The sequence below is a fragment of the Nuphar pumila genome, chromosome 17, assembly GCF_984573655.1.
Source record: "Nuphar pumila chromosome 17, dmNupPumi1.hap1.1, whole genome shotgun sequence".
In the NCBI taxonomy this organism is placed as follows: domain Eukaryota; kingdom Viridiplantae; phylum Streptophyta; class Magnoliopsida; order Nymphaeales; family Nymphaeaceae; genus Nuphar; species Nuphar pumila.
Genome location: NC_143265.1, coordinates 968284 through 1098333, shown reverse-complemented (window position 1 = coordinate 1098333; position 130050 = coordinate 968284). Strand labels below are relative to the sequence as shown.

The following is a 130050-nucleotide window of genomic DNA, read 5'->3' as shown; positions in this document are numbered from 1 at the left end:
CGACTAAGTACTTGATTGAGGGTGTTATCGTATGGTGGCAGACGCAATATCGAAGTATGGAATGCGGAGGAATTATGATTAAATCGTGAGATGACTTTAAAAAGGAAATGATGGGATATTTCCTTCCACACAATGTTGAGGAACTTGCCCGTGACAAACTGATGGCCCTAAAGCATACAAGAAGCATTCAAGAATATGTGGCGGCATTTTCATCGGTGATGCTCGATATAGAAGACATGTCGAAAATGGATTGCATTTACTTCTTTAAAAGAGGCCTGAGATTTTGGGCTCAACAGGAGTTGACTCGTATGAAACCAACAGATCTTGTAAGTGCAATGGCGATAGCTAAACAAATAGTTGAGTTCCCTAATTATGGGGGACCTCAAGTAAGGCTGTTTCAGAGAGATGATCAAAGTAATGCTGCAGGAGGCCAAGGGGGAAACCAATATCGACCACCTCCTCGAGACCAGAGAAATTAGCCCCAAGCACAACATGTTGTGCTTTTTGAAAAATAGATTGGTACTGCAGTGAAAATCACTTTGCGTGGGATTGCCCCAACCAAAACCAAGGAAATGCGAGACGAAGGGCGGCCAATGCTATCAAGATAGAAGAGACACCCGCAGAACAAGATGTCAAAATGGGGGCCTTATAGAGGGTGAACACACTAGAGGGGTCTACCTCTGTAGTGCCTGTGATAAAGAAAGAGTTAATGTACTTGTCAGTGACTATCAATGGAAGGGCTACTAATGCGATGGTTGATATGGGAGCTACACATAACTTCATGAACCAAGAGGAAGCCCGAAGATTGAGCTTGCAATGGGATCGCAAAGTCAATCGTATGAAGGCCATGAACTCAGCTACGCAACCCATCTTGAAAGTATCCAAGAACGTACAAGTTGGGGTTGGTCAATGGGCTGGCAGAACAGACTTTTCTATTGATCTGTTGGACGATTTCAAAGTAATCTTGAAAATGGAGTTCCTACGGGAAAGTAAGGTCGTGACTATGCCCCACCTGAATGTTATCAACTTTACGTGTAAAGAGTTCCATTGCATGATCTTTGCCTCAACATCAGGAACGCCGAACGTCTGCATGGTTTCTTCTTTGCAAATAAAAAGGGACCTCCAATGAGGCAATCAAACATTTTTAGTGGCGGTGCAGGAAAAAACAAAGGAAAAACCTCCTGAAGATATACCGTCACCTATTGTTACAATATTAGAAGAGTTCCAAGAAATAATGCCCTAGGAGTTGCCGAGAAACTTGCCATCGTGAAGAGAAGTGAATCATCAAATAGAATTGGTGTCAAGTGCAAGACCGCCTGCAATGATACCATACAGAATGTCCCCGCCTAAACTGATAGAGCTTAGAAGACAACTGAATGATATGTTGGTTGTTGGTATTATCTGACCATCAAAGGCTCCTTTCGGAGCTCCCGTACTATTTCAGGCCAAGCATGATGAGTCCAAGAGACTATGTGTAGATTATAGAGCACTCAATAAACTGATTGTCAAGAACAAATATCCCTTGCCCTTAATTGCCGATTAGGAGAAGCTCGAGTTTTCTCAAAATTAGATCTGCGATCGAGATATTGGCAGGTCAGAATTGCGGAAGGAAACAAGGCCAAGACTACATGTGTTACACAGTATGGTGCTTTCGAGTTTTTGGTGATGTCGTTTGGGTTAACGAATGCACTTGCGACTTTCTCTACACTGATGAACCAGATATTCAATCATTATCTTGATCATTTTGTAGTTGTGTATTTGGATGATATCGTTGTTTATAGTGAAAGCATGGAGGAACACGTCGGACATCTGTGCATGGTGTTTCAGATTCTAAAAGACAATGAGTTGTACGTACAAAGAGAGAAGTGCATGTTCGACCAAGAGGAGATAAGTTTCTTGGGCTATGTGGTTGGAAAATGATGTCTAAGGATGAATAGTCATAAGGTAAGAGCTATTCAAGATTGGGGAATCCCAACCAAGGTCCTTGAGCTACGATCCTTTTTGGGCCTAGCAAACTACTACCGTCAGTTCATTGAGGGATATTCAACCATTGTAGTGCCTCTAACAGAGTTGTTGAAGAAGGACAAAAGTTGAGATTGGCAAGAAGAATGTCAAAGAGCATTCAAGACTCTTAAAGATGCAATGGTCAAAGAACCGGTCTTACAACTGTCGAACCAAGAAAAAATATTTGAAGTATATACGGATGCGTCAGATTTTGCCATTGGAGGTGTACTGATGCAAGAGGGTCATCCTATTGCCTTCGAGAGTCAAAAGTTGAACAATGTTGAATGGCGGTACATAGTACATGAAAGAGAAATGATCGCCATCATATATTGTTTATGTGTGTGGAGGCATTACCTATTAGGGATGATGTTTGTTGTCTACAATGACAATGTTGCCATGAGTTATTTTCAAACACAGAAAAAACTTAGCCCAAAACAAGCTCGGTGGCAAGAGTTCTTAGCCAAATTTGATATGATTCTGGAGTATAAACCTGGAAGGACTAACGCAGTGGCAGATGCATTGAGCAGGAAGGCTGGACTGACAACCTTGATTGAAGATACAAATGGTGATACTGGACCTTGAAGCGACCTCCTCGACAAAATCCGAGAAGGCTTGCGAGAAGACCCCGTGTCACATCTTTTCTCTTTGGTGAAAGAAGGAAAGACAAGACTATTTTGAAAAAAAAAAGGATTGCTGATAACAACCAAAAATTGAGTATATGTGCTTCGATGGGGATCCTTGTGTCGGAAGATATTAAAGGAGTGCCACGACTTTCTCTGGGTAGGACATCCAGGGCAAGAAAGAACCTTTGCATTGATGGAACAAGTTTATTACTGGCCTCAAGTGCGTGATGATGTAGATGGCTACATACACACTTGTTTGATCTGTCAATAAGATAAGGCCATGAATCAAAAGACCACATGACTATTGGAATCTCTCCCAATCCCAAGTAGACCTTGGGAGAGCATTTTTATGGATTTTATCATCAGCTTGCCAAAAATTAAAGAATGCAGTATTATTTTCATTGTAGTTGATAGATTCTTAAAATATATGACCTTTGTGTCAGGCCTTAATAATTGTTCAACTGAAGATACAACTCAACTCTTTGTGAAATATGTTATGAAGTATTGAGGCATTTCAGAGAGCATTATCAGTGACCAGGATGCCAAGTTTACAGGTAAATTTTGAAGAGAAGTCTTTCGGTTGCTGAGATCATAATTGCATTTTTCTACTAGTTTTCACCCGCAGACAGATAGCCAGACTGAACGTATTAATGAGATACTGGAAGAATACTTGAGGTACTTTGTAAGTGCAAATCATAAAAGTTGGATGAATCTATTGGATATCGCTCACTTCTGCTATAATCTTCAAAAGAGCGAATCGTTGAGACATAGTCCATTCAAGATTGTGTCAGGGAAACAACCCTAGACACCGCACTCCATTGCTGCCCAAGGTCAGAGGAAGGCGCCCTTTGCTTATAACTTTGTCAAGAACTAGCATGATCAGACGAAACTAGCAAAGGCATTTCTACACAAAGTTGTTAAACTAATGAAGAAATGGGCAGACCAAGACCATCGGGTCGTCGAGTTTTGAGTCAGATATAAAGTACTGATCAAATTATACCCTGAGAGAACGACTATCTTTCAAAGACACCATCGAGTACTCATTCAAAAATATGATGGACCATTTTCTATTATCCAGGGGATTGGCAAGTTAGCATATAAGCTAAACCTTCCAACCAGTTTTCAAGTTCACCCTGTCTTTCACGTGTGTAATCTAAAGCCCTTCAATGAAGATGAAGATGATTTTAGCCGTAGTCTACCTCAGCGGGCCCCCATTCCTCAGCGAGCTCCAACATCAGCAGCAACATAGACTTCTTGAGAAATTGAATTCACCATGGATCACGTTAACAACCATCTAAGAGATGTAAAGAAGGTTCTCGTGAAATGAAAATGATTATCAGAGAGTGATGCCAGCTGGGAGACTCCAAGAAATATTCGCCAGTTTCAGCAAGCCGTTGAAGACTACCAACAACAGATAGTGCCGAGGACGGTGCTTGTTTTAGTAGGGGAGAATGTTTCAGCCCGTCAGGTTGACACCTTTGTCTCTTGATGTAAATACCTCTTTGATCATTCGTAGTGTACATAAATAACTTTTGGCCTAAGTTCTCCCGTGAACAACAATTGTTACGGGTCCCTCCCCCCTCTTCTTACTCTTATAGTGTAATAATGAAACTTATGAATATAAGTTACTTTCTCTCTATCTCTCTCTGTTGCTTTCTCTACTACTCTCTTTGAGATTGTGCGTGCTCTGTTGCGATTGTACGCCCTTGTGCGAGGTGTTTGAGTTGCTTCCTTGACTCAGAAGGCTGACCTGGTTGAAATCATCAGGTGTCGCGCAGTGCTTCCAAATAAGCTCGCGACAGCCTGCACCCCATCTCACTATCCCAAACCTCTTTGAGGCACATTTTTATTTTTCTGAAATGGATGTAATGAAAAGAATAATTAACAAAGGGGAAAGGAGATTTTGGGAAAATTTGTGAGCACTTGTGCTCATTACAGCATGAGGCTGGTTTCTTAAAAACGGCCAAAAGTCACATAATCCTATTAAAAGCTTGAAAAATAAGGTAATCAGTCACAAGTCACAAAAGACAAGGGGAAAAGGTGCGAGCAGAGAACAAAACGGTTGAAGCTAAGAGTCAAATCGGTCCAAAACAAAATCTTTTATTCAACTTTTATTGGTTCATTTTTTATGCAGGAGCGTTGCATGATTAGCTTGCTGCTCCAGCTCCACTTACATCTGAACATCCATCTCAACATTTCTCGAGGTGAATACCGCACCGATCTCAAAAAAATGTCAAGATGGATGGTTGTCAGGCAGCCCTTACCATCCAGCCACGCTGCATATAATGTAAAATCAATCTCTTTTACTCTACTGTTGAAATAGCCAAAGCCATTAGGGCTAAGATTATTTTAGAGGGTATAGGATAAAGAGAGGAGGCTTTGATAAAACAATGCCTTGTCCACAACCAACATGCCAAACTAGCATAGGGTGCCCTACCGTCCTTATCTTGAAAGACTTATTAAGAAGTTATCTTGGGCCCCACCCCTTGACTTGTTCCTCATATACAGGCAATAGATTCGATAAGACAAATTACACAGGGACACCGCTTCACGTGAAACATGACAAAGTTCATGATCTTCAACGTTCCTCTCACATTCAAGAAATCTCCATCAGTTTTTTTTTTTTTTTTGAAAGGCAAGCTGGGGTTAGGCAGACCCTTACCAGATTCATTAAAGTAAATTCAGTAATGCTTTATACGAAACAATCTATACACATTCTCCTAAAGGGTACCAGTCTGGGGGTGGTCCTTTCATGATTTGTGGATTCTCCCTTTGCGAGTTTCGTTAGGCCCCTAGCTATAAAATTTGAGTTAATCTGAGATTTTCTAATAGAAACATTATAAAATCTATACAAACGAATCTGACTCTGCAGAGGGACTTGGTTGGGTCTAGCTCGGACTTCCAAACTTTTCCTGGTGCTGGATATGATGTCAGCCCTTCCGGATTCCAGGACGATGCTCTACTTGGGATCCAGTTTTGGTTTCTAGTGATCATAGAAGTTTTTAACACTCGGTTTAATGGAGATAACAAATGTTTACCTTGTAATGGGATATTAATAAACTGAAAAAAAATGTGGAACAATATATATTTTTTAATGGCTAAAGAGGAGAATAACCCCTGTGAGATTCCAACCTGAAACCCCTTAGTTATGATAGTGCTATCTAACCATCCAGCTATCTCATTCAAACCGGTATATTAAGCTACATTTGAGCACACCAAAAAACATGACCAAGTTGATAAATTGCAACATTTTCATTTTAGCATATTAAAAAGGTGAGATTTTCATGATCTTATAGTGACCAATGCTGCTAAAGATTGGACAAGGTGACCTTTCCAATGGTGCTCGATGTACCTCCAATTATGTCCTCCCTTGATTTCAGATCTGGTGAAATATGATAGGACATTACTTTACAGACATCAGGAAAAAGCATTTCACGGAGAACCTGTAAAAAATTGGCACCATCTTTCCACAAATGGAAATAAAATGCACCCATTAGAAAAAGAATATTAAGGAAAATTCCATTTTTGGCATTTCCTTTATTCTTTTCACTTTTGAGCTTTGTCCTAACTGGGCCAATTTTCCCATGCAAATACATGTGTACGTGGCCTCAAGGGGCAAAGCAGGTTATATGTTCCCCCCCCCGAACAGGGCAGTTAGCTACATCTCATGATCGGGGGTCCCAAAGAACACCACGTATGCAAGCATGTGCATCTCGTATCCCCATGTTTGTCAGCATTAATTAGCGTTGGAGTTTGATGCGATTGCAAAGACTTAAGTACCCTCTCCTCCATTGGTGTAAAAAAAAATGACGGTTCTTGAAAAGGAGTGGTTGTAAAGACTTAAGTGCCCCGAAGATGATTATTTAAGACCCAGTCTCTGCACTGCAGGATTATCCGAGAAAGAAATCTTTCCTGGAGGAGGCCATGAACATTAACCCTCTTACTCTCTCTCTCTCCCTTCTATTTCTGCTTCTGTGAGGGGGGTCTGAGGGCTCCTCCCAGCGTGTTCATGGCCTTTTGCCCTTACAGAAGGGGGGATTTACATTTCGTAGAACACCCGTCACCGGAACGAGATAAACACCCATCACCGGAACGACGGCTCCGCTGAGACCTCCTCGCTAGGGAGAAGAAGACGACGTGGTGGAGCTTCTGCTGGCCATCCTCAGTGCGACTGCACCGACTGGGTTGCTGTCGAGGAGGAGGGCGAGAACGGTGACTATTAGCTTGGGCAATCTTTCTTTTGATGATTGTGGTTGTAATGTATCGTTGAAGTTAAAATGGGGAATGAAATGACAATAGAAATTGCTGAAAATTTACACAAATAAATTAGACTCAATAACGAAGACACCACTTTTTACGGATTTGAAATATGATCTCCGGTTAGGGAGATATGACTCTGACAAGTTGGTCCTAATTTGCGGAAGACACTACAAATCGCTATAGCGATTTGCGGAAGACACTACAAATCGCTATAGCGATTTGCAGAAGACACTACAAATCGCGGATTTGGAATATGACCTCCGGTTAGGGAGATATGACTCTGACAAGTTGGTCCTAATTTGCGGAAGACACTACAAATCGCTATAGCGATTTGTAGCGATTTGCGGAAGACACTACAAATCGCTATAGCGATTTGCGAATCGCTATAGCGATTTGCGGAAGACACTACAAATCGCTATAGCGTTTCGCGATTTACGGAAGACACTACAAATACTACAAATTGCTGTAGGAAAGCCCGATAATACTACAAATCATTGTTTGAAGGCCCAAAAAAAATTTGGTCAGGAGGGCGCTGCCCCCGCCAGGGGCGGCCCCCCCTGGACCCCCGCCCGCTGACCGCGCAGCGGGATCCGCGCCGAGGGGAGCCCCCGGACCCCCCCTGTAAGGGCAAAAACTCTAAATCAGGCACATAAGTAGAGAGAGAAGGGAGAGAGAGTGAGAGGGTTGGTGTTCATGGCCTTCTCCAGGAGGAACCCTTTACCTCTCTTGATTTCTTCTCTACAGAGAGAGGGTTTTACAGTGTTTTACGAAGAAGGAAGAAGAAGAAGATGACGATGCAGCAATGTAGGATCGTCTGTTGGATGTGCACAGAAGTAGAGAGAGAAGGGAGAGAGAGTGAGAGGGTTGATGTTCATGGCCTTCTCCAGGAAGAACTCTTTGTTTCTCTTGATTTCTTCTCTAGAGAGAGAAAGGGTTTTACAGTGTTTTACGGAGAAAGAAGAAGAAAACATGTTTGTCCTTTTTTTGAACAGAAAAAGAAGAAGACTTTGAAGAGTCAACATCATCCTCGACTTTCTGGATGGAGGACATGTTTGTCCTTTTTTTGAACTATTTGTTTTTTCTTTTTTGAATGAAAGGCATTTTTGTCATTTTCTCAAACCATCACTTTATGAGAAGAATAGCAATAAAGGGTACTTAAGTCTTTGCAACAACACCAGAGTCCGATGCAAAGTTATGTCAACATACACGGGAATACGAGCCCCATGTGCTTGTATACGTGGTGCTCATTCAAAGCCCCGAACACAGACGTGGGATTCAGTGAATCATCGGGGGAGAACATACACCACCCTCTCCTCAAGGGAGATTGGCGTAGTGGGGTGGGGGTCTTGGCTGTTAGACGGGCAGTTAAGGTTCAATTTTCATGGGTGTCACCCCTCTGCCATAGCATAGGCCTCGGGGGCAGGGGTCCTAGCATCAGAGTTTTACGCTGCCGGCACGATGACAGTAGGTATGGCAGGCTGAGCCAGCGTGACCAGGTCTTCATGGCGGGTGCAGTTTCTTCGGGTTATAAATCCAAGAAAAAAAAATGTGTATGCATTATATATTTGCTATATATGGTCAACCAGGGATCTCATAATTGCAAGTTGTTTCAACTCAGGCGGACCCTGCAGATGTGTTCATGATCAATTTGTTTAAGACTGGCCTTTATCCATTAATTGAAAAGCATAGCTGCTTAAAGGAGTCTTTCTGGGGGCTCCGCTTGTCTGGTAGGAGCAGCTAGTGCACATCACCTTGTGTTGGTTGCAAGTTCAAAGCCCAATGGTATCGTTGTATAACTGGAAGGATATGCCTAACCCCAACTTGCCTTAAAAAAAAAAAAGTTTTGCCTGATAATGACTGCTTTATTGCTTTCACTAACCCTTCGCTGCTTCATAATAATTGTCTAACGTGACAATTACCACCACCAACAACAACAATTTTCCAAGAAAAGCAAATCATCTAGTTTTCTTGGCAATCAATAAAGACCTTTTAGATGAAAAAACAAAGCCCTTTTTGTTTATATTTATCAAGAGAAACTCTGGTTCGAGCAGTGAGGCCTGGGAAAGATTGACACTCTGTCATATGACCCACCCCAAGCTAGGGTTGCAAACCGGCCAGATACAGGAATGTTTTTTCGCAAATTTTGACTGTTCCGAATCCAATCAGATCGGACTTCCCAATGTATTTTGTGAAACCATTTGCATCCCTAGCCCAAACGGTTGAACCCCCTCCACCACCACCCCTTCTCAAGTGAAAGCATGCTGCTTTGGTCTTAAAGGGATGCGCACATAGCCAGGTGTGCGGGGCTCTTAACGTCCTTCAATTTGAAGGCTTTAAGTGAACTCACATAGCCAGGTGTGCGGAGCCCTTGTGGGCAGAAACAAAGCTCATGAAATTATGGGGGGGGGGGGATCATTGCCAAGCACAAAATTAGTTGCAGCATCAATATGCAAGCACAGTTAGCCTTGCTCCCCAGAGCATGTGCACGGTCCAACCTTTCAAGTGAAAAAGATTTCCAGCTTTTGCTCAATGCAGGTTCCCAAATAAGGCCCATTTTTGGTGGGTCCCAAAAGGCTTGCTCCAAGACTGCCAGGCACAGCCACGTGAGTAAGGACATATCTAAGGCTCTTTTCCCTGTGGCTTTGATAACGAATTTCATGAATTCCAGGACTAGCCCTCGCCTCCCCCACTATTTATTCCACCTTGGTGTCACCTGCAGCAGCCAGGAGAGAGCATTCACATTTGAGAATGAAAGCACCAACACGAGAAATTCCATCTGGTTGCTGTTTTTACGAGCTTCCATCTCTGTGCCAACACAAGTACATTGTGTAAAGTTGTATATACTGGTGTTTTGATCAACTTATGTAAGATCAAGCTACAATGGATCTAAGTTTTGATCACCAAGACGATGAGGCTGGTCTTCGGCTCATAGAGGAACTGACCAAAAATGCAGATAAAGTCCAGCAACTGGTTCTAATGGAGATGCTGATGAGAAACACAGAAACAGAGTATCTGCAGAGGTTTCTGTCAGGGAAGTGTGATGTGGATCTTTTCAAGCAGAAGGTCCCCATTGTTAATTATGAAGAAATCAAGCCATATATTGACAGAATTGCAGATGGGGAGCCTTATCAATTGCTTTCTGCTGAACCCATTTCTGAACTCCTCACAAGGTATGGTATAGTTGGCTGCTTCTTTTTTTTACTTCAAATTTGTGCTTTTTAAGGGTGATAATCACTAATTATCTCAATCTTTTTGTTAGCTCTGGAACATCTGGTGGTAGGCCAAAAATAATGCCATCAACTGCAGAAGATTTGGACAGAAAAACCTTTTTGTATGATCTACTTGTTCCAGTGATGAACAAGTAAGCAGTTCCCATCTCTTCTCTTGGCTGGTTTCTTGCTTCTTGCTTTAATGTTTGTTTCCAAAGAGTGCAACAGCTTGAAGTGATTCTGAAATTCAATTTCTATGTTTCAGATATGTTCCTGGATTAGACCAAGGAAAAGGCATGTACCTCTTGTTCATCAAACCAGAAACCAAAACACCCTCTGGTTTAATGGCTAGACCAGTTTTAACAAGCTATTACAAAAGCAATAATTTCAAGAGCAGGCCCTTCAACAAATACAATGTGTATACAAGCCCAGATGAGACTATCTTGTGCCCTGATAACAGGCAGAGCATGTACTGCCAATTGCTCTGCGGATTGAGGCAGAGAGATCAAGTTATTCGAGTTGGGGCCGTTTTTGCATCAGCATTTCTGCGTGCAATCAAGTTCCTGGAGGATAATTGGCAACAAATGTGCCTGAACATAAGAACTGGGAGTCTCAGTGAGTGGATCACCGATGCCGGTTGCCGAGAATCAGTTTCCTGCATTCTCAAAAGGCCTGATCCTGAACTTGCCGGACTGATTGAAGCCGAATGTTATGAGAAATCCTGGGAGGGAATAATCAAGAGAATCTGGCCTAGAACAAAGTATGTCGACGTCATTGTTACCGGATCGATGGCTCAGTATATACCAACTCTTGGTTTTTACAGTGGCGGACTACCACTGGTTTCAACCATGTATGCATCTTCTGAATGCTATTTTGGTCTCAACCTTAAGCCTCTGAGCAAACCATCTGATGTTTCTTATACTCTGCTCCCAAACATGGCCTACTTTGAGTTCCTCCCTGTGGCAAAAGGCCGTGAATTTGAACACACTCACTGCAATGGTGTCACTGACAAAAATTGCCTGAAAACTAATCAACATCCTAGGAAGGAGGCAACAGCAGCAGCAACAGTCGATCTCGTTAATGTACAGATCGGTCACTACTACGAGCTCGTCGTCACCACATTTACAGGTAACCAATTTCCTTGTATTGGTGTCTGAAATTGGACTATCAATTACTGCGTTCTAAGTTTTAGCATGATCTAGTATAATCGCAAAACTTGTTAATAATCTGAATTACGTCCAAGATTCGAAATCTTGTAGATCAATCCTTGATCATTCATAGGTTTCTCATTTGAAACATCAGAATTGACAAGAGAAGCAATTAAACAGAAAGTTTTTATGGGTTTCGCATTCCAAACATCAGAATTGATCAGAGAATTGGTTAAACAGAAAAAAAAATTTGCATGAACCACACACAATAACCTAAAAACCATCTGTCATTGTGCTGTTTCAGGTCTATACAGATACAGAGTTGGAGATATCCTCATGGTGACTGGTTTCCACAACAAGGCCCCCCAATTCCGGTTCGTCCACCGGCGCAACGTCGTGCTGAGCATCGACACGGACAAGACGAACGAAGAAGACCTCCTCTCGGCCGTGACGCGCGCGAGGCGGCTTCTAGAGCCGTTGGACCAGATGCTAACGGAGTACACGAGCTACGCTGACGCTTCGACGATCCCGGGCCACTACGTTCTGTTCTGGGAGCTGAAGAACAGGGGGAACAGCAGATCTGTGACAAAGGAGCTGGAGTGCTCTGTGATGGAAGAGTGCTGCTCTGTGATTGAGGACTCATTTGACTATGTGTACAAGATGTGCAGGGTGAGGGAGAAGTCCATCGGGCCGTTGGAGATCAGGGTGGTCGAGCACGGCTGCTTCGATTCTCTGATGGATCTCTGCGTGTCTCAGGGGTCCTCTGTGAACCAGTACAAGACACCAAGGTGCATTAAGTCTAAGGAGGCACTGAAGCTGCTCAACTCCAGAGTTGCGGGGAGGTTTCTCAGCCAGAAACCACCGGCTCTGCCCACCATCCACCATCCATCTTGACCGGGCTCTCCGGAGTTGCAGCTCCGCCGGTGGCTGTCTCGTCGTCTCCGGCCTTGATTCTTGCTTTTAACTCGCAGCATCAGACTGCATCTTGTGTCGTACCGTTTCCCACATGGGCACGCGTGTATGGAAACTTACCCTTTTCGTTTTTTGTTAAAGATTGTCAAAAGTCAGAACGCCCTCTTCGTCCAATCATCACTTGACGAGAGGGTGGTGTATGTTCCCCCCGAATATTCACTGAATCCCACGTCTGTGTTCGAGGCGTTGAATAAGCACCACGTATACAAGCACATGAGGCTCGTATTCCCGTATATGTTGACATCACTAAGCATTGGAGTCTGGTGTGGTTGCAAAGACTTCATTACCATTTCTTGTTATTCTTCTCGTAAAGTGATGGTGTGAGAAAATGACAAAAATGCCTTTCATTCAAAAAAGAAAAAACAAACAGTTCAAAAAAAGGACAAACATGTCCTCCATCCAGAAAGTCGAGGATGTTGTTGACTTTTCAAAGTCTTCTTTTTCTTTCTCCGTAAAACACTGTAAAACCCTCTCTCTCTCTACAGAAGAAATCAAGGGAGACAAAAAGTTCTCTCTGGAGAAGGCCATGAACATCAATCCTCTCACTCTCTCCTGTAGGAGGCCATGAACATCAACCCTCTCACTCTCTCTCTCCCTTCTATTTCTGCTTCTGTGCACATTCAGCAGAAGATCCTACATTGCTCCATCAAGCACCGACTGACCTGCACATTGATTATTGTAGAACCTGATTCAGAGTTTTTACCCTTACAGGAGGAGGGTTTGGGGGCTCATCCCAGCGTGGGTAGCATCATTCAACGAAATGAGTTGTAGATCCTGATTCAGAGTTTTTACCCTTACGAGAGAGGGGTCTGGGGGCTCCTCCCAGCGTGGGTAACATCATTCAACTTGAAAAGTTGTAGAGTCTGATTCAGAGTTTTTACCCTTACAAAAGGGGGGTCTGAGGGCTCCTCCCAGCGTGGGTAGCATCATTCAACTTGATGAGTTGTGGAGCTTTATTTAGAGTTTTTGCCCTTATAGGAGGAGGGTTTGGACGCTCCTCCCAGCGTGGGTAACATCATTCAACTTGATGAGTTGTGGAGCCTCATTTAGAGTTTTTACCCTTACGCGATTTGTAGTGTTATTCAGTAAGCCGTCACGCGTAAATCGCTATTTAAATCAAGACCAACTTTTCGGGGGCGTATCTCTCTAACCGAATATCGGATTTCCGATCCATAAAAAACGACATCTTCGTTATTGAGTCTAGTTTATTTCTGTCAATTTTCAGCAATTTTTATGATAATTTCAGATCTGTTTTTGGTCAAAAACCAATACCCTATCACACTCTATATTGTTTGAGTTACTCATGTTTTTAGTTCATTTTGCAAGAGTCATATCTCCCTAACGGAAGATCATTTTTCAAATCTGTAAAAAGGGTGTTTTCCTTTATTTGTCTAGTTTATATCTGAATTTTTTTATAGATTTTTATACATGTTTGATATTTCAAATTTGTTAAAATTCAGGACTGGTTACAAATTAATCTTATTTCACCATGATTAAACAAAACAGTTCTAGTTTTTTAAAAATTTGTAATATCAAATAAATATATAAAGTTATAAAAATGTTTAATATAAACTAGACAAATAAAGCAAAAAACCCTTTTTACAGATTTGAAAAATGATCTCCCGTTGGGGAGATATGACTCTTGCAAAATGAACTAAAAACATGAGTAACTCAAACGATATAGAGTGTGACAAAGTCTTGATTTTTGACCAAAAACAGGTATGAAATTATCATAAAAATTGCTGAAAATTGACATAAATAAACTAGACTAAATAACGAAGATGCCGCTTTTTACGGATCGGAAATACGATTTTCGATTAGGGAGATACGCCTCCGATAAGTTCATCTTGATTCAAATAGCGATTTACGCGATTTGTACTGTTATTCAGTAAGCATACACATCGCGTAAATCGCTAATTGAATCAAGACCAACTTTTTGGAGGCGTATCTCCCTAACCGGAGATCGGATTTCTGATCCGTAAAAAGCAACATCTTTGTTATTGAGTCTAGTTTATTTCTGTCATATTTCAGCAATTTTTATGATAATTTCATACCTGTTTTTGTTCGAAAACCAAGACACTATCACACTCTATATCGTTTGAGTTACTCATGTTTTTAGTTCATTTTGCAAGAGTCATATCTCCTCAACGGGAGATCATTTTTCAAATCTGTAAAAAGGGTTTTTTTGTTTTTTTGTCAAGTTCATATATGGAAATTTTTATAACTTTATATATTTATTTGATATTATAAATTTTTAAAAAACTGAAATTGTTTTGTTTAATCATGGTGAAATAAGATTAATCTGTAACCAGTCCCGAACTTTAAAAAATTTAAAATATCAAATATGTATAAAAAGTTATAAAAATTTTCAGATATAAACTAGACAAATAAAGCAAAAAAACCTTTTTTACAGATTTGAAAAATGATCTCCCGTTGGGGAGATATGACTCTTGCAAAATGAACTAAAAACATTAGTAACTCAAACGATATAGAGTGTTATAGGGTGTTGGTTTTCGACCAAAAACAGGTATGAAATTATCATAAAAATTGCTGAAAATTGACAAAAATAGACTAGACTTAATAACAAATATGCCGCTTTTTACGGATCGGAAATCCGATCTCCAGTTAGAGAGATACGCCCCGACAAGTTGGTCTTGAGTGAAATAGCGATTTACGCAATTTGTATGCTTACTGAATAACACTACAAATCGTGTAAATCGCTATTTGAATCAAGACCAACTTGTCAAGGGCGTATCTCCCTAACCGAAGATCGGATTTCTGATCCGTAAAAAACGACATCTTCGTTATTGAATCTAGTTTATTTTTGTCAATCTTCAGCAATTTTTATGATATTTTCATACCTGTTTTTGGCCGAAAACCAAGACCCTGTCACACTCTATATCGTTTGAGTTACTCATGTTTTTAGTTCATTTTGCAAGAGTCATATCTCCCCAACGAGAAATCATTTTTCAAATCTGTCAATAAGATTCTTTTGCTTTATTTGTCTAATTTATATGTGGAAATTTTTATAGCTTTTTATACATATTTGATATTTTAAATTTGTTAAAATTCGGGACTGGTTACAGATTAATATTATTTCACCATGATTAAACAAAACAGTTCTAGTTTTTTAAAAACTTGTAATATCAAATAAATATATAAAGTTATAAAAATTTCCAGATATAAACTAGACAAATAAAGCAAAAAAACCCTTTTTACAGATTTGAAAAATGATCTTTCGTTGGGGAGATATGACTCTTGCAAAATGAACTAAAAACATGAATAACTCAAACGATATAGAGTGTGATAGTGTCTTGGTTTTCGACCAAAAACAGGTATGAAATTATCATAAAAATTGCTGAAAATTGACAGAAATAAACTACACTCAATAACGAAGATGCTGTTTTTTACGGATCGAAAATCCGATCTCCGGTTAAGGAGATACTCTCCCAAAAATTTGGTCTTGATTCAAATAGTGATTTACGCGATTTGTATGCTTACTGAATAATAGTACAAATCGCGTAAATCATTATTTTAATCAAGACCAACTTATCGGGGGCGTATCTCCCTAACAAAAGATCGAATTTTCGATCCGTAAAAAGCGGCATCTTCGTTATTTAGTCTAGTTTATTTCTGTCAATTTTCAGCAATTTTTATGATAATTTCATACCTGTTTTTGGTCAAAAACCAAGACCCTATCAAACTCTATATCGTTTGAGTTACTCATGTTTTTAGTTCATTTTGCAAGAGTTATATCTCCCAAACGGAAGATCATTTTTCAAATCTGTAAAAATGGTTTTTTTGCTTTATTTGTCTAGTTTATATCAGAAAATTTTTATAGCTTTTTGTACATATTTGATATTTCAAATTTGTTAAAATTTGGGACTAGTTACAGATTAATCTTATTCCACCATAATTAAACAAAATAGTTCCAGTTTTTTAAAAATTTGTAATATCAAATAAATATATAAAGCTATAAAAAATTCCAAATATAAACTAGACAAATAAAGCAAAAAAACCCTTTTTACAGATTTGAAAAATGATCTTCCGTTGCGGAGATATGACTCTTGCAAAATGAATTAAAAACATGAGTAACTCAAACGATATAGAGTGTGATAGGGTCTTGGTTTTTGACCAAAAACAGGTATGAAATTATTATAAAAATTGTTAAAAATTGACAGAAATAAACTAGACTCAATAACAAAGATGCCGCTTTTTACGGATCGAAAATCCGATCTCCGGTTAAGGAGATGCGCCTCCGATAAGTTGGTCTTGATTCAAACAACGATTTACGCGATTTTGTATGCTTACTAAATAACACTACAAATCGCGTAAATCGCTATTTAAATCAAGACCAACTTTTCGGGGGCGTATCTCCCTAACCGGAGATCGGATTTCCAATTCATAAAAAGTGACATCTTTGTTATTGAGTCTAGTTTATTTTTGTCAATCTTTTAGCAATTTTTATGATAATTTCATACCTATTTTTGGTAAAAAACCAAGACTCTGTCATACTCTATATCGTTTGAGTTACTCATGTTTTTAGTTCATTTTGCAAGAGTCATATCTCCCCAACCGAAGATCATTTTTCAAATCTGTAAAAAGGGTTTTTTTGCTTTATTAGTATAGTTTATATATAGAAATTTTTTATAGTTTTTTATACATATTTGATATTTTAAATTTGTTAAAATTCGGGACTAGTTACAGATTAAGCTTATTTAACCATGATTAAACAAAATAGTTTCAGTTTTTTAAAAAATTGTAATATCAAATAAATATATAAAGTTAGAAAAAATTCCAGATATAAATTAGACAAATAAAGCAAAAAAAACCCTTTTTACAAATTTGAAAAATGATCTCTCGTTATGGAGATATGACTCTTGCAAAATGAACTAAAAACATGAGTAACTCAAACGATATAGAATGTGACAGAGTCATGATTTTCGACCAAAAATAGGTATGAAATTACTGTAAAAATTGCTGAAAATTGTCAAAAATAAACTAGACTCAATAACTAAGATGCCACTTTTTACGGATCAGAAATCCGATCTCCGGTTAGGGAGATACGCTTCCGACAAGTTGGTCTTGATTAAAATAGCGATTTACTTGATTTGTATGTTTAGTGAATAACACTACAAATCGCGTAAATCGCTATTTGAATCAAAACCAACTTATCGGGGGCGTATCTCCCTAATCAGAGATCAGATTTCTGATCCGTAAAAAACGTCATCTTCGTTATTGAGTCTAGTTTATTTTTGTTAATCTTTTAGCAATTTTTATGATAATTTCATAAATGTTTTTGGTCAAAAACCAATACCCTGTCACACTATATATCGTTTGAGTTACGCATGTTTTTAGTTCATTTTGCAAGAGTCGTATCTCCCCAACGGAAGATCATTTTTCAAATCTGTAAAAAAGGTTTTTTTGCTTTATTTGTCTAGTTTATATCTGAAAATTTTTATAACTTTATATATTTATTTGATATTACAATTTTTTAAAAAACTGGAACTGTTTTGTTTAATCATTGTGAAATAAGATTAATCTGTAACCAATCCTGAATTTTAACAAATTTAAAATATCAAATATATAGAAAAAGCTATAAAAATTTTGAGATATAAACTAGACAAATAAAAGACGAAAACCTTTTTTGCAGATTTGGACTATGATCTCTCGTTGGAGAGATATGACTCTTGCAAAATGAACTAAAAACATGAGTAACTCAAACGATATAGAGTGGGTCTTGGTTTTCAACCAAAAACAAGTATGAAATTACTATAAAAATTTCTGAAATTTGACAGAAATAAACTAGACTCAATAACAAAAATGCTTTTTTTTACGGATCGGAAATCCAATCTCCGGTTAGGGAGATACGCCCCCGACAAGTTGGTCGTGATTCAAATAGTGATTTACGCGATTTGTATCCTTAATAACACTACAAATCGCGTAAATCGCTATTTGAATCAAGACCAATTTATCGGGGGTGTATCTTCCTAATCGGAGATCGGATTTCTGATCCGTAAAAAGCAACATCTTCGTTATTAAGTCTAGTTTATTTCTGTCAATTTTCAGCAATTTTTATGATAATTTCATATATGTTTTTGGTCGAAAACTAAGACCCTGTCACACTCTATATCGTTTGAGTTACTCATGTTATTAGTTCATTTTGCAAGAGTCATATCTCCCCAACGGGAGATCATTTTTCAAATCTGTAAACAGGGTTTTTTTGCTTTATTTGTCTAGTTTATATCTGAAAATTTTATAGCTTTTTATACATATTTGATATTTTAAATTTGTTAAAAATCGAGACTGATTACAAATTAAGCTTATTTCACCATGATTAAACAAAACAGTTCCAGTTTTTTAAAAATTTGTAATATCAAATAAATATAAAAAGTTAGAAAAATTTCCAGATATTAATTAGACAAAAAAACCAAAAAAACTCGTTTTACAGATTTGAAAAATGATCTTCCGTTGGGGAGATATGACTCTTGCAAAATGAACTAAAAACATGAGTAACTGAAAGGATATAGAGTGTGATAGGGTCTTGGTTTTCGACCAAAAACATGTATGAAATTACTATAAAAATTGCTTAAAATTGTCAGAAATAAACTAGACTCATTAACTAAGATGCACTTTTTACGTATCAAAAATTCGATCTCCGGTTAGGGAGATTCGCCCCCGACAAGTTGGTCTTGATTCAAATAGTGATTTACGTGATTTGTATGCTAACTGAATAACACTACAAATCACGTAAATCGCTATTTGAATCAAGACCAACTTATCGGGGGTGTATCTCCCTAATCGGAGATTAGATATTTGATTCATAAAAAACGGCATCTTTGTTATTGAGTCTAGTTTATTTCTGTCAAATTTTAGCAATTTTTATGATAATTTCATACCTGTTTTTGGTCGAAAACCAATACCCTATCACACTGTATATCGTTTGAGTTACTTATGTTTTTAGTTCATTGTGCAAGAGTCGTATCTCCCTAACGGAAGATCATTTTTCAAATCTGTAAAAAGGTTTTTTTTTGCTTTATTTGTCTAGTTTATATCTGGAAAATTTTATAACTTTATATATTTATTTGATATTACAAATTTTTAAAAAACTGGAACTGTTTTGTTTAATCATGGTGAAATAAGATTAATCTGTAACCAGTCCTGAATTTTAAAAAATTTAAAATATCAAATATGTATAAAAGGTTATAAAAATTTCCAGATATAAACCAGACAAATAAAGTAAAAAAAACTCTTTTTACAGATTTGAAAAATGATCTCCCGTTTGGGAGATATGACTCTTGCAAAATGAACTAAAAACATGAGTAACTCAAACGATATATAGTGTGATAGGGTCTTGGTTTTTGACCAAAAACAGGTATGAAATTATCATAAAAATTGCTGAAAATTGACATAAATAAACTAGACTCAATAACAAAGATGCCTTTTTTTACGGATCGGAAATCCGATCTCCGGTTAGAAAGATACGCCCCCGACAAGTTGGTCTTGATTGAAATAGCGATTTACGCGATTTGTATGCTTACTGAATAACACTACAATTCGCGTAAATCACTATTTGAATCAAGACCAACTTGTCGGAGGTGTATCTCTTTAATCGGAGATCGGATTTCCGATCCGTAAAAAGCGGCATCTTTTTTATTGAGTCTAGTTTATTTTTGTCAATTTTCAACATTTTTTATAATAATTTTATACCTGTTTTTGGTCGAAAACCAAGACCCTGTCACACTCTATATCGTTTGAGTTACTCATGTTCTTAGTTTATTTTGCAAGAGTCATATCTCCTCAACGAGAGATCATTTTTCAAATATGTAAAAAGGGTTTTCTTTCTTTACTTGGCTAGTTTCTATTTGGAATTTTTTATAACTTTATAAGCTCATTTGATATTTTAAATTTGTTAAAAACGGGAACTGTTTACAGAATTTCAGGTTTTGTAATAGGTTCAGTTCCTGAAATTGAATGGTAACTTTCAGAAGTCACCATCTTCAAACCAGAAAAAAAAATAGAAAAATCGTGAGAAAGGGTGTTACAGAAACCTTTTGCAAGAAACAACCGAAGGAAATATGAGCACCATGATTAAACAAAACCCTTTATTGCGCCGGGAGAAGCCCCCAAACCCCCATCCTGTAAGGGCAAAATCTCTGAATCAGGCTCCACAACTCATCAAGTTGAACCATGTTGTAAGGGTAAAAACTTTGAATTAGGATCAACAACTCATTTAGTTGAATGATGCTACGCACGCTGGGAGGAGCCCCCAAACCCTCCTCCTGTAAGGGTAAAAACTTTGAATCAGGCTCCACAATAGTCAATGTGCAGGTGAGTCGGTGCTTGATGGAGCAATGTAGGATCTTCTGCTGGATGTGCACAGAAGCAGAAAGAGAAGGGAGAGAGAGAGAGTGAGAGGGTTGATGTTCATGGCCTCCTCCAGGGGAGATTTCTTTCTCGGATAATCTTACAGTGCAGAGATTGGGTCTTAAATAATCATCTTCGGAGCATTTAAGTCTTTACAACCACTCCTTTTCTAGAATCGTCATTTTTTTGGCACCAATGGAGGAGAGGGTAATTAAGTCTTTGCAATCGCATCAAACTCCAATGCTAATTAATGCTGACAAACATGGGGATACGAGACGCACATGCTTACATACGTGGTGCTCTTTGGGCCCCCTGAACATGAGATGTAGCTAACTGCCCTGTTCGGGGGGGAACATATAACCTGCTTCGTCACTTGACAATGCTTTTCGGTATGTCTGGTAACCAGACCAAGAGTTGAGATCCAAGGAGTTGCTAAGGGACATGGCTATGTGACACTAGCCAATCACATGACAACATTGCATGGGGCCCCACGCTCACCGGATCCCTTTTCTCGGCTTGGGATTGTTTCAGGTAGTATAGAACTTGCTCAAACTCATGAAATAGGGCTTGGCAAATCGAATGCTAATAACGGGTGTTCAGCTTGGCTCGGCTCCTATAGGATTAGGATGGTTAACTAGTAATAATATATGACATCATAGAGTATACATAGGGTGGAGTGTTTGACTTGCAAGTAATAAGTTTAGAGTTCAAATTGCTTGTAACTTTCAAAAATAGATTTTATTCTTTAAATGATCCAATTTGAGTTTAACTCAATAGGTTTAGAGTTCAAATTCTACCATTTTCAATACATTTTCTATAAAACAAGTTAGTTTCAGCTTGGCCAGTAAATCTAAACTAAGGTGGGCACAAAACTCTTTTCTTTGAAAGTTTTTTAAGGTTTTGAGAGAGAGAGAGAGAGAGAGAGAGAGAGAGAGAGAGAGAGAGAGAGACTTAAGGGGCACCACCAAAGAGACGTCTAAGGCTTGGTACTGCCGAACACCAGATGGTCTGGCCCTCAACCCGAACCCCCCTCTTGGAGGGGTTTTTTGGGTCAGGTTGGGCATGTACCCACTCTGACCTCAATGTGGCTCCACCACTGAGCTTGGCTCATTCAACTGACAAGCTCAAGCTCAGTTTGGTTAGCTACAGGAATTAGCCGAGTTTGAACACCCTTTGTTCAGTTTGTTCGGCTCATTGACCAGCCTAACTTGTTGGATTTGTTCAATGGATCTAGCCTCTAGACTCCATAGAGGTCTAATAGAGTCTTTGGTATAGGCCTTAGGGTAAGGAGGCTTGCCATGGACCTGTCCATTTTTTTGTCTTTTTTGGATATAGTCAACTCTCACTTGGCTTCTTTCAGATGAGATCAGTCATATCAGACTTGGGTGTAAGAGGCAAAAAAAAGTTGACTGAGTCCTTGTTTGATTCATGTGAACCTGAGGTGTTGACCAAGCCTGGATTCTACATGGCAAAATTTGCCCTACTTTCCCTTGAACAAGTTTGCTCTTTGATTTGCTATGCAAATATGTAACTTGTTAACAGAAGATTTATTAGAAAAAGTTCCAAAATATAACATATTTGTAAAGTTTTGATTTATTGTTTCTCGCAAAAAAATGCTTTGAAAATGTTTAGTCCCATGTTTAAGAGAGAATTTTTTCTGGTGGTTTAAATTAAGTGTTTGTTCTCTATTCTTTATTTTGATAAACCTTGTGTCTTAGGGTAACTTACATACGTTGCTATGCTTTGCACATGAATTAATGCACCATTCGTGCACACATGCACTTGAGATGCAATGTGGCATTTTTGATGGGGCACTTTGCACTTCGCTTGCAGCAGCGCGAGGCACCTGTGAGATGTTGATGTCCGCTTTGATAAAGCCATTTTTTGACTTTTCATTTTTTGAAAGGTCTAAACGTTTGAAAGACTTAAAAATACATTTATATAGCATTTATGAAGCATTGTGATCGTTGGACGGTTTTAGAGGTCATTGATTCTTAGTCAAAAGTAAGTGACCATTTAAGATCATTTTTGTTCAATTTTCAAACTATTAGATTTATGACCTTTAAGCACATTTATCACAAAATGTTTTGGCCTTCCTAAATTCTATAAATTTCTTCATTTTTTTGTCTTTTGAATCATCAAAATTTTTAACTCTCAAGCTTTCTCTTTTTATTCTTTTATTCTCGATTTGGCTTGCCAAGTTCAAGTGTAGGAGAGATCACCTGATCTTATGAAGCAGTGACTCTCTTGAGGTTCAAGCCAAGTTGTATCCTGAGAACTCAGTCGTACCAAAGCCTTTTCGCATCTTCGAAATGTTAAGGTGCTAAAGATAAGCTTGTGAGATCTAACCAGCCCTAGCAGATTGAAAGAGAAATGCTTACGTATGAGAAAAATAATAAAAGTCAAGATAAATCAAATATTTGTATAACAAAATCAAATCCTAAAAATCAAGATTAGTTGTAACACCTTCCTTATATAAAGTAACTGCTCATCTCAGGATGACTAAGGAAGAAGAGAGGCAGAGAGAAATGGATAGGGGCTTGTTAACGTCGAACCACTATAAACTTGTCATGCTCCTATTTCTTCTTTTTACCATAGCTTTATATGGTATCAAAGCACTAGGAGTCACATCTGCAAAACGCTGCTACAATGGCCACCAACAACAACACTACAGAAACCAGTTCAAACACAAATTGTAGCAAAGGCACAAATGCTGAAATCATTACATTCCGAGGTTTGAATCTACCAATTTTTGTTGCTTCATCAAGTTTGCAACATTTTATTTTAGTGAAACTTTGATCAGACAATTTTTTCTTATGAGAATCTCAATTCCTACCGCTCTTACGAAGCTATAACTTAATGGGTTACATGGACTGGTCAAAACCATGTCCTGCAAAGTGGTTAGAACAAGATGGTGCTAAGGTAAAAAATTCTGCCTTTGAGGAGTGGGAAAGAATGGATCAACTTCTCTTAAGTTGGATCCTTTCTTCTCTCACAGATCAAGTCCATAGCCAAATAGTTGGCTTCACCTCATCTTATGAAGTTTGGAATACACTAAAGAAAATTTATGCTGCTAGATCTCGTGCCCGCATTCAACAGCTGAAAGGGCAATTACAAAATCTTAAGAAAGGGACTGAGTCCATCTCTGATTACATTTACAGGGCTAAAAATATAGCCTATCAGTTCACCCTTGCTTTCAATCCTATTAAAGATAAAGACTTCACCCTTTATATTTTATCTGGTCTGCCAAGTGAATATGGAATGTTGAGAACTGCTCTTAATACCCGTACCTATTGTTGAGAAACTCTGTTTTGATGTCACATAATATGATACACTGTCTTATTTGATTTCATATAATATGATAATATGTCTTCTTGAAAAATGTTATATTATGACTCGATATGCTTTGCCATATATCTAACGAGTATTTGATGCAAGGATATCTCACTCAAAAAGGATGGAGACCTCTTGTTCAAGTACAACTATGGTGCAATCATACACCTTGAAGAAAAAACTTGTTGAGCCATGCACTCCTAAAGACCATCTAAAGAGATCGACTACCTCAAGTTGAAGATTTTTTTCTTCTTTAGAGTCATATGTAACAGAACCTTCAGAAGCATGCATATTGCACATTACATACTCACTCATAAAAGCTATTTCATAAAGGTATACGATAGTTTCAAAAATCTCCTTTTTGAAAACAAATAATTGTACCTTCTTACAACCCTTTATGAAAAAGGTATTTTGACATGATTTCAAAATGTAATAATTGTACCTTATATCATATACAAGACAACTTGAAAAGTAATGATTTCAAATATAGGAAAAAGACAAAACATGAAATCGGCTACACAAAGAAAACAAATATAATATTGGTTTTGAAAAGACTCTAGTTACCTTCTTTAAAGAAATGATTTCAAATATAGGAAAAAGACAAAACATGAAATCGGCTACACAAAAAAAACAAATATAATATTGGTTTTGATAAGACTCTAGTTACCTTTTTCCAAACTCATAGAATGTCGACTTACTTGAAGTCATCATTCTCTTTGTATAGTATTAAATACCTCCTGTAAGAAATCCTTGTTAAATATCCTTCTCAAGAATGCCGACTTACTTGTAGTCTTCATTCTCTCTGTAGACTTTGAAAAACACAACATACAGAAAACTCTTGACATGACTATGTACAAATAAATATTTCAAAGCATTTATTGTACTTACACTCATTTAATGTAAAAAAGTACTTATGTACCTCAAATCATTTATTAGAATAAAGACAAAACTACATAATAGCTTACAATCCAACGTTCAATGTACTATTGTAAGAAATAGACTTTTTACATAAAATATGTATTACCTAAAATATTACAACGACTAGTGTACCCTATATTTTACTTTTATGGAAAGAAGACTTTCTCGAATTTCTCTAAAGATGTTTTTTAAAATGATATGACATTTCACATCTAAAAAAGGCTACGATTTCAAAAAGCCAAATGACTATTTTTTAAGCTATAAAAACACACTCAAATGAACTATTCAAAACAGAAGGGAATGGAATAGACAAGTGAGCTTACAACGAGAAAAATACCTATTCGATATTTGAAAGAGAGCTTAGAAAAAGAAAGAGAAAAGAAAGAGAAAAAGTCAAAAATAACTCTTTGACAAAGAGTATCTTCTGAGTGACGAACAGAACATTCTAAGAATCCTTCATTCGTGCATTCATATCATCCTGAAGGTTCTATAGGAAGTATTGTAACTTTCTGTTATTCACTGTATTCCTTCTTTATTGAAAGAAGTAGACCTCTGGGAAAGAGGGTGTTGCCCTTCTCTGTTGAGAGAAGAAGACCTCTGTGTAAGATGGTATTGTCTTTCTCTGTTGAGAGAAGAAGACCTCTGTGAAAGAGGGTGTGCCCCTTCTCTGTTGAGAGAAGAAGACCTCTGAGGAAGAGGGTGTTGTACTATTTATCCGGTGACTCAGATGTTATAGTGGAAAGCTCAAGTGGTTTGCTTGGGGACTGGATGTAGGTCAGGGTTTTGACCGAACCAGTATAAATCTTGTGTTTATTGTGTTGTGCCTTATTGCTTTATTTTTTATTATATCAACTTGCATCGTATTTCACTATTCACCCCCCCCCCTCTAGTGGAATTTCACCTATATCCTTGGATTATTTGCTTACTATGCTTCTTGTTCATGAGGCTCAACTCTAAGAAACTGATTTAGCTAAAATTGAAAACACCATGGTCAATCTCACCCTTAAGCAAAATATTCAGCGTCAAAATTATCAATTCAAGAAAAACTGAGGTCATTTCTCAAATAGATCTCAAGGACAAACTGCTACCTTCAAAAATTAGAATGGAGCAACTTCTTCTACCTATTTTTCGTGTGGTAATCAAGGTCATATCTTTGCCAATTGCCGCACCACATGCTAAGCATGCCGCCAACAAGGACATGGTGTATTGAAATGTTCTCAATACAATTTCTTTCAAGGCAGAAATCAGACCAATGCTGAAGTTAACTATGCTTTAAATGAATCAAGCATTAATATTGGAGGATGGTATTCGGATTCGGGAGCTACACATCATGTAACTGCTGATCTCAACAATTTGTCCATGCCAATTGCATATGATGGCATCGAACAAGTCAAAATTGGAAACGACACAGGTCTGGCTATTTCTCACGTTGGCAACTCTATTGTTTCAACATCTTGCAATTGATTTTCTCTAAATAATATCCTTCATGTGCCACACATTACTAAAAACTTATTATATGTTCATAAGTTTACCAATGATAATAATGTTGCTTTTGAATTTTGCCCCAATTGTTGCTATGTAAAGGACTTGAAAATAGGGAAGGTTCTTCTCAAATGCATTCATGAGTAGGGATTATATAAAGTGCAGTTGAAAAAACTTAAAGAAGCAAGCAAGATTTCAGCCTTTGTCAGCGAAAGGGCTTCCACTACTCAATGGAACGAACGACTGGGACATCCGTCACTTAAAATTGTTCGTCATGTTATCAATAAATATGGTTTGTCATCTTATTTTCAGCATTCAAATAAAATCTGTGAAGCTTGTCAAATGAAAAAAAGCCACTCTCCCCTATTCCCTCAATCTTCACGACATCAATGGACCTTTAGATTTGATTTTTACTGATGTATGGGGACCATCATCGGTCCCAACTATGCATGAACATTTCTATTATGTGAACTTAAAAGTCTGAAGTGCTTATTTTTCAAAACTTTCGTTTAGTTGAAAAGAAAATTGGCCGACCAATTAGGGCTATACAGAGTGATTGGGGAGGTGAGTTCAGAAGACTTTCTCAATATTTAAAGTCTCGTGGCATTCAGCATCACGTTATATACACCCATACACCCATCAACAAAATGGGTGAGTTGAAAAGAAACATCGCCATTTGGTTGAAACTGGTCTCACTCTTCTTGCTCATGCTCATTTGCCACTTCAATTTTAGGATTATGCCTTTTTAACAGCCACATATCTTGTTAATCACCTTCCCTCACCCACTACAAATATGATGACCCCTTACCAAATTCTTTTTCAGCAAGAACCTGACTACTTATTTCTCAAAACCTTTGGTTGTGCTTTCTATCCTCATCTTCGTCCTTACAACACAAACAAGCTAGAATTTTGTAGTCGAAAGTGTGTTTTTCTTGGCTATAATGGCCAACATAAGGGGTATATTTGCTTTGATCTGTCAACCACCAAGATTTTTATAAGCTGCAATGTTGTATTTGATGAAGGTGACTTTTCATACACCTCTTTAATCTCAATCCAACCACATCCTTCATCTCATGATACCAATATACCCATTCTTTTCCTCTGACCTCCTCCCTTATCTCCTACAACAACTCCTATCACCCTTGTTTCAACATCTCCCTCTAACCCACCTTTACCACCTTCCTCACATCTATCTCTATGGCCACCACCTCCATCATCTCCACCATCATCTTCTCTGTCTCCACTCCCACCTACCCACTAGCATCATATGGTCACTCGATCACAAACCGACTCTCTAAACCTCATGTTTTTCAAACCAGCCGCTATTTGTTACCCTCTACTCTTCTTATTGAACTACCCTCAGACCACAAGCCTAACTGTTTTTCAACTGCCTCTAAGCACCCTTAATGGCATCAAGCTATGGCTGATGAATTTCATGCTCTTATGAAAAATCAAACCTGGATCTTGGTACCCCCTTCTCCTGCTTATAATGTAGTGGGCTGCAAATGGGTATATCGAATCAAACAAAAAGTTGATGGTAATGTTGAACGATTCAAAGCGCACCTTGTTGCCAAGGGGTCCTCTTAAGAAGAAGGCATTGATTATAGTGAAACCTTCAGCCCAGTTGTCAAGTTTACTATTGTGCATCTCATTCTTACCATTGCTATACCTCCTCAATGGACTATTCGGCAACTCGATGTGCAAAATGTTTTTCTACATGGTAATCTTTCAGAAACAGTCTATATGGCTCAACCTCCTGGCTTTGTGGATTCTCATTTTCTAGAGTATGTTTGTACATTGCAAAAATCTCTATACAAACTGAAACAAGCTCCACAGACATGATTTCATCGATTAAGTAGTTTCCTTATCAGCCTTGGATTTATTGCTTCTCAGATTAATACTTTCTTATTCATGGCATTTATGGGCAGTGATGTTATTTTTCTTCTCATTTATGTTGATGACATTATTCTCACTGGTAGCTCATCATCTCTCATTTTTACTATTATAAGACGAATAGGACAAGAATTCTCTATTAAAGACTTAGGTCAACTGGATTATTTTTTGGGCATTGACGCTCACTTTACATCCCAAGGTTTATATCTTACGCAACACAAATACATGATAGACTATTTCATCGCCAATGCCTATTGTTGCTTTTCTCTCTCGTCATGATAGAGATCCATTGCCAAATTCCACTCTATACCGTCAGGTTGTTGGTTCACTTCAGTATCTCACTTTGACACGTCCATATTTGACTTATGTTGTGAATCACGTGTGCCAGTTCATGCAAACGCCCACCACCACGCACTGGCTTGCTGTTAAACGCATTCTCAGCTATATCAAGCATACCATTGACCATGGTTCTTCGCCCTCTTACCAGTCTCCATCTCACAACTTACTTTGATGTCGACTAGGCCGACAATACTGACGACATGAAATCTACAACTATTGATTTTTTAATCACCAAAAAATCTTCTACACACTAGATTCTGGTGATTTAAAAGTCGTTCACCTACCAGGAGACCAAGACCATGTTGATCATATCTTTAAGGTTAGATTCACTTGAAAAAAATATGTGCAATAAGATATTGTTTGTTTCAACTCATTAATACAATATGCATATCTCCTCTTTTAAATGGCCCCCTTCCACCCTGCCTCGCTCCATTTGGACAGGGGATGAAGGGCATGAAATGAGGATGGAGGCGGGGATGAAGGTTAAAATCTATCCCCGTGCGGGGATGGACGTACGTTTTTCTCCACTCTGCCCGTTCCATCCCCAATCCTTTAAGGGATGACTATAGACTAAGGGGAAATGGGGCCCGCCCCACCTTGCCCCCGTTTGGATCGGGGATGGAGGACATGAAACGGGGATGGGGGTTAAAATCCATCCCCGTGCAGGAATGAAGGCGAGGATGAGGGTTCGGATTTTGAAACGGGGCAGGGGTTGAGACCTTGTCCCCCGCCCCGATCCACTGCCATCCCTACTCCCAAACAGTTGCCTCCTCTTTTTTCCTTTTTTAATGCACCTTCTTTTCTTCGCTTGGTGGATCGGTTTTGACCTGACCCACCTTTCTCAGATGAATAAAGTCATCCCCTTTGTTCAGACTTGGGTTTGCTCCAACCTTGGTTATTTTGGATTGGGTTCGACCTGACCTGACCCTAGCTATGCCCGTGTCTGACACAAATCTGGGTATTATGGAACGAGTCCTGCTTGGGCCCACTCTGCCCCGGACCATGTCTGACCCATCCTCTGCCAACCTCGCCTCGCCTCCCACCTTCGTTCTTTCCTCCCTTTCTATCCAGACCCTTCTTGGGTGTTCCGCCTTGCCTTTCGACCAGCCTACCCCTTCCATTCATCCCACTATCTTGGTTTGTGGGTCTCCCTCTCCTCCACACCCACTTTTCTCTCCTCCTCCTTCTCCCCCTTGGACCTTTCAGATTTTTCCTCTACAAAGCCCACTTCACCCCCTTCTCACATGCCCCCTTGTACGTGCTATTTTATCCCATTGCTTGGTTCTTTGGTTTCCCAAGCATTTGATTCTCTGAATTTCTATATTTCTCAAGATTGTGTTCATGGGATTCATGTTGAGCTGAATTCCAAAATTAAAACCTAGGAATCAAAATCTACATCCATGTGTAAGAGCCCTCGTCTTTCGAAACTTAAGAGGAATATTAGAAATCTTGAACCCGTTGCAGCTGCCATCTTATATATCTCAAATGGTGGATGTGTTACTCGTCGGACGTAGAATCTATCTTCTATTTTTCGATGAAAGTTGTTGTTTGGAATCCTAGGGGCCTCAACTTCAAGGACATTTCGCTTTATCTTGCTAATTAGAGGAAGGACACTGCCCTTGATTTTTTGGCAGTGGTTGAAACCAAAATTGATTATGTTGATTCTGGTTTTGCAAATTCTATTTGGAAAGACTGCAATGCAATTTTATGTTTAAACCTTCTTTGGGGGCTTTTGGTGGTATAATTGCAACGATTTTGGGATGATTGCAACGAGGACCTCTTTCTTTTTATATCTGAATATTTTCAGCATGGTTTCCTTCTTAGAGAACTAAATGATGCACTCCCTCGCAAAACAGGTTAACTCTTTCTTTATTCTCAAACTTGATATTTTCAAGGCTTTTGATTAGGTAAGATGGGATTTTGTAACGCTCCCCCCATCGTGGGGGGGTTACGGAAGGAGAAGGGGGCGACACCCCTTTCTCTCCCATGAACCAGATCGTGGGAGAGGAAGCAGGTTGCCCCCATTTAATACAGAAGGTGGGAGGGGGTAACCGACCAACCCCCATGGATATAAAAGCCATGGGGGGGCTCCTCTCATCTCCCCATTCTGAACGAGCAGAGAGGGAGCGTGAAGGGAGAAGAACTCTGTTTGTCGCTGACCACCAGGTAAGTTTTCACTCTCTCTCTCTTTTGATGTTCAAGAGCAGTGGTCGTCGGCAACGAAGGTGTCATCGACGAGTTTCAAAGATGCACGAGCAAGGAGGACCCTCTCTGTCTGGCTCTATTAGGGGGAAAGCAGAGGAGGGTTTTCCTCTGCTATTGTCGCCGTCAATGACTGAATATGAGGAGGGACAGACCGCCTGCCGTGAGAGGGCAAGATGTTCGACCACTGCCCTTGTCATTGCATATATATATATATATATATATATATATATATATATATATATATAGATAGATAGAGAGAGAGAGAGAGAGAGAAGAAAAGGGGTTTTCCCCTGCTACCGCTATTGGGTCGGCAACCACTAACGATCAGCGAGCACCGACGACACTGCCCTGCAACAAGTCCGATGATGCTAGAAGTTGACTATTGCCCGTCGTGATGACAAGCTCGGTCTGCAGTTTCTGCAGGCCGAGTCAGTCATCAGGCTAGACGTGAACCAGTGCGAGCTAGTCGACCAGACCAAGTAGGCTCAGTCTGGGCATGTCCAGACCTAGCCAAACGAAAAGAAAAAATGATGATGTGTGGATATGTGCGTTGTGACAGATCGTATTGGTCTATACGGACCGAGTCGGGTTCAAAGTAGTTAGCAGACCGAGTCGGGTTTGAAATGGTGGACCGTTTCGGCCTAGACCGAAGGTGGACCCAATATGGGTCAGACCAACTAAGTCTAGACCGAGACAAATTGGATGCATGTGCGATTGATTTATCGAGTGCGGTGGAAAAATTGAAGTAGCGAAGACTCATTTTTTCTATTACAAATTGGATTTGAGTTTGGATCTCAGTTGTACCCAAAACTCAGATTTGATTCGATTAGACAACCTGATTTAGATTCAGACAAACCCTTTTCAAGCAGGTTTGGATCAAGAATACCGAATCCATGATCCAAATCACAGTTGAGTTGAGGACCTGAGTGGTCAAATTTTATTATGGGTGTGGATCTTAAAGTAACATGAAGTAAAGATGATATAGAGGTCATCAAAAGAGCAAAAAGACCATTTTGCTCTTGATATGCTTACAAAATATACAAGGCATAACTAAGTGCCCCGAAGTCAGATCCATGTGATTTTTGAACCCATGGATTCTACTGCTTGGGTAGAATCTATTAGTAGGGGATGCGTGAACAAACTCTGAAAGAATGGAGTCAGAGTTTGACAATTAAGTTTAAGGGTGTTTTGGTAATTTTGATGATTCGAGGTATTCGTTGTTTTCATATCAAGGGTTGTAATTGAAATTTAAGCGTTCCAGGTAAGTGAACATTTGCAAATTCCTCCTTAGTTGATTAAAACACATGCTAATTAGTTAAAGCATCTTTATATATGATTCCATGTGCTTCAAGTATACTTGTTTTGTTTATTGTAAAGAGACGTTGTTTTGCATGCCTAGGAATCTATAAAGTTCAAGTGTGATGCTTAAACCTGATCATGCATATTTTCTGAGTTATGAAATAAAAGTGGCATGACATGATTGCATGTATGAGATTGATGTGTTATGTGAAAATTTGAGGGTAGAGTTCCAGAGTCTCAAGGTAGGTATTACCTTGGGAAATGTCACGCTTATGCCTAGGGAGGGGCATAGTAAGGGTCGTGAATTAATCTGTAGTGGGTCGTCATCCTTAGCAGTTCAGACATATAAACATGTGTTAAAAGTAATTAGTGGATATACATTAAGGATTGTATAACACACTAAATTCAAGATGTGAATGTTGAGTAAAAGTTGTCACTAGGATGACCACTCAGTGTATGATGGGAACTCTACTAGGAGGCATGGTCTAGGGTAATGTTGAGGTGTTTGCCTCGTGAGTAACCTGGAAATATCTCAGACGTTTCTAGGTGGCCCTTAGGGGTTAAAACATTGCCCACTAGACACATGTAGGACGTAGCATGAACCACAAAACCTTGGGGGCAGGTATAGCTCCTTGAGACACCTTGGGGGCAGGTATAGGTCCTTGAGACACCTTGGGGGCAGGTATAGCCATTCTGGCTCTTCGGCTAGCTACCGTTTGAGTCCCTTTGCTCCCGGCTTGCAACCGGCGAGCTGCTGCAACACCTGTGTCTGTAGTCTGGGCCGGTTTGGACTACGTTGTTTGTGAGTGGGTCATAAGTTTGGCCAACATCGTAGACTCAGAGTTTTCTACATGGGTTGCTACGCCCGAGGAGGTTATGTCCGGAATAGCCGATTAGAGTAGAAGATGTGTTTGAAAATGATAATAGAGATGCGGTAAAGGGGGTAAAACTCATAACTAACATGTGTGCATAAGTAATAAACTAAACTAAGACTAGGAGCTTAGAGCTCACTACAGTTGCAACAGCCGTGTCTATTTGTAAATGGAATCTTACTGGGTTGTAGACTCACCCCCTTCTTTTGGTTGCAACTGTAGGTTCAGGGACTGCTGCCACCACTCACAGGACTTAGTACGACTCTGCCACATTAGCCACATCAGAAGTATGGTTTTCCTTTACTTTTTATTCTGCTTTTGTCTTTGGATGGTTATGATATTGTAAATGGATGTATGGACCTTCAATTATTGAATAAAAGAAAAACATTCTGGCACAATTTTGAGCTGTTTTTGAGATTATTGAGTAATTTCCCTCTGGGAACTAACGTCCACGAATCCGGGCTCGAGAGGCCCCGGATCTGGTTGTTACAAGTGGTATCTGAGCCAGGTTTCAATAAAAAAAATTGGATTGTAGAGGAAGAATTTTGTTAGAATTTGAATTAAGTTGAAGGTCCTAAAAGAACAATAATTACAACCATCCAAAAGAATATGTGGCAAAAGAGTAATAGGAAGGTCCTGAACTTATGAGTGTCTCTTGTTAGCAGGAATGGATACTAATAACGATAGTGACAACGAGAGCGACCGTAGAGGCGATAGGAACTATGGGAGGCAGAGGCATCCTGAAGTGATCCAAACAGATCAGATGGTTGCCGTTCTTTCGCTCTTCGTGACAGCCATGATGGACGTCACCAGAGCAATGGGGAGTATGACACCTCCCGTTCTTTCTCCAGCCCTAGTTTCAGTCATAATCAATAACTGGGGGTACAATGATCGAGAGGAAGAGGTACCACCACCCCAACCATCCGTTGGAGAATCGCCAGGGTCACAAGGACGTTGTAAACACCCCAAATTTTCCTCACTCATTCTCAAACAATCCTCCTCAGGCAATGCCAACCCTGTCAGGTCAGTGTAGGAGTCAAACCCCGAGTCAGTTTCAGAAAATCACCATTTTACCCATTTTCATTAGGAAAATTACCATTTTACCCCTAGGTCATCCCGGACCCCAGTCAGTCGGAGTCAACCAAGCTCATTGGTCAGTTCAAGACAGTTAGAATATCAGTCATCTCAAGCTCATCTGAGCTCACAATGAACAGACCATTTTCATTTCTGACCATTCCTGCCAAAATGGGATCATTTCTTAAAAAATGAGCTCATTTCTCACTTGAATCCAAGCCAATTGTCTCTAAGTCAGTCATTCTCAGTCAGTCATGTTCCCCAGAGTCTAACTTGAGCTCACCAGGAGTTCAAGTGCTCCAGTTTCAGTTCAAAACCATTTCCAAGTGTCTAGGAGCCCATTTTAGTCCATTTTAGCTCTTTCAGCTGAAATTGAGCTGAATTCAGTCAATTGAGCTAGTGTTCAAGCTTTGATTTTAGTTCATATCAGTATTACTGACCTTTTTTCTAGCTCAAACCCAGTTCAGGTTCGTAATTCACTTCACTCTAGTGATCATTCCGTACCATTTCTCTAAAAATGGCAGCTTTTCTTGAAAATTCAGTCGGAAAGGTCAGTTGAGTCAGTGCCTGGTCTGTTCATTTGAGTTCTAAAACTCTAAAACCTAGCTCAATCCAGTTTATTTCAGTTTAATCTAGCTCAAACCCTAATTTCTAGTGTCACTCTAGCTTGGCAGAGCTCGAAAATCATTTCTTCAACCATTTTTGCAAATTTTGTCAATTTTAACACTTTTTGAACTGATACAAGTGTCAATCGGGGTCTGACATCCAAAATTCTTCATTCAGAGTTAGCATTTCGCATAGCATTTCATGTCATTTCTCATCATTTCATATCATTTCTCAGCATTTCATAACATTTCATCACATTTCATTCCATTTTCGAAGTCCAGAACTCCAGTTTTATAAATTTCAATCCAGATCGAGTTTTAAAAGCTTTTAGAAATCAATTTGAAACCTTGGGTTTCCAAAATTAACATTTTTACCCCCGGGAGTCTAAATTTGGAAATATTTTCTCACAAGAAAAATAATCTGGATTTCTTTCAAAATCAAATTTTCAAATTCTACATTGGATTTGCTTCGCAATGGGGTATTGAACTTCAAAATCCGAGCTTGTTTCAAAAACTGCCAAAAATAGCTCGTTTCGGTTGGAAGCATTTTCTCGAGAAAAACAATATGGATTTCTTTCAAAATTACATTTTTAAATTCTACTCTGGATTTGCTTCGCAACGGGGTATTGAACTTCAAAATCCGAGCTCGTTTAAAAAACTGCCAAAAATAGCTCGTTTCGTCTAGAAACTTTCTAAAAAGACTATTTTACCCCTCTAATCGTCAAAATGAATTTCAAATGTGGAATTTGGACCCGCTCTGAGATGGCCCATTCATTTACTTTTCTATTTTATATAAAAAAAATGCTTCTTTTTATTTGTTTATTTTTGTTTTTATTGATTTTTATTTATTTTTTTATTTTTATTTTTTTAGAGAGGAGGTGGGACCCACAAGGTGGTCACCCAAGCCTCCAGCCCCACTTTCCATTTTCTCATTTTTTTCTTTCCCTTTTCCTTTTTCCCTCCTTTTCTTTCTTTCCTTTCTTTTTTCCTTTTCTTTCTTTTTCTTCTTCTTCCCTTTCTTTTCTTCTTCCCTTCCCTTCCTTCCTTTCCCTTCTCCAGCCCATTCACGTACACTCTTTCCCTCTCTTTTCATTAACCCCTAAAAACCCTAAGTTGAGGCTGATTAAAGACCTAAGTTGGGTTTGGTTAAAAGAAAAGAGAAAAGGAAGCCACTTACGGCTCCTCTCCCATCTCACGCCTCTCTCCTATTCTCTCTCTTTACCTCCCTTCTTCTCTCCTTAGCTGCTACAGCCACAGCAGCCTTCCAACCTCTCTACAGCCACCTCTTTGGATGCCCAGCCATCGAACAAAAGCTGCAGCCACCACTAGAACGGTTCAGCCATCTTCTTCCTTGCAGCCAGCAGCACCTCTTTGAAGCTCCATGCCCAGCAGCTCCAGATCATCTTCAACCTCCGACATCCTCTTTGCAGCTGCAGCAACATTCAGCCATCTTCTTCAAATACTCTAGCTTCAGCCAGCTCTCCATTCCAGCCACCATCCTTGCTGCAGCCCACCTCCAAGCTCCTTGCTCCAGCCAACAGCCACCAGCCAACGGCTTCTTCCACCGGTTCCACACTCACTGCTCCAGCCAACAGCCACCAGCCAGTTCACCTCTTCTACACAGCACCCAACAGTGCCACCAGCAGCTGCCATCCACAGCCTTTCATTACAGCTACAGCAGCAAGCTATTACAACAGCCTCTTTGACGCTGCAACCTCCTCCTTCAACCTTCAAACGGTTGCAGCCTTGTTCCAGCCTTCGTCACCGTGCAATCTCCTCTATTCCCTTTTGTTTTCCCCAAGAGCTCCAACCATCTTTACTGGTGACATCACTTGTGGCAGCCAACCATCGTTCCACTCCTCCATTGCCGTAACTGCCCCTTAAGGTAAGACATATTGTATGTCTTGTTGATCTTATTAAGTACCACATGTTGGGTTTCTTGGTTGATCGTCGAAATGAGACCCTTACATATGGCTTTCATGAAAATGATGAGGAATTTGGGGTTGAAATTATTGCAAGGTAAGGCTTTCTTTATGGTGTTAGAAGGTAGGAAACCTTAAGTTTCTATTTTTTTTTTTTACTTTTCATGACAAAGCATGCGTAAATGAGAGGGTTCATCTAGCCGATGGATTGAACCCCTCATTTCAATGGCTATATCAAATAAATATTTCACCTCTTTCCTTTGTTTTGATTTTATATAGATTGTATAATTTAGGTATTGTTTTTTTTTTTTAATTGATTTCATTAGATACATTTCACTTGTTTCATTAATGCATGTCCTATTAGTTTATACATTTTCCATTTAGCCGTCCAGTCTAGTCATCATTTTATGCTCAATTTTTTTGTCGATAAATCTCAAAAATTTTGTTATGTCTGTCTCTGTTTGTCTATGATTGTATGTCAAAAATATGGATCAGTTAGGATTTTAGAACCTTGTTAAATAAATCAAAAACCAAACTGGATTTTGGACCCTCCAGAAATTTCAATTTCTGCTTTAGCAGAAAAGAACCTCCGGCACCACCCTCGTGGGAGATCCGGATTGTCCTCCAAAAATCACAGTGTATTCATAATCGAATCTACTGATGATCTGAAAATTTTGAAGTTTTTCCAGTTAGTTTTGTTCTCTGTCAAAAATCAGATTTCCCAGCCGCCTGGGAAAATCTTGATTTTCCTTCGTCAGGGTATAGACAGACCCTAATGCACCGATTCCACCCAATACGTAGCTCATCTACAAAAACTTTCAACATGAAAGTTGTTCCTAACATGTTTTACTGTCATTTTACAAAATTTGGGGATTTTTGGAACTGTTTCAGTATTTTTCCCGAAATTTTATTTTCTGTCTGACAGATTCCAATATCCAGAAATTTCAGAGATTTGGGTCTTTGATAACAGTGTGCCCTTTTTCAAACCGTAACCCGAATCCCAATGTTGTCAAAATATCAAATCTTCATCTGTTTGTCAGGGACATTTTCCCACAATTTCAGCCTTTTTCCCATCTATGTTCCATTTTTCCCATGTTTTCTACCGAAACCTGTCTGTTTCTCCTAAATCCTAGAGTCGTCGGATTCCGATCCGACTTGCCGGAGTGGCACATCTCCGACCATAGGTCAAAACCAAAAAGTATAAAAGGCAAAAATCTTTTCATTACTATCTTCTGTCATCCCATAAAATTTGGGAAATTTTTATGGAAGTTTGATATCCTAAATCCCCTTTAGAATCAATATTTTAGGCAAAAATCATAAAATTTAGGGTTTTTATTTGAATTTTCATATTTAAAAGTACAAAAAAAATTAGATTTTCAAGCTCCATTCTGTTTTTAGGGTTATTTTAGGTGTTCATGCCAAATTTGGTTTAATTCCAAGTTCATTTGCTCCATGTGTTAGTTTATCTTTAAATTCAGAAGCGAAAATCAGGCGAAAATCAGGTTAAATTTGATATTTATGATATTTTTGCCATTTTAGGGTTTTTATCATGTACATAAGCATGTAGAATCATATTAGGGTTAATTTTAATGTCATTTGCATTTCATATTTTTCAATTTTGCAAAATTTATTTCAGAAAACCCTGGTTTCAAGGCCATAGTCTTGTTATCGGGGGTATTTTGGTCATTTTGACCTAAATTTCGAAATTTCAATTTCTAATTCTCCAAAATTTCATGCATATCATCATATTTTATCATATTATGTTTGATTTATTTCATTTGATTTTCAAATTTCCAAAATTTACAAAAATTCTTTCAGAAAACCCTGATTTCAAGGTCATTAGGAGTATTTTGGTCATTTTGACCCCAATTTCGAATTTTCAAGTTTATTTTTGAAATTTATTCATTATTTATCATGTTTATATCAAAGGGGGTATGAATCTGGGTTTATATCTGAATAATATCCGATAATTTTTCATATTTTCGGATAAATTCAGAAAAACCTACATTTTTGTGCTAACTTTATTTTCCAGTTTTGCAGGAATATTCAAGAAGAAGACTTAGCCATTTTATTTCTTTTATTTCAATTCAATGTAAAAATCAATGTAATATTTGGAATAAGAGTTACATTTCTGCTTAGAATAGGGTTGCATTGCATATAGTTTAATTTCTGCAAAATTTTAATATGTGATGTATGATTCATGCACATTATTTCAAATTCACTATGGTTTACACGAATGGCACGTGCACAAGCTTTTATGGAGTTTATAAACTCGGTGGGATTCGTATTTATGGCCATAGTCAGAATACGAAGAAAACCAAGATTTATGATCTTCGTATTAGCCACATTCAGCCTACACACTTAGGCTAACTTCAAAATGCACTGCATTTTTTTAAAGTTTTAAAAGGATTTCCCAATTCCTCAATGAAATTCCCTTTTCAAATTCATATTCATTCATTCATATCATTCAAATTGCATTATTCTCAAATTCATTTTCCAATTTCAATTTCAGAAAAATTCAGCTTTCTCAAGAATTCTCAAGTCTTGCTCAGGATCTGATTTTCTCAAAATCCTGAGTTTTCAAAAGAGATTTCAAAGCATTTCCCAAGTTCAAACCAAGATTTTCCAATATTTTAAAATTCTCAAATTTCAAAATCCCAAGTTTTCAAAAATCGATTTTCTCAGATTTCCTATTTTCCTGAGAACCCAGTTTTCCTGAGAATTCATTCTCCTTTTCAGAAATCCTTTTCCAATGAATTTCCTGATTTTCCCAGCATTTCTCAAATCCATTTTCTCATAAAATCAATTCCAAGTTTCCAATCTCAAAACCAATTTTCTCAGATTTTTAAGCTTTCCTGAGAAATCACTTTCCAATGCAAATTTTTGATTTTCAATGAACTTCAATGATTTTCCCAGGAATCCCGATTTCAAGTACTTTTCCAATCATTTTTCCAGCATATTTTAATTTTCCAAAGCAAACATCATGTTTCTCAAACTTGCATTATTTTCAAAATTACATAGCACAAGCCTGATTCTTTGTGCATTCTAGGAAAATAGAGCATAATTTAGATATTTGATTCGAGTTAAAGCACATAATTGGTCCTTGGTTCAATTACCCCTGGTAAAGGCGCCAGGAACGGTTGAACCTCGTACCGACAGGCGGATCCCATTCCACGAAATTTTCCCGCAAATTTTCAAAACGGAGGCGAGTAATTTTTAAAACCATTTTCAAAACTTTGGTCGAGTTTGACTCGCGAAATTCGTTTCTCTCTCGCAAGGGAGGAAAAAATTTTGCGATGATAACAGACGTCCTCCATATAGGCACGTCCGGAGAGGTTCACTGGCAAATCGAGGTAGTAGGGAAGTTGCAGCATGTTGCTCGGGCTGCGACAGGTCTCGTTTCAGCCAAAATAGGGCAGGACCGAGCAATGCTACCAGTAATGGGAGAAGTCAGAAGCAACCCAGTGCATCCGGTCATGAGGGTGTTCAAGGGTCGATGGTGCAACAAGGTAGGGGCACTAATGTCATAGAGAATGAGCAAATAAGAGAATCAGTGCAACCTCTTCGAGGAATGACCTTAGTGAGGAGAGGCAAGGGACATATGAATAGGCACACATACTTACGTGCTCTTAGCAACATGGCAGTGCCAGCACCAGTTAGGGTTCCATCAGACTCCGAGGAAGAAGAAGAACCTACTTACACCCCTCGTACCCCGACACCTTAGTGTTTGTTTTTGTTTAAATCATGTAATAAAGGCCTATGGTTGCCTAGTGATAGTAGTAAGTAACGGGTTGTATTACGGAAGAACCCGTGAAAAGTTGTAAAAATGTTGTTTTTATTAATAAATAGTAAGTTCTTATGTCAAATGTGCAAACCTGTGTGGAAGCAAACGCAAATTTTAGTAATCACCTTATTCATATTGCAGTATAAGGACTCGTCAGGGAATATCATACCAGTCAAGAGGTTCTCAAGTAAGCAAGAGACAAGCAGGCCCTTCTCAAGCAAGGCATGTGAGTGGGGGCTCTGTAAGGAGAAGTGTTGCAAGCCCCATTGGTCCTGTGTCTCCACACGCATCCGATAGTCTACTTCCAAGGAGCATGGGAGCAGAAGGTGGAGGTGCTTCACCAGTTTCACCTCGACACGAACTTGCTACAGTTGGTAGTGGTGTGTCTCCCGGCTATACCACAGAAAGAATTTTGTATAAGCTATTACGAAATTCACTGCATCAAAGTCAAAACCAAGTAGCGTCAGGAAGCAATTCTTGGGTTGAGAAGTTCAAGAATATGAGAGTGCCCACATTCGACGAAACACCTGGAGGAGTAGCAGCAGAGAAATGGATGATGCAAGCGGAGAAAGCACTGGATGCAATACAATGCCCAGAGGACCAGAAAGCATGGGTCGCAACATCAAACTTAATTGGGGATGCTGAGTACTGGTGGTGATCCATCAGAGATGTCCTGGGAAGTGGAGAGTTTGTTTCCTGGATTACCTTTAAGAACAAGTTCTACAGACAATTCTTTCCCAGGATCGAGAGGATGGAGAAAGAAGAAGAATTTAGAAAGCTCAAACAGGGAAGTATGAGTGTAGCAGCCTACACCGCAAAGTTCAATTCATTATCCAGATTTGCGAAGGCTTTAGTATCTACTGAGAAGCAAAAATTCAAGCTATATGAGTGCGGATTAAAACCTGAAATTCTGAGGATGGTGGGATCTATGCAAATTCAGAGGTTCGACAGGTTGGTGGAGATGGCATCTCGGTACGAGTTTTGGGATGCTCGAACAACAAAATCGGAGATACAAGAGAAACCTAAGCAAGTACAACAAGGACAAACTAGTTCGTCGTCCTGAAGGTTCTTCAAGAAGAGGCAAGGCAACGACAGATCTTCGAAGTCACAGGAGGGAAGTAGTGCAGAAAACAATAATAAGCAGCAAGGGAAGAAGCCTGAACAACCAGAAGCTAAGAAACCTCGATATCGAGGAGCGCCTTCCAAGAGCAACAACTGTAAGACTTGCGGCTTCAAGCATGAAGGTCGTTGTGATGAAAAGAATATTAAATGCTACAATTGCGGTCAAATGGGACACATTGCAAGGAAATGTCCCCAGCCCGTACAGAGAGAAGGAGCAAAACCCAGGGAGAAACCAGTTGCTCCAGGACGAGTTTATGCAGCGACTCTGCAGGAAGCTTTGACTAGCCCTGATGTGGTGGGAGGTACACTCCAAATTTCTGGTGTTAGTGCACATGTTTTATTTGATTCAAGTGCTACATGTAGTTTCATCACCCCTATTTTTGCTACACTATTACATGTTTCCCCGGTACCTCTAAAAATAAAGTATCAAGTAGAGACACCAGTAGGAAAGTCGGTGTATATAGATGAAGTCATCCAAGGATGTATGGTACAAGTCGAAGAACGTCTATTGTCGGTAGACCTTCTAATACTGGACTTTAAGGGAGTGGACGTTATCTTGGGCATGGATTGGTTATCTAACCATCATGCAACGATTAATTGTCGAGGAAAAAAGTGTCAGTTTTCAACACCCTGAAACCTCAACTATCACTTTTCAAGGCGTTAGAAAATTTACAAAACCGACAATCATCTCATGTCTTCAAGCCAATCGGTATCTACAAAAGGGCTGGATTAGATACTTGGCTTATATGAAGACTGAGGATGACGATAAACTTTCAGTCACAGAAGTAGAGATTGTACGGGAATTCGTGGATGTTTTTCCGGAAGAACTTCCAGGACTTCCATCAGATAGGGAAGTCGAATTCCAGATAGATCTAGCTCTAGGTACAACACCCATTTCTATTCCTCCATATAGGATGGGACCTGCTGAACTCAAAGAACTCAAGGATCAACTACAGGAATTGTTGGATATCGGATTTATCCGACCATCGGTATCACCTTGGGGCGCACCGATCTTGTTCGTGAAAAATAAAGATGGGTCATTGCGTATGTGTATCGACTACAGAAAATTAAATGCGGTGACAATAAAGAACAAGTATCCTCTGCCAAGGATAGATGATCTATTTGATCAACTTCAAGGTGCATCCTGTTTTTCTAAGTTGGATCTACGTTCTGGATATCATCAACTAAAGATTCGGGAAGTAGATGTTGCCAAGACAGCGTTTCGTTCAAGATATGGTCATTATGAATTCCTAGTCATGCCTTTTGGGCTGACGAATGCACCAGCTGCATTCATGGATTTAATGAATAGAGTATTCAAACCATTCTTGGATAAGTTTGTAGTGGTGTTCGTGGATGACATCCTCATATATTCGTCCAGTAAGGAACAACACGCAGAACATTTGAGAATCGTTTTGCAAATACTTAGAGATCAGAAGCTATATGCTAAGTTCTCTAAGTGTGCATTCTGGCTTGATCTGGTGTCATTTTTTGGACATATTATCAGTAAAGAGGGAGTGATGGTGGACCCAGCAAAAGTTGAAGCGGTAACCAACTGGCCTACACCCAAGAATGCCACAGAAATTCGAAGTTTTGTTGGGTTAGCTGGTTACTACAAACGCTTTGTAGAAGGATTTTCTATATTGGCAGCTCCCATGACTAAGCTGACAAAGAAAGAAATGAAGTTCGAGTGGAATGAGAAGTGCGAGAAAAGCTTTCAAGAAATCAAGAAGCGATTGACCACTGCACCAGTGTTAGTTTTGCCTTCTGGCACTAGAGGTTTTACCGTTTATAGCGATGCATCACATAAATGATTGGGTTGCGTTCTGATGCAACATAGCAGGGTTATCACATATGCCTTAAGACAACTAAAGGTGCATGGGATAAATTATCCAACTCATGACCTAAAATTGGCTGCAGTAGTATTCGCACTCAAAATATGGCGACATTACTTATATGGAGAACAATTTGAGGTATTCACTGATCATCAAAGTTTAAAATATTTGTTCTCTCAAAAGGAACTGAATATGAGGCAACAACGATGGCTAGAATTATTAAAAGATTATGATTTCGAGCTAAAATATCACCCAGAGAAAGTTAATGTAGTAGCTGACGCACTCAGTCGAAAAGCAGAATCAGTCACGAGACTATCTATATCAAGTTTGCTGGTAAGCATTGTAGAACAAAAAGCAGAAGTGCAATGTCTGCCGGGTCGATTGATGTTTGTCCAGACGACCTTAGGGTCAGAAATTTGGGACAAAATCAGAGAAAAGCAACTCTTAGATCAAGAGTTAGAAGGAATCAGATCAATAGCAATTAATGGTGAAGATCCAAAATTCAAAGTAGACGATCAAGGCATGCTGAGATTTCGAGAGCGGGTATGTATTCCTAAGGATGAGGAACTTAGGAAACAATTGCTTGCAGAGGCACATCATTCAAAGTATTCCATTCACCCTAGAAATACAAAGATGTACAGGGATTTGAAGAATAATTTCTGGTGGAATGGAATGAAGAGAGATATTGCTGAGTATGTTAGTAAGTGTCTAATATGTCAGCAAGTAAAGATTGAACATCAGAGTCCGGGTGGCCTATTACAACCACTACCTATTCCTGTATGGAAGTGGGCAGATATAACGATGGATTTTGTTACAGGATTTCCTAAGACCAGAGAGGGAATGAATGCGATTTGCGTAATTGTTGATAGACTGACCAAGTCTGCACATTTTCTCGCGTGCAAGACAACGCATTTCTTTGAACAATTAGCTCGCCTTTTTATAAAAGAGATAGTGAGATTGCACGGAGTGCCAGACTCCATTGTTTCTGATAGAGATTCGAAATTTACCTCCAAATTTTGGCAAAGCTTTCAAGAAGCAATGGGAACTCAGTTGAAAATGAGTGCAACTTTCCACCCTTCGACAGATGGGCAGTCAGAAAGAACCATTCAAATGCTGAAAGATATGTTGAGAGCCTGTACACTAGAGTATCGCAACTCATGGCACGATATTCTGCCGCTAATTGAATTTGCCTATAATAACAACTTTGAAGCTAGTATTGGGATGGCTCCTTATGAAGCCTTATATGGAAGACGTTGTAGAACACCTCTATGCTGGGACCAAGTTGGTGAAAGAAAAACCTTAGGACCTGAGTTGGTTCAACAAATGAAGGAGCAAATCAGATTCATCCGTGAAAGACTCCAAGCAGCCCAAAGTCGTCAGAAAAGTTATGCATATAAAAGGCGACGAGAATTGGAGTTCGAGATAGGTGATTATGTCTTTTTGAGGATATCACCATTTAAAGGGGTAATGAGGTTCGGGAAGAAAGGCAAATTAAGTCCTAGATTTATCAGGCCGTTTGAAATTTTGAAAAGGATAGGATATACAGCCTATCAGTTGGCACTACCTCCATCACTCTCCAGAATACATAACGTATTTCATGTATCCATGTTAAGAAAGTACGTGCCAGATCTTTCACATATACTAGATATAGTGGAATCAGTGTTAGACATCCAAGAAGACTTAAGCATTCAGGAAGAACCAATTGAGGTAATTGAATTTAAGAAGCACAAGCTCAAAAACAATGTTGTCCCAATGGTCCTAGTGAGATGGAAGCATCACAGTAAAGATGAAGCTACATGGGAGAATGAGGCTGATATGCGCTTACAATTTCCCCATTTATTTTCGAGAAAGATTCGAGACAAATCTTTTTGTAAGAAGGGTGGAATTGTAATGCCCCCCCCCCCCCCATCGTGGTGGGGTTATGGAAGGAGAAGGGGGCGACGCCCCTTCCTCTCCCACGAACCAGATCATGGGAGAGGAAGCAGGTTTCCCCCATTTAATACAGAAGGTGGGAGGGGGTAACCGACCAACCCCCATGGCTATAAAAGCCATGGGGGGGGCTCCTCTCATCTCCCTATTCTGAACGAGCAGAGAGGGAGCGTGAAGGGAGAAGAACTCCGCTTGTCGCCGACCACCAGGTAAGTTTTCACTCTCTCTCTCTCTTTTGATGTTCAAGAGCAGTGGTCGTCGGCAACGGAGGTGTCACCGACGAGTTTCAAAGATGCAGGAGCAGGGAGGACCCTCTCTGTCTGGCTCTATTAGGGGGAAAGCAAAGGGGGGTTTTCCTCTGCTATTGCCACCGTCAGTGACTGAATATGAGGAGGGACGGACCACCTGCCGCGAGAGGGCAGGAGGTCCGACCACTGCCCTCGTCATTGCAGAATATATATATATATATATATATATATATATATATATATATATATATATATATATATATATATATATATATATATATATATATATATATATATATAGAAGAAAAGGGGTTTTCCCTTGCTACCGCTATTGGGTCGGCAACCACTGACAATCAGCGAGCACCGACGATGCTGCCCTGCTTGCAGGAAGTTGCAACAAGTCCGATGATGGTAGAAGTTGACTATTGCCCGTCGTGATGACAAGCTCGGTCTGCAGTTTCTGCAGGCCGAGTCAGTCATCAGGCTAGACGTGAACCAGTCTGAGCTAGTCGACCAGACCAAGTAGGTTCAGTCTGGGCGTGTCCAGACCTAGCCAAACGAAAAGAAAAAATGATGATGTGTGGATATGTGCGTTGTGACAGATCGTATCGGTCTATACGAACCGAGTCGGGTCCGAAGTAGTTAGCAGACCGAGTCAGGTTTGAAATGGTGGACCGTTTCGGCCTAGATCGAAGGTGGACCCAATATGGGTCACACCAACTAAGTCTAGACCGAGACAAATTGGATGCGTGTGCGATTGATTTATCGAGTGTGGTGGAAAAATCGAAGTAGCGAAGACTCAATTTTTCCATTACAAATTGGATTTGAGTTTGGATCTCAGTTGTACCCAAAACTCAGATTCGATTCGATTAGACAACCTGATTTAGATTCAGACAAACCCTTTTCAAGCAGGTTTGGATCAAAAATACCAAATCCATGATCCAAATCACAGTTGAGTTGAGGACCTGAGTGGTCAAATTTTATTATGGGTGTGGATCTTAAAGTAACATGAAGTAAAGATGATATAGAGGTCATCGAAAGAGCAAAAAGACCATTTTGCTCTTGATATGCCTACAAAATATACAAGGCATAACTAAGTGCCCCGAAGTCAGATCCATGTGATTCTTGAACCGATGGATTCTACTTCTTGGATAGAATCTATTAGTAGGGGATGCGTGAACAAACTCTGAAAGAATGGAGTCAGAGTTTGACAATTAAGTTTAAGGGTGTTTTTTGTAATTTTGATGATCCGAGGTATTCGTTGTTTTCAGATCAAGGGTTGCAATTGGAATTTAAACGTTTTAGGTAAGTGAACATTTGCAAATTCCTCCTTAGTTGATTAAAACACATGCTAATTAGTTTAGGCATCTTTATATATGATTCCATGTGCTTTAAGTATGCTAGTTTTGTTTAATGTAAAGAGACGCTGTTTTGCATGCCTAGGAATCTATAAAGTTCAAGTGTGATGCTTAAACCAGATCATGCATATTTTCTGAGTTATGAAATAAAAGTGGCATGACATGATTGCATGTATGAGATTGATGTGTTATGTGAAAATTTGAGGGTAGAGTTCCAGAGTCTCAAGGTAGGTATTACCTTGGGAAATGTCACACTTATGCCTTGGGAGGGGCATTGTAAGGGTCGTGAATTAATCTGTGGTGGGTCGTCATCCTTAGCAGTTCAGATATATAAACATGTGTTAAAAGTAATTAGTGGATATACATTGAGGATTGTATAACACACTAAATTCAAGATGTGAATGTTGAGTAAAAGTTGTCACTAGGATGACCACCTAGTGTATGATGGGAACTCTACTAGGAGGCATGGTCTAGATTAATGTTGAGGTGTGTGCCTCGTGAGTAACCTGGAAATATTTCAAACGTTTCTAGGTGGCCCTTAGGGGTTAAAACATTGCCCACTAGACACATGTAGGACGTAGCATGAACCACAAAACCTTGGGGCAAGTATAGCTCCTTGAGACACCTTGGGGGCAAGTATAGCTCCTTGAGACACCTTGAAGGCAGGTATAGCCACCCTGGCTCTTCGGCTAGCTACCGTTTGAGTCCCTTTGTTCTGGGCTTGCAACCAGCGAGCTGCTGCAACACCTGTGTCTGTAGTCTGGGCCGGTTTGGACTACGTTGTTTGTGAGTGGGTCATAAGTTTGGCCAACATCGTAGACTCAGAGTTTTCTACATGGGTTGCTACGCCCGAGGAGGTTATGTCCGGAATAGCCGATTAGAGTAGAAGATGTGTTTGAAAATGATAATAGAGATGCGGTAAAGGGGGTAAAACTCATAACTAACATGTGTGCATAAGTAATAAACTAAACTAAGACTAGGAGCTTAGAGCTCACTACAGTTGCAACAGCCGTGTCTATTTGTAAATGGAATCTTACTGGGTTGTAGACTCACCCCCTTCTTTTGGTTGCAACTGTAGGTTCAGGGACTGCTGCCACCACTCACAGGACTTAGTACGACTCTGCCACATTAGCCACATCAGAAGTATGGTTTTCCTTTACTTTTTATTCTGCTTTTGTCTTTGGATGGTTATGATATTGTAAATGGATGTATGAACTTTCAAGTATTGAATAAAAGGAAAAAAAATTCTGGCACGATTTTGAGCTGTTTTTGAGATTATTGAGTAATTTCTCTCTGAGAACTAATGTCCACGAACCCTGGCTCGAGAGGCCCCGGATCGGGTCGTTACAGATTTCCTGTAGCATTGTATCCGTGATATTGCTTTTCTCACCAAGTTCATTGGGTGGATTATGAAGTTGATCTCTTTGGCGCAAATTGCGATATCTGTTAATGGCGAACGAGGCTCCTATTTCGAGATGAAATGTGGCCTTAGCCAAGGCTGCCCCCACCTTCTTTTTGACATTGTGAGTTACTATCATGTTCAAGAAGTCCTTGGATTTTGATTTTATTCAAATCATTCCATTTGACTGGCTTCAGGCCACACCGTTGCTTTAATTTGTGAATGACGCGTTGCTTTTTGGTGTTGCCTTGCTTGCCCAACGCAAATGTCTCGTATATAAATGTTGCTAAAGGCCTTGGAAGCAATTTCAGGTTTGAAAATTAGTGAAAACTAGTGTCTGCTAGCCGTTATCAATGCAAACCCGAGTCATGTTCATCTTACTGAAATCCTTTTTGGATGTAGGCAATTGTCACTTCTTATGGATTATTTGGGGCTTAAAATCTTTCAAAGGACACCCTGGCTTGCTCTTGAAGGAAAAAATTGATCAATAATTGAATCTTGGGTGGGAATCTACCTCTCCAAACCATCTAAGGTCTTCCTTATTCACCATGTGCTCAATGGCTTTTTGTTTCACCATCTTGTCAACTTTCATATGCCAAAAAAAATGTGAATCAAAGTTGAACAAGATCCTCTCTAATTTTCTATGGGGTGGATCAGGCTCCTCTAAAGTGCTTGTTTTGGCATTGTCCTTCTTTTCAACAACTTTTTAAGACAACATGGGGGAGAGCTAATATTCATGGTTAGCCAAAGCTCAACCCTTAGGGATATTATGGTCCTTGGCTCACCTTCTAAGAAATGGCGTTGGGTTTGAAAAACTCATTTTTTTCAGAAGCAGATCAGGTCATGCTGAACATGAGCATTTTTTGCTCATGCTGACATCGTGCCCATCCGATTTGCATTTTAAAAAGCTCAAAAGTGAATAAAACCACATGACATTCATCTAAAATGCAAAAACAGATGGTCACAATGTCGGCATGAGCAAAAACGCTCATGTTCAGCATGACCTGATCTGCTTCCGATTTTTTCGGCTTGGTGGCAAACCTGAAAGGAGAGAAATAGCAGGTTGTTGAATGATTCGATTCATGATACGAGGAGCATTATACTTGTTGTTCAATAAGATGTGTTCCACTCCGCCATGGCATCTTGGCCAAACCAGGACATATGGTTGATTGTAACTTGTCTCTTGGGTCCTTTTATCTGATGAATTATCTTATCTTGTATTTTATCTAATTTTGTCTCATTTGGTAGCCGGTTCTGTTTTATGACTTCTTTAATGATTTAATAAAAAAAAATCTTTCTTCATTATTCTAAAAAAAATGCATATCTGTACGAGAGAGCTATCCCACTTATAATAAGAAAAAAAGTTTCTATTTGATAACCTACTCATGGACAACTCCATATACAATTTCCCAAAAGTTTTCCATAGGATGTCCGAAAATGAGAAATCGTTAACTAAACTGTCATTTACATGTCAAAACTCTACAAGAACAAGACGCTGAACAATATTATGGTAAAATGAGAGAGTTCTTCGAAAATGCTTAAAGGGGGCATTCGATTATACCTTCACCCAAGGGGAGCCACTTTTCTTTGAAAAGGCCTGAATATCTTTTCAGAGAAAGATGTATCTTTTGCATTTATTATGTGGGTATTGCCCAAGAATATATTCTTAAGAAAGAAATACCTCGTTGATAGGAAAAATCAAGGTTGTTAAATGCGATGAGGCGAAGCGAGGCGTTGAGCATGTTATGAAGCGAGGCATAAGCCTCGAGGCGTTAATGCATAAGCTTCATGATCAGAATAATAAAATCTATAATATTAATAAAATAATGAAATAAGAAGTGAAAATGAGTTATGCATACAATTACAAAATGAGTATACATAATAGTTGTAACACAGAGAGAGAGAGGTGTTGTGCTTTACTGTTTCAAGCAAACACAAATTTGTCTACATCCCAAAGTGAAGGTGAGGAGGGTGTGACTCATACCATAGCTGACGTATCCATATCTGTAACCCCATCTACAATCCCACCGGTATCTTTGTGATATAGGCACCAAGTTTGGATTTCATGCTGCAGAAAGAGGATGTCTAGGTGGTATGTTTTGGTCAGGTAAGGGCTAGTGCAGTGCATGTGAGAGGCCTGATGAGATTAGAAACTAGCCTTCTGCATGCAGGCTTCACAGAGAGTGGAGGGCTGTCACTTAAACTCGCTTTGCTTCAGTATGAGTCAGGGATTAGGTCAGGAAGGTATTTTACAATTTAAGCATTTCATAAGATTCACAAAAGATTTTGATGGTTTTATTTAGAGCATCCCTAGAAAAATATTTTCCCTTTCAAACAAATAAACAAGTTATCAGGAAAAAGACAACAAACAGTTTCTCTGACAGCAAAACATAGAGAAAGCAAAGATTCAGTTCACAGAAGTGAATTACATAATAAAACTGCACTAGATTAATTTCATATAATTAAATAGAAAAATGCATAGGCATCAGAAAGCACTGTCAAACATGGATCATTAGCAAATGATATAGCATGGTTAACAGAAAAGGTAAGACACAGATGACGACATTACCCTCGTAAAAAATTATATAAGTTCAAGACAAACATCGGTCAAAGTAATGGTACAACAGAACTGCATATCAGCCAATCATATAGAATTTTGCCTATGTGATGCTAGCAACCTAACAACATCTGAGATTGTAGACAGTTTGAGATAAATAGGATCTAGAAGAATATATGCTGGTTCTCAGCACATAAGTGGTGGTATTTAGTACAACTATCTCAGATATGACATAGTAGGTAAAACTAATACTCAATTAAATTAAAAAGAAAAAATACTATTATTAGCCGCAGAATAGAAATTTTAAGTAAAGAACAATGGCTAAAGTACAAGTTTTGAAACAAAAGTTGACTACTAACCTTCTGACGCCTTGCTCTGGTCTCATGATCAAGCTTAGATCTAGGATCGTTTGAGGCCATATTGCAAACAACTATATCAAGATACAATCCTGCCATATCACACAAATTGCAAATCCAAAAAACAATAACAGTCAACAGTTATTAGCTAAAATATAAGATGAAGCACAAAACAACTGGGGAAAAGGACTAAAAGAACATGTGAAATGAAGTCCATACAAGTCAAATCCATGATATCTGGATAGACATGGTAACATTGCTAAACTTGTTGCCAAGTCTGATTCCAGAAAAGGACCTACTTAAAAGCAGGGGTGGAAAAAACAAATCAACAACCAAGTTGAAGAAACTGAAAGAACTACTATGAAAATTAACATTGACATTTCAAAGCAAACAAAATTTCTTTTAGAACATCAATAACCACAATCAGTAAGGGGAGGAGAGGTGCACTGTGCAAGCAATACCCAATTGTTTCAGTAAGAAGCATGCTAAAATCACTATCTTGATCATAGCTGACGTATCCTTGGCTCTATGACCAATTGGTGTTCTAAACAGTGTCATAGTTTTTATCTTCTCACATGAGCTGCTACATGGGTTTGCCTAATGCCTTTTCATATACTCTCTTTTTTCTTGTTTTCTTTTCCTTTTATTTTCTGACACAACTATATGAGATGAACATTTTCGTACTCTGTAAATTTTTTTTACACAAATAGACAGATTAATATTGTTTTTTGCAGGCCATCCATACAAGCATTTGTTCTTACACTTTGTTGACCTAAATTATATGCAGTGCTGGTAAAATATGTTTGTGTTAGAGAAAATGGTTTAGTTCGACAGTGCTAGTTTGGAACAAAATCTCAGTTAAGTTTCTTCAGTATGCGATCTTGATATTCTTTTGAGTTGCAGTTGCATGAAAGAGTAAGCATATTACATATTAAACATTGATTGAGAATAACCTACAAGAGTCTGTAGAGATATTTGAAATTTTTTACTTGATTTTTATATGCAAATTTTAAGCACTATAGCTGTATGACTGCTGTGAGTTTCATGTTCTTTCAACTTCTGAGGTCAGTTAACAAGTTAAAGTAGCCATTATTTAATACATTTTGTAGCATTAAGTGGCACCACAGGTTAGGAATGAATTTGTAATTCAAGTTATAGGCTTTGATGTTTCATTGCACTATGACATTAAATTACCTTTATAATATTTTTGTATAGAATTACCTTTTCCCATACTCTCTCTCTCTTAACGCCTGCCCACCACTCTCATCTTTTCTTTTCCTTTTCAGCTGCCACCATCACCACCACCACCACCATTACCAGCCACCTCTTAATTTGTCTCTTGCAGCCACTGCAACCTTTGAAATGAAGTATGCGGAATTACAAGAACAAAGTGCAAAAGCACAAAACAAGTTCAAGAGTGGACAATTACAAAGGCACAATACTGTTAAAATATGTAATCTCATCTGCAACCAGAACTCATTAGAAAATTATCATTAAGATACAAGAAACAGAATCTGTATAAAAGTAAAGGCCATGATTGTCGTGTAATCTATCCATTTTCAAGATTAAAGCACCATCCTCAAGATTAAGTTAGACTAATAGTGCAAGATAAAACCAGTTATATCTACAATCATGAAAACATATTGAATACATGTGGGGCCATCTCCAAATTGACATGTTCTAGAAATATCTTCTATGCACAAATTTTTTCAACAAAATTGTCATAAGCCTTAAACAATATCAAATATTTTCAACAAAATTGTCTTCACTAGGACTAGATAGCTCATCTTCATTTGAATCATCCATATATGGGATAGTTTCTTCTTCATCTTCAATTTCTTCATTATTCACTCTCTCATTTTCTGAATCTTCTACTTGTTTTCTTTTACCTTCATTCCAAAATATTAACAAAATTAATAATTAAATTTAAAAAAGTATAAGATTTATAAAATACAAGACATACCTTTATTAGCATGCATCTTGTTTGAAGATAGATTTTTTTTACGTTTCTTAGTTGAGCTTGGTGAAGTATCAAAAAGAGTAACATATATATCATCCAAATTAAAAGCTGGATCCAACCAAGAATCTTCTAATGCATCTTTTGGCAAAACTGGATCTTCTTTTTCTATAATTCACTCATCATCAGAATCAATATTTTCAAGACACAAAGGATCCTCAACTGTCTTCCTTCTTATATCTCTTTCTTTCAACTTCATATTGTACATGATAAACACCAAAGCATTGAGTTTTTCTTGCTCAAGGCGATTTCGCCTTTTTGTATGTACCTATAAATTAAAATTTTATATAATTACAAATTTGTAATATATTATCAACAATGAACAATCAATAATATGAAAATATCTATATTTACCAAAGAAAAAGTGCTCCAATTACGCTCACATCCTGATGCACTACATGTGAGATTCAACACTCGCATTGCAAAGTTTTTCAATTCTTTTGTTTCATCACCAAATGTATTCCACCAATCAGCTGAGAAAATCTGAGAAAATAAAAAAAAAGAATGTTAGTTAGAAAAAAATTAGATCAATTAGAATTGAAATTAAGACAATATAAAGAAAAATACATACCTGGATTTTTTCTCTTTCTTGTGCCAATTGCCTCTGGTCTACCAAACAAACCAATTGTATTTTCATATGTATCAAGCTGAATCAAAATCTCACAACGTTCTTCTATATTGGGCACCATCTTTTCTAAACATTCCATAAACCCAATTTTAACTTTTTTATCTTTTACACAATCATCATCATAATGAAAGTGTGGGTTTAGAAAATACCCTGCAGAATGTAAGCAGTGATGCATTTGATTATCCCACCTCTTGTCAATAATATCCCAAATGTCTATATAGTTGCTCTTATCATTGCCTACATTATGAGCTATTTCTTCCTTTGACTTTCTCATATCATTAAACAAAAATCCCATAACTGGTTAATCATCTGAATCAACCCTTCTCAATACTTTTACTAAAGGTAATGTGACTTTAATGATATAAACAATTGCTTTCCAAAAATTTCTATCTTCAGTGACAATGTATGTTACTTCTTTACCTTTTGGATTTTTGATATAATACTCACTATCTTGAAATTCTGGAGATAAGAACATATTCTTTAATGTATTTTTGTTTACACCAATACTTTGAAGAGTAAGATAAGAAGTTGCAAAACGAGTAATAGTTGGTCGTAAGAGCTCTTTACCATTTGTATATTTTCTCATCAAATTTAAAATTCATGCATGTCCATATATAAATGTAGTTACAATCTTTGATTTTTCCAATACTCGTTTATGCAAATGTATCTTGCCAATGTCTTCAAGTATCAAATCTATACAATGTGCTGCACAAGGTGTCCAAAAATATGTTGAAAAGCTTCAATATCTTTTAACTTCAAACCTGCAGCCTTGTAATTTGATGCATTATCTGTAACTACTTGTACTACATTGTGTTCTCCGACGTCTTTAATAACTTCACTAAATAACTTTACCAAATTATCAACTGTCTTTCTTATTCCACTAATATCACAAAACTTCAAAAAGACTGTACCTGAAGGATTGTTCACGAGAAAATTAATCAAATTTCTACTTCTACCATCCGTCCAACCATCTGCCATTATAGTACAACCAGTTCTTGCCCATGTCTTTTTGTAGTCCTCCAACATAATTTGAGTTTTATCCACTTCATCTTTTAAAATCCAAGTTCTCATCTCATGATAACTTGGTGGTTTAAATCCTCGACCATAATTAGCAATAGCTTCACACATGGATTCAAAATATCGACTATTGCACAAATTAAATGATAACGCATTTGCAAAAAAGAATCGCCCAATAACATAACATACTTCCTTTCTTTCTTCTCTTTTAAATGCATTATTTATCGTTGTCTGACGAGCTTCTGAACTCACAAATTGATCCATAGGGCCTCTTGTTTGTGAACTTCCAACTCTACTAGTAGTTGGAGAAGAAAGTTCACCACTCATCAGTCCTTGAGTAAAGCTTTCATTCATACCACTTTGTAATATATTTTTTTCTTGTTGTTTTTCTTCTTTCTTCTTTTGCAAGTATTTTGCAAAAAATTGTGTCACCTCATTTGGTGCATGATCACATGGTTTAACACCCTTGTGACTTCCAGCTAGATGCTCTTTTATTCTTGCTACACCACCTTTATAAACTACCTTACAATACATACATACCAAATTTCCTTTTTTTTCCTTATTATTCAAATCTTCTTCAAAACAATGCTTCCAAGCTGGATTTGTCCTTTTCATTTTTTTTAAGATAAACAACCACCTGCACAAATTTAGATTTTTTTTAAAACAATACAATCCATAATCAAGAAAACATATATTTAAAAGCATTTCTTTATTTTGCAATACAATCTCTTTGTTCATATTTGATGCATTTTTATATGCCCCATCGACCGCTCTCTTTGAGGTATGTTATTTACTCATTCTACAGAATTGGAAGATCAAACAGAAACATGTAGCATATTTAGATTTAATTAATTCTTATGCACATTTCAGTTCAAACTCTGTGTTTGTTATTCAGGCTCTGCGTGAAGAAACATTTCAGTTTAAACACGTAGCATATTTAGAATAAGGCATGTGACCAGAATATTGTATCATTTAAATAGAACTGTCAAGTGTTTGATCAACAAAAATAAATGCACATGACATGACCAAAAAACCCTCATATTGTTTCATCCCTTGCTATAGTTAAAAATTAACCGCAAATTGTAGAACACATCACTAAACAAGAGTAGCTTTTCAAGAAGAATATGAAAAACAAGAGTATAGAGAAAAGTTTTACAACCTAACAAAATCATCAAATAAATAAAGAGCTTGCTTAAAATGCTGCAATAGACTACCATAAGCAAAAATACTTGACATATCAATATTTCACAATCTAATCCCCAAATACTGAGATCTGTACAATGTAGTGATCTACATATGTCCAACTTTTCAAGCTGCTGGAGGTGGAAAATAGCGTGGTCATCTTTCACATTATAGAGTGAAGATATGGAGATATCTTTCGTTATTGAAAACGTGAGGAAATTTGAACTGTTCCGAGAGACCTAGACAATGTTGTGAAAAGCTTTGAGGCGTAGTGCAGTGCTATGCCCGACTATGAAGGGAAGTCTAAGCCTCAGTCCCTCACAAATAAATATTAAAAGATTTAGTAAATTATAAAAACACTTAGATAACACAAATAGATAGAATCAAATGCATTATATTTCCATAAACAACTAAAATACTCCTTATGCATGACTAAATGTGTGTGTTTTATATATCCATCCAAATGGTGCAATGAAATATTCCCAGTTCTATACACCTTAGCAACCAAGAAATCATCTCATTTTCAAATAATCAAACTCTGAATCTATGCAGAGGCCTTAAACTTTTTGTAACTTAAGAAAAAAAATGTCAATTAAGAAAAAAACATTGTCATTCAAGACCTAAATAGGAACAATTTATAATTACTGAAGACGTACTCACAGAAAAACATGAATAGATAATTTATGTAAACAAACATCAAGATGTATCAAGAATGCACATTCTCTCCAATATCGTGCATGACTTAAATAGGAACAATTCATAGTTACAGACGGCATACTCATTGTAAAGCATAAATACTTCACGTAAACAGAATCACGACTACCTATGGATAATCCTAGATAGGTTCTTGCTGTCCTGCTGGCACCAGTGAGGCCCTGTGTTAAGCAAGCCACTTCATTATGCTTTTTTATCCCACTTCTTGATAACTCCAACTGACAGCCTGAATAAGCCGTCCAGAGTATGTTTGGATGCAACAAAATTCCCAAAATTTCCTGTATTATCGAGTTTTCTACTACAAATGGGAACATTGAGTCGCTGGAGATCATTTTTATGGCATCAGCGGACACCATTGGGTGGCATGTTCGTACTAGGAAAATCAAGAAATCAGGAAATTTGAGGGTTCTACTGGAATCAAGAAAAGGTTTAACTAATAAAAAAATTCATCATCTTATATGAACAAAGAGATTGTATTACTCTAACAGAAGCGGAAAAAGAAATACAGATTACAGAGAAAGAGGCGGCGTGTGTTGATCCAAACACGAGGAAGGAGGCAGCGTCGGCTCCCCTGAGAGGCGTGAATGCAAGGTAGTCGGCGCTGAGAGCGAGAGACGAGGAGAGGAGAGGAGGAGGCAGGTGCATGCTGACAAAGCCCTCCCTCCCCTCTGCGATTTTTACAGAGGGTTGGGGGAGGCACAAAAAGGGAAATGAGGGGATGCAGCGAGGGGGGAGGGGATGAAGGTTTAAAACATTAAAAGAAAGTAAGAAACCCTTTCGTGTTTCAATTTTTGGGGGTTGTACATGAGGCGTACGCCTTATAATCGAAGCGGGACTCGAAGCGAGACGCACACTTCACTCATGTGAAGCGTGCGCTTCGAACCCACAAACGCTTCATATAGGGCTTCAATATTTTTATTTTGCGCTTCGCCTCTCACAACACTGGGAAAAATGCCTCAAACAAATGCCCTCTTAGGCCGTGTTTGGATGACAAGAGGGCAAACCCTAGTTTTGGTTTTTACCTCAAACTAGGTTTTTGGCAGACCAGGTTTGCCACAAACCAACCCATGTTGGGTTGTACATAGGTTGTTTGGGTGATGGTCACAAAAAAACTAAAAAAGAAAATAAAACAAAAAAATTAAGGTATGCCATTTTCTAGCCAGCCACGGTCCAGAAATGACGTGGCCAGTATTGCTCTTTCTGAGCGACACCAACCAGGCCATTTTTCTGCCGGTGGATTGCCGAAAAGTGGCCGACAAGACATTAACTATGAAAAATTCATTAAAGAAGAAAATGGTTGGCTAGCTGTCAGTAGGAAAATGAATGGGCCAGATCAAAAAATTAAAAAAACAACCATAAATAAAAAGAATGGCAACCGGCCATTTCGTAGCTGGCGGTTGGCTGGAAATGGCCGGCCAGCCACCATTAATGCTGAAAAACAAAACAAGAAGAAGAAGAGAAATTCGGTCGTTTTTCAGACTACCGCCCTCGTCAGGTGATACCAGTTTGGCCACTTTTCGGCATGTGCCAGGCCAAAAATTGATCAACTCTAGGAAGGTGCGGAGAAGGGAGACAGAGAGAGAGAGAGAGTTGAGGGTGTCTGAAGGGGTCCGTTTCTTCAGTTAACTAAAACCTGGTTTTGGTGGTGTCACTCAAACTCACCAAAATCCAGTTTTTGGGATTAAAACCCTATTTAAAACTGGGTTTTGGGTGTCATGGAAACTAGTAAAAGAGACAAAAAGCATTAAGCATGAGCCCAAGATAAGCTAGATATTCCGTATATACCAAGTAGAAGTTATTCTTGTGTAGTTGTATTCCATCCGGACGCAGAGACTCTCCTTCCTCTCGCTTCGCTTCCTTTCCTTCGTAAAACCAATCACGTCTTCTGCGTGATGCTGCGACGCTCCCTTTCCTTCGCTTCCCACCTGCGCTCTCCCCGTCTCCTGCCCATGGCTGCACTGAGCATCTCTTCTCTTGCTCTCTATGGCAAGAGAGAGACAACCAAGTACGGGGCTGTAAGGATGATGAGCAACGTGCCTAAGGAGTCCGTCTATGGAGGCCGCAAGCCCCAGAGTCCATGGGAGAGGATCATCCTCAAGCACCTCAGTCTCAAGTATCACAAGGGGGAGCCCATCGCCATGGTTACTGCCTATGATTACCCATCAGCTGTCCATCTCGATGAAGCCGGAATTGATATTTGCTTGGTGGGAGACTCTGCAGGTTGGTTCCTTAGACACCGTTGTATGATACCGAGTTCCTATTTTATGTTTTTTTGTGGGTTTTGATTCTTTTTTGGCCCTTTTTTTGGGGGGCGATTTGAAGCAATGGTGGTTCATGGGCACGATACCACATTGCCCATTACCATGGAGGAGATGTTGGTTCATTGCCGGGCGGTCGCTCGTGGCGCGAGGAGGCCTCTTCTTGTTGGGGATTTGCCTTTTGGAAGCTATGAAAGTAGTTCTAATCAGGTGAGTTCGTGTTTCTGAGTTTTGTTTGTGGAATCAAATTAGAGACTTGCTATTTGAGGCTCAGTGGGAATATGTTTGCTAGTTGGTTGAAAACATTTGTGTTTTAGGACATACACTTGATTGATAATAAAAAAATTGGAAGCATGAAATTGTTTAGTTTACGCCTGCTTCTAGGAAACTAGTTTCCTAAGCTCGCCTCCGACACTTTATGAGAATCTCGATTCCCCAAGGCTTCTTTTATGCTTTCCACACTCATGGCCTATGTTTTTCTTACATTTCTTTTCATGTTTTTCATGTATTTTCTGTTAAAAGAGAGAGGAAGAGAGAGACGCAGCATTTAACGTAGTTTGGCACTAGGCCTACGTCCATGAGAAGGACACTGATGCTTTGTATTATTCACAAGATAAAGAAACCGTGGGATACATAAGGGCTTTATATAGAACATCAGGTATTAGGGTGGATATGGATACCTCATCCTTATCATCAGCCACAAAGGGATAAGATGAGGTGGTTACGAGGGGAGAGACCTGGGAAGATAGGAGCCTGAAATGACATAGACTCCTAAGGAGTCCAAGGTAGGATGAGAGTCCTATCATGGATGGAGGATCATGATTTTAACACTCCCTCTCAAGTCGGGACTCGATGTTAATCAGTCCCAACTTGACTCCGACATTTTGAAGTTTGTCACCGGTAACAGATTTTGTGAAAACGTCAGCTAGTTGATCTGCACTCCAGACATGTGCGGTGCGGTGGCGATGACCCCTGCATGAATTTTCTCTCTCACAAAGTGACAGTCAACCTCGATGTGCTTGGTCCGTTCATGAAAAACTGGGTTGGCTCCAATGTGAATGGCAGCCTTATTGTCACACTTGAGCTACGTGGGTTTCATTGTCTGAGATGCCAATGTCACCGAGCAGTGCCTTTATTCAGACAAGTTCGCATGATGCTGAGGCCATGGCTCTATACTCGTCTTCAACGCTGGACCGAGCAACAACATTTTGCTTCTTGCTCTTCCATGTGATGAGATTCCCACCTACGAACGTGCAATACCCGGAAGTTGATCTTCTATCATTGGGGTCGCCAGCCCAATCGACGTCAGAGTATCCCATGATTTTGGTGTTGTCGTTCTTGTGCATAAGGATTCCTTTGTCGGGGGACGACTTGATATACCGCCGAATTCTATGATCAAGGGTCAGGTGTGGAACCTTGTGCATAAACCTTGAAATCAAAGTGACTGAGAATACGATGTCTGGCCGAGTATGAGTTAAATACATTAATCCGCCGACCAAGCTTCTAAAGTATCTTTCATTTGCTCTTGCCATTCCATCTTCCAAACTCATTTTCTCATTCACATTCATCGGAGTTTCACAAACTTTGCAATTCAACATTTTTGATTTTTTGAGCAGTTCCAAAGCATACTTTTCTTGAGACACGAAAATCCCTTCTTCAGATTGCACGATATGAAGACCAAGAAAAAAACATAGCAACCCCAAATCTGACATTTCAAATTCCTTCATCATACTATTTTTAAATTCTGCAATAAGCTTAGATGAAGAACCAATGTAGATAATATCATCTACATAGACACTTACAATGAGCAATTTATTCCCATTTACTTTGACGTAGAGTGTAGGTTCACTATCACTTCTCTGAAAACCATTTTGGTGGAAGAATTTATCAAGGCAACTATACCATGCACGCAAGGCTTGTTTTAGCCCGTATAAAGCCTTTTTTTAATTTATAAACTTTTTCTTCCTTTCCTTTAACAACAAATCCAGGTGGTTGGTCAACATGCACGACTTCATTTAGAAAATCATTTAAAAATGCAGCCTTAACGTCAAATTGCTAAACTTTCCATTTAAATTGAGCTGCAATTACAATGATCATTCTCACTATTTCAAATCTTGCAATAGGTGAAAAAGTTTCAGTAAAATCAATTCCATATTTTTGCACGAACCCTCTGGCAACTAACCTTGCCTTATATTTTTTTACATTTCCACCAGTATCATACTTGACCTTATAAACCCACTTTACTCCAATTGATTTTTTCCCGGGTGACAAGTTGGAAAGCTCACGTGTCATTCCTTTTGATGACCTCCATTTCTTCTTTCATTGCATCTATCCATTTCTTATCTGCGTATGCTTCATCATATGATGATGGTTCTAGTACAACAAAAGCAAAAGCACATTTATAAATATCTTCCAGAGATCGTACCTTTTTTGGAGGAGTGTCCTCGTCAAGTATAGACTCAATATTTTCTGTGAATTCATCTCCCATACATGACGTTTCTAGAGATAATGCTTCATTAGTATGATTTGATTGCGGTGCAACTTCATCAATTTGCAACTTCACACTTTCATTGTTGGTCCATTCCCAACAAGCTTTTTCATAAAAAATAACATCCCTTCTTATAACCAATTTTTTAGAAGAAGGATTATAGAGACGATACCCCTTAGCTTCATTACTATAACCAACAAATATACACTTCACTTTTCTTATCTAACTTGGTTCTTTATGAAGAATCAATCAAAGCATATGCTATACTGCCAAATACTGTCAACATACTTACATTTGGTTTTCGATTCCACCAGGCCTCATAAGGCATTTTGTTTCGAACTGCCTTTGTTGGAGAAATATTTAGGATATGTATTGCAGTATTGACGGCTTCTGCCCAAAACTCGTTAGGCACCTGCTTTTCACTTAGCATGCTGCGTGCCATTTCTACCACTGTACGATTTTTCCTTTCTGCCACTATGTTCTGTTGTGGTGTCTTTCTTACTGTCAGTTGCCTGCGAATACCATGATCTTTGCAAAGCAAACCAAACTCATCAGATAAAAATTCTCCTCCCCTATCTGTGCGCAATATTTTTATAGTTTTCCTTCTCTCATTTTCCACAAGGAACTTAAATTCCTTAAATCTATCAAATGCATGGGATTTATGAGTAAGAAAGTACACCCAACTCATTCTAGTAAAATCTTCATTAAAAAGCAAAAATTATTTGCTATTGTTTAACGAAGGAGTTCTCATGGGCCCGCATATATCGGCATGAACTAATTCAAGAGGTTCCTTAACTCTCCATGCTTTTCCAATTGGGAATGATAATTGGTGTTGTTTACCATAAACACACCCTTCACATATCTCATTTGTACAATTAATGGCTGGCAAACCAACCACCATATTTTTTTTGATGCAAGAGTTTCAAACCATTAAAATAAAGATGCCCATACCTCAAATGCCACAATTTAGATTGATTAGAACTATTTGTCATAAAGGCACAATCATCTATCTTGATTATTTCAAGTGGAAACATTTTATTTTGAACCATATCGATTTTTACAAGAACTGCACCATTGTTTTTAATCTCACAGACGTCATTTTCAAATAAAAGAGTGTAGCCCTTTTTAACCAATTGCCCTACACAGTAAGTTCTGAGCCAAACCAGGAACATAATACACATCTTGAATGTATCGTTCATTACCTGATTTTGTCTTGATTGCAACTGTTCCTCTGCCATTGACGTCTACTTTATTGTTGTCCCCAAGCCACACATTCAACTTCACAGTCTCATCAATATTTTTAAAAAGGCTTCTATCACCGGTCATATGATTACTGCAACCACAGTCTACAAACCACATTTCGCTTTTGCAACTGTTAGTATTCATGCTTGCAAGAAACAAATTTTCATTTTCATCTACAAAATTTGCTTGTTGCTTTGCCTTCTCAAAACATCAGACTTTAATATGACCAAATTTCTTACAAAAATGACATTGTTTCCCTCTAAAGAACAGATTTCGATTACCTTTTTCTGTTTCATCATTCCTTTGAGGGGTATCATAAAACCTTCCTCGACCTCTTCCACGTCCACGAAAGGATTCTCTAAAACCTCCTCATCCTCGACCTCTACCTTCATCCTTTTGATCACACTGACTATTCTTTTTTTTGGAATTTCAACTTTAGATTGAAAGGCCTATTTTAACATTTTTTCTGAAGACTTGTTTATGCGATGCACATGTGCTAAAAGAGACCCCATTAGTTCATCAATAGAATACTTAGATAAATCCTTGGACTCTTCAATTGCAATAACAACATGATCAAATTTAGAAGGTAGACACCTTAAAACTTTTTCTACTACTTTTTGATTATCTAAAATTTTACCAAAAGTCTTCATCTGATTTATAATAGTAGAGAGCCTAGAAAAGAAGGTTTGAATTGACTCACTGGTTTTCATAGAAAATGTTTCAAACTCTCTTCTTAAGGTTTGAAGCTTAACCGTTGTGATATTCTTATCACCATGAATTTTTTGCTTCAGGAGTTGCCAGGCTTCTTTTGACTTTGTGGCACCGACAATAGTTGGAAAAATGGTTTCAGACACAGCCTGCTGTAGTACTAACAATGCCTTTGCATCTCTCTTTCGGGCTTCTTTTACATCGATTTTTTCTGCTGCTTTTGTTTCTTCAACATCTGCATAACAATTTTCAACCAACTCCCAGAGGTCTTGTGAGATAAAGAAAGTCATCTTAATATTGTAGAATTCATAATTCTCACCATTAAAAATCGGCACTAATGATTGGGACAAGTTGAGAGAATTAGAATTATTTGCCATACCAACCTTACTCAGAAATTATCCTTCAAAAAACATTTGAGTCTATAGGAACTCCTTGCTTTGGCAATGCTCTTAATGCATTTTTCTCATAAGCCCGCCTCAATGAGCCTGGGGTTGTCTCCCGTGACGATGATGTCGTCGACATATACAAGGATGACGACGGTGCCTCTGGAGCTCTTTTGGCTGAACATAGAGTAGTCAGATGCGCTTCTCTGGAAACTGAATTGCATGAGGGCATCGCTGAGCTTGGCGAACCATGCACATGATGATTGTTTGAGGCCATATAAGGCCTTTTTTAACCGACAAATGAGATTTTTATTGCTCATGTCGGAGTATCCTGGCGGTGGCTCCATGTAGACTTCTTGAAGATCTTCGTGAAGGAAGGCATTTTTAATGTCAAGTTGGTATAGTGGCCATCTATGATTTGCGACAAAGGATAGGAGGATCCTGATAGAGTTCATCTTAGCGACCGGGGCGAAGGTCTCATGGTAGTCAGTTCCTTCAACTTGAGTGTACCCTTTTGCTACTAGTCTCGTCTTGTACTGCTCAATATGTAATGAAGTGCCAAATGAAAAGAGCAACGTCTCCAAGTGAAAGCACGGAAGCACGCACATACACAAGATGCCACTAAAGGGCAAAATAAACCACAAAAGTGGTCAAGCACAAAAAGAAGATAAAAATATATCTCACTTCATAGAATGCTTCAAAAGAAGCTTAAGGAATACATGGGGCTGAGCCCCTTATTTATACACAGCAAGGGACCCAAGGAGGGGCTCCCATAGAGTCGTTGGAGCCCCTCCAACGGTCATATTTATGACCGTTGGAGGGGTCCAACGACTCTATGTGGACCCCTCTCTAATGTAAAAAAAAGAAAAAGTAAAAAATACAAAAAGGAAAAAGAAAAAAGGAAAAAGAAAGAAAGGAAAAAGCATATCAAGGATATGCGTGTACAGGTGAAATGACAGAAATACCCCTGTGGGGTTTTACAATATATATATATATATATTTATATATATAGATAGACACGTAGACATATATATATCATATATATGTATATGTGTCGTAATCGATATATATATATATATATATAAATATACATCATATTTTAACACCCCCCCTCAAACACACGGTGAAATCACCGAGAGTTTGCTAAGGAGGAAATAGAAGCGAGGCGAAGGCAAGGCTTTGGTGAAGAAGTCCGCCAACTGATATTCGGTAGGAACATATGGGAGTTGAATGGTGCCACGTAGGAACTCATCTCGAACATAATGACAGTCCATCTCAATATGCTTCGTTCGTTCGTGAAAAGTGTGATTGCTAGCGATATAAATGGAGCTCTTGTTGTCACAGCATAGCTTTGAGGGAGTTGAGAATGAGACACCCATATCTTTAAGTAAGCTTCTTAACCATATAATCTCAGTTGTGGTGGTGGCCATCGCACGATATTCAGCTTCAGTAGATGAGAGAGAAACTTTACGCTGCTTTTTACACCTCCAGGAGATAAGTGACTCCCCAAGAAACACACAATAACCTGTGGTAGAAATACGATCATCGGGGTTACCCCCCAATCAGAGTCAGTATACGCAAGTAAAGTAAGAGGTGAAGAAGAGGATAAGAATACTCCCTTAGTTATGGAATCTTTTAGATATCTGATAATCCTCATTACTGCTGCCATGTGAGTGGTGGTAGGAGCAGTCTGAAATTGGCTTGCACTATGAACTGCATGGGAAATGTCAGGCCTGGTAATAGATAAATATGTTAATGATCCAATCAATTGACGATAAGGCGTGGGATCTGCTAAAGGAGTGCCATCATTGGCTCTCATCTTGACATTGATCACTTCTGGAGTCTCCACCCTTTTGTCATCTGTTAGCCCAGACCTAGCAATAATATCAGAGGCAAGCTTCATCTGAGATAGGACATACCCCTTGGGTGAGTATGCAACTTCAATTCCTAAGAAATACCTCAAAAAACCCAGATCAGACATATCAAAATTTTTCTTAAGAATATTTTTAATAAGATCAATACCTTTCTTATCATTACCTGTGATAATCATATCATCAACATATAATAACAAAATGGTTATGTATTCATTAGAGGATTTAACAAACAAAGCAGTATCAGTGTAACATGAGGAAAAACCATTATCAAGAACTACTTTGCTAAAGAGATCATACCACGCTTTTGGCGCTTGTTTTAACCCATAAAGAGCTTTGTTTAATTTTAGAATATTGCCTTTCCCAATTTCAAGACCCGGCGGAGGATCCATAAGAACTTCTTCACATAAAGTTCCATTTAAGAAAGCATTTTTAACATCAAGTTGGTATATAGGCCATTGTTTGATGGATGCTAAAGCAATTAAGGTTCGTACACTAGTCATTCTGGCCACGGGAGCAAAAGTTTCTTCATAATCAATCCCATATTCTTGGGCATAGCCTTTTGCTACCAAACGAGCTTTGTATCTTTCAAGAGACCCATCACTTTTAGTTTTGACTTTATATACCCATCTACACCCAATTGCCTTCTTCCCTAAAGGTTGAGGAATAATGCTCCAGGTTTGGGCCTTGTTAAGAGCCTCTAATTCGATTTTCATGGCTTCAATCCAATGTGGGTGATCTTTAGCTTCCTTGAAAGATGTAGGTTCGTGATACGAATGTATTAACATAAGACAGGCCCTATAATTTGGAGAAAAAGATTCATAGGACACAAACTTTTGTGGTGGCCTACTGGTACGAGAAGATCTCCTAGGTAGATTGTTGTTAGTAGATCCTTCTAAAGAGAAGTCTTGAGAGTATCTGTCAATAGCAGGTTGATGTTCATTTCCTATCCGTCGGGTATAAACATTTATATCATTAAGGTTTTCATTTTGGGAGGTATTGTCATGTTGTTGTATATTATAATGTGAAATTCCATCACAACTAGTATCACAAGAAATAGCCTCAGGAGACTCAAATCTAGGAGCTAAGTCAAATAGAAAAGAATAGTCGATGTCTTCCTTAGATGTGTGGATATCGAAACCATTTTGTTCTTCAATAAAGTTTACATTTCTCGACACATATAATTTATTGTTTCGAATATCAAAACATCTATAGCCTTTTTGATTCTCACCATAGCCAATGAATACACATTCAATAGCTTTAGGTGACAACTTATCTTGTCCTAAACTAAGTACAAAACATTTGCATCCAAAGATTCTTAATCTATTAAAATCGGGAGTAATTTTAAATAATTTTTCAAAGGGCGAAACATTTTTCAAAGAGGAAGAGGGCATACGATTCACAAGATATGTTGCGGTAAGAAGAGCTTCGGCCCAAAAGTTTTTAGGAACACATTTAGACACAAGAAGAGTTCTTGTGGTTTCAATTAAATGCCTATGTTTCCTTTCCGCAAGACCATTTTGTTGCGGAGTTTTAGGACAAGATCTTTGGTGCAAAATTCCATTTGTTTTAAAATAATTTTGGAAGTCTTTAGACATGTATTCTCCTCCTGAGTCGGATCTAAAAATGGCTATATTGTGTTGGAATTGATTTTGAACAAGAGCGTGAAACTCTTTAAAATTAGTGAAGACATCAGATTTATTCTTGATAATATAAACCCATGTGTATCTAGTAAAATCATCAATAAAAGAAACATAATAAGAGAAGCCTCCTTTGGACATAATGGGTGCCGGTCCCCATACATCGGAATGCACAAGTTCAAAAGGCCTTTTTGACACAAAATTGCTATGAGAATATGGAAGAGAGTGAATTTTCCCAAGAATACAATCATTGCATGTAAATGTATTTGTATTACAAAATTTTTCCAAAAATGGAAAAAGGTACAATTTGGAAATACTAGGGTGCCCAAGTCTCTTATGCCAAGTCTCAATATCTTTGGATTGAACATGATTACAAAATGATTTGGATGGCAAAGACAAAAAATCCATATAGTAAAGGTCCCCTCTTCTATGGCCTTGCCCAATCCGCTTCCCGGACCGGAGATCCTGCACATAGCAATGGGTTGGTGAAAAAGAGACATTACACTCAAAATCGGTGATTTGAGAGACGGAGAAAAGATTTAGATTAAGTTTTGGGATGATTCGGATTTTGGGAACAAAAAATTCTTTGTTTTGGTCATAAATTTTCTCAATGTTTCCAATACCCTCAACATTTAAAGAAGTTCCATCGGCGGTGGATACATATGATTTAAACTTATTGAGACTTGGTTTTGACAAAAGTGATGCATTTGGAGTCATATGGAAAGAGGCACCCGAATCAAGAATCCAAGAAGACATACCTGGGAATGAAGAGATGGCGGCACCGGAAGTGGAAGGTGAGGATGATGATGTAGAGGCGTTCATCTTCATAAATTGTTGGAGAGTTTCGGTTAGATGAGCGATAGAATCCTTTATGTCACCATCCTTCTTTGAATCTTCATTGATGTTTGAAGGAGTTTCTCCCACAGAAGCTACCTTCTTCTTGAATTTAGGGCAATCGGGACGAATATGGCCCGGTTCATTACAATTATGACAAATGATTTTCCTTCCTCCACCATTGTTCTTCCAAAAATGTGGTGGTTTATATGATCTTACATTGTTGCCGGGTCTAGACACGGCATGTACTTCATCAACATCCCTTTTTAAAGCCAAACGGGTTTCTTCTTGACATAAATCGGCCAAAATATCACTTAGAGGAGTAGAGGCTCTATGAAGTAGAGATCCTCTAAGTTGTTCAAATTCGGGACGAAGCCCATGAATAAATTGAAAGAACCTCTCTTTTTCCATTTGCTCTTGTCTCATAGCAATAGCACTTCCTTCCCATTGAGGTTCGAGAAGGACAAGTTCATCCCATAAAGAGGATAGAGCACTATAGTAGTCTCTAATGCTCATATCACCTTGCTTGGTAGCTCTTACCTTTTCTTGAAGAAAAAAATGCCTAGCAAGGTCTCTTTGAGTGTACATACCTTTCATGAAAAACCATGCTTCATTAGCCTTCTTGAATTTAGCAAGATTTGCACAAATCTTCAATTCGACGTTATTCATGAACCACGCTAAGATTTTAGCATGTTCACTTTCCCAATCTTCCATTTTAGAAGAGTAATCAAGAATAGCCTTTTCTTTTTCTTCTTCATTTAAGGCCTTTTCTTCACCTCCTTCAAATTTAGTTAACTTAAGTTGTGGTTCCGGAATGGTTCCACATACATAACCCCAAAGCCTTTTACCTTTGAGATTATTCTCCATAGCGGCCGCCCACATACGATAATTGGTCCCATCCAATTTGAATGAGAGATCGATTTTTGCATCTTTGTTGGCCATTAGAAGAAAAAATTTATAAGACAAGAGAGAGGAGAGGTATTACTTGTCAATGGAGGATCCAATGAAGCCTTCTTAGCCAAGGCTCTGATACCATGTAATGAAGTGCCAAATGAAAAGAGCAACGTCTCCAAGTGAAAGCACAGAAGCACGCACATACACAAGATGCCACTAAAGGGCAAAATAAACCACAAAAGTGGTCAAGCACAAAAAGAAGATAAAAATATATCTCACTTCATAGAATGCTTCAAAAGAAGCTTAAGGAATACATGGGGCTGAGCCCCTTATTTATACACAGCAAGGGACCCAAGGAGGGGCTCCCATAGAGTCGTTGGAGCCCCTCCAACGGTCATATTTATGACCGTTGGAGGGGTCCAACGACTCTATGTGGACCCCTCTCTAATGTAAAAAAAAGAAAAAGTAAAAAATACAAAAAGGAAAAAGAAAAAAGGAAAAAGAAAGAAAGGAAAAAGCATATCAAGGATATGCGTGTACAGGTGAAATGACAGAAATACCCCTGTGGGGTTTTACAATATATATATATATATTTATATATATAGATAGACACGTAGACATATATATATCATATATATGTATATGTGTCGTAATCGATATATATAGATATATATATATAAATATACATCATATTTTAACACAATAGTTTTGTCACTTCAGTGCTTAATCTTGTAACTCCACCTGCAGCCCACCAGTAGGAACAATTTTCCACGTCCCGTTCTTTTTTAGAGCAGCGAGTTCTTCCTCCATGGCGGTTCTCCATACTTCATGTGTGTTTGCTTCTTGGACGGTGCGAGGCTCAGTCGCGGAGTAAACACCGTAGAGATATGAGAGGTAAGTGCTGGAGAACCCGTTGAATGAAACATGCTTCTCTATTGGGTGTTCGGTGGATCCGGGTGCAAGGTAAGTGTAGAAATCTCTCAGCTTGCTCGGCTGCCTTGTAGTTCTACCAGATCTCCACGACACCGCGGGAGGTTCGACGGGGCCTTCGGTAGTCATGTCTGGGTTGGATCCGGTGGTTTGGTTGTTACTAAGATGCTCGACAGGTGTGTGATCCATGATCCTAGTGGTACTTACCTCTTCAGTGTCGATGGCGGGTAAGGCAGGGATGGTGTCCTGTGAGTTGTGCTCCCCCTGAAGGTCACTGTCGAAGGCAAACTGATCTTTTGCTTGATAGTAGGGTTCCTCTTCAAAGAATTCGACATCGCGAGATAGGTAGAGTTTCCTATCCATCGGATTGTAACACCTGTATCCTTTTTTCAGAGAAGAGTATCCCATGAATATGTATTTTGCCGCCCTTTTCTATAGTTTGTCTCTGTATTTTTCCTGCAAGTGGACATAACATTTGCACCTGAACACGCGAAGATGGGACAGGGACATGTGTCTTTTCATAATCATCTTCATGGGGGTCTTGAAGTCGATGGCCTGACTGGAAAGACGGTTAGATATGTAACAGGCTGTGGATACGGCGTCTGCCCAAAAACGTTTGGGGACATTCATGTGAAACATGAAATCCCTGGCAATGTTCAGGAGAGTCCTATTTTTGCGTTCGGCGATGCCGTTTTGCTGGGGAGTACCAGTGCAACTGGTTTGGTGAGCAGTACCGCGATTAACAAGGTGTTCAATGAATCTTGAATTCACGTATTCTGTCCAATTGTCTTAGCGAAGCATTCTAATTTTAGCATTGAATTGGGTTTGACCATGTTCTCAAATTCCCTATAGATGTCGAAAACTTCATCCTTGTGTTTGATTAGGTATAACCATGTTGCATGCGAGTAATATCATCAATGAAGGTGACAAAATATCTAAAACCGGAATATGATTCAATGGGGGCCGATCCCCAAATGGTTGAATGAATGAAGGAAAAAACATCATTGCTTCTAGTTTCAGACAAGGGGAAAGGAATTCTAGTTTGTTTGGAGAATTGGCATGCATCGCACGACTCTTGGGTCAAAGCGATGCCGGGAAAAATTCTTTTTAAAGTTTGATAAGAGGTATGTCCAAGTCTGAAGTGCCACTTCTTGTCCATGTCGGTGTTTTTATGAGCAGCGTGAGCCTGGGTTCTTGTGTCAAGGAGATAGAGTCCATTTACCGCGCGTCCTCTACCAGTCACCTTCTTCGTATTCAGGTCCTGAAAAACCGCATGCTTAGACAAAAAAATCGCGGCGCAGTTATGACTCTGTAATTTTGCTGACAGACATGAGGCTAGAAGAGAAAGATGGGACATATAGAGCCTCTGACGATCCCAAGTTATTTAAAAGATAAACGTCACCAATTTTGTGGATGGGAACTTTAGTCCTATCAGCTATGCTGACAGGGCCTTTATTAGCCAATCAAATGTTTGTCAGTAGCAAGGTTTTAAAACCCGTGACTCGGAACTCGACTCGTTCTTTATTGACTCGTGACTCGGCGGGTCAACTCGGTGACTCGGACCGGGTTGTGTTAACTTTTGATTTTAAAACAAAGACAATATATAAATTGTCATTTAAACATATAAAGGTTTGTAGAATGACTTAATTACTAGTTTAATTGATTAATAAGTAAAATAACATCAAGTAAAACTGCTCTTAATTCAAATCTCACATTTACTAAAGAAACTACACAAGCAGGAGCAAGTCTTTCAAGACAATATATAAAGAATGACTTAATTACTAGCTTCAAGAACTTTAATAGCCATGCTCGATCATGGTTTACATCCTGAATATATGGACATAGCTGTTATGTTGCAGGGCCTCAGAAAATCCTTGCAAAATTTTGGGAACATTGAACTTTATCTTGATATTTGTAAGTGTGTTTCTGATGTAGAGTTGATTGGACCATGCCTTATATATCTGCACATAAATGCATATAAGCTTTGGATAATGAGAATGCTGTGATGTATATATATTATAATGATAAATGTGAGCATTTTATGCTGTTGGTTTTGAACAGGCTGGCTGCCAACTATTGTGTAGGTCTCAGAGATGGTTGCATGAGGGATCAGTTATGTTAGCTGGATTAGTGGATTCACTCTATGTTCATTGAGGGGTACTGGGTTTGATTCCTTACCTGGAGCTACCAAAAGGAATGAATGATGGACATGTGAAATTTGATTGACTTTTACTAATTTTGTGATTTTATATTAAGTTGGTAAGCCTATTGTTATTATGCTATTTGTTCTTTGAAAAATGAACACATACATATCAAAAAAATGCAGTCTTTGAAAAATGAAAAAAGAAAAAAGTGCCCAAAACTCACCCGAGTCAGCCCGAGTCAACCCGAGTCAGGCCGAGTTTTCGCAGAACGAGTTTAGCTTGCCGAGTTGACTCGTTGGAGGGCCGAGCCGAGTCAGCCGAGTCACCGAGTTGACTCGGCGAGTTTTAAAACCATGGTCAGTAGGTCTGCCTTTCCCGTCGTATGGTCGGTTGCGTTGGTGTCGATAATCCATCTAGAGTCCATAAGTTTAGAGCTGAGTGCAGACGTATTACCTGTGGTTTCCTTTTGTTGATCTTTGAGAATAGCCACAAGGTTCGACTTGTTGATTTGTTGCAGAAGCTACGCAAGATCCTCTATGGTTGCACCGATTTTGGCCCCTTTGTTGCTTTCACACGATTGTTGTGGTTTCGAGCGCTTATGTATTTCGCAGCACTTTTCTTTTAGGTGTCTAAGTTTTGTACAGTGAGTGCATCTTGGTCTTACCCGTCCTCGTGGGGTGTTGTTCATCACTTTCTCGAGAGGTGGTTGCATAGCGTTGCTGTTGGAGTTACTAGAGAAAGCGTTTTTTTTGTGAGGTTCGGTCCGACATTTTGATTCGGGTCTCATGACTCTTTGGCGAGTTTCTTCGCATTGGATTATGGAATAGACTTCATTGAATCGAGGTAAATCCCTGGACATGAGGATCTGGCTTCTTAAGTTATCATAGTCCTGACCGAGGCCGACAAGGATTTTGAAAACCTTGTCCTCTTCGATGCGTCGTTTGATGACCTCTATGTCGTTGGTGATGGGTCAATGTAGATTCATCTCGTCCTATATGGCATGCAGGAAACTCAGATAAGAATGGAACGACTTGTCTCCTTTTGCCAGATGGGAGATTTCTTGTTGGAGTTGGTAGATCCTGGCGAGGTTGTTTTGTTCGCCGTAAATGTCTCTTAGTGAGTTCCATATTTCTTTGGCAATGTCAAGGAAAAGAAAACCTTCGACAATGCTTTGATCCATGGAGTTTAGTAACCAGGACATGACCAAGTGATTTCCTGATTTCCATTCATCATAAGCAGGGTTGTCAGAATTGGGTTGGACGATCTTACCGTTAATCTATCCCAGCTTGGATTTGTCGCTAAGGAAGATGGTTGCAGCCTTGGACTAAGACAATTAATTGGATCCGTTCAACGGTATGGTGGTGCTCTTAAGCATGGGGTTCTGCTCTTGTACGACCATTTTAGATGTGGTATGCGTGGAGGCGCTCAATGGTGTAACTTTTATAAAAACAAATTTTAAAACAATTTTCCAATAAAACTTACCGTACACCAAATAATAAAAAAAACGGCTTACACGAGTGGTAAGACCGAGTCGAACACAGGGAACAAGAAGGCAACAATAATTAGTTCAAACTTTTTATTGTATTAATATCTCCAAAAGAACATATATTACACTTGGCACAAGAATAAAAATCTAACTAAGACAATCAAATACAATAAATCCTAAACTATGCTCCAGGACTTCGAGGCAATTCGGAGTGCCAACTGCCGATCTTCAAGTGCGTGCTCTCCTCTATGTGCATGAAGGACCTGTCAACAATCTCAGGGGCTGTCCGACGATTTGGAGGGAGGAAGAGCAGTTTATGTGCTTCGGAAGACCCACCTACACGTTCTCAATGGTCTACCATGTCCTGCAAGTTGCCACAACCCTCTGGAAACCGATTTATGACGGGGAAGATCGATGGTGAAGAGATGGAGGACCGGTTAAAGGAGAAGAACGGCCGATCCTCGATGATGGTAGACGACATGCCGAATCCAAGGAGGACTCCCACACGGTCTGCAACACCTGTAAAAACACAACACAACAAAAAAAAACAGCACAAAAAATGAAAGAAGAAAAAGTAGAAGACTTAGGAATAGAAGGAAGGAGAAAAAAAAAACTCAAAATAAAAGAGAGAGAGAGAGAGAGAGAGAGAGAGAGAGAGAGAGAGAGAGAGAGAGAGAGAGAGAGAGAGAGAGGGCATTTTTTCCAAGAACACAAAAAACGTCTAACCTTAAATTTTCAGAACTATTTAAATCAACAACTATTTCCTAATTTTAAAAGCTACCTAAAGATAAAGTTAATTCTAATTACAAGCTAGACTCTTTATTATTTGCAACTAAGTACCAAAATGCTTGATAACAAGGTTTTTTTTTGGAAAACATTCAATGATTAAACACTGGATCACGTGGGCTTATGGATCTTTTAGATTTGGATCTAGTCCATGATCCAAACTTAAGCTCTTGGGTTGGATCTGGATTTAAATGGCTTCGAAAACCGTTCCAAAACCTCAAAAGTGCTCTATTTTCCTCATTTTAACTCCGATTCGAGTGAAATTCGAACTGTAGCTCCTTTGTGCCTAAATACACCAATACATGAGTTCTTATCCTTTAAAGTACATAAAAATGCATGAATATAGTATAAAAATGATGTGCATTTCATGCATCATCAAATACCCCGTGCTTGAATGTTTGTTAGTCTCTTAACAAACTAATAACGAAAAACTAATATGCTAAAAACTAGAAATAAACAATACATCTAATGAAAGAAGTAATATACACTTCCTAACTCACTTTCGTAGGAATCACGGTTGCATTTAGCACATATAACAAGCCCTTTGAACTCGTGGGTTACCCCAGTGGACGAGTAAGGTCTCGTGAGGATTTGCAGTGATGCTACCCACAAACATCTATGTCATGCATGAATGAGAATTTTTAAAAAAAAAATTTAGGTAATTAAGAAATTAGTTTAAGCAAGTATTTCATGCAATTTACCTTCTCATGACATAATTAGAATTTACATGCCTGCACAGTAGAAACTTTTTCCTTTCACTTTTCTAAAAATTACAATTATCTATGATTTTTCCTCAGAAAGTCAAGTATTATCATGTTATTGCTCATTTATTATCACTTGTATGTTTTCTGCATATTTTTTATAATTACTTCTAAGCAATGAATTTTTCACTAAGCTCTCGTTCTTTTTATTTTGATTTTCAATTTCTATATTTTTCTCTTTTTCAATTTTTTACTTGAGCACTATTTCAAATTTTCAGTTTTCGTGACCCGTGTAACGAGCTTTAGGTCAGTGACTCCGGGCACCAGATACAGAGTATACCTCAGACTTAATTGCTCGAGTCACTAGACCTTCTATTTTCATAGTTTATGTATAGTTTTCTTCTTGTCATGTGCAATGTCTATATCTATTAGGCTTTCTATGAAGTCCATGTAACGGGCTTTCAAGCCGGTGGCTCCCAAACCAGGTGGCTTTAGGGAACCAAGTGTAAAACAACCTTCAAACTCTACTTGCTCGAACAAAATAGGCCACAGATATCAACTAAACAAATAAGTGATCTCCTTCGTTATCCTTTTTGTCATGAAACTCAAACACTTCAACTTGTGTCTGAGCCCAGCTACTAAGGAGTACAAAGACATGAACAACTAAACGTATGCTCTTTTTCTTTTCAAGCTCATATTATTTTATATTTTTCATTTGCTTAGTAGTTCAAAACAGACTATGCATACTTATACTAATGATTTAAAATAAACTTTAATATTCAAATACGATCTTTTCTTTGAAATTCACATAAATAACCACTCCTAGATTAGTTTCAGAAAAATATTTTTCACATGGAGCTTAAAAAATTTCTAAAATGTCAGATTATGTAAAAACACTCATATATGCTTAAAACTTGTTTCTTAAAAGCCTAATTTTAAGAGTTTTTATAACACAACTATCTGAACAAATTTTTTTTTGAGTGTGCATCTATAATGATTTATGTGGAAGACCCGTAATGATTTTCTTTGTTGGTTCATATCGCCGACCCCAATTGTTTTGGGATAAAGGCGTAGTTGTTGTTGTTGTTGTAGTGTGCATCTATACCCTCCCCCATGCTTGAATGACACTGTCCCTAGTGGCATACAAAAATGCAAACATGCAATGCAGATGCGCACCTAAGAACATAAAATAAATATGGGATAAAATAAAGATACGACCTGATTATGCAGAGGGCCTCTTGAACTGATAATTGCCTTGACTTCGCACCACCACTATGCATATACAAATGCATAGTTTTCTGCTGGTCTGGTCAATGGTACGCTCCTGTAAGAGTGCCCTATGTATGGTAACCTACAACTCATACACTGAAGCGTCAAATAGTAAAGTATGCCGGCATGACAAAAAAAAATCCAAGTAAAAATAAAATCAAAACAAATAATAAATAAAATAAATTTCTATTCCTACTATGTACATATGAACTCCGCCTGTGTAGTTATACACTGCCGGTCCCAAGCCCGGATAAAGGAGGAGGGTTGCGGTAGGCCTGTGACAGCCAGCATAAAAACTTTGTCATATCCTATGAAAATGAACCAATATGAGAATTTCGTTGGGGCGTTCCCTACTGAGCGACGCGCTGTACTCTCTAGGCCCGGAGGCAGTGATAAATGTGCAAGGGTTGCTAGGTCGTCGCCCAGAAGCGACGCGTCACACCGGCGCCCGGGTGTGGTGTCAAATAGGCAAGGGTTCCCTCACTTTGTTGGACGGGTGGGGGTAAAGAAGTTAGTCCAAGACCATAAAATTAGGTTAGCCACTTGGAACATAGGGTCTTTAACTGGTAAGTTGGTAGAGTTAGTAGATGTTATGTGTAGGAGAAAGATTGATATTTTATGTCTTCAAGAGACCAAATGGGTAGGTGAGAAAGCTAAAGTGATAGAACCTTGGGGATATAAGATTTGGTATACAGGAATAAATAGGAATAGGAATGGAGTAGGGATTGTTATGAGTCGTCAGTTTATAGATAATGTAGTTGAGGTCCGTAGGAAGGGTGATAGAATTTTACTTATTAAATTAGTATTAGGTACGGACATTATTAATATTATTAGTGTTTATGCACCTCAAGTAGGTTTAGATGATTCCATTAAGCATCAATTTTGGGAAGATTTAGATGGAGTAGTACAAGAGACATCTTATGGAGAAAAGCTTTTCATCGGCGGTGACCTTAATGGACATGTAGGCATTAGTAGGGATGGATTTGAGAATATCCATGGAGGCTATGGTATAGGAGAAAGAAATGAAAGTGGAGAAAGGATTTTAGATTTTTGTTTGTCCTATGATATGATTTTAGCAAACACTTGGTTTAGGAAGAGGGAGTCTCACCTAGTAACATTTAAAAGTGGGGTTAATACGAGTCAGATAGATTTTTTCCTACTTAGAAAGAGAGATAGGGGTTGTTGCATCGATTGTAAGGTTATACCAGGAGAAAGTGTAGCTACACAACATAGAGTCTTAATTTTAGATCTTAGAATTAGACAATGCCGCAAAAGGGATAGACATAGGATAGATCCTAGAATTAAGTGGTGGGCACTGAAAGGAGCTAAACAAGGAATGTTTGTAGAGCAGGTAGTTAAGGAAGTTGATTGGTGTCTTGAGGAGGATTCAGAATCAATGTGGAATAAGATAGCGGGTGGTATGAGAAAAGTAGCTAAGGAGGTATTGGGTGAATCTAAAGGCGGTGCACCACTAGGTAAGGATACATCATGGTGGAACGAGGATGTCAAATTAGCTATTAAGGTTAAAAGAGAGTGTTATAGAAATCTAAGTAAGAGTCGTGATAATGAGAATTTGGAGAAGTATATGATAGCAAAGAAGGAAGCTAAAAAAGTTGTTCGAAACGCGAGGGCTAAGGTATATAAGGAGGTTTATGACAAGTTGGATACCAAAGAAGGCAAGAAGGATATTTATAGGCTTGCAAAGATGAGAGATAGGAAATCGAAGGATTTGGGTATGGTTAGATGTATCAAAGATGAAACGCAAAGGGTTTTAGTCAAAGATGAGGAGATTAAGGAGAGATGGAAAGATTATTTTGATAAGCTATTTAATGATAGTCATGCTCAAGATCTTGGAGACTTCTCCATTCCTTTTCATGAGATAAATCGTGACTTCATGCGCAAGATTCAAAAGAAAGAAATTGCAGAGGCTTTGAAGAAAATGAAATCAAGAAGGGCAGTTGGCCCAGATGGTATACCTATCGAGGCTTGGAAATGCTTGGGAGAGAAAGGTTTAGAATGGTTGACAAATCTTTTTAACTTGATTTGGCGAACAAATAAGATGCCTAATGAGTGGAGGAAGAGTACTTTGATGCCTTTATATAAGAATAAGGGTGATATACAAGATTGCACAAACTATCGTGGTATAAAACTCATGAGTCATACTATGAAACTTTGGGAGAGGGTGATTGAGTCTAGGTTGAGGAAGGTTGTCATGATATCGGAGAATCAATTTGGTTTTATGCCTGGAAGATCAACCATGGAAGCTATACATCTTCTTAGACAACTTATTGAAAGATATAGAGAGAGGAACAAAGATTTACATATGGTTTTTATTGATTTAGAGAAGGCATACGATAGAGTACCTAGGGACGTTCTCTGGTGGACAATGATGAAGAAAGGTGTTTCTCTCAAGTACATTAGTATAATTAAAGATATGTATGAAGGAGTAGTAACCAATGTCCGCACTTGTGGAGGGGTGACAACCAATTTTCCGATAACGGTTGGGTTACATCAAGGATCTGCTTTAAGCCCTTTCTTATTTGCGATAGTGATGGATGAGCTTACGAGATCAATTCAAGAAAATGTACCGTGGTGTATGTTGTTTGCTGATGATATTGTTTTGATTGATGAGTCTAGAGCTGGGGTTAATGCTAAGTTAGAATTATGGAGACAGACATTGGAAGCTAGAGGTTTTAAGTTGAGTGAGAGTAAGACTGAATATATGGAATGTCGGTTTAGTAAGCAACGAAGTAGTGATGGGAGTGTAGTGAAGCTTAGTGAGCAAGATATACCGGTGAATGATTATTTCAAATATTTGGGATCCATCATTCAAAAGTATGGAGAAATGGATGGAGATGTAAATCATAGGATAAAGGTTGGGTGGATGAAATGGAAAAGTGCTACTGGAGTGCTGTGCGATCGTAGAATGCCATTGCGGTTGAAGGGAAAGTTTTATAGGACGACTATTAGACCCGCTTTACTATATGGTACGGAATGTTGGGCTGCCAAGAGACATCATATTCAAAAAATGAGTGTAGCTGAGATGCGGATGCTTAGATGGATGTGTGGAAATACAATAAAAGATAAGATTCGGAATGAAGAGATACGTAAGAAGGTAGGTGTTGCACCCATTGAAAATAAGATGCGAGAGAATCGTTTACGGTGGTTTGGACATATTCGACGAAGGCCTAATGATGCTCCAGTTAGAAGGTTGGAGAAATGGGAAAATATATTAGTTAAAAGAGGTCGGGGTAGGCCTAGGAAGACTTGGATGGAGATGATAGGAAAGGATATGAATGCTTTGAACCTCACCGAGGACATGGCGTTGGATAGAAATGATTGGAGGAAAAGGATTCATGTGGAAGACCCAAAATGAATTTCTTTTTTGGTTCATATCGCTGACCCCAATTGTTTTGGGATGAAGGCGTAGTTGTTGTTGTTGTTGTTTGTTGTTGTTTGTTGTTACTATGTACATATGATACACATCTGCTCGAATTCTACTCCTTTGCGAGATCCCAGACCTCACATTCTCCATCCTGTGAGACATCAGAAATGTAGGGCGTAAGTCTCTGCCCATTGACCTTGAATATACCTCTGGTACGTGAATATAATAAAGTCACTGCTCCATGCGAAAATACTTCCATCACAGTGTATGGTTCATCCCATCGTGACTTCAATTTCCCTGAGAATAAATGCAAATGAGAATTGAATAGCCAAACTTTTTGCTCGGGCTCAAACACTTTCCTAACAATATGTTTATCATAAAATGCCTTAGTGCGAGCCTTGTATATTTTGGCATTCTCGTATGCATCATTCCAGAGTTCTTCTAACTCATTGAGCTGTAAACAATGCTCTCTGCCACCCTGGGTCATATCAAAATTGAACTTTTTAATTGCCCAGTAAGCCCTATGTTCCAATTCGACAGGGAGGTGACATGCTTTTTCAAAGACTAATTGATATGGTGACATGCCAATAGGGGTCTTGAATGCAGTCCTATACACCCATAAAGCATCATCCAAGCACTGAGACCAATCCTTGCGGTCTGGGCGGACTGTCTTTTCTAAAATCCTCTTTATTTTCCTATTTGAAACCTTCACCTATCCACTGGTCTGAGGATGATAGGGGGTTGCGAACTTATGATTGACAAAGTATTTTCTCATGAGAGAAGCCACCTGCATATTCCTAAAATGCTTGCCGCCGTCACTAATCATTGCTCGTGGCACAGCAAACCGACTAAAAATGTTGTGCTTAATGAACTTAAGCATCACTCTATGATCATTGGTTTTGGTGGCTACCGCCTCTACCCATGTGGAAACATAATCAACCGCTACTAAAATATAGACATTGCTGAATGAAGGCAAGAATGAGCCCATGAAATCTATGCCCCAAACATCAAATATCTCGATTATCAAAATCGGGAGCAAGGGCATCATGTCCCTCTTGGACATGTTTCCTATATGCTGACATTTAAGACATTTGTATAGTACTCATGTGCATCTTTGTAGAGTGTCAGCCAATAAAATCCAGACTGCAAAACCTTTGCAGCCGTCTTCCTATTAATAAAATGACCTCCACAAGATAGGGAATGACAAAACTGAAGGATGGACTCATACTTCTCCTCTGGTACGCACCTCCTGATAATCTGGACTGCACAATATCTGAACAACTCTGGTTCATCCCAGTAATAGTGCCTCACCTGTGCAAGAAATCAATCTCTCTTATTCTTAGTCCAATGCATAGGAACCTATCTCGTCACCAGATAGTTCACAATATCAGCGAATCAGGGTAACTGTGATGTGCCTACTGCCATGATCTGCTCATCCGAGAATGACTCATTGATTGGACTTTGATCTGCAGTAGAATCCACGACCAGCCTGAAAAGATGGTCTGCTACTACATTCTCACTACCTTTCTTATCTCGAATCTCGAGATCAAACTCTTGTAGTAGCAAAACTCACTGAATGAGTTTAGGTTTAGTGTTTTTCTTGCTAAGAAGATACTTCAATGCAGCATTATCAGAATAGACAACCACCTTGGAGCCAAGAAGATAGGACATGAACTTGTCTAATGCGAATACTACAACGAACAACTCCTTTTCTGTCGTCGTGTAATTCATCTGAGTATCTGATAGAGTTCTGCATACGTAATATATCACATAGGGACTTCTATCAATCCTCTGTCCTAAAATGGCCCCTATAGCATAATCAGACGCAACACACATAATCTCAAACGGTAACGTCCAATCAGGAGATCTCAAAATTATTAAATCTGTTGATAAGCTGAAACATTTTGTAAAAAATAAGAAAATATGAGGAAGAAGAGAGGAATTATCTGAGAATCGATAGCCTCCTTAGGTTCCTTGTAGGCTGCAGTAAACCTTAATTAGATTAAATAGGGTTACAACATTTTTACACAGACAAAAATGCCCGGTATTAGAAATACATATTACATTATAAAACATGTGAATGGATATGGATATGGATCCAATAAAGGATCCATATTCATTCATATTCTAATACCCTTCCTCAAGTTGTGCATGGGTTTGGACCATGTGCAACTTGTTCTTCAAATACCAGAAACAGTGACTTGTGAGACCTTTTGTGAACATATCAGCAACTTGGTCTTCTGAAGGCACATAAACCGGTTCAATCTCTTTGTCTGCTATTTTTTTGTCTGATGAAGTGTTGATCAATCTCAATATGCTTGGTCCGACTGTGATGGACATGATTTAATGTGATTTGTATAACACTTTTATTATCACACATAAGTGTCGAACTTGAGATGTCCTCTCCCATCTCTATAAGCAAATGTTTAATCCAGGTCACTTCTGCTGTGACAGCTGCCATAGATCTATACTCTGCCTCTGTGCTAGATCTTGCCATTGGCTTCTGTTTTCTGCTATTTCATGAGACCAGATTTTCTCCAATAAAAACATAGTATCCTGAGATAGACCTTCTCTCATCTAGATCCCCTTGCCCAGTTTGCATTTGTATATGCTAATATGTCATGTTTTGGTGTTTCTCATGAAGATTGTATATATGAGAGTCCGTCACCCATCGTGCCCTTTAGATAACGAAGAATGCGTTTAACAACAGACATATGACCAATCCTCGGTTCATGCATGAACTGGGATACTTGATTAACAGAATATACAATGTCTGGTCTAGTAAAAGTAAGGTACTGTAACATACCCACCAAACTGCGATACTTGGTTGCATCAGGATATAATTCAACATCATAAATACTGAGCTTTTGGTTGATAACACTGGGTGTAGACAGAGGTTTGCAATCTGTCATTTCTGCTTTATCCAGAAGATCAAGAGTGTATTTGTGTTGAGTTAATGACATTTTTCCACCCTGTCTGTCCACCTCTACACCAAGAAAATACCTTAGTTCCCCAAGATCTTTCATTTTGAACTGCATACTCAAGAAATCTTTAATTCGTTGAATATGGTCTGGAGCATTGCCAGTGATCACTATATCATCGACATATATAAGCAAGAAAACAATAGTAGTACCGTCCCTGAATATAAACAGAGAATGATCTAGTTGAGAACGAAATAAACCGTGGTTCTGAATCTCTGAAGCCTAAGTCTAATCGTGTCTCTAAAGATGTTCTAAGTATATCCAAATGTAATAAGCCAGATCTTTGACATTCTCGTCTTGATCATTATAGTAGAGTCTTTATTGAAAAACTAGTGTCTCATGGTTTTATTTCAGAGTCTGTTTCACCTTCATTGCTGAGGGACAAAATATGTCCCAATTATCAGGTCTGCAAGAGTCATGTACTTCCCGTTCATCAAATAAATAAAAGAGCTTTCATGCCTTTTGAAATAATATGTTCTGATGTTAGGGGTCCTGCTCTCAATCCTTCCTCTTCTGGAAGCAAATACTATGTGTCCTTTATTGATAGTTTTTCTCGCTTTACCTGGATATTCTTTATGAAACATAAAAAAAAAGTTTTTCTTATTTTTCGTCACTTTCATGCTTACGTTAAAACTCAATTCTCCCAAAATATTCAAATCCTCCAATGTGATGGGGGCGGTGAGTATTCCTCCAAAAATTTTTTACATTTTCTCCAAGATAATGGGATGCATCATAGAATTTCTTGCCCGTACACCCCATAACAAAATGAAATTGCTGAACGTAAACATAGGCATATTGTGGAGAGTGCAATGAGTATGATGCATGGTTGTAACTTACCTATTAATCTTTGGACAGAAGCTTTTCGTACTGCTATTCATGTGATAAATCGTCTTTCTATGCCTATTCTTGAAAACCAGTCTCCCCATTATGTTCTATATGGTGTACATCCTAATTATGATGAGCTACAAATTTTTGGATGCACATGTTATGTACACATTGATAAATCCATGAGAGCTAAATTTCAGGACAAAGCTTTTGTATGTCAATTTGTAGGTTATGCAAACGAGCATAAGGGGTACAGGTGCTATGATCCTGTCTATAAAAAGATTAGATTTTTCAGAAATGTTATTTTTGATGAAAATAGTTTTATGGGAAATGAAGTAGGTCATGATCGTGAACATATGGACGCAGTTGCTAATTGGTATGACCCATGGCTCAGTGCTGAACTCATTTCACATGCTGCAGAACAGTCTACTATGGCCCCTGAAAGCATACATGGTGAGACGGTTTCAGATGATGCATTAGACACAGAATGTCTGATATACAAAGGTAATGTCTATATCAGAAGACCCAGAGAGCAAACAAATATACCTGCTGGAGAACACGTAACATTGTCTAATAACATAGAGACACCAAGAAGATCAGGTAGGATAAGACATCCTATTGAGAAGTGGGTTAGTTATGATAACTTTTCTATGGATTTTCAGATTTTTCTATCCAAGATTGAAAAGCAGGATGAACCACTTTGTTTTTGTCAAGCTATCCAATCCAACAAATGGATTGAAGCGATGAATGAAGAGATCAAGGCACTTCATGAGTGTCAAACATGAAAAATAGTTGGTCGCCCTCCAGATAAAAATGTTGTTGGTTCAAAATGGGTATATAAGATTAAATATAAACCAGATGGTAGCATTGAACGGTATAAAACACACTTTGTTGCCAAAGGTTTCACTCAAGAATATGGTCACGATTATGATGAGACATTCAGTCCAGTGGCGAAGATGGGAACTATTCGCATCATACTGGGCTTGACAATTGAACATGGGTGGACCCTTAGTCAGTTTGATGTTAAAAATGCATTCCTTTATGGAGATTTTAAAAGAAGAGGTCTACGTGGAACAACCTCAAGGTTATGCAGAGAGAAATCCAAAAGAATATGTATGCAAATTAAGCAGAGCCTTATATGGTTTAAAACAAGCCTCCAGGTCATGGTTTGAAAGCTTCTCCTCAGAGATTCAGAACCACAGTTTCTTTCTTTCTCAACTAGATCATTCTCTGTTTATAATCAGGGATGATAGTACTATTGTTTTCTTGCTTATATATGTTGATGATATAGTGATTACTGGCAATGCTCCAGACCATATTCAACGAATTAAAGATTTATTTAGTCAAGACATCTTTGAGAATCTCAAATGCCTTCATGCACTCTGCATCAAAATCAAAGGGCTGATCCTTGGACAATAAAGCACAAAGCGATCGAGAGATTTTGCTAAAATCTTTAATAAACCGCCTATAAAATCCTGCATGCCTTAAAAATAAATGTACCTGCCTTACCGTGGCAGGTGGAGTCAATCGTGAAATCGACTCAACCTTGCTCGATCCACCTCTATCCCTCTCTTGGACAAAATATGTTCGAGAACTATCCTCTCCTGAACCATAAAGTGGCTCTTCTCCCAACTAAGCACGAGATTGGTCTCCATACACCTACTGAGTACTCTCGTAAGTTTGTGAAGACAATCGTCAAATGAAGAGTCATACACAGAAAAATCGTCCATAAAAACCTCCATGACATCATCCACCATGTCGGAGAAAATAACCATCATGCACCGCTGAAATGTTGCCGGGGCATTACATAGCCCAAACGGCATGCGCTTAAATGCAAAGGTGCCATACAGACAAGTGAATGTTGTCTTTTCTTGATCGTTAGGATGGACAACTACTTGATTATACCCCGAATATCTATCTAAGAAGCAGTAGTAGCTCTCGAGTCTCTCCAGAATCTGGTTGATGAATGACAACGGGAAGTGATTCTTCCGTGTTGCAACATTTAGCTTCTTGTAATCTATACACACTCGCCACCCTGTGGTGGTTCTCATCGGAATATTCTCCCCTTTTTCATTCTCAACAATAGTGAGTCCAGACTTCTTAGGCCCTACCTGAACTGGACTAACCCACTGACTATTAGAAATGGGGTAGATTATCCCAGCATCTAAGCACTTGACCACCTCCTTCTTCATCACTTCTTTCATGTTGGAACTTCTGATTTGTGTTTCATGAAAAATATCCAAGTATAGCGAGAGTAACTATCAATGAAAATAAGGTAATATTTACTACTAGAAAGAGAAGTAATTGGGGCAGGACCCCAGACATCAGAACAGATGACCTCAAAAGGGCTTGAAGCTCTCTTATTAATAGAATTGAATGACAAAACATGACTCTTACATAAATGGCAACTAGAACACTTCATATCAATGACTTCCGAACTCAAACTGGACTTAGGAATGAGATTATTCGAGATAAGTTTTTCAATAAAATGACAACCACAATGGCCGAGACGACTATGCCAAAGTCTTGGCTTATTACATTCAGAAATGACAAATACAGACTTAGAAGAAACAGAAAGTTGATGTTGGTAAGGCTTCAAGGATAAATAGTCAGACCGAACAGATGAAGGATCTTCTTGAAAAATGTACATGTTGCCCCATCTTTTTCCTTCAGCGAATGTTTTCCTCGTGCGAAGTTCTTTAACATAGACAGAAGAGGGAGTAAATTCAACTGAAGCATTAACATCATCAACAAGTTTTGAGACAAAACAATGTTCTTCTGAATATTAGGAGCATGAATAACATTTGGAAGATTAAGAGAAGATTTTGACATGGATATAATGACATTTTCAATATATGAGATAGAATGATGAGAGCCATCTCCAGCGACTATGCTATTCTTACCAACATAAGGAGTAAGAGTCAAGAGTTTACCCGCATCACCCGTGACATGGGTAGCTGCTCCGGAGTCGACGTACCAAATGCCTTTATCATTTTGCTTCATATTCAAGCCTGCCAATGCTGCCAACAACAATTCTTTTACTTCTCCATCCTTCCTAGCTTATGCTTGTGGACCTTTTCCTTTGTTTTGAGGGTTGAACCAGCAGTTTGCTTTAATATGCCCTTTCTTATTGCATAGAAAACATGTGGCAATGGGCTTTTGTCCTTGTATATTGGGCGTTGGAAGTATACCACGGCCTCCAAAAGTATTTCTTGCTTGGCCTCCCTTTCCTTGAAAGAAACTTCCTCGACCTCTACCATAAGTCATTCCCGTGCCGAGCACATCTTGGGTTCCTGGATGTCCATGAAGATCTTCAGAAGATCCTTTCAGAGTCATTTCATATTGCAGCAATTTCGCGCGAAGATCTTCAAACTTCGGAAGTTCTGGTAAACATAATAAAGTCGTCGTCATGACATGATACTCTGGTCCCAACCCACTTAAGGTTTGTTGCACCTTATCATTTTCACTGACGAGACACCCCACAATAGCCAGCTGATCCATGATACCTTTCATTTTGTTCAGATATTCCATAATAGACATGGAGTCTTTCTTCAACATTTGAAATTCTCGCTTAAGAAACATGTTTCTCGCCTCAGATATCTGCAAATATGTTTGAACTAGCTTATCCTACAACTTTTTGGCCGAACAGTCATCAGGAATGGCTACAAGAACCTCTTGTGAGAGAGTTGAAGTGATATATGCCACTAACGATTGATCCCTTTTCATCCAAGTGACATATTCGGGATTCTTGAGAAGAACAATAGATTGCGCCCCTTTATCGTCCGTTCTTTCGTGCGAAGTGAATTCTGGAGGAGGTGTGACTGATCCATCTAGATGACCAGAGAGATCCCGACTCTTTATAAATGAAATAATCTGTCTTTTCCAGGTTAAAAAATTGGTATTATTCAGTTTTTCAGAGACTAATTGGCCAAGGAAATTGGAAGAAAGTCCTGACTGAGGATGATGTGAATCCATTTGAATGCTTGGGAGAAGATTTGGATAGAGAAAGTAATGTTTGGAATGGGGATATTTTGTTTAACTTTGATCAGGAAAAAGTTAATATTCAGATATTCAGATAAGAATGAAAACAAAAGATTTAAGGTATGACTTCAGGACTGTGTATAGGAAAAGGTGAATCTGAAACGATGTTCAGATATGGAAGGTGAATGGAGAAATAGACTTGGTTCGGCCTTGTTTAGATTAACGTGATGCAGATCACATGAGAGAAAATAATATGACAGAACTCGGTTCGGCTTTAGCGTGAAAACACAGAATGTATAAAATGACAACAGTAATTTAACAAAAACAAAACAAGAAATTAAAGATGACAGTAGGATGAGTTTCAGATTCACGTTAGAATAACTTGACAGAAATAAGAGATTCTGTCGACAGATGGCAAAGATGGGAGGTATTAGAATAACTTGGAAGAGACAAAAGAGGAGTAGAGGGACCTGTCGCCAAAGATAAGTCCTGCAGACTTCACGCTGTCAACGAGGAGAGGAGGTCGACACTTCACAATGATGGAGCAGACTATCGACGAGGAGAAAAGGTCGACACTTCACGCTGATGGAGCAGATTGTCGACGAGGAGAAGAGATCGATATTTCAGACTGCTCTTCACGCCAGGAAATGGTGCTGCTCTGTCGGTTCTACACTCGCTAACGAGGACGAGGAGACGAGGGCGGGAAACGAAGAATAGAGTACGAGATTTCACACCCTGAAATTTACTGCTCTGATACCATGTCAGAAAAGAGCCTTGACGCTTTCTTCTGCAAGAGAGAGAAGAGAAGAGATGTTGGGAGAAGAGTCTGTAGGGAAAAAGACGTCAGATCGATTACGTCTCCCATTCAATTGATTATATATTTAAAGTACAATTCTAGGGTACAAAAATACCCTCTAATAAACTTTTAAATTACACTGTACAGAGATTGGATCTTGACCCGATCCGATACATGAATCGGGTCGGGTTTGGGTCCAAGACCCAATGACGACTTCTTTTCAGTTACGAGGGAAGAGACCTGGGAAGATAGGAGCCCAAAATGACATGGACTCCTAAGGAGTCCACAGTAGGATGAGAGTCCTATCGTGGATGGAGGATCGTGATATTAACATTTCCTCTCATACTTTCAGTCACTTCTCATTTACTTTCTCTAAATTGGTAACCATTATTGTTAGATTTTAACAAAAATTTAACTCTTTTACTGAAAAATCATGAAATATAAGAATAATCAATTTTATTTTAGTTTTTATTTGCATATCAGTTACCATATTGCTTTATTTTTTATTCCTATTTCACTTTCAAATTGATACTTCCCTTTTCACTTTCTATAAAGTTTAAAATGCTTCACTTCTCGCTTCCCCTTCCCGTATCATTTTCCGCTTCCGCTTCCTAGTTTGGCAACCTTGGTTTACACCATGGAGATCATGGGAACAAGATGAAAGGTAATTTTGTATATGATCTAATTTCTGATATTGTTCAATTGTGGGTAATCCTCTGAGACAATTCATAGCACAAAGACAATTTATGTTTTAGGACTTATTTTTCTCAACTTTAAACTGGACCGGAGCTTAATGGAGTTCAAAATGATGAATCAGAAGTTAAAAGTGGGGATGTAGGCTGTATACCCTTTTCTCATGGTGCCCCTATCTTCTGAAAATTTTTGGGGTTCCACTGTACTATATCTTGTGTAAGATTGCTGTTCACTGGACCGTGTATGGAAGTATGATCATATGAATATGATTTCTTAAACTGGCTAGGCATTGTCGCATTGTGATGAATTTTAGAGGTAAATGCCTTGTTCTGATCTTTCAAATAAAAATCAACGGAATTTTATTTAAATTTCTTGGTAGTGTATGCTATATCTATGAAAAGAGGGGTCTGCCACCATGTTAAAATGAAATAAAAGGATCCCTTGTATTTGGGATCAAGTATAAAAACCCGTAAATATTAGATGGTTAATCTTAGTATGCTCCTGCTCAGGTGATTACAATATGAATTCTGGGGCAGGCTGTGGAATCTGCAGTAAAGGATGCTCAAGGAAGGAGGCATGGATGCTATCAAACTTGAAGGCGGGGCTGCGTCTAGGATTGTTGCTGCTAAATCAATTGTGGAGGCAGGAATTGCAGTTATGGGGCATGTTGGTCTCACCCCTCAAGCAATTAGTGTTCTTGGGGGATTCAGGTCTCAGGGTAGGAACGTTGCTAGTGCACTCAAGGTTTGTGGTCCAAGTGTTCCATCCTTTCTACATCTACAGGATTTCCTATTTAATTGTTTTGAATTCTTCTCTTCATTATTTATTACAACTTTAAAAATAAGCCTGCATATAATTTTTTAAGGTCCTTTCTTTAATTCTGTTACAGGTTGTAGAAACAGCACTTGCACTCCAGGATGCTGGATGTTTTGCAGTGGTGTTGGAATGTGTGCCATCACCTGTGGCTGCAGCTGCAACTTCTGCCCTGCAAATCCCAACTATAGGAATTGGAGCCGGTCCATTCTGCAGTGGTCAGGTTATCTTACTAACTTATGCTAGCTTCAACTTATTTTACAACTATGGTATATGCTGTAAAAACAAGGTTACCAAGAAAGAATTTTCCTGATATTTACCACCTAAACAACATATATAGGGTCTGGGTGAACCTTTGCCTCGTACCTAGAAGAAACCGTTAGTTTTCACATTCTTTGAGTTTTGGTATAACTGCAAACACTCGATCTTAGCCAAAAGGCCGAGAAAGGTATGTAACTGCAAACACACGCTTGCCACAAATGAAGAAAGGTTCATGTGACGATTGTTGAAGCACCAAAAGAAACCAGTGGCTAAGAATGAGGACAGGGTAAAAAAAATTTCATCAAAATTTGTGTAAATAAAATTGTAGAACACCAATAACAGAAACCAGGTGCCTCAGAAGCGCAAAAATGGCTCAAAACAAGGTACAGATCTGATGAAGAAAAGAAGTGCAGCCTAGAATCAACTGGATAATCAAACTGATTGGAATTCTTGTGGAGGGAAGCAACTAGTTCTCTCTTTAATTGTTCCAATGGTCATAATTTTGCAAGTGAAAAGCTTCTTGTAGTTAGCTCAGTTTCATGGTTGCAAGTCTTACAGGTGCTGGTTTACCATGACCTGCTGGGCATGCTGCAAGTGCAACACCCACATCATGCCAAGGTACTGAGATGAGTAATTCTTAGTTGGCTCATTTTACTCATGAATGTGAAAGTTTAATTTGGTTAAATTTGCAGGTCACTCCCAAGTTCTGCAAACAGTATGGGCAGGTGGGAGATTCCATTCACAAAGCACTTAACGCAGTACAGAGAAGACCGTGATCAATAGGTCGTTCCCAGATGCTGCTCACACACCTTACAGGATCAGTGCAAGTGATGTTCAAGCCTTCCTAACTGAGCTAGAAAAGAGAGGCCTGAATGAGGCTGCATCTGCAGCATGAAAAGCCGCTGAGAAAGACATAAAAGCAGGAAAGCCAAGAATTGAAACTCCGACTGACTAGCAAGCATATTAGCATGATGGAATGCTTCTATTTAAATCTGTGCAATTGAAACATGCTTATTTCATCTTCAATGGGAATTCTGAATTATGGGAATAAAAGAATTTCTCTCTCCTGTAATTGCAAGAAAATTTTGTCAATAATGTAGCTTGTTCTGCTGCTGGCATATTTGGCCAGGCTAGAGGAAATAAAATCCTTCACCTTGCTATGTATGTCCTTTTCATTAATATTATAGCTTTTGTGCACATGTTTTTTTTCTCTTTCTTTTCTGGTTGTCATGCTTTTTGCTTCCATAATCAGATTAGCAAAGGGATTAAAAGAATAGCATATTAGCAAACAATCACAATCTCATTCATTAGTGGTCCTTTCATTTTTGTATGTGCATGCCCTTCTTTGATAAAGAATCTGGAAGATATCCCCATGAGTTTTGAACTTGAGACCCCTCAATTGTTCTAGTTTGATTCTACTGCACTTGCAACTAGTTCTCGTGTATCCTCCAAGTCTTTGTTTCCTTAAGGCAGCTATTGAACTAGTGCTAATATTCCTTCCAAGTCCAGGGCAAAGAGTAGTGACATCGAGGTCGTGCAATCAAGGATGACAACCATACAAATGATTAATGCAATTAGAAGTTGCGTAGTCGAGAGCATGTCGGTTAGCAAAGAGCTAATGTATCTAGAAGTCATTACGAATGAGAAGTCTACTATGACAATGATAGACTCTGGAGCCATACTTAACTTTGTCTCGTAAAAAGAGGTAAAGCGGTTAGGCTTGAAGCCTGGGCCAAAGTAGAGGACCATCAAGATAGTGAACTCTGAAGCCAAGTCAATCTTTGGTGAATCAAGAGATGTGGTTATTTAAATTGGGAGTTGGGCCGACAAAACTAACTTCTCAGTGGTGTCCATAGACGACTTTAGAATGCTTTTAGACATTGAGTTTCTTCGCACCCAGAATATGATGATGCTGTCAAAGTTCAATTCGTTGACAATTATTGAGCCAAACTTTTAACACACGACGCAATGCCTTACTCTTGGAGGTAAGTCTTCAATGCTATCATATATGCAATTGAAGAAGGGTGTCAAGCATACAGATCAAACATTTATAGTCATCGTGCACACCGAAGAAGGGAAGGTGAAAGCAACAGTGCTGCCGACCCTTACCCCACTATTGGTTGAGTTTCAGGGAGTGATGCCCCTGAAATTGTCGAAACATTTGTTGTCGAGACGCGAGGTCAACCATAAGTTAGAGTTGACCCTTAGAGCAAAGACCCTTGTCATGGTCCCTTATCACATTGGGTTGGCTGAATTGAAAGAGTTGCACAGGCAGCTGGACGAGATGTTGGAGGCAGACATTATTCGTCCTTTAAAAGCACCCTTTAGCGCCTCAGTACTCTTACAAGTGAAGCATGATGGCTCTAAACAACTATGTGTGAACTACCGTGTGTTAAACAAGGTCATAGTGAAAAACAAATATTCGTTGCCACTGATAGCGGACTTGTTCGACCAGCTAGGCAGTGCCAGTGTCTTTTCAAAGCTAGATCTACGATCAGGTTAATGACAAGTAATGATTACTGACGGTGATGAGCCCAAGACAACTTGTGTCACTCACTATGATGCCTATGAATTTCTAGTGATGCCATTCAGGTTGACTAATGCTCAGGCTACATTCACGACATTGATGAATAAAATCTTCTAGCCTTACTTAGACAAATTTGTAGTAGTCTATCTTGACGACATCATGATTTACAACAACAACATAGAGGAATATGTCGAGTACTTGCGAACAATATTTCAGGTGTTGAAGGAGAATGACCTCTATATCAAGCGAGAGAAGTGTCTCTTTGGCCAGGAGAAGATCAATTTCCTTGGCCACGTTGTGGGGTGTGGTTTGCTACGCATGGACGAACAGAAGATAAGAGCCATCTAGGTTTGAAATTCGCTGACCAAAGTGTCGGAGTTGCAATCATTACTTGGCTTGGCCAACTATTATCATTGATTCATCGAAAGCTACTCGCTCATTGTTGCGCCCCTCATGGATTTACTAAAGAAGAATCGGGTATGACTCCAGACAGAAGCCTTCTAAGACGCCTTCAACGGTTTGAAGAAAGTCTCGGTGAAGAAACCAGTGCTACGATTGCTGGACCACTCCAGACCTTTTGAAGTTCACACAGATGCCTCAGATTTCGTCATCGACGAAGTTATTATACAAGAGTGCCATCCAATTGCCTATGAGAGCCAGAAGCTAAATGATGCAAAGAGGCGTTACATAGTGCACAAGCATGAAATGATGGCCATCATGCCCTACCTCAAGACCTAACAACAATATCTTCTCGGTGCTCAGTTCATCGTCAAGATGGACAACGTTGCCATAAGCTATTTACAAACACAGAAGAAGCTGACACCCAAGCAAGCTCGATGACAAATGTTTCTAGCTGAGTTCGACTTCGCTTTGGAGTATAAGGTGGGGAAGACCAACATTGTTGCTAATGCTCTGAGTTGCAAGGTAGAACTGACAATTGTGCGGGCAGAGCCTTTCGAAGTTCACTTGGAAGACACATTGATGGACCACATCTGCAAAGGAATGCAACAGGACACAATAGCTCAACACCTTATCGCTTTGGCACAGGCGAAAAAGACTCAGCAATTCTGGCTATGGGACGACCTCCTCGTGACTAAAGGGGGATGTGTCTTCATACCGCAATGGAAAAGCCTTCACTGTGATATTGCTTAAGGAGTGTTATGATACTTTATGGGCAGGTCATGCAGGTTAGGAGCAGACCTTAGCACTCTTTGACTATTAGTTGCAAATGAGAGACGATGTGGAGGGATATCTTCAAACGTGCCTAGTCTGCCAACAAGATAAGGAGACCAACCAGAAGACTGCCGACTTTCTTGAGCCTCTACCTATCACAGAACGTTCTTGAAAAAGCATTTTTATGGACTTCATTGTTAGCTTGCCTAAGATAGATGGTTTTAACTCCATCCTGGCGGTGGTGGACCGTTTTATCCTAGCGTCTAAAGAGTGTCCTGCAGAGAAGACGACAAAGTTGTTTGCCAAGCATATAGTAAAGCACTAGTGTGTATCAAGAAGCATTGTGAGCGATCACGATGCTCACTTCATGGGAAATTTTGGCGCGAAGTGTTTTAGTTATTCGGCTTCGATCTGCTATTTTCAATAAGTTTTCACTCATAGATCGATAAGCAGACAAAGCACATCAACAGACTGTTTGAGCAATACTTCAAGCACTTTGTTGGCACCAATCTGAAGGATTGAGTAAAGCTCTTGGACGTGGCCCAATTCTGCTACAATCTTCAAGTGAGCAAGTATTCAGGTCACATCCCATTCGAGATAGCTACGGGACAACAACCGTTGAACCCCACACACTCTAGCCGTGTAGGAGAAGGGAATGTCATCCTTTACCTATCAGTTTGTTTGAGATTGACATGAGTAGACTGAGCTGACGAAAGTGTTTCTACACAAAGCAACCAAGAGGATGGAGAAGTGGGTAGACAAGCACCATCGTCTAACTGGGTTCTGTATTGGGGACCAAGTGTTGGTGAAATTCTACTCGGATCACCCATGCATCTTTCGTGGATGACACTGATAAGAAAGTACGAGAGACCATTTACCATCACTAAGAAAGTAGGCAAACTAGCGTACAAGCTGGACTTGCCTCCAAACTTCAAGATGCACCCGGTGTTCCACATGTGAAACTTGAAACCATTTTATGTGAACGAGGGAGATCTGGAACGCACCATGCCACAACACACTCCTATCCTGTAGAGGGCCCCAGCAACATAATGGGACGAGATACGTCTCAACAAGATTTTTCGCCAAAAGGTCAATTAGTTGAGCAAAATGAAAAAGTATCTGTTGTAGTGGGAGGAGACAACAAAGACGACATGGGAGCTAGCATTCATGATGAAGAGCTGCTATTCGGCCGAAGTCAGGGCCTTCCACGAAGCAGATGACACCGAGGGCGACACATGACTTGAAGGGGGGAGCATGTTTCCTTGCGACTTACTTTGTACAGTTGTGTTTAGAATCTATTTTGCATTGGTTGAGTCTTGATGTAAAGTGTCGAGTCACTTACAACTTTTGTTGGGGCACCTATGTACTTTGGTTCAGGTTGAAAAATACCCTGAAGGATCAAAGATGTGATTTGAACTGTAACAGCCCTTCAGGCAAAAATGTGAATGAATGTAAATGTGAAGAGCTTTCTTTTGTTCACCCTCATTGTGATTGCTTTCGAGTGATTGTGATTTCTCTCTCTCTCTCTCTCTCTATTCTCTTGCTTTCTTGCACTTTCAGTTATCAAAGCTTTTGCAGTTGTAAGTGAGCGATCAGAAGGCTTGCAACAATAAGAAAGGACTATCGCGTCACACTGACCTATTGAAGAAGTAGGCTCATGACAATGATTGAGATTTGTTTAATCGACATTATGAACCTACAATGAATTCCACCACCTTTTAAAAAAACAAAGCTAATTCCTTCTTTCTTTTGTGGGTGATTGGTATCTACACGATTTAGATGACACATGATTTTATTCAAGTTCTTAATTAAACTTGTTAAGCGGTAGTTGCTTACTCTAATCCGTGCCTACCACTAGTTTTACAGAGTTTTGAAGGTTTTTCCTTTTTATATTTTTCTCAAATCTAACCATATAGATATGTTCTACAAGGTTGACTTTATAAAAATGAATTCTTGGATTGTCTGACTCTGACATGTGGGTAGGTTTTTATAAAGTTTGAAAATCAACAGTTTACAATTTTTATTAATATTCAAGCTGAATAGTTCATGTATTTTAATAAAAAAAACATGATTCAAGTTTCATTTTCTAGCAAATCAACCATATTGAACGCATCTGCAGGGTTAGATTTGCCAAAAAAACCAGTAAAAAACCCTGTAGGCTCTTAATAGGCTCCTGACTTTGGTAGGTACCTACTCTTATATATATATATATATATATATATATATATATATATATATATATATATATATATATATATATATATATATATATATATATATATATAGTAGAGCGTAGGTGCTTAAACATTATGTGCTTAGGATTCGTGCTTGATGGGTTTTTTAAGTTTTTTTCATTTTATTTTTAAATTCTGATCATACAGATGTACTTGATTTTATAGAGATCATCTCTTGAAGTGTTCGATTCCAACACATGGGTGGGTTTTTATAAGGTTCGAAAAATCAACAGTCCAAAATCTTTGTAAAATTTTGAAGCTCCAAATATCATTTTTTTTCATTGAAAACACATGATCCAGTTGTGGATTCCTTGTAAATCAACCATGTCCAACATATTTATGAGGTCTGAAATGCGAAAAACACACCAAAAGAGCAGAAAAAACACATCAATCACCTATCACAAGCAGTGGCATAGCTAGGATTCATGTGAGGGGGGGGGGTAAATAAGGGTGTAAAAAACAAAAATTTGGTGTGATAGTCGGGGGTTCGGGGGCAGCGGCCCCGAAAAAGTTTTTTTTGAGATAAAATAAAAAATGGCTACAATTATTAATAAAAATCTATTTCATATGGACAAATCAAACTATTTGCTGCAGTCAGGGCTGGGCTAGGACTGGACTGGGCTAAAAAAATGGATAAAAATCTATTTCATATGGAATCAGGGCTGGGCTAGGACTGGGCTTAAAAAAAAAAAATTTAACTGTCAGCCCAGTCCTGCGCCCCTCCCCCCCAGCTCCGCCTCTGATCACAAGCACCTAATGTTCAAGCACCTTCTCTCTCTCTCTCTCTCTATATATATATATATATATATATATATATATATATATATAGTGGGAGGTTTATCTAAGTTGAACATTAGTTGCATTCTTAACTCTTTCTCCTCTTCCATTTGTCTACTGCCCGTTATTAACCTCTTTTCTGCAGTACAAAATGTATACCTCTTAGTGACTATGCTAAAGTTTTATCATTTATAACAAAAGTTATTGGCTTCACTCTTTCTTTATCCCTTGCACTGGAAACTACCAAGACTGTCTTTTTTATGTTACACATTTAAAACAATTTTACTTTTTCTTCCATAATTCTCGCTGTCCCCCCTCACAATAATTTATCCTACTGAGAAGGTTGAAATGACGAAATGGTAAAGAAGATAATGAAAGAAAACATGCACACTTCTTGGTATGGCACCAAATCATCGCAATGGCTTTTTTTTTTGAAAGGCAAGCTGGGGTTAGGCAGACTCCTGCCAGTTATACAACTATGCCATCGGGTTTTGAACCTGCAAAGTCCCAACACAAGATGACGTAGACTAGCTGCTACTACCAAACAAGTGGAGCCCCCGTTGGTCATTGCAGGGGCTTGTTATTTAAACAAAACAAGGTAGGAAGTAATTTTCTTAAAGGGTCCTTCAATCTGGGAGGGTGTGGGGGCAGAGCTGACGTGGCACAGGTTTCACGCCAAGATATATGATCAAGTAGTAGATTTCATGTCTTCGTTTTTGAGAATCTGAAATCCCTGGTTTAATGATATTTAGGTTTCTTTGAATTTAAATCCGAGGGATTTTGACCAAAGATGTGAGAATCTTTAGCCCCCCTTCCCAAAATTTCTAAATGGGACCTTAAATCCGTGGATTTTAAGGGTTTTGGTATATGGTGGGGATCTCAAATCTTAGTGTTTGAAATCTATCATTTGAGAAGGATTGGATCAAGGTTTGGGTACCACACCTTGATTAATGTTGTTAGATTCAGGATGTGGTCAAAGGTCTCACAACAGGAACTCCAAAAGCTACACTTGAACCGTGGGCTCATTAAGAATCATTTATGTAATTTTATCATTATATTTAGTAGTATTTAGTGGCTGCATGCAACCTATTTTACATAAATTACGGATGAGTTTTTTTTTTTTTAAGACGAAGGAACCCTCACCGATAATCGGGTCACTAACGAGCCCGCCTCCCTGAAAGGTAAAACTCTGGGTTGGGGACACGACCACCCAACCTTACATGCCCCAACTGAGTAAAAGAAACAGCAGCCCCATGTGACAATGGGGTTCGATCCTTGGCCTTCAGCTTGACACAGGACCCCGCTTACCACATGGGATACCACCCCAGTGGATTAGGTTACAGGGTTAAACGACATTATCTCCATGTTAACAGTGGAATAAATTCCAAATCTCGTTGGTTGCTTATATAATGGACCATGGCCATGACAAGGAATCTGCATGTGGGAGTAACAGTTGAAGTCTAATGGAGGATCTTGAAGATCCCATGCTTGGAGAACGGTTGGAATAGTTCAGCTCTAGAGCATATGGATTCACAAGGTCGAAGGTTCAACCCCGCCTAGCGCACATGGCTCACTGATTCGTTGACCCCAACCAAATCAGGTTTTAGAACCAATTGGTTCCAACACATGTGACTATATATAGATCCCTTTAGAGATCCACTTCAGTTCTCACATAAGAGATGAGATCCTAGTCACCATGTCTGATTGCTCTGATCTAAAAAACCAAGGCATTCACATGCCACCTAAGTTCTTTATTATTTAGACATTATCTGAATTGTGCAGGTGTCAATGCATGTTTTTCTTTGCAATATCATACAGCGGTGTGTACATGCACCCACAGGTTTTCCAACTAGTCTTCCATCTCTACCAATAAATTAGTCATAGTTTTCATATCATGCATCATTTCAAAATCAAATTTTGCTAAACAAGAAACCCTAAAGATTTTTAATTACACTAACATGTTTGCATTGACCACAAGTGAGATGAACAATCGCATCTGAGAAAGTAGAAGCTGTGATTTTTGGTCACGAGGTCAATCTTGTGACCAACTTTTACAAGACTCAATACAAGAACAATCACAAGTTATGTGTTTCTCATGTTTCACTATCTTTGAGAAAGTGCTGTGATTGCAATTTACAATCACAAGACCCTGAAAAAATCCAAGAATCACAGGACAATGCAAATACACCCTTAAGCATTGAACCTATCAGGACACTTGTAAAATGTATCACTAAATAGCAGAATGTTACATAATATAAGAATATGACATCCTTTACTATTATAGTGGGATGTGATTTAAGAAACATAAATGTAGATATCCATGCTAATGTGTTACTTTATTAATGGGTATACAATTGACATGATTTTCTTGGCCCACTTTGGACAGTATTCCTATGTGATTATACATGAACAGAAGAAAAAGTAACATAAAGGCGAGACAAGAGGTAATTCTGGACATTATGAGAGTACTTGATATTGTCCTGGGACATGATCAATCTACAAAAACCAATGCTTCTAAATAGTTGGATCAAGTTCATGAACTCAAATGGGCCCACAAAAACCAATGCTTCTAATAGTTTTTTTTTTTGAAAGGCAAGCTGGGATTAGGCAGACTCCTACTAGTTACACAGCTATACCATTGGGATTTGAACTTCCAACATCCTAACACAAGGTGACGTGCATTAGCTACTACTACCAGACAAGCGAAGCCCCCGTTGGTAAATGACGCGATTCTTACTATATCTATTATGAATGGTGAAAAGGTCACTGGTTTGTCTGTATTAATTACCATGAACTATGACACAAGATTGGGTGTCTCCATACTCAAACAATGCACTACAATAGTCATTTCCTTAAGGGCAGCAACCTTTCTTTAGCATCGTGGCACTTCTTTCCAGTAGAAGGCCTTTTGGCATCAAGGTGCTTCCTATAGAAAATTAAGTTACATCATTGTAGACTTAGCAAAGGTTGTGTGTCTCAATATTCTCAAACAATGCACTACCGTAGTCATCTCCTTCAAAGGCAGCAACCTTTCTTTAGCTTCATGGCAATTATCTTTTGTAGGCCAGTAGAAGGCCTTTTGGAATCAAGGCACTTCCTATAGCAAATTAAGTTACATCATTCTAGACTTAGCCAAGGTTGGGTGTCTTCATATTCTCAAACAATGCACTACAAGACTCATCTCCTTAAAAGCATCAACCTTTCTTTAGCATCATGACACTTCTTTAGTAGGTCAGTAGAGGCCTTTTGGCATGATCAAGGCCCTTCCTATAGCAAATTAAACTACATCAGTGTAAACTTAGCCAAGGTTGGGTGTCTCCATATTCTCAAACAATGCACTACAATAGTCATCTCCTTAAAAGCAACAACCATTTTTTAGCATCATGGCACTTCTTTCCTAGGCCAGTAGAAGGCCTTCTAGCATCAAGGCACTTCCTATAGCAAATTAAGCTACATCAGTGTAGACTTCGAACCTATTAGCATGGTCTAGCAATCATAGCACAAGCTTTTAAGCAATTGTTTGATTTAGATCCAGCTCAAACAAACCTTTTTAGCAATGGCATAATTGGATCTAAAGTACCGATCGATGTGGTAAGCGGGGTCCTGTGATACGATCTCGCTAGAACCATGCCCAAGATCTATGCCGGAATAAGCCTCAAAAGCATCATAACCAACACGTAGCGTGCGGTAGGGACGAGTTACAGTGATTCGAACTCGTTTGCAGAGTTTTGCAGTAGTGACAATACTAACCGAGCTTCAAACTTAAGCCAATGCTTGGATTGGAGTCATTCGGTCGTTGCTTCTGTCTTTAATCAACGAAATTGATGAAATGCCTTGTACACCTTCGTTCTTCATCATTCATGTTCTGCATAATTCATACAAATCTGGAATACATCTGAATGTCGATTTCAATAGTGATATTCAATAGATTCAGCTGAATCAAGAACTCCTGCAGCTTTTCAAGTCCGACCAGATTAGCTGGAGTGGAGTCGCTCTTCTTGATCGGCTGAGTGAAGAACGTCAAAGTTTCCAGATCTATAGTTCAAGACTGACAAGAGCGGCTTAGAGAATTGATTCACGAATCAATACTAGAGCCAGAGCAATTCTTTCAAGGCTCTTCAATTCAGTAGTAAGGAAAGTACAGTCAATAGTAATGTAACCTTATTGATCAGCTCACAGTTCGATACAAGCATTTCAGAGTTACAATATCAAAATGAGCTTGAATACAAAACAGAGCTAAGAGGAAGATGGAAGAAGAAACTGATGAAGAGATGAGATGGGTGAAGATACGTGGATCCTTAAGGATTAAGCTAGCTCAATCCTAAGGCCAAATTCTCAAGCTTGAGGCTAACTCTCCAAAAGAGTTCACTGCCTTTCTCTACAGGCTTACAAGGGAGAGCTTCTCAGAATTTCTCAAATGATTCAATAGTAATCCCAAACGTAAACCTCAATGGCCTATTTATAGGCTCAGCTAATCTACGTCCAAGACAGGGTCAACTGTTGACCTGGCAGGTCAACTTTTGTGTCTTAGCATCTTCCAATCAGAATGCACCAGCTCAGCAAAACCAGCACGCTTGCTGACTCAACGCTCGCATCCCAGCCCGCGCTTGCGCCACGCGCACCATCTGTCTGCATCACGCGCCATGCGTGCTGATGCTGCTCGCTTGCTGCTTGCGTACGCACTTAGGCGCTACTGCATTGCTCGCCCTCACCACCGGCATCGTGCACCTATGCGTCGCTCATTGCGTGCCTGCGCATCGCTCGTTGCATGCCTGTGCATCGTGTGCTGCACACCATAAGCATTTGCCCGCGCTCAACGCACTTGCGTGCAGTGCGTCGCACACTATGCGTTGTGCATGCACGCTCATGCCTCGCATCACGCTCTTGCACGCTGCGTCGTGCGCCTGCATATGCACCGCACGACCGCCCCTTGAGCATCGTGCGTAGCACTTCTGCCCACACCCTGTGTGTCTGTTCATCCTGTGTGTTTGTGCGCCATGTGTGCTCTCACATCGTGCACATCCTGCACCGTGAATGCCCACACATACACCCCGCACCAGCATTCCCTTACTTGCACGTTATGGCTCGGTTCACCCGGGCTGTGTGCTACATCCTCGAGCCTTCCCGGTTGGTGCTATGCATGCATAAATGCTATGCACTTCTAGGAGGGATTGTATCACCTGTGCCAAGCCAAAGCAGGTTATATGTTCCTCCCCCCCCCCCCCCCATGGCATCTCATGCTCGGGGGTCCCAAAAAGCACCACGTATTTAAGTCTGTTCATCTCGTATCCCCATGTTTGTCAGCATTAATTAGCATTGGAGTTTGATGCAATTGCAAAGACTTAAGTACCCTCTCCTCCATTGGTGCCAAAAAAAATATCGATTCTAGAAAATGAGTGATTGTAAAGACTTAAGTGCCCCGAAGATGATTATTTAAGACCCAGTCTCTGCACTGCAGGATTATCCGAGAAAGAAATCTCTCCTAGAGGAGGCCATGAACATCAACCCTCTCACTCTCTCTCTCCCTTCTCTTTCTGCTTCTGTGCACATCCAGCAGAAGATCCTACATTGCTCCATCAAGCACCGACTGACCTGCACATTGACTGTTGTGGAGCATGATTCTGAGTTTTTACCCTTACAGGAGGAGAGTTTGGGGGCTCCTCCCAGCGTGGGTAGCATCATTCAATTAAATGAGTTGTAGATCCTGATTCAGAGTTTTTATCCTTACAGGAGAGGGGTCTGGGGGCTCCTCCCAGCGTGGGTAGCATCATTCAACTTGAAGAGTTGTGGAGTTTGATTCAGAGTTTTTGCCCTTACAGAAGGGAGGTCTGAGGGCACCTCCCAACGTGGGTAGCAGCATTCAACTTGATGAGTTGTGAAGCTTGATTTAGAGTTTTTGCCCTTATAGGAGGAGGATTTAGGGGCTCCTCCCAGCGTTGATATCATTGTTCAACTTGATGAGTTGTGGAGCCTAATTCAGAGTTTTTTCTCTTACAGGAGGGGGGTTTGGGGGCTCCTCCAAGCGTGGGTAGCATCGTTCAACTTGATTCGTTGTGGAGCCTGATTTAAAGTTTTTGCCCTTACAGAAGGGGGGTCCAGGGGCTCTCCCCTGGCACGGTTTCCGGGTGTCGTGGTCAAAAAATGCACAGGGTGTCGTGGTGAGAAAGACATATGTTTGTTCCAAGCAAGGTTGAAAGAAATCAATGGAAAATCACTACAAATCGCTATAGTGATTTGCGGAAGACACTACAAATATCTATAGTGAGATCCAACAACACTATAAATCGTTGTGGGGCTCGTTGGAGACCCAAAAACACTATAAATCGCTATAGTGATTTGCAAAAGACACTACAAATTGCTGTTGAAAAGCCGGATAACACTATAAATCGTTGTGGGGCTCGTTGGAGACCCGAAAATAATACAAATCGCTGTAGGAAAGCCCGACAATACTACAAATCACTTATTGGGATCCGCGTCGGGGGGAGCCCCCAGACCCCCTCCTGTAAGGGCAAAAACTCTAAATCAGGCTCCACAACTCATCAAGTTGAATGCTGTTACCCACGCTGGGGGGAGCCCCCGAACCCCCTCCTGTAAGGGCAAAAACTATGAATCAGGCTCCACAACTCATCAAGTTGAACGATGCTACAGTTAGTGTGCAGGTCAGTCGGTGTTTGATGGAGTAATGTAGAATCGTCTGTTGGATGTGCACAGAAGTAGAGAAAGAAGAGAGAGAGAGAGTGAGAGAGTTGATGTTCATGACTTTCTCCATGGAGAACTCTTTGCCTCCTTTAATTTTTTCTCTAGAGAGAGAGAGAAAGAGTTTTACAGTGTTTTACGAAGAAAGAAGAAGAAGGTTGAAGAGTCAACATCATCCTCGACTTTCTGGATGGAGGACATGTTTGTCCTTTTTTTGAATTGTTTGTTTTTTCTTTTTTGAATGAAGGACATTTTTGTCATTTTCTCAAACCATCACTTTATGAGAAGAATAGCAAGAAAGGGGTACTTAAGTCTTTGCAACCACACCCGACTCCAATGCTAAGTGATGTCAACATACACGATAATACGATCCCCATGTGCTTGTATACGTGGTGCTCATTCAAACCCCCGAACACAGACGTGAGATTCAGTGAATCATCAGGGGAGAACATACACCACCCTCCCGTGCCAAGCTGAAGGCCCAACTTTGAATCCCTCTGTCACATGGGGCTTAAGAGATATCTGGTAGGGTCTGCCAAACCCCAACTTGTCTTTCAGAAAAAAAAATAATAATAATAATTGGCTTTAAAGTAATATTTTTCAACAGTTCATGAGAAAGAAAAATTATAGGTGTCATTTTCAATTATTTCCCACAATTTTATGGAGATCTCTTTGAGTGATAGTTTTTCTCATTATCTATCCATTCAAAAAGAAGTGGACGCATAGGCCCCCAGTTCCCAGGGTTCGGGCACACTCTGTTGATCCTACTAAGACCAAAACTTAACATTTTTTTCCTTGTCGGTTGATTGACTTTAAGAAAGCTAGCTTAGCATTTCTTGCTAAAATCCAAAATCTCCAGCTCTAACTGAACCCTCTTGCCAACCAATGGCTTTGGCTTTCTAGAAAATCTTGCTCCTTTGTAATACTGCACTTTGAACTTGACCATATTCCATTTGGGGATACAAAGCTATGGGCTTGTGCACGGAAATGATGTTTTTTTTATGACAAGGAACCCTCGCCCAAGCAAGGAAAATGCTGGGTGAAATGCCTTACGTGGCCCAACTCTGAAAGCTAAAAATACACCAGTGCGCCAGTGAGGTTTGATCTGATGCCTTCATCTCAGCACATTCACAACCACCCTGCTGGCCACACAGGCGACCCTTGCAGCCAGTTTTTTAGTTCTATCAATAAATAACGAAAAAGTGGTAGCTTAGGTGTACAGCTACTGACGAGATCACGCTGGTCATTCATCACAAGGCGTGACGGACAGCTAGCACAAAAAATGAAGAAAAAAAAGCTGAAAAGAGAGTTTTTTTAGTATTGAAAAGGAATTAGTGGCGCCTTCCGAGCACCGCTGAAGCCCAGTTCCACTGGGACCTTTAACTCGAAACTGCTGCTAAAGCCTATAAAAGATGCACCTGCCCTTTTTTTAAAAGAACTTTGCGACACTCAGAAAGCGCCGCTAAAGCCATTTTCGGCATTTTGATGCTGTTTCAGCATTTTTTTCATGGAAAAACACTGAGTCAGGGCAAGCAGCGTCTCGTAGGTAGCTGAGCCCATAAGGGTTGCACAGCCACCACTCACTCGATAAATAACATAATTATATAGTTTTAAAATCATGTTCATTGCAAATTACTTTTAATTCGTTTAGAACAATGGCCAATTTAATGAAATCCCTGCCATAGATTGCTTTAGTTGCCTTAAAACTTATTAGCCAATTACAAGATAATCGCAATGCGTCAACAAAAGAGCAATGTTAATAATGTAAGAAAAGAACTTGTTTTCATGGTTCACTTTGTTTTGTAAAATATAATGAATAGCTATATGCCTACTAATATATTATTTTATCACTATGCGTATTGGAGTATATAGTTGATGTGATCTTTATGGGCCCATTGTAGATGGTACCCAGTAGGATTTTGTGTCCACTTTAGCAAAAGATAACTTAAATAACATAAAGTGGCCCACATATAATGACACTAAGGGCGTAATAGACATCATATATGGACATCATCAACCTGGTAAATGAATATGGTTTGTAATAGTCAAACCAAAATCACGACATTGAGCCCTACAACTCTTGAACTTGACCCCATTGCATATGATGTAGGGGTGGGCATGGGGCCCGCCCGGCCCAGCTCGCCACAGTAGCTCGGCCTGAACCGGGCTTTTGGCCCAGTCCAGCCCAGGCCATATATAAGCTATTATATGTAAAATATATTTTGTGTTATGTATATAGAATATTATATATTATATATAAAATAGATTATATATATTATAGATTATATATAATAACTTATATAAACACATATATTATATATAAAAATATGTTATATAAGCTCTGCTCGATTAGGCCCATGGGCTTAACTGGCGGGCTGGGCCAGCCGGTTGCCAATGTGAGACACAAACATGTCTTTGTAATCTTCGCCTTTTTCTGCTCACTGAAATTGTCCCGGGCCGAGTTTGGAATGGGGCATGAGCAGTGCGGAGCTCTACTGAGTAGAAAATGCATTGAGTGTAAGAACGCGCGGTATGCGTCAGCTTGATCGGTGACGTGCGGTGGTAGCATGACATGCGATAGGTAACAATATCGTCGTTAGTGTGACTCCGAGCAACAATATCGCATATGCGCCAGCGAATGAGTTTGGGTGGTGCTCTTCGCTATGGCATGAAATCATCAACTGGTCTTCGGACTGGGGGTCGCAAGACCTGGATCCTTCAGTGATGAGGTTTCAACTGGCTTGCGCATGGAGCTGCGATGCGCTCCATGGCATTCCAATCTAAGGCAAGTTGGTGCCCTTCTCGGAAGTGTTAGTTGGTATGGAACGACTATGCACAAAGTGTCATTGATAACATAGAACGCATTTGAAGTTGCGCTTGAAGAGCTTCCGCTAGGCAGCTGTGCGCGGGGTAGTGCACAGGGCCAACATTCTGATTCAACACATTGAAAGTGTTGGTGAGTAGCTTGTGGTTGTTAGTCTGGCTATATTGGCTAGTCTAGCGCGTTACAGGTTGTGAGTTATTCTATGCTCGTGGCAAAAGTGACTATGAGATAGTGATTAGAAGGCTTGCGGCGGTAATGAGGACCGTTGCGCCGCATGAGCTTATTGAGCGAAAATTAACCCGTGACATAAATAGACCCCTGATAATTCATAATTGATTTAATGGGAACTTAGAAGATAGAGATATGTCAATATTGTAAGTAGCCTAAATTTTAAATAATTTAATTTAATTTAATCAAATAACTTTCAGGAACAAATATGACATTGTTTGTATATATATATATATATAGAGAGAGAGAGAGCGCTCCAAATAAGAGGTAAAAACCTCACAACACCTATCTAAGCTGCCTAAGTGGCAGCGGGCTTGGAGAAAAGGTGTTGACTCTCCATCTCAAGTTTGACTCTCATTGGGTGTAGGTGCCTTTTAACTTCTAGGTTGTAGATCGTGATCTCACCTGGGGTACTGCAGGGTGGGCTCATTAAATGACCAATTTCTCAAAGAAGGTCACTCATCATTAATAAAAACAAATTTTTTTTATTGATTAGAATTTTCTTATAGTGGTAAAGTTTCAAGTATCAAACAGATTGATTTTTTTGATAGAATTGACTAGAGACATTTTAAAAATTGGGCAGGTCTACCTCACATGGCCTTCATAATTGAAAAGAAAAACCAAGTTTCCAAAAATGTGCACTGCCACATGTCCAATAATTCATCAATTATAAGAATGCTAAAGAATTGTAAAGGTTGCATAATTGTATATATGTTCACAGCTTCCATGGTAAAAGAAAGCACATTATCATGTTGGGAAATCTATATCCATGCATGTTAACTCACCTTTTCATCAACTGTGGTAAGCCAAGTGCTCACAGTTGTAATGTAACATGCATGAAAGAATGCCTCCAAAAAAAAAAAAATTTATTAGCACAAATAAGTAAAGAAAATGCCAAGAGCTTCTTGTGATTGATTGCATAGACTTACACCACTCTATTGGTGCCTTGTTTTTAACCCGTAAGCTGTGTCACATGGATATGTCATTTTGTTTTTTTGTTCGGTATTCCTTTACACCCAAGGAGTTTGGCGTAGTGGGATCAGGGCCTAGGCTGTTTGACAGGCAGTCTAAGTTCAAATCTCTGGACCCAAAGGTAATACATGGACCCGGGTATAGTTTGTGAAATTTTATACCAGACCCGGACCGGAGAGCTGAGTTCCGATTAAGACCTAAATTTTTTCAATGTAAAAATGATATTAAACCCAGGTCCGGACCCGATAGCAAACTGGAAAATTAAGTTTGATCCTCAAAATTTTATGCTGACAGGACAACAACCATAAGTACGGCAGGCAGAGCCAGCGCGGCTAGGTCTCTACGCCTAAAGTCGTATTCAAGCCACATAGCCCTTAATTAATTTGATATCAAGATTGGACTAGGCATAACAACCAGGTCTGTGTGGTTGGTAGGAGCTGTCAGTGCACATCTCCATGTGGTGGGACATTGCAGGTTCAAAACCCCAGTGGTAAGTTGAATAATAACTGGTGGGGGGTCTGCCTAACCCCAGCTTGCCTTTCAAAAAAAAAGAAAAAACGATTGAACTATTCATATCTTTTATATTCTTCCTACCATTCATTTGATGTTCACAGATTCACTTTTTGTAAAGAATCAGTTGATATTTACCAAAAGCCTTTCATTCTAAGCATCATAACTTTAGAGTACCATAATTTGCTTGGCATCAAGCTTACTCCAGACCGAGAATGCATACAAGATACCAACTTCTTCGCTGTCCAAAAGACTCAATCCAACCAATAGAAACTCACCTGTGTACACCTGAAAATAAAACTGAAAACATTATCTCAAAAAAACTGAAAACAATATATCAGCAACCACAATGGTTCTTTCATATTCATTCCACACTGACCAAATCGTGACTCACGACCAAATTAATGATAGGGTGCTCCCGGAGTACCTATTATCACCTAATAGAAGCTTAAGATTGTCAAATTTCTTAAACATTTTTAGTTGAGTATAGATATGATCTATTATTTAGTAGAAAACAAGTTTTTGATATGTGATTATAACATATATGTATATGTTTGAAGACCTTTAAATATCAACGGCTCACAATGTGTCAAAATTTCATGACTTAAAAAAGTTAAAATTTTATATCCAAAAAAGCCTATCAAATAAAGTATGTTGAGTATTAGGTTTAATTGAGAAGATACAACCTACAACCATGATTTCTAGTATGTGGGGTTAGGTATACTCCCCGACTACCTTAGCATTACTCATTAAATAATACCAACCAAACGAGACAAATCAGTAAAGGAAACAAACACATCACTTGGTTGTTGATGTCTTATTTTATTGTAACTACATTTCAATTAATACACAATAAACAGTTCCAATAGAAAAAGGAAAAATAATTACACAGGATTTTGCAGATTTTCATCACATGCTATGCTATTTAAATTGAGGGCCATATTGAAAATGCTTGGTGCACATGCAGCTCGTGGGAGTTCATCCAAACTGTTGCCAACAAAACAGACGGTCTAGATATTTAGTGGTCTACGTATTTCATGGGTCTACATATATATTTCATCTGAAAGATTATCTATAAAAATGGTGTTGAAGAACCGGCTCTTTGAGATCTAATGGTCCGATTCTCAGGCGCATATCCAAGTCAAATTAATCACTATATATATATATATATATATATATATATATATATATATATATATATATATATATATATATATATATATATATATATATATAGAGAGAGAGAGAGAGAGAGAGAGAGAGAGAGAGAGAGAGAGAGAGAGAGACCTTGTTGGTTTACTATGTTATTTGCTAGACCATGCACTAATATGCCATTTAATTGGAAAAGGATTATATCACATGGAATGTAATTCTGTGCATCATTTTGATCCTAGCTGTACAATCAAATGCATCTGGATGGCCAGGATTATATGGACACAAACGGTTGAGAATGTGTACTCATCCTAGCCATCCAGGTGCGTTCGCTTGGACGGCTAAGATGGACAAATGACACGCGCCATGATATATCATAAAATACACTGTTTTTTCCATTAAGTGGCAATATTAGTGACTGGAGAGAGAGAGGTTGGTTTACTATTTTATTTGCCACATGATGTACTAACGTAGCATTTAGTTGGACATTAAGGGGAGCATTGGGGAGAGAGACTAGGGCTGGTAGACAAGCCGAACCAGCTGAGCCCGGCTTGTTCAGGCTTGGCTCGTTTGCCCTTTAACTCAGCTCGAGCTCGTAGTTAGATGAACCGATCCACATGCTGGCTCGTGTAAAAAAAAAAAAATTACATGAAAGTTAGTATTGTTAGCGATGGGATTTAAACTATGTGTAATCTAATCAGCAATACAAAACTACTTTTTATAATAAATATTACACTTAAATTCTATATTTTATATCCTTACAAGCTTACACGAGACAAACCAAGCCGAGCATCCTTTATTCGTGGTTGACTCATTTTTTGTTAGCGAGCTGTTCGTGATTCGGCTAGCCAACTAAATGAACCAAACACAGACGAATTCATAGTGAGCCAAACCAAGCCGAACCACGAGTGCTTGTTTCTCAGCCAGAGAGACAGGCATTTGAGAGAGAGATGGTGGATTTTTAATGCTTTTTTTTTATTACACACTTGTACATGTTAGGAACGTCAACGTAGCTGGAAGGTAAGCGATACACAACACCACGGCTTTGAATATAAGATACTCCTACACCCCCACCCCCACCCCCACCCCCACCCCCACCCCCTTTCTCTCTCTCTCTCTCACACACACACACACACACACACACATTTAATTTCCAAAATTTTCTGTTCCTTTTCCCTTTGTTTTTCTTTTTTACCGTTGCCCAAGATGCCCAAGACAGGCCAGGGATGAACTCCTCCAAAACCAACCCCTCCAACCCTCCCAAGTTGCAGAACAAGACAATGCTTTATAAATTGCTTTCCAGCTACTGCCAACTCTCTCTCTACATTTACTCGTTGTTACCTCTTTCTCTTGAAACTAGAGGATTGAATTTCATGGTATACGGTATTTAAGCTGGAATTCCTTTTCCCATTCGGGTTAGTGAGGGGATTTCGAAATCCCCACATCTGCATTGTTGTGCAAGCATGTCGCTATCGCCAGCATGGGTGCCCCAGCTGATGGGCATTGGTGATTTAGTAATGTTGAAACCCTGAGGGGAGGATACAACTGCAGCATGAGTTTGGTTGAGTTGGGGTCGATGGAGCAGAGCTCCCAGATGGAGAACAATGATTCTTGAATTGATCGGCGGCGGCCGCATCGGATCTATGACTTATTGATTGAGGCAAAGGACTTACAAGGGTATGGAATTATGCTCGTGTTTGAGATAAAAACGCGTTATTCTTTAACTTTTTCCATGAGCAGTTTGGTAATCGGATTTTAACGCTTCCATCGCAGACCGAATCTGTTCGGATGAACTGAGTGCGTATGAATTGCATGTTGGTATGCTATGCTTGAATGTAACTTCAGTATTTTACCCTTCTTCTTTTGGGGAAAGTAGCACTTTAACAGCTATTAGAATTTTCTCGGTGTCCTCTTGATGAACAGTGATATTTTCATTTTATTTCATTCTCTCTATTGATAGGAATAGGATAAGAACCACTTTCCTTTCCTTAAAAAGAACAAAGGGAAAAAGGAGGATTGGCTACGAGAAACTTGTGCAATGCATGATAATTTTCACTGAAGGGTATGCCTAGATCCAATGATATTGAGTGTTTCTTGTTTGTCTGGTTTAATTTCAAGAGTACCCGTTTGAGTTTTCTTAGTGAAAAAGAAAGAGAATATCTGCTAGGAATTCTTGTTCAGTTATTTCTCTGAACAAGGATGAACTTTGAGCCACTTTGTCTTAAAGATAGAGATCCTCTGCACTATTTTATACTGGCATTTTCTTCTGATGGTCTATTTAAATAACGTAATTGACTAAATTTTGATAGTCCAATACTGAAGGTAAATGAACATCTTCATATTGGTGTTGGAGATATTCAGCATCGCTGTTGATAGTTGTGGCTTTCTTTCCTATTGTGATGTTTCTGCTTTCTGTTAGTGATCTGTTGATATGGTGGTGTGCATTTTTCTTTGCCTTTCAGGTTCAATGTGTAGGAGTGCATATTCCAAGCATCTTGTTCTTCTCCACTGAAGTAGATCCCATACCAAATGTCAGGGTCATTTGCAGCCATTATTGGAGGCGCTGTAGGGGCCGTGGCATTGGTTGGGATAATAGTCGCATTTATTTGGTTCTGCCTATTTCGCTGCAGGAACATTTCAAGAGCTTCTGAAAGCAGTTCATCAGAACCATCCGCTCAAGATAGTAAGCATGACCTGGAAACTGCACTACAATTGAACATATGTGGTTTGATATGCAAACTTCTTCTAATCTAATTGCCTATTTTTGTCTTCAGCAGTTGGAAGAAGCACAAGTGAGTTATCCTTGATTACTGGTCCCCTATCGTCTGCTTCACGAGATGGAAGACAATTTTTGTTACAAGAATTGGAGCTAGCTACAAAGAATTTCAATGAGATCAATCTTATAGGTCAAGGAAGTTTTGGTCTAGTGTATAAAGGTTTACTACAAGATGGGATGGTTGTGGCAATCAAAAAGAGGCCTGATGCTCCCAGACAGGAGTTTGTTGAGGAGGTACACAAAGTCGGCAAATTCATAATTGTGGAGAATTGTTAGGCGCCTGGTAGCTTTCTATAGGAAATTGTTTACAAATAATTATGAAATGAACTTATATAATAGTGTTATTGTTCTAAGGTAACCACGTCTTCGAAAGAAGAGAAATGAAGCATTGAGACTTTCAAATTTTATGCATCCATTGAACTTTGAGCTTAGATTATGATACTAGGATTCTTTCAAGTAGAATATATGTTGATCTCTAGATCTGCGTGTCATATTTACATGACTTTTGTTTCTTTGGAACTATAAATTCATCTATTTTTTGCTCCTTTTTTTGTGTTCTTCCCTTTATTGTCTTCTTATTTGTTCCTTCTTGTTAGGGTGGGATTCTGTGCAATGGTCCACATTTTCCTTTAGATTCTGGATAGTTAATCCAAGCTAGCTTGTTTTGGGGTTCTTCTAGGAATCAAACACGAAGTTGGAGATAAAACCTTATCCTCCTTGTTTTTGCAGTTAGAATGAGCAGCCTGTCTCTTGAAGCAGGATGCTGCAAATTTCATTGTTTTCTAAAATTGCATTAGATACTCAGGTGGAATAAGATTTTCTTTGAAAATCCATGTGTTGGAAAGATGAGATTCATAGAGTTGATAATCTACGACCCTTGAAGCTAGGCAGCTAATTTCTTCAATTCTCCAAATTGCAACATTATAAAATAGACCAAGAACTTTTATCTGATGCTGCATTATGGCACCAGGTTTTTCAGAAGTACCCTCATTGGCATGATAAACACACCATTTCCTTGTATGTATGGCCCCCGTAGCTGCTTATGAGTTATGATTCTCAAATAAGCTTTGAAGCACACTATGAGGGTGTGTTTCTTTTGGCATCCTCATAACAGATGTGCTGGGGTAGAGTATGGGCTATGGGAAAGAGGAGCAGGAAGTGGAATGATGCAGACTTATAATAACTTACCTTACCTTCAAGATTTATCCTATATGCAGCTGTTAGGTATATTTATCGGCTTTTTATGAAAGTCATCTTATATGGAGATATATGAAAATATTCCCTATGTATCTCAAAAGAGTTAAATTGGGTGTAATACACTTGAGCGTTCTTGTTAGCGCATTGAAAACTTCGCTATCTGCTGTATGATGCAATCTGTCACTGAATTGTGATAAAGCTGATAGATTCCTGAATCCTCTCTCTCTCCCAAAAAATGCTGAACCATGTGATATGAGCTGTACACTGAGTACTAACATACAGTAAGAAAGCATCTTATCCCTTCTCTTCTGATTAACTTTTTTAACTGAAGTCTTTAGATACTGTAGGGACACCATAGTCACATACTTAAACCTTAAAAGTGAATCTGTTATAGTGTTATCTCATTCTGAAAGGTTCTAACTCCCACAAACTAAGGAAATTCCCCCCCCCCCCCCCCCCCCCCCCACTTCCCATATAATAGTTTCTGTGTGTTTGGTTGACATAAGAGGTCTTCTCCATCAATAATTAGTTGCTTGTTGGTCTTTGTGGTGAAAATCAACTCTGCTAATGTGGCTCGTCCTTTCACGAGGTAAATGTTTGATATTTATAATTTCATTGTGTTATTTGTACAATTTTATTACCAAAACTTTTAATTCTTTGAGAAGCTATATAATTGTCGTATTGCTTTCTTTAAGCTTGCTTCTTTGTTTTCAAAATTTCAATTTTTCTATAGTTTTTAAATTTTTTTATATACTACCAATAACTTTATGTTATGATGCAATATATTTCATATGATTGATTTTAACCTTCTGATCCATGGTACATAATAAACCAAAGAAGTCCTTAAATGCTTTCTAAAATATGGGTTTGTGCCATACTTCTCAATAGCGCGAGTGCAAGGCCCACATTGCATGTGATTGTGGTTTCAAATATACAGCTTTGAGGCTGATGTCAGTGCAAATATTTTTTAAAAGATGTCTGTGAAAAGAAGCCTTACAAACAATCAAGCTTTCAAATAACTTGATACTTCAAAACATAATAGCATTCAAATGCTTTACACTACAAAAGTAGAAAAGTGCTTCAAATGCACTATATTCATAAATATGAGGGGATAAAACCCCTTCTTCAATTACATTATTACAATGGGCTCATAGCCCTTATTTATAAACCCTTACAACTTTGGGCTATTCCCAATGGCTCTAATTAGAGCCGTTGGGAATCAGCCCAACGACTCTTATTTTGACTGTGTACAACAGTCAGTGGTTGTACACAGTCACAAAAGTAGTACATAAAAAGGAAAGTAAATAAAATAAAAAATTACAGAAATAAGAAAATAAAAAATATAAGATTATACGTATATACTTTAAATATTTATTTATATACATATACATACTCTTGTATTACGAAGAGTATGTATATGTATATATATATATATTCAAGTATATACATATATGTATTATTTTCTAACGGTCTCCCTCAAACTTATGGTGAAATCACCAAAAATTTGTCAAGTAAAAAGTTGAATCTTGGTGAAGAAATCTGCAAGTTGATATTCTGATGTCACATAGGGAAGGTCAATAGTCTTCTTTAAATATTCTTCACAAACAAAATGACAATCCATCTCTATATGCTTGGTTCTTTCATGAAACATATGATTTCAAGCAATGTATATTGAGCTCTTGTTGTCACAACATATTCTTGTAGGATTCTGAAGATGAATTCCCATATCTGAAATTAGTTGTTTGAGCCACACGATTTCTATGGTAGTAATCGTCATTGCTCTATATTCAGCTTTTGTAGATGATGGTGACACCTTCTGTTGTTTCTTGCACCTCTATAAAATCAACGATTCACCTAGAAACACACGAAAATCAGTTGTTGAGCGCCTATTATTTGGATCCCCTCCCCAACCAGCATCAGAGTATGCAATAAGATCTAAGGAGGAAGAAAAGGATAGAAAAACTCCCTTATTTATTGTGCCTCTAATGTATTTGACAATCCTCATTACTGCACTCATTTGCGCTAATGTTGAAGCGTGTTGAAACTGACTGGCTACATGTACAACATGAGCTATGTCTGGTCTTGTAATACTTAAATACATAAGAGATCCCACGAGCTGTCTGAAAGGGGTTGGATTGTCTAAAGGAACTCCATCATCGGCTCGTATCTTTATTCCAACAGTCTCTGGGGTGTCAACAACTTTATCATCTGATAGTCCTGACCTGTCAATAATATCTGAAGCAAACTTTGTTTGTGACAATATGTTTCCTCTGTTAGAGTATGATACTTCTATACCAAGAAAATATGTTAGGAACCCAAGGTCTGTCATTTTAAAAGAATTTTTTCAAAAACTGTTTTACTTTCTTGATTCTTTTTTTGTCACTCCCTGTAATCAACATATCATCAACATATAAAAGTAAAATTATAATACCTGCAAAAGAATTAGGTGCTTGTTTGAGACCATAGAGTGCCTTTTTTAATTTAAGCACTTTTCTTGAAGGAATTATCTATTCAGGCAGAATATCCATGTATACTTTCTCATTAAGATTTTCATTTAAAAAAGCATTTTTAACATCCATTTAAAATATATTCCAATTTTTAATAGCTGCAATATCTACAAGCATTCAAACAGTGGTCATTCTGGCAACATGAGCAAAAGTTTCTTCGTAATCCACTCCGTATTTTTGAGAATATCGTTTGACAACTAGCCTGCCTTTATGCTTTTCCAATGATCCATCACTTTTGGTTTTTACTTTAAAAACCCATGTACATCCTATAGTCTTCTTTCCAATGGGTAAATTTAGAATTTCTCAAGTGTTAGCTTCTTTAAGAATGTCTAATTCTATATGCATAACTTTTATTCATTCAAGTAAATTTTTTGCTTCATTGTAACATGAGGGTCAAAATATGAGTGAATAGCTATAAGACATGCTCTATGTCTAGGGGAGAATGAGTCATAAGATACAAATTTATTTGGAATTAATGATGGTTTGTTCTGAAGGAATTTCTAATGCTTTATGGTTACTTTGATTTACACTTTCATTGGTTGCATTTTGATTTCTTCTAGTGTATACTATTGGTTCAATTGTTGTTCTATCTTCAATAGGAGGTTCTACGTAACTATTTTCATCATTAGACAATAGTTTAAACAAGAAAGAATAATCAAAATTTATGTCTTGTGACGTGTTTCCTTCAAATCCATTTTCATTTTCAGCAAAATTGACATTTCTTGAGACAAGAAGTTTAGCATTTTTGATATCATAGCATTTAAATCATTTTTGTGTTTCAGACTAACCAATAAACGCACAGGGTATAACCTTAGAGGATAGTTTATCTCCTTTATCATTTAAAACATAACATTTACAACCAAAGATTCTCGGTCTTTCATAGTCAGGTTGATATTTGAATAATTTTTCAAAGAGAATTTCATTTGACAAAGTTTTTGAAGACATCCTATTTATGAGATATACTACGATTAATGCAGCTTCAACCCAAAGATTTTTAGTAACATTTCTAGCAATAAGAAGGGTTCTTGTAGTTTCCATAATATGTCTGTGTTTTCTTTCTGAATTCTGTTTTGTTGTGGGGTTTTAGGACACGACTTTTGATGTAAAATTCATTCTTTTTCTAAAAATTGTTTAAACTCATTTGACAAATATTCTTCTCCAGAGTCAGTTTTGAGAATTTTGAGTTTACTTTCAAATTGTTTTTTAATCATGTTATGGAATGTTTTGAAGGTTGCAAATACATCTAATTTAAATTTAAGAAAGTAAATCCAACAATATCTAGTGAAGTCATCGATAAACACAACATAGTAGAAGAATCCTCCTTTAGAAGTAATAGGAGCAGGACCCCACACATCCAAATGAACTAATTTAAAAGGCATTGAAGAGTAAAAAATTCTTTGACCATAAGGCAAGGCTGTCATTTTACCAAGTAAACATTCTTTACATTCAAAATTTTCTTTACAAAGATTCTTGGTAACATGAACAAAATTTAATTTCCTTATATTTGGATGCCCAAGTCTATGATGCCAAGTCCGTATATCTTTTGTTTGGGCAGTGTTACAAAATGATTCCTTTGGAATACAAAGAAAGTCCATATAATAGAGATCTCTTTGCCTAGAACCTTCCTCGATCAATTTTTCGGACTGGCGATCCTACACCCAACATTTACTTGATGAGAAAATGACATCATATCCATGATTTGAGATTTGAGAAACTGAAAGTAGGTTAAGATGAAGTTTTGGTATAAGTCTTATTTTTGAAATGTAAAATTTGTTATATTTTGACAAATCATTTTTAAAAATTTTAACACCCTCTATTTTCAAGGCAGTGCCATCGACAGTGAAAACAAAAGATGCATTTGAATTAGTTTGACATTCGGATAATATAGAATTATGTGGGGTCATATGAAAAGAAGCTCTTGAATCAAGAAGCCAAGAGCACATACCAGGAGTAGAAAATGATGCAATGGCCGCTTCTGAGGTAGATCCTTTGAGTAATGGTTACAATGCTTCCGTCAATTGAGACAATGATTTGGTGAGGTCTTTGAGATTCATAGTATCCTTATCTTGTTTTGATGGTGTAGCGGCAACACGTTTTTCTTGAGGCCTATATTTGTATCTAGGGCATTGAGGCCTAATATGATAAGGTTCATTACAGTTATGGCAAATGATTTTTGATTCTCCTCTATTCTTGCTAAAATGAGGAGGTTTATATGGCTTGATATAATGTCCTGGTTTTGATGCGGAAAGTGCATAATCCTCTTCTTGGCCATTGCTAGAAGTAGCAAGAACATTAACATTTTTACTCATATTTAGCTTAATTTCTTCTCCACTAAGCTTAGTGAGAATCTCATAAATAGGAGGAGGAGATTAAGATGATAGCAAGGAAGCCCTTGTTTGTTCAAACTCGGTTCTCAAACCATAGAGAAAAGCGAAGAGTCTATCTTCTTCAACTTGAACTCTTCGCATTTTTATACATTCACCTTTCCATTTGGGTTTAAATTGGGCAAGTTGGGTCCATATGAAGGATAACTCCATAAAGTAATCTCTTACATTTTTATCTCCTTATTTGATATTTTTAATTTTTTCTTGAAGATAATACTTATGAGCCATATCTTTTTCGGTAAACATACCTCTAAGATATTCTCATGCTTCATTTGCCTTTTTGAAGCATAATAGGTTTGAGACAATTTTTGTTACAACTCCACTTAGCATTCATGAAAGAATTTTTTGCGTTTTTCATTTCCCATTCATCCAATTTCTTGTATTATTCTTTCATGGCTTTGTTTCTTTCATCAAGACTAGTCTTAATCCCATTTTCACCTCATGTAATTTTGAGATTAAGTTCAAGAATAGTACCTCTTACAATTCCCCAGAAACCTTGACCCTTGATGAATATCTCCAAGTGTCCTGCCCAAATGTTATACTTGCTTCCTTCAAGTTTGAATGGCGGAATAAAGTTGGAGTTGCTTGTGCTGTGTGGGAAAAATTCACTCATAGTGAATTAGAAGAGAGAAAAAAAGTTAACCACCACCATGAAGAAGAATAAGCACGTTTTTCGAGACAGCTCACCAATGCACAGTTGATCATACACCAAGCTCTAATACCATGAAAAGAAACCTTACAAACAATCAAGCTTTCAAATAACTTGATACTTCAAAACATATGCTGGCACAAAATAACATTCAAATTCTTTACGCTACAAAAGTAAAAAAGTGCTTAGAATGCACTGTATTCATAAATATGAGGGGATAAAACCCCTTCTTCAATTACACTATTACAATGGGCTCATAGCCCTTATTTATAAACCCTTACAACTCTTAAAGAGTCGTTGGGCTATTCCCAACGGCTCTAATTACAGCCCAACGACTCTTATTTTGACTGTGTACAACAGTCAGTGGCTGACTGTTGTACACTGTACACAGTCAGCTACTGACTGTGTACAAGAGTAGTACATAAAAAAGGAAAAATAAATAAAAATGAAAAACTACAGAAATAAGAAAATAAAAAATACAAGATTATACGTATATACTTTAAATATTTATTTATATACACGTACTTATACATATACATACTCTTGTATTACGAAGAGTGTATATATATATATATATTCAAGTATATACATATATGTATTATTTTCTAGCAGTCTGCTCATTTTCATCTGTATTTATAGTTTTTTTGGCAACTTTATGTTGTAGAACAGCACTTATGCACCTTTAATAATTTTTCAGGTTCGATTCTTATCACGTATCCGGCATCGGAATCTTGTGAGTCTGCTGGGTTACTGCCAGGAAAATGACCAGAAAATGCTTGTTTATGAGCATGTTCCAAATGGCAGTGTCTCCAATCATATATACGGTAGTCTCAGTTTCTGGTTCTCCACTACACATTTACAATTTCTGAACCTAAGTTAAATCTTATAGAGGTTTTTTATCATCATTGTGTAAAGCAGGTCAGTATTCAACCACCAAGCTAGAGTTCAAGAATAGGCTTCTAATAGCCATTGGAGCAGCCAAAGGTGAACATTTATGGCATCAGTAAGCATTGAAAGCTTTGCTGCATTGACTTTCATAGTTAAACTTACAGAGATCTTGGTATCCATTTATCATTCAGCGGTTTTGTTTCAGTAATTTCTATTTAATGCTTAATTGATTTGCCTCTAGTTTTGTCTGGGAAAAACTTCCAAGGATGCAACCTGACCGTGCAGTATTCTGGTTTTTCTGGTTTTGTAGGTTTGGCTCATTTGCATTCTCTGACTCCTCCTCTGTTACATAAGGGCTTCAAAACTGCAAATGTCCTTGTGGATGAAAACTTCATAGCTAAGGTTGCTGATGCAGGTCTCAGACATTTGCTTGAGAGGATCAGTGATGCAGGTCCATCTTCTCAAATGCTGGGTGCTAATGTTTTCCTGGATCCAGAGTATTGTCCATCTTCTTTTAAATTTTAAAGATAGATCTTTTTTTCTCCTAATAAGAAGAAATTGGATTTTTCGAACTGGGAAGCTAAACATTTAATCCCTGTCATCTTCAACACGTTAATGCTTCTGTTGACAGCAAGCCTGATTACATATTGCCCGTCACAAATTTGATAATGGTTCATTTTTCTGCACCATTTTCTCTTATATGCCTGTTACATGTGTTTCTGTAGGGTCAGAGATTTGGGTAGGTTCTCAGAAAAGAGTGATGTATATAGTTTTGGAGTGTTTCTACTGGAATTGGTGAGTGGACACTCAGCAGAATCTGATCAAGGCCTGATTGAATGGGTACGTGTCTGCAAGCCTAATATTTCCCATGGGATGGCTTGAGAAATTCTTTATCATGACTATTTTGATCTACTAGTTAATATTTGTTGCTACAAACCAAAATTTACTTGTTCGAATGCAAAATTAGCCTCTTGCAGTGGTTCTATATTCTATACTAAATGCATGCCCTAGGATTACCATTTCACTATAATGTTTTCTCGAACACCTCTGCTGTGGTAAGAGGTCTTTCTCCATGAATTTGTCAGCTATGGTAGAACTTACATTTGAACATAGAAGAAGAGGAAACCGAAAAATTAAATGAAGTTGCAAACATTCACATTTTCACTCTTCATTCATCAGCTTTAATTGTTACTTTTCTTTATTTTAATCATGAAAAAGAATGTCAGAAATGCCCTCATGACTTAATCAAATGCCATTTATTATTTTTTTTATTGGCAATGAAAATCCATTTATACTATATGCTTAAAGAACCAAAAAACAAGGAATCATCTGTATGCATGCCACTTGGTCTTTTAACACTTTTGTTAAAGTTAATTTGCATGCCACGAAGTTTGTGCCCTGCGCAAGAAAGAACACAAGAAAGAAAAGGTTGAGTTAGCCAAAAGAGCCCTACTACCTAGAGTATCCCTTTTTGAAAGGATACATTCCTGAGTCCAAAGCAGCCTGGAGCATTTTTTTTACAAAGTTTGAACTTTGACCTGATGTATTAAGTTATTCATATCGGGAAAATGAATGAGGACCATTTGAATGGTCTATGACTTCAATTATCTGTTTTCCTTTAAATAATATGCTGAAAAACCTATGAAGCTTGGACACTTCCAACAAACCAATAAGTTGCATTGTTTGCTTCCATATTGTATTTCTTGGATATGCCAAGTTTGTTCACAGCAAAAGTTTCCAGATACTTGAAATGTTCTCTCCTGGATACTCATTCTAGGGATTTACAATGTGTTGAGTTGCTTGAGCTTGGGCTTATTTATTTATGAAACAAGCTGAACCTGCGCTTAGATAGGAGCTCGATTAATTAAATGAACTACATACCTACACACACAACAACAACAACAACAACAACTACGCCTTCATCCCAAAACAATTGGGGTCAGCGATATGAACCAAAAAAGAAATTCATTTTGGGTCTTCCACATGAATCCTTTTCCTCCAATCATTTCTATCCAACGCCATGTCCTCGGTGAGGTTCAAAGCATTCATATCCTTTCCTATCATCTCCATCCAAGTCTTCCTAGGCCTACCCCGACCTCTTTTAACTAATATATTTTCCCATTTCTCCAACCTTCTAACTGGAGCATCATTAGGCCTTCGCCGAATATGTCCAAACCACCGTAAACGATTCTCTCGCATCTTATTTTCAATGGGTGCAACACCTACCTTCTTACGTATCTCTTCGTTCCGAATCTTATCTTTTATTGTATTTCCACACATCCATCTAAGCATCCGCATCTCAGCTACACTCATTTTTTTAATATGATGTCTATTGGCAGCCCAACATTCCGTACCATATAGTAAAGGGGGTCTAATAGTCGTCCTATAAAACTTTCCCTTCAACCGCAATGGCATTCTACGATCGCACAACACTCCAGTAGCACTTTTCCATTTCATCCACCCAACCTTTATCCTATGATTTACATCTCCATCAATTTCTCCATACTTTTGAATGATGGATCCCAAATATTTGAAATAATCATTCACCGGTATATCTTGCTCACCAAGCTTCACTACACTCCCATCACTACTTCGTTGCTTACTAAACCGACATTCCATATATTCAGTCTTACTCTTACTCAACTTAAAACCTCTAGCTTCCAATGTCTGTCTCCATAATTCTAACTTAGCATTAACCCCAGCTCTAGACTCATCAATCAAAACAATATCATCAGCAAACAACATACACCACGGTACATTTTCTTGAATTGATCTCGTAAGCTCATCCATCACTATCGCAAATAGGAAAGGGCTTAAAGCAGATCCTTGATGTAACCCAACCGTTATCGGGAAATTGGTTGTCACCCCTCCACAAGTGCGGACATTGGTTACTACTCCTTCATACATATCTTTAATTATACTAATGTACTTGAGAGAAACACCTTTCTTCATCATTGTCCACCAGAGAACGTCCCTAGGTACTCTATCGTATGCCTTCTCTAAATCAATAAAAACCATATGCAAATCTTTGTTCCTCTCTTTATATCTTTCAATAAGTTGTCTAAGAAGATGTATAGCTTCCATAGTTGATCTTCCAGGCATAAAACCAAATTGATTCTCCGATATCATGACAACCTTCCTCAACCTAGACTCAATCACCCTCTCCCAAAGTTTCATAGTATGACTCATGAGTTTTATACCACGATAGTTTGTGCAATCTTGTATATCACCCTTATTCTTATATAAAGGCACCAAAGTACTCTTCCTCCACTCATTAGGCATCTTATTTGTTCGCCAAATCAAGTTAAAAAGATTTGTCAACCATTCTAAACCTTTCTCTCCCAAGCATTTCCAAGCCTCGATAGGTATACCATCTGGGCCAACTGCCCTTCTTGATTTCATTTTCTTCAAAGCCTCTGCAATTTCTTTCTTTTGAATCTTGCGCATGAAGTCACGATTTATCTCATGAAAAGGAATGGAGAAGTCTCCAAGATCTTGAGCATGACTATCATTAAATAGCTTATCAAAATAATCTTTCCATCTCTCCTTAATCTCCTCATCTTTGACTAAAACCCTTTGCGTTTCATCTTTGATACATCTAACCATACCCAAATCCTTCGATTTCCTATCTCTCATCTTTGCAAGCCTATAAATATCTTTCTCGCCTTCTTTGGTATCCAACTTGTCATAAACCTCCTTATATACCTTAGCCCTCGCGTTTCGAACAACTTTTTTAGCTTCCTTCTTTGCTATCATATACTTCTCCAAATTCTCATTATCACGACTCTTACTTAGATTTCTATAACACTCTCTTTTAACCTTAATAGCTAATTTGACATCCTCGTTCCACCATGATGTATCCTTACCTAGTGGTGCACCGCCTTTAGACTCACCCAATACCTCCTTAGCTACTTTTCTCATACCACCCGCTATCTTATTCCACATTGATTCTGAATCCTCCTCGAGACACCAATCAACTTCCTTAACTACCTGCTCTACAAACATTCCTTGTTTAGCTCCTTTCAGTGCCCACCACTTAATTCTAGGATCTATCCTATGTCTATCCCTTTTGCGGCATTGTCTAATTCTAAGATCTAAAATTAAGACTCTATGTTGTGTAGCTACACTTTCTCCTGGTATAACCTTACAATCGATGCAACAACCCCTATCTCTCTTTCTAAGTAGGAAAAAATCTATCTGACTCGTATTAACCCCACTTTTAAATGTTACTAGGTGAGACTCTCTCTTCCTAAACCAAGTGTTTGTTAAGATCATATCATAGGACAAACAAAAATCTAAAATCCTTTCTCCACTTTCATTTCTTTCTCCTATACCATAGCCTCCATGGATATTCTCAAATCCATCCCTACTAATGCCTACATGTCCATTAAGGTCACCGCCGATGAAAAGCTTTTCTCCATAAGATGTCTCTTGTACTACTCCATCTAAATCTTCCCAAAATTGATGCTTAATGGAATCATCTAAACCTACTTGAGGTGCATAAACACTAATAATATTAATAATATCCGTACCTAATACTAATTTAATAAGTAAAATTCTATCACCCTTCCTACGGACCTCAACTACATTATCTATAAACTGACGACTCATAACAATCCCTACTCCATTCCTATTCCTATTTATTCCTGTATACCAAATCTTATATCCCCAAGGTTCTATCACTTTAGCTTTCTCACCTACCCATTTGGTCTCTTGAAGACATAAAATATCAATCTTTCTCCTACACATAACATCTACTAACTCTACCAACTTACCAGTTAAAGACCCTATGTTCCAAGTGGCTAACCTAATTTTATGGTCTTGGACTAACTTCTTTACCCCCACCCGTCCAACAAAGTGAGGGAACCCTTGCCTATTTGACACCACACCCGGGCGCCGGTGTGACGCGTCGCTTCTGGGCGACGACCTAGCAACCCTTGCACATTTATCACTGCCTCCGGGCCTAGAGAGTACAGCGCGTCGCTCAGTAGGGAACGCCCCAACGAAATTCTCATATTGGTTCATTTTCATAGGATATGACAAAGTTTTTATGCTGGCTGTCACAGGCCTACCGCAACCCTCCTCCTTTATCCGGGCTTGGGACCGGCAGTGTATAACTACACAGGCGGAGTTTACATACCTACACACACATATGTGGTATATATATGCATGCCCAAACACACACACACACACACACACACACACACACATATGCATTATATATATGCATGCCCAGTGTGGGTTTAGTCAAGTTAAGCTTGAACAATCCATATTCAGTCTCATTTTGCAGCCCTAATTGAATCAGTTTCCGTAATTTCTGATGTGAAGGCCCAAAGTCGCCCAGATTTGAGTGACACTGCCTCTATCAGCGATGAGAAACTAGGCAGCAGCTTCACCACTGAGGGAATGAAAGAGTTCATGAGTCTGGTGGTTCAGTGTGTTCATTCATATGGACAGAGACGACCGATGATGAACATGGTTGTGTTGGAATTGGAACGGATTCAGGAGAAGGAAATCAACAGGACTACCATTGTAGGTGAAGGCACTCCTACCGTCACCCTTGCAAGCCAGTTATTTACAGCATAAGGGTCAGTATATAGTCATTCTTTGTCACATTTTCGAGTGTACAAATCTTTGGTTTGTATGTAATCTTTTCCAAATGGCAGATATCAGTTGCTTGGCAAGTGTATAAAAAGAGCAACTGTTTACTTTTTCTATTTGTCGTCTTTCTGTTCTTTTGAATGAAAATCCTTATGTATGATAATACTATTGTTTGTGGAAATGTTACTGGAGTCTTGGTTGTGCAGCATGAGATGGAATAACTATATGACACTCAACAAAGGGCAGTTGTCTGTTTTTGTTAATTTTTTCTCTTTTCTGTACTTCTATCTGAAAATCATTGTGTAGGATCTTGGTTGGGGCATGAGACAGAATGAGTATATAGACATCAACTAAAAGCTTTTACTGTTTCTTTGGCATTGAAGGATTGGTGGTTTTTCTTTGCCAGAGAACAAATGGCAAGCAGTTAATCGCTTGAGCAAATTGAATCACCAAAATCTGTTGATTCTGTTTCAGTGAACTAACTCTTGAACTCATGACAGTGTTTTATATTGCCCAAGTTTAGAGACGATTCAGAGAGGTTTTATACACTGATCCGATATATCAAACAGGACACCTGAAAGGTTCATAGTTATCGGACGTCAGTTCTTTTGAAAGATGGTGGTTCACCTTTACCATCCGGCTTTTTCCAACCCTCTAGCCTATGCTGAACTTGACAAATATATGGGGAAAGAAAATCTATTGTGGTTTGTGATTATGAACGACGATATACCATACTCTTTTGCTTCATTGGTTGTAATTACCGAACAGTAGTGTGAGTAACATGGTTATTTACCATGTTACTGTGCTTAATCATATATGTTATCTCAGATGGTGACAATTTGACATTTTGCAATTCACGAAGATAATGATGGCTTAGGCTCTCTGCTTGGGAGCCTCAAATCGGAGGTGTTGCGGTTTCTCCTGTTGTTTTCATGCTCTTTACTGTTTGGGAGCAGTAATGTTGCCAAAACACTGCGTTGGGAATGAGTTGGCAACCCCAATTCCACATTTCAACATCCTTAACAAGAGGATGTTTTCGGCAACTCCATCTTCAGCACCATATTTTGGCAACACATGGAATTCTTGTTTCCATCTTAATGCAGGGCCCCCAAATAGAGCCTTAGAGGTGGTCGAGCACATCATGTTGGAGTACATGAAAATAGGAAGTAGAGCATGCTAAACGAGATTCAAAGGTTAGTTTTGCTTTTGTAGATTAGATCTATATAATTAATGGTGTTTCATTATCACAGTATATATATATATATATATATATATATATATAGAGAGAGAGAGAGAGAGAGAGAGAGAGAGAGAGAGAGAGAGAGAGAGAGAGAGGTGTATTGTGGAATACCCATTTTGTTCGACCATCCGTCGATCGGGCATGCATTCAGCAGCGCTCCTTTTTTTGTGAAAAACACATTTTTAGCGGCGGTCTTGACTGCCGCTAAATGTCATTTTTTGAACACGCAGCATGCAACCATGTGTCCAATGCTTCATCCGACTAAAGGGGTTTCGGCTTTACCCCCTTTATATACGTATATATACGTAGAGGAATGAAAACCTACCCAATGGAAGACCCTCCCAAACCTACTCAATGGATGTTTTATTAGATTTTTGGTATTTTTTTCAAAATTTTGACCTTACAGATGCGATGTATATGCTTGTTTTTATAGGAATCAGTTCTTGGAGCATTTTATTCCAATGCATGGATAGGTTTTTATAAGTTTAAAAAAATCAATGGCGTACAATTTTCATAAATTTTTGAGGCTCCAAATATCATTTTTTTCTATCCAAAATTCATGATCCAATGGTCAGAATTTAAAAAAAAACACCAATTTTTTTTCATTGGGCAGGTTTGAATCCGTTTTCATCGGGGAGGTTTCCATTATATATATAGGAGACTGAAAATCTCCCCAATGAAAACCCTCCTAAACATCCCCAATGATTTTTTTTTGGTGATTTTTTCAAAATTCTGACCATAAAGATGTGTTCAGCATGATTGATTTACTGTAAATCGACACTTGGATCATGAATTTTGGATAGAAAAAATGGTATTTGGAGCTTAAAAAAATTATAAAAATTGTATGTTGTTGATTTTGAAACTTCTAAAAACCTAACCATACATCGGAATCAAATGCTCCAAAAACTGATTCCTATTTATGGTTAGAATTTTGAAAAACAAGCATATATATATATATGAAAACCTCTCCAATGAAAACCCTCCCAAACCTCCTCAATGAAAAATCTTCTTGTGTTTTTTTCAAAATTCTGATATATATAAGAACTAGAAATATGGGCATTTCCAACACTTTTTATGCAAATGAAAATCCAACCTTGTAGATGTGCTTGTCATGGTGAATTTTCTAGGAATCAACCATTGGATTGCGACTTTTGAATGCTTGAATACTTATGAAGATTATGAGCCATTAATTTTAAAGCTTTAAAAAAGTTCATTTATACATCGAAATCAAATGATTGAAGAGTGGATTCTTATAAAACTCCTCAATGAAAATCTTCTCGTGTTTTTTTCAAAATTATGATATATATATATATAAGAACTAGAAATATGGGCATTTCCAACACTTTTTATGCAACTGAAAATCCAACCTTGTAGATGTGCTTGTCATGGTGAATTTTCTAGGAATCAACCATTGGATTGCGATTTTTGAATGCTTGAATACTTATGAAGATTAAGAGCCATTAATTTTAAAGCTTTAAAAAAGTTCATTTATACATTGAAATCAAATGATTGAAGAGTAGATTCTTATAAAACTAAGCATGTAGATCACATCTGTACTGTTAGATTCAAGAGAAAAGAATAAAAAATCATGAAATGGCAGTTCACATTAGTTTTCATATTTTCACTTTTCATATTCTAATGACTATATATACTGAACATATTAGGCCCTCTTTTCTCATTCTGCCCCGTTAGGCTCCATAGTTTGCAGTGTTTTATGTTAGATCTGAACCGTTAGATGTGTTTAGCATGCTCGATTTCGTGAGAATTGATTTTTGGATCATATTTTTTCAACAAAAAAATGTATTTTTATGAGCAGAAAAAATTAATGCCTTCATAGCCATTGATTTCCGATTACCGAAAAAACCTGTATACAAGTCAAATTCGCACGATGCTTTTAGATAAGCCCGTGAGTCCTTATTACCTAAGGTGGAAGGAGCAACACAAATATCATAATTTAGGCCTATTTGTATAATTTTACGTAGAAGGCAATCTCAAAAATTATGGTAGAGCGTATGCACAGCATTTTAGAAAGAGTAATCAGCCATAACCAACAAGCCTTTGTAAAGAGAACACGAAATGGTTGATTCGATGGCAGCAAGCAAGAAGGGCAACATCCTATTCAAAACTGACTTAGCCAAAGCGGAGATTTTTTGAAAGGTACACTGAATTGCGATTCTTGGATTGGAAAGATCATGCAAGTGAGTCACCTCCCCTCCTTTTCGGCCATCGTTAATGGAGAACCCACTGACCAGTTTTGGAGTTTGCGAGGCCTTAGACAGGGGGACCTATCTCTCCCTATTTGTTTTTATTGGTCATGGAAAAGTTGACCAAGCTAAGCCAAAGGGCAAGATCATTCCAATGGAGCCTCGAGGGTTCAGATGACATCATTCATTCTAGGCTGATATATGATTGCTCTCTTTTTCTTGAAGGATCACAAGAAACTGATTAAATTCATTTTGGAATCATTTAAACACTTCAAGTCTACTTCAGGAATGCAAGTTAGTAAGTCCAAGACGGTCTTTGTGGCCTTCAATCTGCTCCCATGCAGAATCTCTCAAATCCAAAAAAAAGTGCGAATGGAAATCGATGCACCTACTTAGGGTTTCTTCTATTGAGACGCCCTCACGAAGACTGTGTGAAGGCCTCAAAGATAAATTCAACCGACGGATGGGATCATGGGATGGGAAAATGCTCTCAAGGGTAGGTCATGATGTGCTCATTCTCAGTCCTAGCCACTTTCCTATTGTATTAGATAATTTGTTCCAAGCTCCCAACCTCGGTGTTGTCACAAATGGAATCAATAATGGGGTCCCTCATTTGGCATGATTCAAACCAACAAAAAAAAAATACATCTACTTTGGTGGAATCAATTGTGGAACCAGATTAAACCGTCTACACTTAACATAAACTTATTTTACCGAACCATGTACACACGTATAGAACGTAATGTTACGTATTAACTATACTTACTCAATGTATGGGTAAATTGCTGAGCAATTGAAAATGATATATATTTGTGTTGCGTCTTGCTCTCGATCGTCCAAGAGTCTTGACCGACAATTGCCAAATGCATGTCCAAGCGGTTGAAATATAAACAATTTGTCAGTTCCAGATAATTGTTCTCCATCATCATTACGAAGTGGCCATGTGTAACACCATCACATCATATTTATACACATCAAGTGGATATTTAAAAATTTGAAATCACATTACATATAAGGATACATTCATTTGAACAAAAAATTTATGATACAATTCCACATGGAAGGCATAATCAAATGGAAAATAACTTCGTGCAAGCATGGATACAAAAACATCAAACATTGCAATACATTCAAATCATTCATATCAAAACATATATCAAACATGTACCTGCAGTAAACACACTCCAATATCCCACTAACTACTACCATGCTGAGCATGAAATCCATACTCCAAAAATAAGAACACTTCTACTCATACATTAAAATCATGCTCAGCATGATCTCCAAACTTCATCAAAACAGTCCTAGATATCCACAACTATGTGAGTGTGAAAAGAAAAGTGTTGCATCAAATAGATTAAATAACATGTGATGTGCTTGCATCACTTATTCACTACGGGTATTTACCCGATTTTGCATTGCATTTTTAGCCACATGCGATGCTTAGCACTAAGCATCGCATGTCTTTGGCTCA

General features: G+C 38.6%; 3 protein-coding genes, 1 long non-coding RNA gene and 1 pseudogene across 4 annotated transcripts; 4 read left to right on the top strand and 1 right to left on the bottom strand.

Annotated features, from left to right (window-relative positions):
- Window positions 1-9677: 9677 nt before the first annotated feature.
- LOC149811304 (indole-3-acetic acid-amido synthetase GH3.17-like) lies at window positions 9678-12296 on the top strand. Its single transcript, XM_089993187.1, has 4 exons — window positions 9678-10057; window positions 10147-10248; window positions 10362-11224; window positions 11549-12296. Exons 1-4 carry the CDS (start codon window positions 9768-9770, stop codon window positions 12136-12138), a joined length of 1845 nt encoding a protein of 614 aa, XP_089849313.1. The 5' UTR covers window positions 9678-9767; the 3' UTR covers window positions 12139-12296.
- Window positions 12297-35820: 23524 nt separating this feature from the next.
- Window positions 35821-36168, bottom strand: LOC149811303 (uncharacterized). Its single transcript, XR_016428531.1, has 2 exons — window positions 35971-36168; window positions 35821-35872 (listed from the first exon to the last, which is right to left on the bottom strand). It is a non-coding gene; the product is annotated as an uncharacterized LOC149811303 (long non-coding RNA).
- A 22449-nt stretch (window positions 36169-58617) lies between these two features.
- LOC149811302 (3-methyl-2-oxobutanoate hydroxymethyltransferase 1, mitochondrial pseudogene) lies at window positions 58618-59318 on the top strand (annotated as a pseudogene).
- Window positions 58748-91197, top strand: LOC149811301 (3-methyl-2-oxobutanoate hydroxymethyltransferase 2, mitochondrial-like). Its single transcript, XM_089993396.1, has 6 exons — window positions 58748-58888; window positions 58991-59136; window positions 89473-89707; window positions 89853-89999; window positions 90596-90655; window positions 90730-91197. The coding sequence occupies exons 3-6, from the start codon at window positions 89522-89524 to the stop codon at window positions 90811-90813; spliced, it is 477 nt and encodes a 158-aa protein (XP_089849522.1). The 5' UTR covers window positions 58748-58888; window positions 58991-59136; window positions 89473-89521; the 3' UTR covers window positions 90814-91197.
- Window positions 91198-111659: 20462 nt separating this feature from the next.
- On the top strand, window positions 111660-125340 carry LOC149811300 (putative serine/threonine-protein kinase PBL21). Its single transcript, XM_089992824.1, has 7 exons — window positions 111660-111813; window positions 111905-112140; window positions 119341-119470; window positions 119559-119627; window positions 119842-120028; window positions 120257-120371; window positions 124860-125340. Exons 1-7 carry the CDS (start codon window positions 111660-111662, stop codon window positions 125115-125117), a joined length of 1149 nt encoding a protein of 382 aa, XP_089848950.1. The 3' UTR covers window positions 125118-125340.
- The last annotated feature ends 4710 nt before the right edge of the window (window positions 125341-130050 follow it).

Coding starts and splice junctions, on each gene's coding strand:
- LOC149811304 (XM_089993187.1), top strand. CDS start 9,768: ATGGATCTAAGTTTTGATCACCAAGACGATGAGGCTGGTCTTCGGCTC. Junction 10,249..10,361: donor CTTGTTCCAGTGATGAACAA/GTAAGCAGTTCC, acceptor TCTATGTTTCAG/ATATGTTCCTGGATTAGACC. Junction 11,225..11,548: donor CGTCGTCACCACATTTACAG/GTAACCAATTTC, acceptor GTGCTGTTTCAG/GTCTATACAGATACAGAGTT.
- LOC149811301 (XM_089993396.1), top strand. CDS start 89,522: ATGCTCAAGGAAGGAGGCATGGATGCTATCAAACTTGAAGGCGGGGCT. Junction 89,708..89,852: donor ACGTTGCTAGTGCACTCAAG/GTTTGTGGTCCA, acceptor ATTCTGTTACAG/GTTGTAGAAACAGCACTTGC. Junction 90,656..90,729: donor AACACCCACATCATGCCAAG/GTACTGAGATGA, acceptor TTAAATTTGCAG/GTCACTCCCAAGTTCTGCAA.
- LOC149811300 (XM_089992824.1), top strand. CDS start 111,660: ATGTCAGGGTCATTTGCAGCCATTATTGGAGGCGCTGTAGGGGCCGTG. Junction 111,814..111,904: donor AGAACCATCCGCTCAAGATA/GTAAGCATGACC, acceptor TTTTGTCTTCAG/CAGTTGGAAGAAGCACAAGT. Junction 119,471..119,558: donor CTCCAATCATATATACGGTA/GTCTCAGTTTCT, acceptor CATTGTGTAAAG/CAGGTCAGTATTCAACCACC.